The sequence below is a fragment of the Pleurodeles waltl genome, chromosome 8, assembly GCF_031143425.1.
Source record: "Pleurodeles waltl isolate 20211129_DDA chromosome 8, aPleWal1.hap1.20221129, whole genome shotgun sequence".
NCBI classification, from domain to species: Eukaryota; Metazoa; Chordata; class Amphibia; order Caudata; family Salamandridae; genus Pleurodeles; species Pleurodeles waltl.
In genome coordinates this window covers 715,416,206-715,560,384 of record NC_090447.1, presented here as the reverse complement: position 1 = coordinate 715,560,384, position 144,179 = coordinate 715,416,206, and the positions used below count along the sequence as shown (strand labels likewise).

General features: G+C 47.4%; 1 long non-coding RNA gene across 1 annotated transcript; it reads left to right on the top strand.

The window, feature by feature from the left end:
- Positions 1-52,038: 52,038 nt before the first annotated feature.
- LOC138249147 (uncharacterized) lies at positions 52,039-130,187 on the top strand. The gene is made up of 4 exons (XR_011194749.1): positions 52,039-52,064; positions 98,979-99,001; positions 99,455-99,576; positions 130,167-130,187. It is a non-coding gene; the product is annotated as an uncharacterized lncRNA (long non-coding RNA).
- Positions 130,188-144,179: the final 13,992 nt, after the last annotated feature.

The window sequence follows — 144,179 nt, the reverse complement described above, 5'->3', positions numbered from 1 at the left end:
AGGAAACACCCCAAAGCGCAACTTGGACACATCCTAAATTTTGGAAAAAAACAGAGGTGTTTTTTGCGAAGTGCCTACCTGTAGATTTTGGCCTCTAGCTCAGCCGGCACCTAGGGAAACCTACCAAACCTGTGCATTACTGAAAACTAGAGACCTAGGGGAATCCAAGGAGGGGTGACTTGCGGGGCTCGGACCAGGTTCTGTTACCCAGAATCCTTTGCAAACCTCAAAATTTGGCTAAAAAAACACATGTTCCTCACATTTCTGTGGCAGAAAGTTCTGGAATCTGAGAGGAGCTACAAATTTCCTTCCACCCAGCGTTCCCCCAAGTCTCCCGATAAAAATGATACCTCACTTGCGTGGGTAGGCCTAGCGCCGGCGACAGGAAACACCCCAAAGCGCAACGTGGACACATCCTAAATTTTGGAAAAAAACAGAGGTGTTTTTTTTGCGAAGTGCCTACCTGTAGATTTTGGCCTCCAGCTCAGCCGGCACCTAGGGAAACCTACCAAACCTGTGCATTTCTGAAAACTAGAGACCTAGGGGAATCCAAGGAGGGGTGACTTGCGGGGCTCGGACCAGGTTCTGTTACCCAGAATCCTTTGCAAACCTCAAAATTTGGCCAAAAAAACACATGTTCCTCACATTTCTGTGGCAGAAAGTTCTGGAATCTGAGAGGAGCTACAAATTTCCTTCCACCCAGCGTTCCCCCAAGTCTCCCGATAAAAATGATACCTCACTTGCGTGGGTAGGCCTAGCGCCGGCGACAGGAAACACCCCAAAGCGCAACGTGGACACATCCTAAATTTTGGGAGAAAACAGAGGTGTTTTTTGCGAAGTGCCTACCTGTAGATTTTGGCCTCTAGCTCAGCCGGCACCTAGGGAAACCTAACAAACCTGTGCATTTCTGAAAACTAGAGACCTAGGGAAATCCAAGGAGGGGTGACTTGCGGGGCTCGGACCAGGTTCTGTTACCCAGAATCCTTTGCAAACCTCAAAATTTGGCTAAAAAAACATATGTTCCTCACATTTCTGTGGCAGAAAGTTCTGGAATCTGAGAGGAGCTACAAATTTCCTTCCACCCAGTGTTCCCCCAAGTCTCCCGATAAAAATGATACCTCACTTGCGTGGGTAGGCCTAGCGCTGGCGAAAGGAAACACCCCAAAGCGCAACGTGGACACATCCTAAATTTTGGAAAAAAACAGAGGTGTTTTTTGCGAAGTGCCTACCTGTAGATTTTGGCCTCTAGCTCAGCCGGCACCTAGGGAAACCTACCAAACCTTGCATTTCTGAAAACTAGAGACCTGGGGAATCCAAGGAGGGGTGACTTGCGGGGCTCGGACCAGGTTCTGTTACCCAGAATCCTTTGCAAACCTCAAAATTTGGCTAAAAAAACACATGTTCCTCACATTTCTGTGGCAGAAAGTTCTGGAATCTGAGAGGAGCTACAAATTTCCTTCCACCCAGCGTTCCCCCCAAGTCTCCCGATAAAAATGATACCTCACTTGCGTGGGTAGGCCTAGCGCCTGCAACAGGAAACGCCCCAAAACGCAACGTGGACACATCCCATTTTTTGAAAGAAAACAGTGCCTACCTGTGGATTTTGGCCTGTAGCTCACCCGGCACCTAGGGAAACCTACCAAACCTGTGCATTTCTGAAAACTAGAGACCTAGGGGAATCCAAGATGGGGTGACTTGCGGGGCTCGGACCAGGTTCTGTTACCCAGAATCTTTTGCAAACCTCAAAATGTGGCTAAAAAAACACATGTTCCTCACATTTCTGTGGCAGAAAGTTCTGGAATCTGAGAGGAGCCACAAATTTCCTTCCACCCAGCGTTCCCCTAAGTCTCTCAATAAAAATGGTACCTCACTTCTGTGGGTAGGCCTAGCGCCCACGAAAGGAAATGGCCCAAAACACAACTTGGACAGAACATATTTTTTCACAGACAACAGAGGTGTTTTTTGCAAAGTGCCTACCTGTGGAGTTTGGCCTCTAGCTCAGCCGGCCCCGGGAGGGGGGGGGGCAGAAATGCCCTAAAATAAATTTGCCCCCCCAGCCCCCGCCCCCCCCCGGAGTGACCCTTGCCTAAGGGGTCGCTCCCCCTGCGTGACATTGGCGCCAAAAAACAAATCCCAGGTGCCTAGTGGTTTCTGCCCCCTTGGGGGCAGATTGACCTAAAATCTGCCAATCTGCCACCAAGGGGGGCAGAAATGGCCTAAATACAATTTGCCCCCCAGGGGAGCGACCCTTGCCTGATGGGTCGCTCCCCATCTCGAGAAAAACAAACAAACAAAAAAAAAACACAACAAAAAAATTTGCCCTGGTGCCCTGAGGGTTCTGCCCCCCCCTGTGGGCAGTTCGGCCTAATAATAGAAATGGCCTAAAATAAATTTGCCCCCCCAGCCCCCCCCCCCCGGGAGCGACCCTTGCCTACGGGGTCGCTCCCCCTGCGTGACATTGGCGCCAAAAATCAAATCCCAGGTGCCTAGTGGTTTCTGCCCCCTTGGGGGCAGATTGACCTAAAATCTGCCAATCTGCCCCCAAGGGGGTCAGAAATGGCCTAAATACAATTTGCCCCCCCAGGGGAGCGACCCTTGCCTGATGGGACGCTCCCCATCTCGAGAAAAACAAACAAACAAAAAAAAAAACACAACAAAAAAATTTGCCCTGGTGCCTAGAGGGTTCTGCCCCCCCTGGGGGCAGTTCGGCCTAATAATAGGCCGATCTGCCCCCAGGGGGGGCAGAAATGGCCTAAAATAAATTTCCCCCCCCCCCAGCCCCCACCCCCCCCCGGGAGCGACCCTTGCCTACGGGGTCGCTCCCCCTGCGTGACATTGGCGCCAAAAAACAAATCCCCGTTGCCTAGTGGTTTCTGCCCCCTTGGGGGCAGATTGACCTAATATCGGCTAATCTGCCCCCAAGGGGGGCAGAAATGGCCTAAATACAATTTGCCCCCCAGGGGAGCGACCCTTGCCTGATGGGTCGCTCCCCATCTCGAAAAAAACAAACAAACAAAAAAAAAAACACAACAAAAAAATTTGCCCTGGTGCCCTGAGGGTTCTGCCCCCCCCTGGGGGCAGTTCGGCTTAATAATAGGCCGATCTGCCCCCAGGGGGGGCAGAAATGGCCTAAAATAAATTTGTCCCCCCCCAGCCCCCCCTCCCCCCCCCGGGAGCGACCCTTGCCTACGGGGTCGCTCCCCCTGCGTGACATTGACGCCAAAAAACAAATCCCCGGTGCCTAGTGGTTTCTGCCCCCTTGGGGGCAGATTGACCTAAAATCGGCCAATCTGCCCCCAGGGGGGCAGAAATGGCCTAAATACAATTTGCCCCCCAAGGGGAGCGACCCTTGCCTGATGGGTCGCTCCCCATCTCTAAAAAAACAAACAAAAACAAAATTGCCCTGGCGCCTAGAGGTTTCTGCCCCCTCCCCCGGGGGCAGATCAGCCTTATATTAGGCCGATCTGCCCCCGGGGGGCCAGAAATGGCCTAAAATAAATTTGCCCCCCCCAACCCCCACCCCACCGGGAGCGACCCTTGCCTACGGGGTCGCTCCCCCTGCGTGACATTGGCGCCACAAAACAAATCCCCGGTGCCTAGTGGTTTCTGCCCCCTTGGGGGCAGATTGACCTAAAATCGGCCAATCTGCCCCCAGGGGGGCATAAATGGTCTAAATACAATTTGCCCCCCAGGGGAGCGACCCTTGCCTGATGGGTCGCTCCCCATCTCTAAAAAAAGAAACAACAAAAAAAAAAAACACAAAAAAACAATTTGCCCTGGCGCCTAGAGGTTTCTGCCCCCCCTGGGGGCAGATCGGCCTAATAATAGGCCGATCTGCCCCCAGGGGGGGCAGAAATGGCCTAAAATAAATTGCCCTCCCCCCCAGGGAGCGACCCTTGCCTAAGGGGTCGCTCCCTTTGCGTGAAATTCACGCAAAGAAAAAATTCCCTGGTGTCTAGTGGTTTCTACCCCCCTTGGGGGCAGATTGGCCTCATCAAAATAGGCCAATCTGCCCCCAAGGGGGGCAGAAATGGCCAAAATATAATTTTCCCCCAAGGGGAGCGACCCTTGCCTAAGGGGTCGCTCCCCACCAAAAAAAAAAGAAATGAAACATAAAAAAAAAAAAATGGTCCCTGGTGCCTAGAGGTTTCTGCCCCCCCTGGGGGCAGAAAAGGCCTTCTCAAAAAAATGCCCCCCCTGGGAGCGACCCTTGCCCAAGGGGTCGCTCCCTTTTGTCAGTTTCAATAAAATAAAAAAAATCCCTGATGTCTAGTGGGGTTTCAAAAGCCGGATTGCAAGCAATCCGGCTTTTGAAACCCTCGGAGGGACTTCAAAGGGAAGGAAATACTTTTCCTTCCCTTTGAAGCCCCTCCGGGCCTCCCAAGTGATTGAAAAAGAAATGCTTTAGCATTTCTTTTTCAATCGCGCTGGAAGCAGAGCTTCCAGCGCGACTAGGGAGGCCCCTGTGACAAATCAGCGCGCGCTCACGCGCTGACGTCACAGGGGGGGGTGGGGGGGGTCGGGGATGGAAGGGGAAGGTCTTCCCCTTCCATCCCGACTTTGGGGGGGAAGGGGGGTGCACGGGGGGCACGCTAGCGCGCCCCCAAGTTCCCCTGTGCCATGGACGAGATGATCTCGTCCAAGGCACAGGGGAACTGTAGCCTTGGACGAGATCATCTCGTCCAAGGCACAGAACCGGTTAAACGTCTAAAGGCTTTAGCCTATACTTTTTAAAATACATAAGTGAGGTCTACTGCCTTTGCCTTAGCTTTTCATAATAAATAAAGAAGACCTATAACATCTGACTTAACTTTTTCAATGACACAATCAGGCCTATAGCTTTGATCATTGGCTTGCCACCATAACCAACTCAGGCCTACTATAATGAGCATATGCTTGCCTACAAAGCAACCATCAAGAATACCAGTAGAATATTATAAATATTTATAAAATTACAGGTGATAAAACAATAGACCACCTCAACTAGGAGGAGTTAACAAGGAGTGTCAAAGGGCATATATGGGTTTGACAGAGGGGGTGTCCAACATGGAATTCCTTGTCCACTACAGCAGTGTTTCAGGTTCCATCTAACACAGTACCTATCTGCAGGCTTTCAAACAGTGTAGTAACAATGCACCCATGAATGTCCACTAACCATAACATATGGTTTTCACAATAAAAATGTTAGACCTGTGTCCTTTGTCATAACTTTTCATAAAACAGATCAGATCTATTGGACCAAAGCCAACTCAAGCCTAGTGTGTTGTGCTTCAGCTTTACCAAAAAGTAACCACTGGCCACACAATCATAAAATTGCAAATATGTAGTTAGAGTTCACAAAACAGTGTACATTCTCATTTAAGAAGTGTTAAAATGATTGTCAAAGTGCAAATCCGTAACCCCCAGGGTTTGCCAGAGCAGGTGTCCAACACAAAAACCATTGCCTACTGCAGTAATCTGTGAGATTCCATCTAATACAATACCTGTAGACAGGCTTTGACACAGAGTAATAATAATCAACTCATTCATTCCTAATGTCTTTAAATCTATGTGTTTCATAATAAACATGTCAAGACTACTATCTTTGTCATACCTTTTCATAATAAACAGACCAGGCCTTCAGCCTTATCACTGGCTTATCACGATAACCAACTCAATCCTGCTGTGTTAAGGGTAGTCTTTGAACAAGGCAAAACCAGCAATACAAGACCCTTTCACAGTAGAAGCACACATCTGCCAATCAGATACTAATTTCAAGAAAACCGACATGTGGGTGAAGCCAACACCCTTTTCATATGAGTATGTCTTAAAGCTCTTGTTCTGTTGATCACATAAGGTCAAACACAGCTGTACTGTCAACCAGACTGAAAAATTATAACTTTATTTGTAGATTTTTTTATAACCAGTTGACGTCTTGCAGTCCTTGTAGTCTGCAAGATTTCTTTCTTAGTGTTCTTTAAAGTTGATTGAACTATAGAAAATTTAACCCAGGTAATAAAGCAAATCACAGGGACTTTCTCATTAGAGGCTAGCAGCAGAGTGCTAAGTTTTATTTACATATGGAAAACTTTGTTTTCATATAGGGCTTAATATAGATACATAATTTCAGAGGCTCACCTGCACTCAAAAGAAATAAAGGATTTCAATTGCCAATTAAAGTTCTGTATATTTGTTTGCCTGCAACTGGAACATACGACTCCTATATTCTGGTGATGTACTGCCTTACATTTTCCATTGAAGATTTATGGGGCCACATGCATCAAAGATCCATTTTGCATTTATTAAATAGCAAATTTTAAGAAATCACTATTTAAGAAATGCAAAATGGGATGTATGAAATTTGTGATACGGTAATAGCGATTTCTTAAAATTCGCAATCACTATTACCGAATCACAATTAGCGAATGCAACTCCATTCATCCCTATGGGCCTGCAGGCCCACAGGTGTGAAAGGTTTGCATTTCCCAATTTGCGAATTCCAGTTAGGAGTTCGCAAATTAGGTAATGCAAACCCCAGGGTGCTGGGGGCCTAAGGCCCCCTCTAATGCACCCCAAATAAATATTTGAGGACATGTGAAGCACACACATGCCCTAGGGGCACATGTGCGCTACATGTCATTTTTAAACATGCATTTATAATGCATTTTTTAAAATTGCACATGCTTACCACCAAATTGGATTTGGTGGTAATTGCATTTCCTAAATGCCCTATCGCATTTAGGAAATGCTTGATACATGTGCATAGGAAATCGCAAATAGGAATTCCCTATTTGCGATTTCCCATTTAGAGAATCGCAATTTGCGATTCGCTAAATGGGGTCACAATTTTAAGGAATTGCTATTTTTGCGATTCCTTAAAATTATACAGTGAATGCCTTTCATACATCTTGAAAGGCATTTTTGCATCCGCAAACAGACGAATTTTGCGATTCGCGCTGTTTGTGAATGCACAATAGCTTGATACATCTGGCGCCATGGTTCGACGGTCAGTCAGCAAGGAGGCTCATAAAAGTCTTTGCATCTGCTTTTATTTCTTGCATTTTTAATTTTAAAAAATCAGCCCATGCATGTCGCTTTTTACTGTATGTCAATTTGAAGCTGCACACACAGTTTCTGCACCTCTCTCGGAGCGCATATCATGTGAAAACATTACCAGTATTTGCATATGGGCACCACACAGTACGGTTCATTAAGGATTTTACACTTTTCCTCTATAGGTTTATGTGTTCTTGGCTTGCATGAAATAGAAGCGCAGTTTTCAAATGTATTACTTTGATAATTTGTGCTTTTCGTTGATTTTGTGTCCTTGTTTGTTTACGGTTTCATACTCAAACATTTCTTGATAACAGTAATTTTGAGCTTGTGTGTTGCAAAGTTAAATTGAAAACATACATGGGGTCATTCTGACCATGGCGGTAATTACCGCCATGGCGGAGGTCGGCGGTAGCACCGCCAACAGGCTGGCGGTGCACCGCTGGGCATTCTGACCGCGGCGGTTCAGCCGCGGCCAGAAACGGAAAGTCGGCGGTGTACCGCCGACTTTCCGCTGCCCGTCAGAATCCTCCATGGCGGAGGAGCGCGCTCCGCCGCCATGGGGATTCTGACACCCCCTACCGCCATCCTGTTCATGGCGGCTCTCCCGCCATGAACAGGATGGCGGTAGGGGGTGCCGCGGGGCCCCTGGGGGCCCCTGCCGTGCCCATGCCAATGGCATGGGCACGGCAGGGGCCCCCATAAGAGGGCCCCAAAAAGTATTTCAGTGTCTGCCCAGCAGACACTGAAATACGCGGCGGGTGCAACTGCACCCGTCGCACCTTCCCACCTCCCCAATTCTGAGCCGGCATCCTGGTGGGAAGGTTGATTTGCCCTGTGCTGGCGGGCGGTCTTTTGGCGGCCGCCCGCCAGCACAGGGCAAATGTCAGAATCACCGCCGCGGTGTTCTGACGGCGGTACCTTGGCGGACGGCCTCCGCCGTCCGCCAAGGTCAGAATGACCCCCACAGTGTTAAAAATCATACTTAAAAATATGTCTAAATTGCGAAAGAGGTAACTAAAATGCACAGCACATATCTTATTTGTCGGAGTGTTAAACAAATCGTTTGGTGAATTAACCTAAGCAGCTCCCTAATCTGGACTAAGGTGGTCATTAGAACCATGGCGGAAGGTGTTAAAGCGGCGGTAAGACCGCCACAGGCCGGCGGTAAAAAAATTGGAATTATGACAGTGGCGAAAACCGCCAACAAAGATAGCCACTTTAACACTCCGACCGCCACGGCGGTACACACAAACAGAGCAGCGGTCACCGCCAACAGACAGGCGGAGGACAATGTACCGCCCACAGTATCACAACCTACCAATCCGCCACCTTTTCCGGGGCGGATTCACCGTGGACAAAAACACGGCGTAAACAGCCATTTCAAAGGGAAAACGCTCACCTCTACACACTCCACGAGGAACGACGACACCATGGAGCCGGAACTCCATATTCTGCAAGCGATAGTCTTCCTGCTCCTATACGAGGATCATCAACGCCGGCGGCGAAGACAATGGTGAGCACTGCACCTACGACATAGGGGAGGGGGAGGAAAAAACACAGGGACACACACAACCAACATCCCAACCCCCACCCCGACCCTCACCAACTACAACACACACACCAATGCATATCCAAACATTACAGTAACAACCCCCAACCCTCCCCGGAAGAATGCAAAGACCAAAGGAAATGAGTTGAACCATTGTAATATATCAAAATACAGGAAGCAAATATATACATATATACATATACACATTAAACAAAATATACACCACGATAAGTAGTGCAGGTAATGCACCATTCAATGTCCGTGGACCACTGGGCCCAAAATGCATGGGCGAGGGCCACACTAGATACCTGATCAAAATGGAGAGAACACTGCAGGGGCATCAAATAGAAATACAACAGGCACCTCAGGGGGAAGGGAAGGGGGGGCACCTCAGCCGGATGAGTGCACCACGCCAGATCCACGAGGGGGCTCCATGTCCATTGATGTATCCTGGGGAGTGCAAAGCCACAGTCTCTCAAGTCTCACAAGTGGGTGGGTTGCCCACTGTACCATCCTGGGGAGTGCAAAGCCACAGTCTCTCAAGTCTCTACAGTGGGTGGTTTGCCCACTGTACCATCCTGGGGAGTGCAAAGCCACAGTCTCTCAAGTCTCTACAGTGGGTGGGTTGCCCACTGTACCATCCTGGGGAGTGCAAAGCCACAGTCTCTCAAGTCTCTACAGTGGGTGGTTGGCCCACTGTACCATCCTGGGGAGTGCAAAGCCACAGTCTCCCAAGTCTCTACAGTGGGTGGTTTGCCCACTGTACCATCCTGGGGAGTGCAAATCCACAGTCTCTCAAGTCTCTACAGTGGATGGGTTGCCCACTGTACCATCCTGGGGAGCGCAAAGCCACAGTCTCTCAAGTCTCTACAGTGGGTGGGTTGCCCACTGTACCATCCTGGGGAGTGCAAAGCCACAGTCTCTCAAGTTGATGCATGTCTCCACTGGTTCTGGAGGGGGACTGGTGCCCAGAGTGCTTCATCCTGTGCAGGACAGATGGAGTGGATGCATGTCTCCACTGGTTCTGGAGGGGGACTGGTGCCCAGAGTGCTTCATCCTGTGCAGGACAGACGGAGTGGATGCATGCCTCCACTGGTTCTGGAGGGGGACTGGTTCCCAGAGTGCATCACTCACCCCGTGACGGTTCCAGTTGCGTCACTGCCCCTGCCGCTCATGGGCTAGCGGTGCTTGAGTTGGCGGTCTTTGCCCTGTTCAGTGGTGCTTGCCATGGCGGTCTTTACCCTGTTCAGCGGTGCTTGCCCTGTTCAGCGGTGCTTGCCATGGCGGTCTTTGCCCTGTTCAGCGGTGCTTGAGTTGGCAGTTTCTGACCTGTTCAGCGTTGCTTGCCCTATTCAGCGGTGCTTGCCATGGCGGTCTTTGCCCTGTTCAGCGGTACTTGCCCTGTTCAGCGGTGCTTGCCCTGTTCAGCGGTGCTTGCCATGGCGGTCTTTGCCCTGTTCAGCGGTGCTTGAGTTGGCAGTTTCTGACCTGTTCAGCGTTGCTTGCCCTGTTCAGCGGTGCTTGCCATGGCTATCTCTGCCCTGTTCAGCGGTGCTTGAGTTGGCAGTTTCTGACCTGTTCAGCGTTGCTTGCCCTGTTCAGCGGTGCTTGGCATTGCGATCTTTGCCCTGTTCAGCTGTGCTTGCCCTGTTCAGCGGTGCTTGTCATGGCGGTCCTTCATTGCCCAGCAGGCCTGTGGCTGGCGGTCCCTCATGGGTCAGCTGGGCTGTGGCTTGCGGGGCCCTCCTGGCCAGTGACGATTGTGCTGGCCTCCTGGGCAGTGACTCTGGTGGTGGCCTCCTGGCCAGTGACGATTGGGCTGGCCCCCTGGGCAGTGACTCTGGCGGTGGCCTCCTGGCCAGTGACGATTGGGCTGGACTCCTGGGCAGTGACTCTGGCGGTGGCCTCCTGGCCAGTGACGATTGAGCTGGCCTCCTGGGCAGTGACTCAGGTGGTGGCCTCCTGTCCAGTGACGATTGGGCTGGCCTCCTGGGCAGTGACTCTGGCGGTGGCCTCCTAGCCAGTGACGATTGGGCTGGCGGTGGCCTCCTGGGCAGCGGGGATGAAGGCGGTCCTCTCCGCCGTGCTGCTCCTCCCAGACTTTGGAGATTTCTTCTGCCCCTTCCCCACCTTGGGAGGAGTCACAGCTGAGTCCACACTCCCCCCTGGACCCTTGTGAGCGGCTTTGCTGCCTGGAGTCTTCCCCTTCTCCCACCGGGCACTGTCCAACCTCTGGTGCTTCACAGGGGGGGGGACTGGCTGTGCTGTGGCTCCGTGCCACACTGGCTGGCCTGGTGGCCGGTGCACTCCACATACCTGTAACAGGCACCACTGGTCCCGGAGATTTTCTGGCTGAGGTGCTAGTACGGGACCTATGAGTTGGAGGGGGGGAGAGGGGAAGAGGTCAAGCTTGGCCAGGAAAAGTTTCTTAGGAACACTGGGACAGGTAGCTGGAGGGGGTTTGGGAGTGGAGGAAGAGGTAGTGGTTGTAGGAGGAGGTGTACGTTTGGTGACTTTGGGTGAAGGTGCATGCACTGGAGGCTGTGGTGAGGGGGATAGCTGTTGGGTTGGTGTGTGACTGCGTTTGTGTATCTTCGGAAGGGGCATCACAGACACACTGGGAGAGGACACAGGGGACGTGTAAATGGGAGTGGTGGTGGTGACTGCACGTGAGCGGGGTGTGGTGGTGGGTGTGCTGGTGCGGGACGCAGTGGCTGTGGTGGTAGTGCATGCAGGTGAGAGTGTAGACGAGACTGGGAGGGAGAAGGGAGATGACGAGGAGGGGGACACAGTGGAGGCAGTGGATGTTGGTGTGTCTGTATGTGTGTGATGCTTGCGTGAGTGCCTTTGGGATGTGTGGCGCTTATGTTTGCCTGAGCTTCCCTTGTGTGGTAAGGTGTGTGCAGGCTGGTCTGATGGTGTGCTTGGGATAGGCTGGCTTACAGGGGATTGGGTCTGGATGGAGGAAGTTGGAGGGGGGAGGCTAGACACAGGGACAATGGCTGCCATCAGTGCTGAGGCCAGAGTTTGCAGGGTTCGATGAAGGGCATCCTGACCAGAATGAATGCCCTCCAGGAATGCATCTGTGTGTTGCAATTCCCTTTCTACACCCTGGATGGCATTCAAAATGGTAGACTGCCCAACAGTGAGGGACCTGAGGAGGTCAATGGCCTCCTCACTGAGGGCAGCAGAGGTGATAGGGGCAGGGCCTGAGGTGCCTGGGGCGAAGGTGATGCCCACCCTCCTGGGTGAGCGGGCACGGGGCGAAGGCTGAGGGGCTGCTGGGAGGGCGGTACTGGTAGGGGGGGTGGCGGCTGTACCTGTAGAAGTGGGGGGCACAGACGTTGCCGCCACCACAAGGGAGCTCTCATCGGAGGACGAGTCCGTGTCGCTGGTTGCAGATTCTGTGACCGCCGTGAAGCTCCCCTCGCCCTCCGTCCCACTGGTGTATTCCGAGTCCGTGGTGTGGGCCTCCATGGCCATGTGGGATGCAGCTCCCTCGTGCTCCGGTGCCACTGTACCTCCGCCTGATGATGCTGATGCACACAAGAACAGGGAGACCACAAAAAGGGGGGGGACCACAGAAGAAAGACAGGTTGAGTGCATGGCTTACCGCTACCGTTGGCGGACAATACAAACACAGCAGCCCCCTGCACTACGTCGCGCTGTTGGACTCTACAGATGCAATTCCTGGGATATGTCCTACATGGCTATGGTCGACATCTGCACACATAGATGACACAGGGGCATGTATACCTGTACTTGGCACTCTACAGAGGTGGGGTGGGGTGCCACATGGCCTGCATTACGGAGGGGCCTAGCCTACGGAACTCGCCCTGGCCTAGGGAAACCCACAGCCCTTCTCCCCCACCCAGACACCTTCACTGCACGCAAAGTCTGCTGAATGATGTTGTACTCACCCCCTTGTGTCTGCTGTGATGCCCTCAAGCGCCCATCCAACTCAGGGTAGGCCACCGTCAGGATCCGGAACATCAGGGGGGTCATGGTTCCAGGGGCACCCCTCCCACGTTGGGACGCCATCCCCAGCTGAGCCTCCGCCGTCTTCTTGCTCCAGCGGCGAATGTCCTCCCATCTTTTACGGCAGTGGGTGCTCCGTCTGTGGTGGACCCCCAGGGTCTGGACGTCCTTGGCAATGGCACGCCAAATATCCTTCTTCTGGTGGGCGCTGACCTACATGACATGTACAGGGGAAGAAGAGAAGTCATTAACTACTGCACCGTCGAAGTGAGTGGTCCACATCCCTACCCTTGCCATGTGGCAGATGCATTCACAGTCCTTCATGCACGCAAAACTGTGCCCCCTTCCTTCTTACAACCAGCCCTCTCCACACAGGCATAGCCCATACAACGTGCTCCCTGTGTACTTACCTGTTGGTCTGGAGGACCGTAGAGTAGCGTGTACTGGGGAGGACCCCGTCCACGAGCTTCTCCAACACCTCTGCAGTGAAGGCGGGGGCCCTTTCCCCAGACGCAAGTGCCATTGTCTCTTCCAGAACGAGGTCACAGCAGCACTTGCAGTGTAGGTCCTCTCCTGTCGAAGATCAGGTATCGAGTGATTGAACAGATAGAAAATGTCGGTCATGTCCACGGCGGTCACATCCGCGGAAGTGCGTACCATCACCGCCGGCGTACATCGTCATTGCCTCCTGGGACCCATAGGGTCCAATGTTAACCAATGCAGCATTGCCTACCGCTAAGGTGTACAACGCCAGCGCAGTTAACTCACATCCCATTGTCCCACTTTAGAGGTCAGGCAGCTGCCATTTCAGGGGCCCACATGGCCTAATTCACAACTGCTCACACAGACCTAGGCCTTGTCGCACAACACAAATATAGGCCAGATTCTGTGTATGAATGGTGTTCTGTGTAGACTGTGGGTACATACCTCTGAGTTGTTTGACTCTGTGGTCGCTGTTGTCCTTCATAGGCACCGTCCGCTGGGACATGTGAGGAGATGGTGGAATCCTCCGGTGAACCGACCGCTGGTGGACCTGTCGACAATGGTGGAGCGACATTTGATCATCACCTATAGGTTTGACCGTACCACAATCCAGGAACTGTTTGCCCAGTTGGAGCCATACCTGATGTCAGCAATCCGCCATCCCACAGGGATCCCCCCTCAAGTGCAGGTGCTATCAGTGCTCCATTTCCTGGCAAGTGGGTCATTTCAAACAACAGTGGCCATAGCATCAGGGATGTCCCAGCCTATGTTTTCCAACGTGTTGTCCAGAGTGTTGTCTGCCCTGCTGAAACACATGCGGAGCTACGTCGTTTTCCCTCAGGTGGAGGATTTGCCTACAGTTAAAGGTGACTTCTATGCCCTTGGACATATCCCCAACATCATAGGTGCCATTGATGGGACCCATGTATCTCTGGTCCTCCCCCCACAGGAGTGAACGGGTGTACAGGAACCGGAAGAGTTATCATTCGATGAATGTACAGATGGTATGTTTGGCAGACGAGTACATCTCCCAGGTAAATGCTATGTTCCCTGGCTCTGTGCATGACGCCTACATCCTGCGGAATAGCAGCATCCCTTATGTGATGGGTCAACTCCAGAGGCACGTGTGTGGCTATTAGGGGACTCTGGTTACCCCAACCTGTCATGGCTACTGACCCCAGGTAGGAATCCCAGGACCAGGGCTGAGGAACGCTACAATGAGGCCCATGGGCGGACTAGGAGGGTGATCGAACGCACCTTCGGCCTCCTGAAGGCCAGGTTCAGGTGCCTGCATATGACAGGTGGATCCCTATTCTACTCACCAAAGAAGGTGTGCCAGATCATCGTGGCCTGCTGTATGCTTCACAACTTAGCTTTGCGACGACAGGTGCCTTTTCTGCAGGAGGATGGTCCAGATGACGGTGTTGTGGCAGCTGTGGAGCCTGTGGACAGTGATGAGGAGGAAGCAGAGGAAGAAGACATTGACAACAGGGACTCAGTTATCCAGCAATATTTCCAGTGACACACAGGTGAGGACACATTCCTGCCTACTACAAGTACTTTCACACTTCTACGTCTATCCTGTCTGTCGATTTCAACCGGTATATGGTAACTGAGTTGTACATTTCCATTACGGTTTCACAGGTGTGGTTTCCAACATCTGTCATCTGCTTAGATTCCTCATGGACTTGAGATGTGTGACATAGGTATGTTGACATTACATTTGAGAACGCATTTTGGGGGGTCATTACAACATTGGCGGTAAAAGCCGCTTTCCGCTGTGCAGAAGACCGCCAATACACCGCGGCGGGAGACCGCCACAGCTATTATGACACACATTACGGAATCCGCCGAAATTCAGACACCCAAACAATACCGCCACACCAAAGGTCAGCGATAAATATGCAGAAACAAATCCTCCACCTCCACGCCAACAGAAACACGCCCATGCTATTACGACCCACGAATCCACGCGGCGGTCTTTCAACCGCGGTATTCCATTGGCGGTACACATCGTCGCGCTCAAAATACACACACAGCTCCAAAACACCGCCACATTGGACAAATCCAAATACACACACCTGATACACATACAAACACCACTCCCACACACCCAACACAATATAAAACACACACCCACATCACCCACAAACCCCTACGACCACAAACTAGAGACGAAGGCCAGAGAGAGACAGCACAGAATAGAGAACACCATCACACAGAGGCACACTACACCATCACCCACACAACATCCACGCACAAAACACCACATACCACTACACTCACCACACTCATCAACACATACACCACCCCACACATCACACACACCACCCCAAGTCACGCCAAAGACACCCCCGCTTCTCAGAGGAGGAGCTCAGGGTCATGGTAGAGGAAATCATCAGGGTAGAGCCACAGCTATTTGGCTCACAGGTACAGTACACATCCATAGCCAGGAAGATGGAGCTATGGCAAAGAATAGTCGACAGGGTCAACGCTGTGGGACAGCACCCAAGAAATAGGGAGGACATCAGGAAGAGGTGGAATGACCTACGGGGGAAGGTGAGTTCCACAGTCTCCAGGCACCACATCGCGGTACAGCAGACTGGCGGCGGACCCCCACCTCCTCCCCCACAACTAACAACATGGGAGGAGCAAGTCTTGTCCATCTTGCATCCAGAGGGCCTCGGAGGAGTCGTTGGAGGAACAGACACTGGTAAGTCAAATCTTCACTATCATATCCCCCACCCTACCTGCATGATATCACACACCCCCACCCTCACACCCTCCCCTATCACCCTAACTCCTCACTAATCTACCCATAACACCAACCACCCATCCCAACCCCAAGACCTGCATGACACAACTAAGCATGGATACCCATCACTAAAGCATGCCCACTGCACAGACCCAGAACACCCCCCAACCATCACCACACAAGCTCCCACACAGGAATGCTAGCACTGGGGTACACGCACACCCAAAAATTGCACACCATGAAACACACACATGCAATAATCATGTACTTATACCCCCGCAGGAACCCGAAGGAACGTCACCACACCAGAGGGTCCAGACAACACCACTCCACCCCAAGAAGAGGCCCACAGTGACGACAGCAGCTCTGCCCTACTGGATCTTGATGACCAGCCCGGACCATCGTGGGCCTCAGGACAGTCGGTTCCCCTAGCCCAGCCACAGCCCAACACTGAACTTCCACCCTCTGGTAACACCAGCACAGCACTCACCCAGCGGGCCCATACCTCCCTACCCAGGACAGGTCAATCAGCGGTGTGTCCACCACTACAGGGCACCCAGGCTAACCCAACACCCCAACAACAACAGGGACCTGGGGGCAGTGGTAGTGGGCACACGGTCCAGGGGACGGAGGCACAGGAACATAGGGGGAACTGGGAGGGCTGCTGTGCGACAGAGGGAGGACAGGCCAAGGGAGCCTACTCTCAACGAGGCCCTCTCCTCCATCATGGGAGCATACCACCACTCCCAGGAGACGATGGCAACGGTCCTGGACAAGTTGCAGGAGACCCTGCGTCTGCAGGAGGAGCAGTATTTGGGGTTCAGGGAGGAGCTCAGGACCATAGGCTCCGCCCTAGGCACCATCGTAGGGGTGCTGACGGACATTCAAAAGACCTTGAGGACACCGTGGCACTCCAAGGGGCCCCTGACACTAGCCAGGACGACGAACTGCCCACCACCTCCGCCGGCGCTAGTGGACAGGACGCCCCGCCACAGGACCAACACACCAGCACCCCACCCCCTGCAGATGGAGAACCACCACGAAAGCGGTCCCTGAGATCCAGGAACAGGAAAGAGCAAGATGGCAAGACCCCCGCCAGGAAATAAAACTACCCTGATTGTCCCCCCACTGTCCCACTTTGTTACCCTGTCCACATTGGAACAGCCCCAGCTCCACTTTCAATGGCCAGATGTGCAATGTACCTGTGAGACTAATAGACTGGACTCTGCCATGGACATTCTTCCACCATGACCTATCCCCATTTCACAACCCCCCTACATTTTTATGCACTTAAATAAACACCCTTGAAACCTTAATAATATTGGAGTCAGTCAATGATTGTGAACTTTGTATTGTCAATTACAGTGTTAAAAAAGGTTACCCATTGGAAGGCCAACAAACCAATGTCACACATCACAAGCCTTTCAAGGGTGCAAGCTGTTGACACGTAGGTTACCACATTACTGAAACTGAAATGGAAGGGGACAACTCAGTTAACAAATAGGGAGTGAAATGTAGGTACAGGATAGAGGTAGACGTGTGAAATGTAATATTATGTGAAACATAAAAATGTACTCACCTGTGTCTCACTGAAAATATTGCTGTATGACTGACTCCCTGTTGTCGTTTTCATCTTCATCAGCTTCATCCTCATCACTGTCCACAGGCTCACCCGCTGCAACAACACCGTCATCTGGATCATCCTCCTGCAGAAAAGGCACCTGGCGTCGCAATGCCAAGTTATGGAGCAGGCGATGATGATGTCGCACACCTTCTTCGGTGACTAGAATAGGGACCCACCTGTCATATGGAGGCACCTGAACCTGACCTTCAGGAGGCCGAAGGTCAGCTCGATCACCTTCCTAGTCCGCCCATGGGCCTCATTGTACCGTTCCTCTGCCCTGGTCCTGGGATTCCTCACTGGGGTCAGTAGCCATGACAGGTTGGGATAACCAGAGTCCCCCAATAGCCATACACGGTGCCTCTGGAGTTCACCCATCATATCAGGGATGCTGCTATTCCGCAGGATGTAGGCATCATGCACTGAGCCAGGGAACATTGCATTTACCAGCGAGATGTACTGGTCTGCCAAACAGACCATCTGGACATTCATCGAATGATAACTCTTCCTGTTCCTGTACACCTGTTCATTCCTGCGGGGGGGACCAGAGCTACATGGGTCCCATCAATGGCACCTATGACGTTGGGGATATGTCCAAGGGCATAGAAGTCACCTTTCACTGTAGGCAAATCCCCCACCTCAGGGAAAATGATGTATCTCCTTACGTGTTTCAGCAGGGCAGACAACACTCTGGACAAGACGTTGGAAAACATAGGCTGGGACATCCCTGATGCCATGGCCGCTGTTGTCTGAAAAGTGCCACTTGCAAGGAAATGGAGCACTGACAGCACCTGCACGTCAGGGGGGATTCCAGTTAGATGGCGGATTAGTGACATCAGGTCTGGCTCCAACTGGGTACATAGTTCCTGGATTGTGGCACGGTCAAACCGGTAGGTCACGATCAAATGTCGCTCTTCCATTGTCAACAGGTCCACCAGCGGTCGGTACACCGGCGGATTCCGCCATCTTCCAATATGTCCCAACTGACGGTGCCTAAAAAGGACAACAGCGAAGAAACTGTCAGCATTCCTCCAGGTATGTACCCACAGTCACACACAAGACTACAACAGACAATTAACCCATCCAGGAAAGGTTTTGAGTGTAGGCCTCGGTATGTGTGACGCAGTAGTAAGTGAAGCCATGTGGGCCCCTGAAATGGCGGCTGCCTGACCTCTAAACTGGGACAATGGAATTGTGGGGTAACTGCGCTGGCGTTGGACACCGTCGCGGTAGGCGGTCGTAGAGCGCGGCGCAATGCTGCATTGGTTAACATTGGACCCTATGGGTCCCAGGAGCCAATGAACAGGTGCGCTGGCGGTGATGATGCGCACCGCCGCAGACGTCACCACCATTTTCTATCTCTTCAATCACTAGATACCTGAGCTTCGACAGGAGAGGAACTACGCTGCTAGTGCTGCTGTGACCTCGGTCTGGAAGCGACAATGGCTGCTGCGTCTGGGGAAAGGGCCCCTGCCTTCACTGCACAGGAGTTGGAGAAACTTGTGGACGGGGTCCTCCCCCAGTATACGCTACTCTATGGTCCTCCAGACCAACAGGTTAGTACACAGGGAGCACGTTGTATGGGCTAGGCCTGGGTGGAGAGGGCTGGGTGGGAGAGGGAAGGGGGCAGAGTTCTTACAACAGAAATGCATGGGGATGAATGGGCCACATGGACAGAGTTGGGAGGGGGGCACTCACATTGACGGTGCAGTAGGTAATGACTGTTCCTCTTTCCTTGTGCATGTCATGTAGGTCAGCACCCACCAGAAGAGGGACATTTAGCATGCCATCGCCAAGGAAGTCCAAACCCTGGGGGCCCACCAGAGACGGGGCACCCACTGCCGGAAGAGATGGGAGGACATTCGCCGCTGCTGCAAGAAGACGGCGGAGGCTCAGCTGGGGATGACCTCCCAACGTGGGAGGGGTGCCCGTCGCACCATGACCCCCCTGATGTTCCGGATCCTGGCGGTGGCCCACCCGGAGTTGAATGGGCGCTTAAGGACATCACAGCAGACACAAGGGGGTGAGTACAACCTCATCCTATGGACTTTGCGTGCAGTGGAGCTGTCTGGGTGGGGGTGGTGGGCTGTGGGTGTCCCTAGGCCAGGGCGAGTTAGGTAGGCAAGGCCCCTCCGTTATGTAGGCCATGTGGCACTCTACCCCAGCTAAAAAAAAAGCCAAATTGATGTATAGTTGCCCCTTTGCCATCCATGTGGGCAGATTTCTACCATTGCCATGTAGGCCATATCCCAGAAATAGCATGTGCAGAGGGCAGGAGCACGGCGTAATGCATGGGGCTGTTGCGTCTGTCTTGTCCGCCAACGGTAGCGGTATGCCATGCACTAAAACTCTCTTTCTTCTGTCTCCCCCCTTTTTCTGCTCTCCCTGTCCTTCTGTACATCAGCATCAACAGGCGGAGGTACAGTGGCACCGGAGCACGAGGGAGCTGCATCCCACATGGCCATGGAGGGCCACACCACAGACTCTGAATTCACCAGTGGGACGGAGGGCGAGGGGAGCTTCACCTCGGCCACAGGATCACCAACCAGCGACATGGACTCGTCCGCCGATGGGAGCTCCCCTGTGGTGGCGGCACCATCTGTGCGCCCCACTTCTACAGGTACAGCGCCACCTCCCCTACCAGCACCGCCCTCCCAGCAGCCCCTCAGCGTTCGCCCCGTGCCCGCTCACCCAGGAGGGTGGGCATCACCTTCGCCCCAGGCACCTCAGGCCCTGCCCCAGTCACCCCTGCTGCCCTCAGTGAGGAGGCCATTGACCTCCTCAGGTCACTCACTGTTGGGCAGTCTACCATTGTGAATGCCATCCAGGGTGTAGAACGAGAGTTGAAACATGGTAATGCATTCCTGGAAGGCATTCATTCTGGTCAGGCTGTCCTTCAGCGAACCCTGCAATCTCTGGCCTCAGCACTGATGGCAGCCATTGTCCCTGTGTCCAGCCTCCCCCCTCCAACTTCCTCCACCCAGACCCAGTCCCCTGTACCCCAGCCCATCCCAAGCACACCTACAGACCAGCATGCACACAAGTCACCACACACAAGTAGCTCAAGCAAACATAGGCACCACACACACCACAGGCACTCACACAAGCATCAGACCCATACAGATACAGCAACATCCACTGTCTCCACTGTGTCCCCCTCCTCCTCTTCTCCCTCCTCCCTCCCAGTGTCGTCTACACACAACACACCTGCATGCACCACATCTACAGGCACTAGGACTCGCACCAGGACACCCAGCACCACAAGCCGCTCACCTGCACTCACCACCTCCACTGCCATTTACACGTCCCCTGTGTCCTCTCCCAGTGTGTCTGTGACGCCCCCTCCCAAAGTACACAAACGCCGGCAATCACTCACCCAACATCCATCCACCTCACGACAGCCTCCAGTACCTGCACCTGCACCCAAAACACCTAAAGTGACACCTCCTACAACCACCTCCTCTTCCTCCACTCCCAGAGCCCCTCCAGCTACCCATCCCAGTGTACTTCAGAAACTGTCTCTATGTCAAATTGACCTTTTTGCCCCCACCCCCCCTCCAATTCATCAGTCCCGTCGTAGCGCCTCAGCCAAAAAGCCTCCAGTACCAGTGGTGCGTGTTACAGGTTTTTGGAGTGCCCCGTCCACCAGGGCAGGCAGTAGGACCCGGAGCCAAGGCACTGTCAGCCCACCCCCTGTAAAGGCTCTGAAATTGGAGAGTGGACGACGGGACCGTGTCAAGACTCCTGGTTGGACAAAAAGTGAAATGTGATCCAAGGCGATTGGTGAGTCATCTGTAACTCCAAAGAAGGTGGGGAAGGTCCCGAGGAAGTCTCCCCAACCTGTTGTGAGTGTCACGGCGTAGAAGTGCGCCATCATTTCCGGCGGTCCTGACACAACTGCCAGCACCGTCGTTACTGGTCCAGAGACCACCGGCAGAGTCACAGCCCAGGAGGGCCCAAGTCTCGTCACTGGTCAGGAGACCACCGCCAGAGTCATAGCCCAGGAGGGCCCAAGTATCATCACTGGTCAGGAGACCACCGCCAGAATCATAGCCCAGGAGGGCCCAAGTCTTGTCACTGTTCCAGAGACCACCGCCAGAGTCATAGCCCAGGAGGGCCCAAGTCTCGTCACTGGTCCAGAGACCACCGCCAAAGTCATAGCCCAGGAGGGCCCAAATCTCGTCACTGGTCCAGAGACCACCGCCAGAGTCATAGCCCAGGAGGGCCCAAGTATCGTCACTGGTCCAGAGACCACCGCCGGAGTCACAGCCCATGAGGGCTCAAGTATCGTTACTGGTCCAGAGACCACCGCCACCGCCAGAGTCACAGCCCAGGAGGGCTCAAGTATTGTTACTGGTCCAGAGACCACTGCCGGATTCACAGCCCAGGAGGGTCCAGGATCCCACAGCCCCGCTGGGCAATGATGGAACGTCAAGCCACACACCAACGTCCAGTGTGGAGTTCGTCATGCCACACACCAATGTCCAGTGTGGAGATCGTCATGCCACCCACCAATGTCCAGTGTGGAGTTCGTCATGCCACACACCAATGTCCGTACCAGAACCGCCATGGCAAAGCACCGCTGAACAGGCCAAAGACTGCCATGGTGAAGACCGCTGAACAGGGCAAAGACCGCCATGGTGAAGACCGCTGAACAGGGCAAAGACCACCATGGCAAAGCACCGCTGAACAGGCCAAAGACTGCCATGGTGAAGACAGCTGAACAGGGCAAAGACCGCCATGGTGAAGACCGCTGAACAGGGCAAAGACCGCCATGGTGAAGACCGCTGAACAGGCCAAAGACTGCCATGGTGAAGACCGCTGAACAGGGCAAAGACCGCCATGGCAAAGCACCGCTGAACAGGCCAAAGACTGCCATGGCAAAGCACCGCTGAACAGGCCAAAGACCGCCATGGTGAAGACCGCTGAACAGGGGAAAGACCGTGTGGGTATGAATTGTCCGGCACATCATGCATCGTTCTCCCATGGGCAGCTGGGACAGTGACAGGACATGTACTTTCATGGGGAGACTCATCCAGTCTGGGCACCAGTCCCACCCAGTACCAGTAGAGAACTGCATCTACTTGCGAAGATGTGTCTTTGCACTCCTCAGGATGGCACAGTGGGCAACCCACCCACTGTAGAGACTTGAGAGACTGTGGCTTTGCACTCCCCAGGATGGCACAGTGGGCAACCCACCCACTGTAGAGACTTGAGAGACTGTGGCTTTGTACTCCCCAGGATTGAACAGTGGGCAACCCACCCACTTGTGAGACTTGAGAGACTGTGGCTTTGCACTCCCCAGGATGGCACAGTGGGCAAACCAACCACTGTAGAGACTTGAGAGACTGTGGCTTTGCACTCCCCAGGATGGCACAGTGGGCAACCCACCCACTGTAGAGACTTGAGAGCCTGTGGCTTTGCACTCCCCAGGATGGCATACATGGGCATGTAGCCACATTGTGGATCTGGCTTCGCATTCATCTGGCTGAGGTGCCCCCCCTTCCCTCCCCCCTGAGGTGCCTGTACTGTTTCTATCTGATGCCCCGGCAGTGTTCTCTCGGATTTTGGTCAGGTATCTATTGTGGGCCTCGCCCATGCATTTTTGGACTGTTTGTGCACGGACATTGTTGTGTACATATCTGCACTACTTCTTGTATTGTATATTTATTTTTGACAGATTTCGTGATATATATCAGTATATGTTTGTATGAGTAGTATATTGGCACAATACAAAGTTTGACCGCAATTCACTTTGTCTTTGCATTCTTCCGGGGGGATTGTGGGTTGTTACGGTGATTTTTGTGACTGCATTGGTGTGTATGTTGTGATATGCGAGGGTGGGGGTGGGGGTGTTTGGTGGGTGTCCCCCTAACTTTTGCCTCCCCCGTGTCATAGGTGCAGTACTCACCGGTATCTTCTGCGCCTACTTCGCTGTTGGTCGTAGATGAGCAGGAATGCAAGGGCAGGGAGTATTTGTAGTTCCGGCTCCATGGTGTCCTCGTTCCTCGTGGGATGTGTTGAGGTGAGCGTTTTCCCATAGCAAAAGCTGTTTCCGCCGTGTTTTTATCCACGGTGAATCCGCCCCGGAAAAGGTGGCGGATTGGTGTGTTGTGATAGTGTGGGCGGTACATTGTCTCCCGCCTTTCTGTTGGCGGTGTCCGCCGCGCTGTTTGTCTGTACCGCCGTGGCGGGCGGTGTGTTAAAGTGGCTGTCTTAGTTGGCGGTTTCCGCCAGGGTCGTAATTCCCTTTTATGTCCGCCGGCCTGTTTCCGGTATTACCGCAGCTTTAACACCGTCCGCCAGGGTTGTAATGACCACCTTTGTCACTGTCATTGCTAATACACATTTTCGAAATCACAGACTGACTTCAGACTGTTTTGTGCTTCAAGGGTGTTTATTTAAGTGCTCAATATTGGAGGGGGGTTGTAAAATGGTCAGGGGTGATGGTGGAGGAATGTCCATGGCAGAGTCCAGTCTATTAGTCTCACAGGTGCATTGCCCATATGGGCATAGGAAGTGGAGCTGGGGCAGTTCCAATATGGACAGGGTTACAAAGTGGGACAGTGGGATGACAATCAGGGTGGTCTCATTTCTTGGCTGGGGTCTTGGCATCGGGCTCTGTCTTGTTCCTGGATCTCAAGGCTGTTTGTGGGGTGGTTCTCCGTCTGCAGGGGGTGGGGTGCTGGTGTGGTGGTCCTGTGGCGGTGCCTCCTGTCCACCAGCACCGGCGGAGGTGGTGGGCAGTTCTTCATCCATGCTAGTGTCAGGGGCCCCCTGGAGTGCCACAGTGTCCCTCCGGGTGTTACGTATCTCCTTCAGCACCTCTACGATGGTGCCCAGGGAGGTGCTGATGGTTCTGAGTTCCTCCCTGAACCCCAAATACTGTTCCCCCTGCATGCGCTGGGTCTCCTGAAACTTGGCCAGGACCGTTGCCATTGTCTCCTGGGAGTGGTGTTATGCTCCCATGATGGAGGAGAGGGCCTTGTGGAGAGTGGGTTCCCTAGGCCTTTCCACCCCCTGTCGCACAGCAGCCCTCCCAGTTCCCCTGTGTTCCTGGGCCTCCGTCCCCTGGACCGTGTGCCCACTACCACTGCCCCCAGGTCCCTGTTGTTGTTGGGGTGGTGGGTTATCCTGGGTTCCCTGTAGTGGTGGACACACAGCTGATTGACGTGTCCTGGGGACAGAGTTATGGGCCCGCTGGGTGGGTGCTGTGCTGGTGTTACCAGAGGGTGGAAGCTCTGTGGTGGCCTGTGACTGGGTGTGGGGAACCGACTGTCCCGAGGCCCACAATGGTCCGGGCTGGTCATCTGGATCCAGTAGGACAGAGCTGCTGTCATCACTGTGGGCCTCTTCTGTGGGTGGGGTGGAGATGTCTGGACCCTCCTGTCTGGTGACGTAGGGTAGTGGTCCTGCAGGGGTGTAAAAGCATGATTATTGCATCTGTGTGTGTCATGGTGCAATGGGTGGGTGACCGTGTACCCCAGTGCTAGCACTCCTGTGTGGGGGCTTGTGTGGTGATGGTTGAGGGGGGTGTTATGGGTATGTGCAGTGGGCATGCTTTAGTGATGGGTGTCCATGCTTTGTTGTGTCATGCAGGGCTTGGGGTTGGGATGTGTGGTTTGTGTTATTAGTACATTAGTGAGGAGTTGGAGTGATAGGGGAGGGGGCGAGGGTGGGGGTCTGTGATAGCATGCAGGTAGGGTGGGGGATATGATAGTTAAGATTTGACTTACTAGAGTCCATTCCTCCACCGACTCCTGCGAGGCCCTCAGGATGCAGAATAGTCAAGACCTGCTCCTCCCATGTTGTTAGTTGTGGGGGAGGAGGTGGGGGTCCGCCGCCAGTCCGCTGTTCCGCAATGTTGTGTCTGGAGACCACGGAATGCACCTTCCCCTGTAGGTCGTTCCACCTCTTCCTGATGTCGTCCCTATTTCTTGGGTGCTGTCCCACTGCATTGACCCTGTCGACTATTCTTTGCCATAGCTTCATCTTCCTAGCTATGGAGGTGTGCTGCACCTGTGATCCAAATAGCTGTGGCTCTACCCGGACGATTTCCTCCACCATGACCCTGAGCTCCTCCTCCGAGAACCTGGGGTGTCTTTGCCGTGCCATGGGGTGGTGTAGGTGATGTGTGGGGTGGTGTATGTGGTGATAAGTGTGGTGATATGTAGTGGTGTGTGGTGTTTTGTGCGTGGAAGTAGTGTGGGTGATGGTGTTGTGTGCCTGTGGCTGCTAGTTTGTGGATGGTGGTGTCTCTCTCTGGCCTTCTTTCGATTTCTTTGGTCGTAGGGGTTTGTGCGTGATGTGGGTGTGTGTTTTATATTGTATTGGGTGTGTGGGAGTGGTGTGTGTATGTGTATCAGGTGTGTGTATTTCGAATTGTCCAATGTGGTGGTGTTTTGGAGATGTGTGTGTATTTTGAGCGCGGCGGTGTGTACCGCCAATGGAATACCGCAGTTGAAAGACCGCCGCGTGGATTCGTGTGTCGTGATAGCATGGGCGTATTTCTGTTGGCGTGACAGTGGAGGATTTGTTTTCGCCAGTTTATCACTGACCTTTGGTGTGGCGGACTTGTGTGGGTGTCTGAATTTTGTCGGATTTCGGGATGTGGGTCATAATAGCTGTGGCGGAATTCCGCGGCCGCAGCGGTGTGTTGGTGGTCTTCTGCACGGCGGTATGCGGCTTTTACCGCCAATGTTGTAATGACCTCCTAAGACTAAATGAGGGCTTTATTTATCATACGAAGATTCAGTTTGATCTCAAAGGTCATCATTTTAAAGGAAAGACAGTGTTTTAAGAGATGACGATCCAAGGATGTTGGAGGCCACACAAGTAACATCCTTACAGTAACACATGCCATAAGTTTCAAGAAAACAGAATTCTCCTAGCTTAATTTGTTCCTATTTTTTCACATTTAATTATAATTCATTGCATTTTTGTGGATTTATGTACATATTTCACAGACGAAAAGCTTAGTTAACGTTGTGTTAATGTTGTTGGGTAATAGTGTGCACAACAGAAATACAAAAAAGACTAAAGTCAATCTCTAGACTGCCTTGTTAGCTCGTACATATTTCATGTAAAAAAAAACTAAGTTTAATGTTTCGTTACGGACTGGTAAAAATGTCACTTAAGAAGTTTACATTTTAAACTTTAAAAACCACTGAAATTCACCAGATATAGTTTACTAAACTAACCATAACTTGCACCCCTGCCATGCACAGTGATGTCATAAATTTTGGCATTTCAAATGTCAACAGTGATGTTATTATGATGTCATAGAACATGTCATGTCATGAGTGATGTAATATGTGAGGTCATAAGCAGTGCTTGGAGAGGGAGGGAACCCTGAGGGATTCTACCAGGATTATGAAGACCCGAAAAAATTATTTTCTGAAATTCTGTCCCCAGAGATGGTCCTGCTACACAACTGTGAGGGGGGGGGGGGGGTCGAGGTATCCAAAAAGGGGACCTAGTCTGTGAGTCCTTTAATGGCAAGACAACATTTCTGTTCATGTTTCAGCCAGTCAACCGAAGTGCTTGCTCCAAACTAAATTTCCCTAAGCCAAGCAGAAGGCTTTCAGTTTTTTAATCTACACCTAACTGCCAATATATCTATACAATTTGAACCTTAGTTTCTTCAAAATTACAGAAGTGATTTACACCAGATCAGAAAAAACACACTTTCTGTGTAAAGATCTAGCTTTCTGCCAAATTTGGTGTAATTCCTTTCAACTGTTTTAGCTGTATCTTTGTTTAAAATGCTCCATGGAAACTGCATTAGGAAATTGCATTTTGGGACCCCAACTTTTTCTCAGCTCGCACTTGATGGAACAGGCAGAAACTTTCCAGGGCGGAGCTCGGGCCGATGAAAATGTTTTTTAGAAATGTTTGTGAAGATTTGTCAAACTGAGCCAAAGTTATTAGCAAAACAAAAAAACGCTCTTTCTATGGAGAGTCTGACTTAACTATAATTCAGAGTGGTGACTGCCATTGTGTAATCATAAAAAGGTTTAACCTAGTACATTTAACATTTAAAGAACATTTCCGGTTGGGCATGAAGGGCTTAACCCTCAGAAAACGTGAGACGTAGCGGGACTCTTGCAGTACCTACATTTAAAAAAAGTTGCTACTGATTGGCCATGGAAGCTTTATCTCCAATCAGTTATTTTGGTACTGTAGATCCATAGGAAGACCCACGGTACTGAAACAATTTGATTGGCTGGCTGCAACATTGAAGAAAATGATGTGGCCACCATTAAAGAACTCATTGACGTGGTCCCAGGGTAGTAGAAAAAAGTGAGTGCGGGCACATAAGGGAGGAGGGAGCACACCTTCTGCACCCAGGTGGCTGTGGGGGTAGGCAGGAAGGTCCCAAAGAGTCTTTGCCTTAAGGTAAAGTGTAAAAAATATTTTTTTTATCACATTGACTGCCTGCTTGGGGTTGGGCACAATTCCCATAGGGAATTGTCCGCAGGTTGTTCTAGCGAATTGGGGATATGTTCAACTTAGAATATGATAAAACAAACAGAAAGATAATGAAAAAAACAAAGGTTAAAGTGAACTAACTATAACTTGTGCTACTGTTTTACACTGCTTATGATCTCTCATATTACATTACTCATGACATGTTAAATGTAATCACTGATTACATCATCCAATGATTGTGACAGTGTTTTCTATTAACAATCAACTGATAATGGATATAACAGTTTCCCAGATGCTGGACACAAAGCATATCTGTCAAGGCACCCACAGTTGCTGTATGTGAAAAAAGTGACAAGGAACATATTAGGAGGCAGTCTCAGGCCCATGTGGGTGGGGGTGGTCCCAAAGAGACCCTCTCTGAGTTGACATTTGAAAAAAGTATTTTTTGCCAGAGGTACCGTGGATTGAGCAGATGGATCCACAGGACCCAGCAAGGTTCTCCTGCGAGTTATCAAAGGTCCACCCCGGATCTACGGTTCCACAAAATAGAAAAGAATTTATGGGTGTAGTCATAGACCAGACTTTGAGGACAATAGCTATTATGAAGGCCAAAGACCATACACCTGAGATGGTTGACTACCCATGGGAGGTCAGGCCTTGCAATTAACCACCTGTTGTGCACAGTTAAAGACAATGCACAGGGGTGGTTTGGCCACCCCTCAGAGGTTGGTGAAGGGCCTGGCCAGAGGCCAGGACTTGCAGTCAGTACCCCATGCCCACAGTCGAAGGCTGTGCACAGTGGAGGAGTTGGCCATTTATGGGAGGTTGTGTGCAGGTTGCCCATGGAAGGTTGGGCATATGCACAATTTACAATATGATTAAAAAACACAGGAATTCACTGAAAAATCGGTTGATACATGATTGCAGACCAGGAGTTTCCAACCTTTTTTATAATAAGAACTCTATTTCTCTCCCTCTCACTTTCTTTCTCTCTGTTTTTCTTTCAATCAATTCTCCAACTCACACACCCACTCAGACACTTACGCTCCCACTCACAGTCCCACTCAGACACTCATGTACCCACTCACAGACCCACTCTGACCCTCATGCACTCATTCACAGCCCCAGTCAGGCCCTCATGCACCCACTCATACCCACTCAGACATTTGTGCACCTACTCACACACCCACTCAGACGGTCACACACCCACTCACAGACACACTGACACCCTGATGCACCCACTCACAGACCTGCGCACATACTGACACACCCACTAATACAATAATGTATGCACTCTCAAACCCAGACAGACACTCTGACAGCCACTCTTACCCCTAGGTACAGCCTCTCACACCTATTCTCACACCCAGAGAGGCCAGGGGGAACTTATGCAGTGCATGCGCAAAGGGCTGTGCACATCATCGGGTTGGGCAGTTAGGAGGCAACCTCTATTGTTCAAGGGAGAAGGCCATGGATGGTGCAAAGTTGGGTGCTTATAGGGGGTTGGGCTCTGGATCTGGCCGCAGGCCAGGCTCTGTGGCCAACCGCCGCTATGCACGGCCATTAGTTGTGCTCGGCGGTGGTAGGATAAACGTATAGTAATAAGAATTACTATACGTTAAAAAAAACATAAATATTCCCTGAAAAAACATAGGTTACAGGGACGTTATTGTTAGAAAATAGAATTTGAAAAAACATGGAAATTCACTTAAAAAACCAAAGGTTACAGGGAGGTTATAGTTAGGCTCATATTTTAACTGTACAAAACCATAGAAATTCACCTGTTATAGTTAGAGGTATCTCAAATAACTATAACTAATGACCTAAGGTAACTATAACTCACACCCTCGCCATGCACACTTTTTTCATCAAAAATGTCACTGCAAATATTACACTGATATTATCAATTATGTTATCAAAGATGTCATGAGTGCTGTATTTTGTGGGTTAATTAGCAGTGCATGGCGAGGGACGTTATAGCTAGGTTCTGAATTTACTCGTACAAAAGCATAGAAGTTCAGTAGTTATAGTTGGAGTTCTTTCAAGTAACTATAGCTCACACCCTTGCCATACACTGCTAATTATCCCAAATTACTCCAAATTATTGTTATTGCAGAAACAAACTGTGCATGGCAGGGGCGCGAGTTACAGTTACCTTAGGGAATCAGTTATATTTTTTCAGTGAATTTCTATGTTTTTTTAACGCACACATTAATATTTGTGTCAGGTTGTGGCAAGCCAATAAGGGCCTTGCTTTTCTCAAGGATCCAAGGAGAATCTGAGGAGGATCTGGAATCCAAGGATCGTCCGAAATAAAAGGCCAATTTTTTGCCAATGAGGGGTCCCTAGGGGACTCTTCCATGTGTCCTATGGGATCAGGATACCTGTATTCTGACCTCTTATATGTTTTTACACAGCCACCCCTCCCAGGCAATGCGAGAAACAAAATGTCGGGCGCAACTTTTCTGACAGCCAATCAGGACTTTGCTTTTCCTCCGAATCCGCTGAAGATCCGAGGAGGATCCGATAAGGATCTGAGGAGGATCTGCGTCCCTATATATACAAATTTGTTCTCCAGTTAATTACAATAAAACTACTGAACAGAATTACACCAAAACAAAAAGCACTCTTTCTGGACCAGGACCTACCTTCCTGACAAATTTGGTGTAATTCCATCCAGTAGTTTTTGCACTATCGCTGTTCAAATTCGCTATGGAAAGATGAGTAGGAAAAACATGTTTTGGGACCTCCCATTTTTCTCTACCCCCTCCCCCCCTTAGATGGATCACCCCAAAATATTTCAGGCAGCAGCTGACGGGACTGGCAATTCTTTTTAGAAAGTTTCGTGAAGATTCATAAAGCGGCACTAAAGATATAGGGAAGTAAAAAAGTGCTTTCTATATAAAAATTACGTCCTAACTATAACTACCTAGTGGCAACCACCACTAGGTTTTATATATATGTATATATATATATATATATATATATATATATATATATATATAAATAAAATGTTAGGAGCAGTGCACTATCAAGGCAGAATGTATCTACCACAGGAGTTTGAAAATAACCAGGCAGTGAGTGGGTTACAGTTGAGAGATAACCGTGGCTTCTAAAAATACATCTTTATAACCTTGCACATTATTCCCCTCACATAATATCACATTACATCATGTATAATATCACTAATGTTTGTACATGACTGAACTTAGTGTGCTATTTATCATGCACACAGCTTGTCATCTGATTGTGTGTATTTCTCATATACACTGCCTTGTAACACACTTGTGAGATTTTGTGGTGCATTTTCATGCTTTGATTTTTTTTTTTCAAGGAAACAATCAGGAATCAGAAAATTGTGTTAGACTTCAACGGGCTGATAGCAATGGTGCAAAAGGAGAAAACAACGCTCCTCAAAAGGATGGATGAGGAAGTGGAGAACATCACACAGGAGATACAGGGGAAGAATGAGCAACATCTCCAACGCACTGCCCTGATCCAGGACATAGAGAGGAAGTGTCAACAGTCACCTGTGGCATTACTACAGGTAACTATTTAAATATGAAGGTGTCTATAGTGTTATCAAACATGAGTTGCTAAATCAGATAAGTTACTTTTTTCCACCTTTCTTTCATCCTAGCTATCAATATATCTATAAATTGTAAACCTTAATTTATCCAAAACTGCTGAATGGATTTGGATCAGATGACAAAAGGCAAGCTTACTGTGTAAAGATCTAGGGGGTCATTCTAACCCTGGTGGTAAAAACCGCCAGGGCGAATGACCGCGGTAGCACCGCCAAGAGGCTGGCGGTGCACCGCTGGGCATTCTGACTGCGGCGGTTCAGCCGCGGCCAGAAACTGAAAGTCGGCGGTGTACCGCCGACTTTCCGCTGCCCTTGAGAATCCTCCATGGCGGCGGAGCGCGCTCTGCCGCCATGGGGATTCTGACACCCCCTACCGCCATCGGAACAGGATGGCGGTAGGGGGTGCCGCGGGGCCCCTGGGGGCCCCTGCAGTGCCCATGCCAATGGCATGGGCCAATGGCATGGGCACTGCAGGGGCCCCCGTAAGAGGGCCCCAAAAAGAATTTCAGTGTCTGCCTAGCAGACACTGAAATTCGCGACGGGTGCTACTGCACCCGTCGCACTCCAGCAACTCCGCCGGCTCCATTCGGAGCCGGCTTCATCGTTGCTGGGTCTTTCCCGCTGTGCTGGCGGGCGGCCTTTTGGCGGTCGCCCGCCAGCACAGCGGGAAAGCCAGAATGGCCGCCGCGGTCTTGTGACCGCGGTGCGGTCATTTGGCGGTAACCGCATGGCGGGCGGCGACCACCGCCCGCCGCGGTTAGAATCACCGCCCTAGTGTTGTTTGTAAAGATCTAGCTTTCTGGGTAAAGATCTAGCTATTTGCCAAATGCGGTGCAATTCTGTACAGCTGTTCTGGCTGTAGCTCTGTCTAAAATTACTCATGGAAATTGTATGGGGAAATTGAAGCTAGGTTCCCTTCTTTTTGTTTGGCCCCCATTTGGCAGAACACCCCCAACGTTTTCCAGGAAGGAGCTGAGGAGGATACATTTTTTGTTCGGAAAGTTTTGTGAAGATTCGTCAAATGCTGCCAAACTTATTAGAAAAAAAAACATACAGATATGTAGTTCTGTGCTCTCCACATGCATATTTCCTGTGATGAACGCAACAAGGGTTGATCTATTTGTAGGGGTTCTTTTATTCAGTGCAACTAAGTGTTTACAGTAGCAATACCATATCTGAAGGAAATCAGTATGAACAGGATGAATGCTCCTATTGACCTCCTTCTGTAGCAGTCCAGTACATGGACTAATAAGAACGGGACAGCAAATGGATATTCTAACAATGGGCGAAGGATGAGTTTGATCTTCATGGTCTGGGCCTGGCTGCTAATTTGACCATTGTGCCTTAGCTACTGGCCTGGTAGTTGACTGGGCAGCTTTGGTGCTTGCTTTGGATAGGACTTTTATGGAGTGTGAGTCATCTGAAAAGAGAGTCCAGGAGTGCTGGAGTGTGTAGTTGCATCTTAGAGAGACAGGGCTCATCACCCTGCAGGAGCACCCTAGGCCGGCTTGGAAGGTGACCCCACAGGCTTGGACATGGTAAGAAGATAATTCCAGGAGTAGGATGGATTCGAATACAATCTATACTGGGCTTCTATATGATGATACCTTAATGTGGCCTGATACCCACTAACCATCCTTGAGGATGAAGTGGGCTGGTGACACAGAGCAGAGTACTCAGAGGAGAACATTAAGATAAATACATCTGCTATTCACCACGTATGGCCCCATCCTTGCGGTTCAGTGAGTACAGGGGCTTTTCCATACTTTCTTTCTGAAATCCCTGTCCTGATGTTCTGCCATGTGCAAACACAAGCATCCCATATTGGGAGCCCTTGGTAGCTCACTTCTTAATCAGTTCACTTAAAGAAGGGAATGTAATGAGTTCAACATCAATAGGACACATAGGCTTACACTACCCCTCTGGTAGGTCTACTCGCATAACTATAACTTGTGGGTCAATGTGGCATCCTGTATCTCCATCTGTTTCCTGTGTGTGTGTGTGCGCGCGCATGTGTGTGTGTGTGCATGTGTGTGTGGGAGAGCAAGAAATGGCACTGAGTGGAATATACCTCTTTTGCCTCAGCCCTTCACTTTTCCCTTGTACAGTACCAAGAAATCATTTTAAAAATGCAGAAAAGGCATTCGACCCTGTTAATTGGAAAGCGCTGTTTTACATTTTGATTAAATTTAGATTCCCAAACCTAGTTCTAAGTATGCTTAAGAAGGTCTATAACAGGGCAGAAGCCAAGGTTATCATCAATACAAAGGAGGCTGGGGTAGTAAAGATAAATCATGGTACTCGCCAAGGAGGACCTCTATCCATGCTTTATTTTAACCTTTTTCATTGAGCCCCTAGTGGTTAGGATTCACAACAATCCATATATTTTGCCACCTGAAGGTGGGAAGATGAAAATCAAATTGTTCGCTGATGATATGATTTTATATTTGAGGGCAGATAGTGCAAACATTCAGGCCCATATTTATACTTTTTTAGTGCCTCATTTGCGCCGCTTTTTGACGCAAAAACGGTGCAAACTTACAAAATACAATTGTATTTTGCAAGTTTGTCCCACTTTTACGTCAAAAAATGATGCAAATGCAGCGCTAAAAAGTATAAATATGGGCCTCAGAATGCTATTGATGAAATAACTGGTTTTGAGCAAATAGGGAATTAAAAGGTAAACCAGGTGAAACCAGAGCTCCTATTGTTTAATTCATTATGTTCTGAGTTGCCTGCCTACTTACAGATGATTCCTCAATACCTTATTAGATAGTTAGGAATCTATTTTTAGGAGTAATTTTTCTCAACTATTTCAGTTAAATTATGGTTCAATGGTCATTAAGGCAAGAAAGCTGCTAGTGAGTTTACCTTTGTCCCTGATCGGTAGGGTCGCATTAGTTGAAGTGCCTATCTTCTCCTTGTTTCTTTTTTTGATCCTCCCCCTAAAAATTCCCAGTGGTTACTTTAAAGAATTAGATACTACCATTAGAAGTTTTATATGGTCCAACAAGCAGCACAGAGTAAAAATGACTATCCTAAAACTTGATACAACCCGGCGGGGGTTATCGCTGCCGCATTTTCAGACATACTATGAGGACGTATTAGTTGATTCTATGGTTCATTTAGATAGCAGCATCCTCGGTTTACAACAAGTTTTTGCTAAATCTTATTATTAGGAAAAGTGAAATAGACTGCCGGTTATTTTGCGAACTGCAAAGCTTCCCAAGAAAACAAAGTACTAAGGCCCATATTTATACTTTTTTGCGCCACATTTGCGTCACTTTTTGAAGCAAAAGCAGCGCAAACTTACAAAATACATTTATATTTTGTATGTTTGTGCCACTTTTGCGTCAATGATGCAAATGCGTGCAAAAAAAAGTATAAATATGTGCCATAACACCACTTATCCAGGTTTTTTCAAACCATGAGGTGTCTCTGTATGCCATGCCTATACCCCATTACAAGTTTGTGAGATCTGGAGGTTGGCTTTATCCTGAGGAACCCTACTGGCATGGATACCGTTGGAATTCGAGAAATTGAGGGATATTTTTAATGGCTGATATTTGATTCCATGGGGTTTAAGAACCTAGCAATTTGGCAGTCAGAACTCATCATTATTTCTCAATTTGAATCAAATCATTAGCCTTCTTAAAATTACTTATTTGGTAATGAAGGAAGACACTCGCCTGCTAGTTCAACATGTAAATGTAACCAAGCTCTTGGTAGTGGGGAATTGATACCCTCTGTTGCGGGCAATAAGGCACTACTACCGGAGCTGTTGCAAAAAGTTTCACACAAAACCAATTGCAGGTTTAATAGTGAAGAGTGTCAGCACCTAGGCAAGTGAGGACATAGATCATTAAGAGCGGCAAATTTCAAAAGAATGGCATTTGTATCAAGATGGCTAGCATATTGCACACTATACATGGTGCACAGGATGTTTTCATCTCACCCGACCAAAGTTTTAGGTGTAATGCAACCGATGAGGGGATTTCTATGAAATTTGTCACAAGTACTCGAACCATGATTTCTTCCGTGCCAATGCTGGTACTGTTTGGCTCATCGCATGAGGTGTACCACTTACGTGAACATCAACAGTATTTTATTTCGAAACTACTGTAGTAGCTCGTTTGCTGGTTCTGAGGTGCTGTTAGACAGCCACCGCCCTGTCGTACCATCAATGGTTTATTAAGATGATCAGGACTCAAGCTTTCGAAGAAGCATATGTCAAGTGGGTTCTTCCGAGGTTTGAGGCAACCTGGGGAACCTTTCCGCTATCTTAATCAGCGCTATTTTGTACCACCTGCATAGGTTTCTTATTGATGTTTGAGATACAGGGGTTTTAATTATTACTATGAGTTAAGTATGCATATTCCCTCATACGTTTTTTTTTTCATAGCACGATTGGCACTTTAGATTCTACATCCTTTTTTTCTGGATCTATTATTTAAAGGAGTGGTATGGCACTTTCTAGCATTAACTCACTATTTGAAGGTTTAATAATGCTTTCTCTGTTGCTCATTGCATTATCATCACTCAATGATGCACCACTGGTCAATGAGAATTGTTTTCCAATGTCATGTCTAGTATCATCGCTTTGGTCATTGTATTTTTTTACCAGTCTTTAATGTATCTAGCTGGTTTATGGACCGTTTTTTGTATTAATATTTTTTCCACAATGCTCTTAGTGCTCGTTTTTGATACCTGAACCTGCACTTTATTTAGCAATTATTTGCACACTTCAAGATGGAAATCACACTTTGTGAAGCAATTTTTGCTCTTGTTCACTTTAATGTTATCTATTGCTGCTACGATTTATCATTTGTTGGAAGGCATTATTACTGCGATCCTTATAATGCTTTTTTGCATTCTTCCTTATATATCCTGTTGAATTAAAAAAATGAAAACCAAAAAAACTTCAGAAATACACAAGGCAAAGTCTCTTCAGGAAACTCTTTTACACTACCCTGGACCACCCCAGGAAAGACTCCTTTATAAAACTCCTGTTTTCTGTCTAACTGAGTGACTTAACCTCACACTTCTATGCTATAAAATAGGAATGACTATCCGTAAGTCCTCTTCCTCCGTTAAGTGAACACATAATACTTCTTCTGGATCACTTTGATATGTTTTGCCTTGAAGGTGTCCAACTAAACTGAGCTCTAATCATACAGATCCATCCACCTCAGTGTACGTGTGTGTTGCTTAGATCCCGTAGCACCGTGGCAGGTTTTTTCGGTGCAAGGGGTTATGGAATTTGTGGAATGGTTCCACCAGTGAGTGTTTGCCCGACAGTTACGTCCTTGAGGCTAAGCAAGGAAGACTCTGACTCGTGGTGGAGCATATAAAATAAACTAAGAAAATATATTTTTCTATAACAAAACCTATTGGCTGGATTTGTCTCTGACTGTGTGTTCCTCATTTATTGCCTGTGTGTATGTACAACAAATGCTTAACACTACTCCTTTGATAAGCCTACTGCTCGACCACACTACCACAAAATAGAGCATTAGTATTATCTCTTTTTGCCACTATCTTACCTCTAAGGGGAACCCTTGGACTCTGTGCATGCTATTCCTTACTTTGAAATAGCACATACAGAGCCAACTTCCTACACACCCTAACTCAAAGACTCCACGAAGCCGGCATACAAGGGATTGCTCGCGCTTGGATTACTTCCTATCTCCAAAAAAGAGCGAATATCATCCACTCGCCCCCCTTCTTGTCCGAACCCTACCTCACAAAAACAGGGGTCCCCCGAGGGTCAATCATCTCACCTTTGCTTTTTAACATCTACATGATATCTTTACCAGAACTGATCAATGATTTCCATCTCACATGCTAAAACTATGCAGATGACACACAACACAAATACTACTTCAATTAGAAGACCCCAAAAACATTGAAAACTCACAAATCTTCAGTTGCCTCAGAGCCGTTGATCAGTGGATGACCTGGAGGCATCTCAAACTAAATACCTCCAAAACAGAAAAACTCATATGTGGTGACTGGAAAAATTATGACCCTCTGTGCGTCTGGCCTGAAGATCTCGGACCACCTCCTCAATTATCCAAGGAAGTGAAAAACCTAGGAATCACCATGGATTCCAAGCTAACTATGAATGCCCAAGTAGACAAATTAGCATGCACAAGTTTCATCACCTTAAAGACTTTATGACGCATCTTCCCCCACCTCGGATTGCCACACAAGGTGCAAGCTACTATCTCACTTGTATTGTCCAAACTGGATTATGCCAATAGCCTCTACCATGGATCATCTCTATCTGTTATGAAAAAACTACAATGTATCCTGAATTCCGCAGCCAGGCTACTACTACATATAAAGCCGCAAGCCCACATCTCCCCTGCCTTGAGAGCACTACACTGGTTACCCGTTGCCAGAAGATGCACTTTCAAACTGCTTTGTATCACCCACAAAGCTATACATGGAACAGGACCGCTTTTTATCAGAAAGAAAATTACCAAATACATCCAACAAAGAACCCTCCGCTCAAGACTGGCACCCCGCCTTAGAACACCACCATACAAGAAAAAGACTGTAGGTGGTACATCCTTCTCCGCCCAAGCAGCCAAACTATGGAATTCATTACCCCCAACTATAAGAGCCACAGATAACTTTCTTGTTTTCAGAAAACTACTCAAGAGTTGGCTCTTTCCTTCATAACCACCTTTTTCAAACAACTATGAACTGCATATGCCTATGTGGATAAATATTTTTTCAGATTATATGTATATTTCTATTTATTTATAGTTTCTTTGAGAAATATGTATTGCTACTGTCATAACAATAAAATACACACACACTCTTTTAAACCTGTCTGACTAAGTATTTTTTACCCATGATTCTAATTATGTATTGTATGTGCATATGTGTGTGTATTCATGTGTGTGTGTATAAATATATATATATATATATATATATATATATATATATATGTGTATGTATGTGTATATGTTGTTTCTGTGCTTGGCATGTTTGTGGATCATTGCATGGCTCCTGGTTTTTGGGTTGTTATACTAGATATCTATGAATTTCTGCTCTCATTTTTCATCACTCTTATGTCATGTCTCTATCAAACTATCCTCCATTCTCACTCTGACTCATCCCAAATCCCTTCGACCACTTTCATCTCCTAAATATCTCTGCCTAAGCTCTTCCCTCCACCTCCACATCTAACTCACCAAACCTCACTCTACCTCTGTGACCTCCCACACAACCCTACTAAATTCTCCTGCATTCATCTCACCCTGCTACTATGCTCTCCCTAACCCTTCCAAATACTCTTCCCCCCTCCGCCCCCCTTTATTCATCCCAAGCCTTTGGATTGAGTAAATGAAGGATATACTCCCAATTAACACTTCTGGATTTCTTTCCTCCTCCACCCCTCCATTACTCCAGTCAATCTAACTAACAAACTCTCATATCCGCGGCTCAAATTAACTCATAATAATACTAAAACTGTACTCATTATTAAATGATACTCTACCATCACTAATTCTTGTTGGGTTCCGGAGTAGCGTGCTACTCATCGAAAAGCGCTTTGACGCCTCGTCAGGGGTAGTAAGCGCTATATAAATACGATTACAATACAATACAATACAATATACTGTCTTTTCATGAAGCATGAATCTTTGAAGTGAATTCTCTCAAGGAATCTGATGTTTGTGTGTCTTTCGTCCACCAAATGATAACATGCATGAGCGTTATTACAGTATGCCCGCATTGTAGGGATGTGTCACGAATTCTATGTCAGGACCGGAGTCTCAGATTATGCTGCTCTTTCCATGCTTTATTTTAACAGCAGCCAATGAAAACCATGGAAAACAAAAAACTACATATCCCAATATATGATATGTCACGTACTAACCATAGGGAAGGTAGCCTATAAAGTGTTGCATCACACCCAGCCAGTCCTCTTTCTTTGCTGCTTCGCAGCCAGCTAAGTGATTTTTCTTTATTCTCACATGCGGTGTGTTAATTTATGTGTGTCTGGGAGTGGTGTTTTCCCTCCCTAAAAACAAACGCTTTGTTCGTTTTCACTCGTGGAGTTGGGAGCAGGGGAGCAAGGACTCGCCCATCTCCGCGCAGTCCTCTCTTTATTGGCGGTAAATAGTATTTTATTATATATATATTTAACGCGCTCTGCGTGAGCCGCGTCTTTTTCAGAGTCTGCGCAGCTCCTTTATTGCGCTTCTCTGTCCAGGCTCCGGAGCGAGGATTGTTTTGCCCCCTGGGCATCGCTTTTCTCCGCTTATTAGCAGAGCCGCAGGAGCGTTTACTCTGCCCCAAGGGGCTGGACTATTAGCGCTTGTGTCCCGAGCGTGTTTGTGCTGGGCCGAGTTTGGTGTTGCTTTGCCTGGGGGGCACATTTCACAAGCACTCGTGTCGGAGTAACTTGGAAGGATTCCAAATCTCAAGCATTTGACCTAATTACACGCTCGTTTCTTCTGGAGCGTTTTTCTCCCAGGATTTCAAGACATTTCCTTGACTACACGCTCATGGATAGAGCGTTGTTACTTTAAATAGGAGATTTAACTGGCTCAGCTCCCCTTCCACACCTCGGTGCCTGTACACTGGGGTTGCAATAAATCATTATTCAGGCTGGGCCTGCTCTAAGGGTGTGTTTTTTCTCATTACAGGGCAGCTCCCTCCACGTCCTAAACAACAATATTTTGTTTTTTCTGCCCTGTTTTTACAACTATTGATACTGCTCCTTTGGAGCCCATCTGCTGTATTACAGTGCGGCTGGCTCTGAAGACTAAGATTTGTACTATCTGGATGAACCGGCCGGTTCCTTTGATCAAGACTTAGTATATGCTCTTGACGCAGGAGTGCGTCATACTGTCAATCAAGCTTTAGCTCAAGCCATGGAACAGCAGGGCCGGGTAGCTCCGTCGGGCGCCCAACCCATTGGGGAACCTCCCCTTCCAGCGAACACCCAGGCTTCTAAGCAGAGTACCAACCCGCATGCTGCGGACTTTGAATCCCTTATCAGAAATATGGCAAGAGATCATGATTATACTTCGGGATCACAGAAGAAAGCTGTAAGTGAGCCATCTTCTTCTTCTTCTGAGCAATCCTCTGAGCAGGGTGATGGTCCCCTCCGCAAGCGCAAGAAGAAGGTTCGTCATCAGGAAGTGCCTATCCCTAAGGTTCTGACATTCGAGCCGGAAGACTTTGTGCACCCCAGGTCTTCGCTTTGGTTACCACCCCCTGAAGTGGCGGATTATGTGGAATCCCACATTAGACACAGTTTCGATAAGGAGGTCCGCTCTAGGCTGAGGTCTGAATGCCCCAGACCGGATTTTCCCTCTAAAGTTACTGAGACTCCCAAATTAGACCCTGCTCTGGTTACTTTTCTCAAGAAATCTCCAAAAGACCCAAAGAAGGTTATAGATCGTGCCTGGCGTGGATGTCAGGATAAGCTGTTGGACGTATCCGGTCCATTAACAAAGATTTTAGAGTTGGCTTTTCAGGCCAAGGAGTCAGGTGAGCCTATCAACCCTGACATTCTAGTGGGTTGGGCTCAGAGAACACTTTGCTTTCTAGGCAATGCCAACTGCGCCATATCTTCTGAACGTCGCAGATCAGTGTTGATGAAGTTGGACCCCAAATTGGCAGACCTTGCTACCTCTGAATCAGGCCCCGTGGGCCAGGGTTTGCTTTTTGGATCTCCCTTTATGAAAGAGCTTTCTAAATTTGTTTCTACTTGCGCCAGTCTGGACAAGGCACAAGGTTCCATCAGAAGAGTGCTGCGTCCACTTTTTAGAGGGGCCAGCCGCTACAGAGGGCGTGCCTTCGGCTGCTTCAGCCAACAAGGCTCTCACAGTGGTTACTACCAGCAAGGAAGAGGAGGCTTTCAGGAGTACAACTCCTCCTCTTCTACCTTCTACCCATCAAGACCAAGATCTGGTCAGGGCAGATTCCGCAGGGGGAGATCCATCAATCTTTCTCCCAGGAGTCGGGAGGCACAGGTGAGCTTGGTTGTAAGTTCAGATGTAATATTGGGGGGCAGAACTCAGAGATTTCTGGAATCTTGGCGCCTGATATCTTCGGATGCTTGGGTCTTAGAGACCGTGCAGGGGTTCAAGCTAGAATTTTACGAGTCCCCGGTTCAGTGGTGCCCACCCAGGCCAGCATATTTTTCCCATCAAGAACACAGTCTCATTTCCGCAGAAATATCGTCTCTGGTAAAGAAGGGTGCCATCGTCAAGGTACCACTTCACCTTTCTGGTTTTGTCAGTCCAGTGTTTCTAGTGGACAAAAAAGGAGGCGGGGCTCACCTGGTTCTAAACTTAAAAGACTTCAACGGTTTTTTACTATATCGTCATTTCAAAATGGAGGGCATCCATTTGTTGAGAGACGTTCTCCAAGAGAGAGACTGGATGGTCCGTTTAGATTTAAAGGATGCTTACCTAACCATTCCTACTTTTCCTCCTCATCGGAGATTTCTCCAATTCCAATGGGAGACCGATTATTACGAATTCAAGGTTCTCCCCTTTGGTCTGTCTTCTGCCCCCTGGTGTTTCACGAAGGTAATGCGTCCAGTAGTGGAATTCCTTCGTTCCCAAGGGGTTCGGCTAATAATTTATCTAGACAATATTCTGATCCTGGCCCAGAATCAAGACCTGCTGCTTTCTCATCTGGAATGCACAGTGTCTCTGCTTCAGAGTCTGGGTTTTATAATGAATGCCCAGAAGTCCGTTCTGATTCCCTCTCAACAGATAGATTTTCTGGGGTTCCGGATAGACTCAATACAATCTCAATTGGTTCTTCCCCCCGGGAAGATTAATTCGATAAAGAGAGAGTTGAGATCTCTATTATCCGAACAGACTGTATCATTGAGGGCGATTGCCCGAATGGTGGGCCTGCTTTCTTCTTCGATTAAAGCGATTTTTCCGGGCCCGTTACATTACCAAGCCCTTCAACGTTTAAAGATCTCCCATCTTCAGAGAGGCCTCAGTTATGTGGATCAGGTTCTCCTCTCAGAGGAATCTCGTGCAGAGATGAATTGGTGGTTGGAACATATGGAAGCCTAGAAAGGCAGAGCTATTTTCAGTTCTTACCCGGATGTAGTGATAGAGTCCGACGCCAGTTGTTGGGGCTGGGGATCCCCTTGCGGGTCAGTGTCCACGGGAGGCAGATGGTCCAACACAGAGCTGAACCTCCACATCAATTGTTTGGAGCTCCTAGCCGGCTCATTTGCGATCAAGAGTCTCTCTCCTCTCAGGGCGAACTGTTGTGTTCTCCTTCGCATGGACAATATCTCGGCGGTGAGATATGTCAACAAGTTGGGGGGAACTCGTTCCCGCATTTTGGCGGAGATAGCCAAGGAGTTTTTGCATTTTTGCCTTCAGCACAGGATTTCAGTCATCGCGAAGTACCTTCCAGGGGCCAGCAACATGGTGGTGGACTGGAATTCGCATCACCTGAGAGACTTCAGCGATTGGAGGTTACACCTCATAGTTTTTCGGGCACTGTCTGCTCGGTGGGGTCCCTTTTCGATAGACCTATTTGCGTCTCGCCTCAATCGGCAGATCAAATGTTTTTTCAGTTGGAGACCAGATCCGGAAGCATTGAAGACAGATGCCTTTCTTCAGGACTGGTCTCAAGAACCGAGTTACGCCTTTCCCCCTTCTTAATGATACCAAGGGTACTGGCTCAGATCAGATGTCAGCAAGCGGAGTTGGTTCTGGTGACTCCTCATTGGTTTCCGTTGGCAATGGAGTTGAGTTGCAATCATCCGATCCTACTTCCCTTCCGGGAGAATCTTCTCCAGGACCCTCTGGGTCTTTTCCATCCATTGATCGTGTCGGGTCAGCTATCCCCGGTGGCTTGGCGTCTTTCAGGGAAAGATGGAGTATCCCAGGACTTTCCCAAGAGTCTTCCGAGTTCATTGCAGGTTCCTGGTCCTCCAGTACTCACAAGAGATACGCTTCGGCTTGGAAGCAATGAAGTTCTTGGTGTAGTTCTAGGGGTGCGGATCCTTCTTCAGCAGATTGCTGTCTGGTCCTAAATTTTCTATCTTCTTTAGCGGCATCAGGTCTAGCTTACCGCACTATTAATAATTATCGGTCTGCTATTTCAGCAGGGCATTTACCAGTGGAGGGTAAACCCATTGGGGAGTCTCCCATTGTTTGTAAATTAATGAGAGGTATCAGATTGGCTAATCCTCCTCGCCTCGCTATTCTTCCCTTTGGGATGTGAACATTGTTCTTCGTTTTTTAGAATCATGGCCTTCCAATAGATTTTTGTCTAGGAAACAACTTTCAGCTAAACTCACGATGTTGTTATGTTTAATTTCATGTAAGAGAGTTTCAGATGTTAGGGCTCTGGATTTGGCTGGGAGATTTCTTTCCCCTGAAGGGGTTACTTTTTCTATTTCGCGTAGAACTAAATGCAATCTGAAGTCATTTCTTATCCCTGTTTTGTGGACAACCCCAAACTATGTGTTGTGCAGTGCCTTAGAGTTTACGAGGTGAGTACAGAAGAGTTTCGTTCTGAGATGGGGTGTCAATTACTCATTTCATTGGTTAAGCCTTATCATCCTGTTTCTTCAGCCACCCTTGCTAGATGGATGCAATGGTTACTGAATGAAGCAGGCATTGATGTTTCTAGATTTGGTGCTCATTCTTCCAGAGGAGATATGGCTTCAAAGCCTTTTGCTTTTGGTTCTCGTTTAGAGGACATTCTAAGGGCAGCGGACTGGTCTTCTCCTTCGACTTTTCAAACTTTCCATTGTAAACCTATTGTAGATATTGCATCGGTGGTTGTGAATCAGCTTTGAACAAGCATAATCTGAGCCTCCGGTCCTGACATAGAATTAAAAAAATTCTAGCATTCACGTTAAGAATTTTTCAATTCTATTAAGGACACAGAGGTGAGGATTATCCCACCGCACTGTTGTATATGTTATCTTGTGGTACATATTATTACTATGAAGTTCATGTACAAGTTTACTGTTTTTCAGTGCTAACCCACCCTATTTGGTATTAGATATAAGTATCATTTTATGATGTTCAGCTTTTATGGCCTGAAATTTTCTTTTTTCCTAGGGAATGATGAGAAGTAATTTCGGTCCGTTCTGGCACCGTTCAAGTTTCCGGTCAAGCTGGATTCCAGATCTTCCTTTTTTCAGGATTGCGTTTACAAGTTTCATGTTAAGACTTTGACTTTTTCTCTTGCGAATTTGGACAAAGAACGAGGAGTGGCTGGGTGTGATGCAACACTTTATAGGCTTCCTTCTCTATGGTTAGCAAGTGACATATATATTGGGATATGTAGTTTTTTGTTTTCATTGGCTGCTGTTAAAATAAAGCATGGAACGAGAAGCATAATCCTCTCCTCCGTGTCCTTAATAGAATTGAAAAATTCTTAACGCGAATGCTAGAAATTTCTTTTGTCAACCTGTGAGCCTGAAAAAGAAGAACCAAAGGAAACAAGTACTAACCCTGCTTTCAACCTCCACATCTCATGTTTTCTGGCAATGAGGGGGGCAATTGATTGCACCAACAGCATTCATTCATTCATTCAATAAAGAGTTTGCCCGAGCATTTTGTGTCTGGGGTGTTTGAAGCCACAGTTTACTGACTAGTTCCTGGAATGGAAAAACACCAGGAGGAGGGACATTGTTGGCTTCTGGGATATTTGGGACTGTATGCTGGGGACATCTTGATCTGCACGCCCCCATGCACCGGGCTCTCCTCCCACTGCAGTTTTATGTTACAGGCTGCAGAACCCCGGGTCATTTCTTACTGGAACATGGATCTGTGCTGTGTCCTGTGGTCCTTATTACATGAGAAGCGGGGAGGAACCAAGGTCGCTACAATATTTTAACACACTATTGAGATTGTGATCTGAAAACTGAAATGAGCATTCAGCGCATGTTTGAACCCATGTGCAGTAGCATTTGTAGCTGCCCTCGGAGGCATGGGGGAATCTAGATGCAGTATTTTCAAGTGGTAACCTGTCCTTACAATATTGTACATATTGCAAATTGTATGCTCACTGTTCTGTACTTTTTTTCTGCTTTGGTGGGCCAAGGGCATACGGTCGGCATCAAGGTGCTATGCTGCAAGTTCCTGGCACTGAAGTAGACAGAGACTGCTATGAAAAGCACGCCGAGGTACTTCACGGCGCTCAAAAGTGGCAGTTCATGGAGTGTGCGATGCGCTCTTGTCATCTCTGGGAGCAATGCTGAGTCTTTGTAGCTCATGGATAGACCCACCCTGCCTCTCTGCGCTGTACCTATGCATTAACAGCTCAAGGGCTTACAACCCATGTAGTGTGTACAGTCTGCAAGGGAGCAACCTTGACCTGCAGCACCACTGTCACAGAGAACTGGACTGAACACTGCACACTGTTTGGGCCTCAGACACAAAGCAGACAATGTTTGAGGCAGAGTCGTTTTGGAGGTGCCTGAAACCACGATTGGGGGTGGGGTGGGGGGGGTGTTGATTGTTAAATGGGTAATTTATGAGTAAACATGACGGATGTCCAACACGCTACTGGAACTGAGATCAACCCTCTGTGATGAGAGGTACATGAAATCCACCCATTCTGGCATTCTAAAAACTTTTTTTTTTCACATTTTGTTGTATTATATGTTATTTCCTAACTCTATACACCATATGTCACTAACAACAATAAGAAGGGGATGAAGTTAATTTGCAACTTGGTGCAGCGTGCCCTCCGTAGTTCGAGGCGGTGGAGAACGGTTCAGAAATAAAACATATTAATCTAGTAATTATAGGTTCCCATGAGAGGTAAGAATCTATGCAATAAGTCAATGAAATAAAATATTTTTCACCAAGCAAGTGGTTATGCTTAAGTAAAGTTTGTTAAATATTTTATCAAAGTTCTTGGGACAGCCTCTGTTGATATATACGTTCTCTCTGCTGCAATACACCCATGCACATTGGATCATGGTTACTGCAACTGTACCCTGCTCGGAATACTCCAGACTGAAAAAGGAAATATCATTAATGCCTATTAAATAGGGTATTTAGGATGAACGGATTTTGAACAGAAACCGGGACATTTCACAAACACAGAAGAAGGACTACAATGTTGCCTTGACAGTGGGGCATTGAACAGCTTAATTGACAGTGCTAACCAACATAGAAAATCCAGACGATGAAGAAATGAGGGAAAATAAATGCAACTTTTGCACACCGCATCCTCTGATAAAACGTGTTTACTAATCCTGCACTGGAACACATGGAAATATGCCTTCTTCTGTGTTTAGTCGATTTTCACTGAAAATCAGGGCATGTGAAAGGAAAGAAAAACATTTTTTCCAACGGCCTGGCCTTCACGCACACGACTAAGCCTGTAACCCTAATTGACCAGAGAGTCCCATCAACTAAAGTATTTTACGTTATTGTTTTAAGTGTGGAATGAAAACACAATAAAGAATGGTAGATTAGCACCCTTAAGCCAAAACGCAAGCAACTAAATTGTACAATCTTTGAACGCTTTATTGAATCAAATGTCTATTAACATGGATGTTCATTTAATATTTCATGCCATCACAGCCAACACGTTTCACAGTTATAAAGTTCCTTTTTATCAGGCCTTCAAAATCATACGAGGGTGTAAACGTTTCTTTAATTGCAGCACTAATCATGTATCATCAATCATTCAAGTTCAAAGTCCCAAGAGAGAAGGTCCAATTAAACAGCTTTTTAGAAGGGCAATTATTAAGGGGAGATACGTCGAACGCCACGTTATAGAAACTTTATTGAATAAAGTATACGATTCTGTTACAGAACACCCAATTCATAATGCTTCGGATATGGCAAACAAATGTAAATGTAAATATTTCTGCATACTTGACATAGCTCATGTGGCTGTACGTAGGCCTCTGTCACGAATCACAACAAGATGTGACCCTTGCCAAGAAGGTGCTTAAACGTGTGCAGTTTTGTGCAGTCTAGGTGCACGTCCAACAAACTGGCGTATCAGCACCTCAAATGCGAAGCATTCATCAGTTTGAAGCATGCTGACAAAACCTACACTGTACACAGCCTTTTCACCTTGCGACCCCTTTGAATACAGAGCATCCACCACAAGAGTATGGTCCGCCACTATGATCTGTTCCTGACACATGAGGACTGGGCCAGAAGAGGCAGAGGAGAGTGGAGAGCCTGTTGACGCAGAGATGGATCATCTCGGGGCTTGATTACCCCATCAGCCACAACGGAGGTGATCAGGCACTGCATAAGGGGCAGACCACCAGCTGTTCAACAGCTCTCCTCTGAGGTGGCAGTAGGAGGTGACCTCCTGTGTGACCCAGGCATGGGGCTCATTACAAAGATGAGAAGCACACGACAATGGCTGGCATTCCTCTGCCAGACTGTAATTAGAAAGTCTATGCCACCTTCCTACTGCCACAGTCTGGGCAATTCAGGATAAATGTTCCAGAAACATGGTACTGCCACAGTCAGTGGCAGGTGAACAGCGAGCCACCTTTTAAACCATAACATTTGCCTGCATCTAGCTAGCCACCTAAGAGTAAGAAGCCCTTGGAACCTGGCAGTACTGTAACCACCTGTTAAACCTGACAGCCTTAGGGTGGTCACCCCAAACGTTTTGCCTGCCTCTCTCCACTTTGTGGACACTGTTTTTGCTGGTTTTGGACTCTGAGCACTTTACCACTGCTACCCAGTGCTAATGTGCATATGCTATCTCCCTTCAAACATGATAACATTGGTTCACACCCAATTGTCTTATTTAATCTACTCATAAGTCCCCAGTAAAGTGCACTACATGTGCCAGGGCCTGTAGATTAAATGCTACTAGTGGCCTGCAGCACTGATTGTGCCACCCACATAAGTAGCCCCTTAACCATGCCTCAGGCCTGCCATTGCAAGGCCTGTGTGCAGTTTCACTGCCACTTCCACTTGCCATTTGAAAGTACTTGCCGAGCCTTAAACTCCCCTTTTTCTACATGAGCCACCCCTGAGGTATGCCCTAGGTAACCCATAGGGCAGGGTGCTGTGTAGGCAAAAGGCAGGACCTGTACCTGTGTAGTTTACATGTCCTGGTAGTGTAGAACTCCTAAATTTGCTTTTACACTGCTGTGAGGCCTGCTTCCTTCATAGGCTAACATTGGGGCTGCCCTCATATATTGTTTGAGTGGTAGCTGCTGATCTGAAAGGAGTTGTATGGTCATATTTAGTATGGCTAGAATGGTGATACAAAATCCTGCTGACTGGTGAAGTTGGATTTAATGTTACTATTTTAGAAATGCCACTTTTAGAAAGTGAGCATTTCTCTGCACTTAAATCCTTCTGTGCCTTACAATCCACATCTGGCTGGGTTTAGTTGACAGCTCCCTTGTACATTCACTCAGACACACCCCAAACACAGGATACTCAGCCTCACTTGCATACATCTGCAGTTTGAATGGGTCTTCCTGGGCTGGGAGGGTGGATGGACTGACACTTGCATGTCAAATGACAGTAGCCTGCACCAACACAAAGGACTGTCACACCCCCTACTGGGACCCTGGCAGACAGGGTTGAACTGAAAGGGGACCTTGTGCACTTCTGAGCCACTCTTTGAAGTCTCCCCCACTTCAAAGGCACATTTGGGTATTTAAACAGGGCCTCTGCCCCTACCCACCAGACACTTCCTGGAGAAGAGAATCTGAACCAGAATCTGCATCCTGCCAAGAAGACCTGCCTGTCTGCTCAAAGGACTCACCTGTCTGCTTTTTGTGAAGGACTGCTGCCTTGCTGTTGCCCTACTGCCTTGCTGCTCTCTGGCTGTGGTGAAGAAGTGCTCTCCAAGGGCATGGATAGAGCTTGCCTCCTGTTCCCTGAAGTCTCAGGACCAAAAAGACTTCATCTCTACAAGAAGGACTCCTTGTGTGGCAAAATATGACGCACAGCCTGCCAGAAACAATGCACAGCCGGCACCGCAGTGAAAATTTCACCGCACGTCGAACCGGAACGACGCAGCCCGACTTCGCAACGAGAAGATCGACGAAGCGCCAGCGTAGCAACTGGAAATTCGACGTACGACCTCACCGGATTGACGCACAGCTGAGCCAGAACAATGCAGCCCGACTTCCAGAGAGGAATCGAAGCAGCGCCTGATGTGCGGTAGAAAATTTGACGCAATGCCTACCAGATCGATGCAGCTTATGTGACTTCGTCCCGCCAGTGCTGAAAATCCATGCATCGTCCCCAGGGCATCTGAAAACCCCGCAACCCGACGAGGAGCCACCACTGTGTGCCTGAAAATCGACGCACAGCCGTCCCTGCGTGTATACTAAATGACGCATTGGCGTGTGCAGCCCAAGAAATCGCTGCACACCCCTTTGTTTTTCACGCATCTCCTCCTCTGCAGTTCTTTGCGGAGATGTTTCAAGCAAACCAGGTACTTTGTGCTTGAAAGAGACTTTGTTTTGCTTTTTAAAGACTTAAGACACTTGATATCACTTCTCAGTGATATTTCATCATTTACTTATTGCACCTTTAATCGTTTTGACCTGTATTTATCCAGATAAATGTTATATATTTTTCTAAACACTGAGTGGTGTATTTTTGTGGTGCTATATGGTGTCATTGTATGATGTATTTCAGAAATACTTTACACATTGCCTTCTAAGTTAAGCCTGACTGCTCAGTTCCAAGCTACCAGAGGGTGGGCACAGGATAATTTGGATTGTGTGTGACTTACCCTGACTAGAGTGAGGGTCCTTGCTTGGACAGGGGGGTAACCTGACTGCCAACAAAAAACCCAATCTCTAACATCACCTAACCTAGAAGACTACCTGCAATGTCCCCTGTAACACTTGAATGTTTGTTCAAGGAACCTCCTGGGAGGCCACAGGTGTGACAGCTTGATTGCAGAAGAAATTTGAGGGAGGAGCCCCACACCTTAACTGGAGGAGAACTATCCTCCCATGCCCTTTCTGAGAAGTGTGACTGTTTCTAGTAAGTCACCCAAGCATTGCCTCTTGGGATTGCATCAGTCACAGTGAGTGATAAGGAAGATGAGATTGTGAGGGTTCCCTCTCTCCCTGGGTATTTGATGAAGTCCCTCTGTGTCCAATGGGTGCAACAACATGCAGAGAATACACTGTTAATGGAAGGGAATGTGATTCTTTTAACAAGAAACAAAAAACTGTAGAAGGCCCTTGTAGTACAATAGGTATATTTCACCACTGACTTTGTGTTGCACCACTTTGCATTTTAATTGATCAGTATTCACCAGTTGCAGATTACATTTTGTATTCATTTTAGCTGCCTATTGACTTTATCGTGGAGTTAGACATTGCAGTTGAGACATTGCAGTTGAGCTGTGTTTTCCACATGGTAAACTGAGCTTGTTGTTCGTATTTCTTTCTCACCAAACACGAACAGTTAGTCAGCGTGATAAGAAAGTACATTTTTCTTTTCAGTGCAGGGAACAGTGCGGCCTTGGGAGGAGAGCCTTGAGAATTTGGCCAGTTTTCAACATTTTTCTTCCAACTCTGACCTACAGTAGCCAGCATGTTTGAATATTTAATTTTCATGCAAGGGTTTTTTTTTCCAGAAAGCCCTTTCCGTTCTTTAAAGATATAAAAAGGTGACCCTGCTCAGTAGCGAGGGAATTTCCAAGACCTTGGTCAGGATTAGACGTTGAATGCTTGACACACACACATGTCCCGTGAGGGTGGATATCTCTTTCTCGCAGTTGAACGGGGTCATCTTCTTGCTGGCATGAGAAAGATGAAGAGCTTGGCAGGCCCTACAGTGATGAATTTTTACTTTATTCTTTGCTTTACATTATGCTATAATGTAATCACATATATTTGCTGTGTACATTGCAGTTGAGAATCATTTTGATATATTTTCCTTTCATTGCTGTGACTATTTTTAAACATGTGCTTGAGGAATCGCATTTTGGTTCTTCACCAATTTGGGCCTTATGGGCCCTGTGATACACAATGACAATTGGGCCTATCTCTGTGGGACAATGTACAACTAACACAAGCTATGCTCACTGATATGTTTCTGATATTGCCAGAAACGCACTATATTGCAAGGCTTGCCATTAGAACAGCCACCATGAAATATCATTTTCATTGCATGCTAGCTGAAGCAGTCTTCCTTCTTGAAGATACCATTTGTGTACATGCTGTTCTCAGTTCTGTCATAAGATGTATCAAGCGATATTAGACAGGTAGGACATATTAGGTAACTTCCTTGTCTGTGCTTCAATTTACTATATATGGTGCGTTATGAAGAATTGACTGTAGCACCTTTGGCAATAGTGAAAAAATGATCATACGTCAATGTCAAGGACCAATGAAATGCTCGATTCTGTTTGTGGTTTGATATTAGAAAAGACCATGTATTACTTCCTTATTCAGACTGTCGAGCTACATTTATGCTGCTCAGTTTCCATGTACATGTATTCGTTGTTTCTAAATAAACCTTTTTGTCTACCAGGAAGAGCTGGTTAACGGTTGTTTGTATCCCGAGATGGGTATCTATAATTCAGCTTCTACATTTGGTGGAAATGCGGCGCTCGTCCTTCAGATAGCTTTCTTCAACCCGGCACCTGCCACTGTGCAGCAGGGGGGTGGCAGCTTCCTGGGGCTGTCGTGAGTATCTGTTGCTTCTGTGATCCTTCTCCGACTGCACTCTCTCTAGCGGTATCTGTTGATTTTTTTACGAAACAGGGGGGTGTGGAGTGTTTCGTTGATATTTCTGCTTCATAGGTTTACTTATGGACTTGTGGTTAATTTTTATATATACCGTTCCCCTTAGCCTGCTCTTCTTCATGATAATGCTTTTTATTTGTCTGCGCTGGCATGCCAATGTTACTTCTCCCCACATTACGGGCACCTCTACTCTACCTCGTGCGGATTTGCAGATGGTGGCCTATAGCTCTTTACCGCCTGCTGACATTTTGCATTCATATCACAGTTTCTGTCTTGCTGCACCATTTACTTCCTTCCTTCGTTGTGACTGCATAAATAGATTAGGTTTCCCGTATTTATTGTAGATTGTTATTACTTCAAGAAGAGGTTATGTAAGTGAGGCAGCTAGTGGTGTTGTCTCGGAACACAGCGGGAGGCGCTGTGTGATCACTGCTTCGCGAAACAGTAGTATCTCCAGCCGGCGGGGCTGGAGAAGGATACTCTGGCCGGAGGGGGGTGGTAGGTGCCCACCCCAGTGCTAAGGGGCAGGTGGTGCCCAGGATACTCTGGTCAGAGGGGGGTGGTAGGTGACCACCCCAGTGCTAAGGGGCATGTGGTGCCCAGGTGTTGGGGAGTGGTGGTTTTCCATTCCAGTGGAGCAGGCAGGAGGTTCCGGGCTCTTTCATGTTTTCTGATCTGTTCCTCGCCATATTGCAGTCTGTGTTCTATGTTTATTGCATTTTGGAGTCGAAATATTTGGGTATGATACACAAAAACAAAAACATATGGTGAAATAATTGCGGTGTGTATGGATGAAAGTGCCTTTGATTTATGAATGCATGGGTTGAAATGAGTGGTGTGATGTGGTGTGATGTTTTATTTGAATGCATGCATTTGCACTTTAAAAGACAGGAGAGAGGACTGTGACAGTAGGAGGCATTTGGAGGGTGGGTTCCTGGTTGACATAGATTACAAGGGGTATATAGACATTTATGAAAATTGACTGCTAGGATACCAGGACCCAGGAGAACTAAGTGACTACCCCACAACAGTGCACTATCACCACCCTGCACTCACCATACACCGGTACAAGGGGTGGGACCATTGCTATCTGTCAGGGCAAAGTTTTGTTGTGTCCCTCTGTCTTTTGTTTTCTTGTTATATGTGAGTGCATGGGTTGTTCACCGCTATTGCTTTACCTGTGTGTCACCGGCCACGGATCTGGTCCGGGTTCCAATGCCATACAGCTGCTCCCTGCCTTAGGGCAGGATAGCAAGTGTGTGGTATTCTTACCTTTCTCTCCTGACTTTCTGTCAACTTTTCTAAGCCGTAAGGATGCCGGTGGTCGCTGTCACTAGCACCTTTGGCACTTTACCCTTTCCAACGTGTGCACACTTTAGGTGAACACGATTGTGTGCATTGTGGCATAAATGGTTGAAGGTTTTCGGCTTCACTAATACTAAAAGCGGTTGGCAGTAATTATCTGAGTGGATAAAGAGTCCCCTGTTTATCCCCTGATGTGTCATTGGGTATGAGCGGTGGGTGAAACCTGCCGACACCCCTGTGTTCCCTGATGTGAGAGTAATTGTCTTGTATTGAGCCAGTTAAGGGAGAGTTAGCCATGGGGAACCCTCTTAATAAAAACAATTTAGACGCGCATCAACCCACTCCTCCAAAAGACAGTCCTGCATACCAAGTAGCTATTAAACAAGGCCTACACGCATTACTGTTTCTAGACAAATGGCATATATTGACAGCCAAAAGACCTGATTTACAGTTTCCGAAGAATGGCACCTATGACATGAATAAAATTTCATATTTAAGTCAGATGCTGACCCTGAAAGGACGCAAGATAAGGGTATTAGAATGGGACGCTTTCTATTCTTGGAATTATTGTTTGCGAGAACTCAGAATGACAGATTATGTAAAGGATAAAGTATACAAGGAATTATTAGAATTGAAGGATGGATGTTATATTGCGAGAAAGAGGAGTGACAAGCAAGAGGAGTGGAGAGATAAAACGCTTGAGGTGGTGAGGACATTCCCATGTGTTCCTGTGGTAGGTGCACCACCACAGGAAGACAAGGTGCAGGGAATGCTGGAGGAGGAAGAAGAGGATCCACTCATAGAGGACCTCATAATGGGAAGACTAGGGGGAAATAAAACAAGGTCTGAGGGGATGGTGCAAAGTGTGAAATCAGCAGCAGGGGCACAGCCTCCGGAGCTATCCTCAGCTCAGAAGGCTGCAGCCCTTAGGGCTGCAGGGCTTAGTAAAAGAGGAACAAAAAAAAGTGGATCTGAAAGAGTTAACAGACCAGAAGATGCTGCGGGAGGTGAAAGAGGAAGTGGCACATATCGCACTAAAATTAGATAAAGAGAGTGAAAAGTTACTCGTAGAATTAGCACAGAAAAAGAAAAAGCCAAATTTATTGAAAACACATTGGAAGCAGCAATTTGGGGATACCTCAGGAGACAGTTTCAGAGGGATACCAGAGCTACATAAGATCATATGGGAGATATGTGTTTTCACTCGCAATACGTAGTACAACATTGATCTTATGAACTCGCCTCATGAGGAAAGTTTACTAGGAAAAAGAAGGGGCAGCATATCCGGAAGCCAGTTGCAGGGAGGGTCACCGTATATCACACCGAATAACTCCCCCAGCACAAAGAAAGAATACTTTTCTGAAATCTGATAGCACAAAGTGTCACGCCTTACTCACAGACCTCATTGATGGTACGAAAAAGGTGGCAAATTTAAAAAGGGACACTACGAGGGCATATGGGGAAGAATTACTGGCCTTAGCACACGCAGAACTAATGGTTCAGGGACCAGGAGTGCATAACAAATATACACAACATACAAACAATATGGACCCCCTGCCCGTAGAATACAGGTGGGACACCTCCCAGCTGAGCTTTACAGGGGAGGAATTGAAATGCTGGAGTGATGACAAAGTGTATGAAAGATTGGAATATGCCATACTAAAATGACAAAATTGGAAGAAATTGTTAGAAGGGTTACAGACAGTGCAGGTGCTAAAGGACCTAGAGAAAAGAGCAGATAAAGTAACCCAAATGCCTCAGAGAGAGGTGCCCTCACCCCCTATAGGAGAGGAGGGCCATATCCCAACATATGTTTATGTACCATGGAATCGGGCTGACTTGTTTGCCTTCACCAAAGATTATCCAAAATTGCGCGAAGACCCACACAAATGATACACAGAGTTGAACAGAATAGTGGCGATGGGAGAGATGTTTTGGAAGGATTTGAACATGTTATTCAGTATAATAATACCACAAGATCTATGGGAGGATTGCAAAAAGGTGGTAGAATGGCCAACAGAAGAACCAAAGAGAGGTAAAGGGGGGGGCACCAGGAGAAGGGGTGGAGGTAGCAAGAGAAAAGATGATCAAATACATACGAGAAAGGGTACCAGAAGAGACAACCAAAAGACAACTACAGATTGTGGGCACCCAGTAAAGACTGGTGTGTGTCCCATGCCCATATTTTATCTTAAAGGAACATCTGCATTTCACGACATCACACTTGTACGAGAAAGGGGAAGTGACTTCTGATGGCGGTGATGCCTGCAAGGTCCCAACCCCTCCAGCATTCTGTGTGTTGAAGGAGAATAATAGGATACAATGCTGCGGTCCAAAAAAAGAAAAATACTGGCTGTGTACAGGTGTAATATGTGTTTTCTCCTGACCTTTGGATTACCATTTGTTTGGTGAAATAGTTTGTGTGAATATTCCGCTGTTACTGGGTGTCATTGTTATTTATTTTTTGAGTGCTGATTTCCGTTTTAGAGTGTACTAGTATATGTGATTAGAAGGGCTGTCCAATAGCATCTATTTGTTCATACTTATTAGAACATTGGAAGTTGGCAGCTCCATTGAAAACAATGGAGTGCTGCGGGCTTTTACTGGCCGGTAAAAGCCCGCAGCGCCAACATTCCAATGGGCTTTGTTCACAGCAGCAGCTGTCAACAAAGCCTCACGGAGCCCGAGGGGATTCTAATCCCCTCGGGCTCCGTGAGCAATTTGTTTTTTTTAAGAGAACATTCTGCCCTGAGTGGCAGAATGTTCTAATAGCCTTAGAACCCTCAGTAGCGGGCTCTACCGGCTATTAAAGGCCCTTTCCCTGGTTAAATGCCCTCGCCTTCGGCTCGGGCATTTAACTCGGGAGCGGGCCTTTAATAGCCGGTAGAGCCCGCTACGGAGGGTTCTAAGGCTATATTAAATGCCTCAGTGATGGGACTTCAGATACAGGGACAGTAACAAAATATTAATATAATGCTATCAGTAGATCTACAATGTCAATTCTGAATGTATGTCCTGTGTTACACTTACACTATAAGAGAAGGACATGATGCATTGATTATACACTTGACTATACAATGATGGTTGGCTATTACTAATAACATGTGTTTTCCAAATGTATTGCTGCATATTATTTTTTAAATGTATAATTAGAGAAGTTTATGTTGCGAGTGTGAGGAAGTGATGAGAGGGAGAGAAATTGTATTTCTGTGTTCAGGTTTATGTCATGTTTCGATATACCTTTCTTCTTTCAGAAGCATGTGGTTACACACAGAGTAGAGAGCCTTTCCCCCCCCACGTACCTCGATTGGGTTTTCCTTTCCTGAATAAAAAAAATTAAAACAAGATAAAATTAAAAAGAAAAAGAAGATAGTAAGGAAACAAAAACATTTTTAGATGCATATTACCCCTAGCTCCACTTTAGCCTCACTGTTCTGCCTTCCTACTTATCTCGTATCAGAGCTTACAGAACATCTCTGGAATGCACTTCTGAGTTCAAAGAACTCCTTTATTGTTGTTAATTCTTCCCCACCCACAAGTTCTTGAGAGACGAACTAATAGATTTCAAGCACACGTTCAAAAGAGTAAAAGTAGTCGCAGCAATGAAAACAAAATATATCACAGTACTTCTCAGTTGCAATGTACACAGCAGGATATATTTAATGCAAAGCGTATGAAATCAAATACTTCACCGTTTGAGCAAGGCGGCATTGCCTACATACTCAGCTTCATCTTTCTGGGGTCTGCAAGTTGATGACTCCGGTCAACTGCGAGAAAGAGATTATCTACCCAAACGGGAGACTGGCAACTGGCGCCTAGTTCCAGCCTGAAGTCAAGCAGATTTGAATTGAAATCTCTGAAGCCCCGAGTCACCCTTACAAAAGCGTGCCCCCTCCTCTCAGACTTGGGAAAACTACGCAAGCCTTTGGAGACTGGCCAGATCTCCTGGACTTCTCCTCTTCCCAAGCCTGAGCAGAAAGGAAAACACCAAATGTACTCTCTCTTATCAGGTCTAGTCTGGTATGATGAAAACAGCTTGGTCCATGTTGTGGAAAAACATACCTTGGAAAAATACAGCTTGAATTCTCAACTGCAATGTCTAACTCCACGTTAAAGGCAATAGGCAGCTAACCTAAATATCAAATGTAATGTCTAATATCATGTCAAAGCCAATAGGCAGCTGAGCTGAATACAAAATGTAATGTCAAATATCATGTCAAAGCCAATAGGCAGCTAAGCTGAATACAGAGTGTAATGTCTAATATCATGTCAAAGCCAATAGGCAGCTACACTGAATACAGAATGTAGTGTCTAATATCATGTCAAAGCCAATAGGCAGCTAAACTGAATACAGCATGTCAAAGCCAATAGGCAGAATACAGAATGTAATGGCTAATGCAATGTCAAAGCCAATAGGCGGCTAAACTGAATACAGAAAGTAATGGCTAATGCCATGTCAAAGCCAATAGGCGGCTAAACTGAACAAAACATATAATGTGCTACTGGTGAACATTAAGCAACTAATATGCGCAGTTGTGAAACACAAAGTCATTGTTCAAACACAATTAATAGCATCACATTCCACCCTATGACCAATGAATTTTTGTTTCACATATCTCTTGTTTAAAAAAAAAAAAAAAAAAACATCAGCACAAAAAAAAACATTATCAGCAAATCAGATTTGAATGATCAAAGCAATCACTTTAAAGCAATAGAAGTGGATTAACATATAGATCTCATAACCTTTCACCTCAGATACATCTACACAGAAAAGACTGAAACGTCTACCAGGAAGAGCTGGCTAACGGTTGTTTGTGTCCTGAGATGGGTATCTAAAATTCAGCTTTTACTTGCTTTCGACCAACTAATCTCATTTTTTAGAAACCTCGTGGTGAAGTAATAATAAATGTCTTCTTTGAACTGAGAAATGCATTCCAGAGATTTTTGTCAGGTCGGTCATTAGTGAAAGCGAAACAGCCCTCCAAACAAAGGTCAAGTTATGACACTATGGTGGCACATCCACCATCCATGTGTCTGTTCCACAATGAGGTATTGTGTAATCACACATGACATGATTGGCATGGAATTTGTGACAGATAAAGCTGGATTTGAAGGATGCTTGCATAACTGTAAATAGTGTAGATGACCAGTGTGTGCGTTGATGAATTTTTTGTGAATAGAGTTTGCGAGAAGGTTCCAGACTTTTGACCATCTGGAGGGTATTAAGTTTTAGGGTGGCCTCCATGCTGAGGCTGACAGTTGGAGGTTCCTGGAACAGGGAAGACAATACAGGCAGAAAATGACACCTGGTGTGCATTTTACATACATTTCAGGTATGCCGTGGTCACAGTCATTCCAAAGTTTGTATGATGTTGAATTGGTTGGACAAATGACCATTTTTACAACTTCAAGCCGCAGAGTTATCTCTTCGGTTAGACGCAGCTTACAAATTCAGACAACAGAGCTACAGCTCAGTTTATTTACTGAAATCTCAGACACATCCCTTAGACCACACTTAATCATACAAGCTCATGCTTCATGGAGCAGTTTTGTCCACATTGATCACATAATTTCCTCAAGAGTCATACAATAATCACTACAGCTGCAAGTAATCTCAGGCACTAAGGAAATGATGCAATAAAATAGCAGAGCAATAAGGGCCAGATGTAGCAAAGAGTTTTTCCCATTCTGTGTCAATGGGAAAATGTGTTCGTATATATGGCCCTAAATTTCTCTAACACACCATGACTTATCTATCAACTACTCATAATTTGTCCCAAGCCTTTGGTTTGGAGTCTTTTGGCAATGAACCCCATTCTAGAAAAAAACAAAAAAACGGAAGCTGGCAAAAAGGTAGTCTACAGAGGAATTATTTCAGTATTGATTTGAGAAGTTGCAGCTTTTGCATTGGTCGGGGGCTGAAAAGTAGTCCCTCTCTACTATCGCTCTCTGGAACTTCCTTGACACCCTTGCTACCCGAAGTGCTCCTTGTTCTGCTGACATGATCCTAACAGGACCTAAAATAGCTATTACCACTGTCACTGTGCAGTGACTGCATGCTGCAGCGACAACAGCAGTAACCAAATGAGCTGCCACCATGGCAGGGACAATAATAATAACAACAGCTCCCACAAAAGCAACAACCGCATCTGCTATTATACAAGGCCAACAGCAAGAATAACGATGGACACAATAGAAGTAACCACAGATACAGCAACTAAATAAAGTGCACAGACTGCAAAGACCACACTTTCCACCATGACATGGACAGCAATAACAGTGGCCACCAAACTGGTGACAAGAGCATTGATCATGATTATTACTATAGCCTGGATGACAACAAATGCCACAGCCACAGGAACCAAAGTCCCAACCTCAATTCAGCCACTCCATCGCCGACATGATCTGCACCCAGGCCCTGGCCTCCACAGACTACATTCTCCTCAGTGACTTGAATTTTCACCTTGAGAACGCCAACGACAGCAACTACACTGCTCTGATCGACAACCTCACCAACCTCGGTCTCAAACAACTGGTCACGATGCCCACCCACTCTGCCAGCCACACACTCAACCCCGTCTTCTCCACCAGCAGCCACATCACCTTCAGCCATACCACCGAACTCCACTGGACCGACCACCGCTGCGTCCACTTCACCTTCCAGAATCCCGCCACTCACCACCGCCCTCAACAGATCCCCTGCCGGAACTGGAACAAGATCTCGGAAGACCAACTGATTGTCAGAGTCACCAGATCCTCGGGGTTTGTGCACGTTCCCAATACTTCCACCACAAGACAGCTCCAATACTCTGATTAGAATGATCACAGAGTCTAAGAGAGTCCAAGTGGGGAAAAGGGGATTAGGAAGGGAACAGCTGGGAAGGAGACCTGTAGGAAGCAAACAGGTTAAAACACACAATATCAAAATTACATCATATGAATCAGTACTAGGCTATGACTCTAACCATTGTCATTCTGAAAACATGAACAACCTAAGCATAAACTTAAAATGACTAAGCTTCAAGATGACTGGATACCTGTGAGGGAATCAAGAAACATTAAATGCAATTTTCAGATTCAAGTATTATCCTTTGCAATGAGGATTACGAAACAATCTGAATGATTTCTAAAGCATCATAAAATTCGTGTTTGAGAAGCATATTAAGAACACATAACATTACATCTAGAACTCTGGCTTTTTGTTCTCTCAAGTTGCCAGAACATGATTTGCGCACTTTGCAGATTTTTACATTAATAGTAAATACCATAGAATGATTGTGCACGATAATTAATACGAATTAGACTCAAGGAATAAATCACGCGACTTGCCAACTCGAAAGCCACCAATTAAATGCCTTAAAATGGTAGCGTATAATGAGTAACATGAATTACACTCAGGAAATGAATCGCGCGTCTTGCCGATTTGAATACCACCATGTAACTGCCAAGGAATGGTACCACACAATGAATATCAAGGGTTAAAGCACAAGAAAATGAATCGCACATCTTGCCGATTCAAGGGCCACCATGTAACTGTCAAGGAATAGTAGCGCTTAATAAATAACATGAATTAAGCACGAGGAAAGAATTGCGCACCTTGCCGATTCGAATGCCACCATGTAACTGTCAAGAAATGGTAGCGCACAATGAATAACATGAATTAAGCTTGAGGAAAGAATCGCGCGTCTTGCCGATTCGAATGCCACCATGAAACTGCCAAGAAATGGTAGCGCACAATGAATACCATGAATTAAGCTTGAGGAAAGAATTGCGCGTCTTGCCGATTCGAATGCCACCATGAAACTGCCAAGAAATGGTAGCGCACAATGAGTAACATGAATTAACACACAAGAAAAGAATTGCGCGTCTTGCTGATTCGAACGCTACCTTGTAAATGCCATAAAATGGTAGCGCACAATGAATTTCAAGTGTTAACACACAAGAAAAGAATTGCGTGTCTTGCCGATTCGAAGGCCACCCTGCAATTGCCATAAAATGGTAGCGCACAATGAATATCAAGAGTTGACGCACCAACAAAGAATCGCGTGTCCTGCCGATTCGAATGTCGGCATGCAAATGCCACAAAACGACCAAGCGCTCGTTTACAAGCACAAGAATAAAGTTGTTTTGTCATGCAAGATTAGGCCCAAGAACTTGAGCGCACTCGATAACGGGGCCAGGGGCCCAGCCCAACCACCATCTTACTGCCCTGCTTAAGGATCACCAAAGTAGCATGAAGGGCAGAGGCCTAGAGGATCAAAGTAGGCCACCGGAACAGGAGCTCAGGAAGTTACTGCTGCTCTGTACCAGGACCTCTGAATAGTGAGCACATGGAGCTGGGCTCGCTCCCTTTTATAGAGTCTTGGCCCAGCCCACAACCACACCAAGGCATGCTACAGGGAAAGCTTCTAGAAGGCCCTGGAAAGGGACCATACCCTGCCTTTCTCTGAAAACCTGTAGCAATACATTACAAATGAACAGTATTTATAAGCACCTTAAGAATGAGTCCTCAGGATTGAATTCTGCAATGCAAAAGGTTAAACAATAACATATCAGCACAATGCATAAATTACATTATCTTGAGAGTGTTGGGTCTTTGCCTTCTAGTCGCCCGTAGAGTGCACACTGTCCTGGTGTTGACAGTACTCCCCTCTCCCAGACGCGCTCTAGGGCCTGGTTTGTCTGGCTTGAGACGATGAAAGCGTCTCACAAGTACTGGAGCATGAACATCAGATGCGGAAACCCATGAGTTACTTTCAGGGCCATAACCTTTCCATGAGATTAAGTACCATAGGTTACGCCCTCTCAGTTTAGAATCCAACACTTTTTTAACTTCGTATTCTTCTTCTCCCTGTACTAGAACAGGAGCTGGATGAGGGCGGACCTTCTGGACTGCCCTTTTCAAGAGGGAAGTGTGGAACACTGGATGAATCCGTAAGGATTGTGGCAATTGCAGTTTATAGGTCACAGGATTGATTTGTTGAAGAATAGTGTAAGGACCTACACTGTATGAATTTGGGGTTGAACATGTGCTTCTTCTTGAAGTGTATGTTTTTTGTGGAAAGCCACACTTTATCACCTGGTTGATACTGTGGTCCTTCACAATGTTGCTTGTCATAATGCTTTTTGTAATTTTGTTTGGCTTTTTCTAAATGCTGTTGAATCAGTTTCTGGGTTTGATGCAAATGTTGAATGGTCTCTGACACAGCTGGATTAAGAGAACTTTCTTGAGGGATTGTGATGGGCAAGGTGTCAGGATGATAGCCAAACAAACCAAAGAAGGGTGGGACGCCAGTAGAAGTGTGGAAGGAGTTGTTTTAGGCTAACTCAGCTAACCAGAGCATTGAAGTCCAAGAATGGAGTGCTTTTTCAGCGTAAGCACTTAGGTATTGCTTCAAAGTCTGATTTAGTCTCTCCGTATGGCCATCTGTTTGAGGATGGTGGCTAGTAGATAGTGTAGATGTCACTTGAAGTGTTTTACACCATGTCTTCCAGAAGTTGGAGGCAAATTGCGACCCCCGATCGGAGAGGATCACTTTTGGTAGTCCATGATAATGAACCACTCTATTCAGTAAGATAGTTGCCAGTTCACTAGAGGTGGGCAACTTCTTACAGGCAATGAAATGTCCATATTTCGTGAGACTATCTGCTACCACCAGAATTACTGAATGCTGTTGAACCACTGGCAGACCAGTAATAAAGTCTAAAGAAATGTGCTCCCACGGACGACTTGGGGTTGGGAGCGGGTGTAACAACACTTTCGGTTTTGAATGACTTGTTTTAGTGCGAGCACAGACTTCGCAGTTATTTACCAATGTTTTTACATCTTTTGTTAGGGTAGGCCACCAAAAATAGTGTTGGATTAATTCAAGAGTTGTAGGAGTACCTGGGTGACCTGCCGTAGGTATAACATGCAACCAATGAAACACTATCTTGCAAAGTTTGGTAGTGGGCACAAACAAACAAGCGGCATGAAATGGTAGTCCTTGCTTGATTGACCTTTTGGAATCTGCTTGGGCCCACGTCTGCCATTTTTCTACAGTGAATGAATTGCGGATGTCTTCAAAGAAATCTTCGTTTTTTATGATACACAGGACCTTGTCAGGAGCGATGATAGCTCTGGAGGTTTGAACTGCAGGCAACGTGGTAGACTCTTGGCGGGACAAGGCGTCAGCTTTGCGATTATCTTTACCAGGCCGGAAGGTCACCACAAAATCAAACTCTGCAAAAAACAGCATCCAGCGTAATTGCCGAGGAGTCAAAAGTCTGGCAGAACTCATGAACTGAAGATTGCGATGATCAGTATATACACTGACGGTGTATTTGGCACCCAACAAATTATGGGGGTGATTCCAACCCTGGCGGTCGGTGTTAAAGCGGCGGCCAACCCGCCAACAGTCTGGCGGTCCAAAAAATGGAATTCTGACCCTGGCGGGAACCGCCAACACAGCCCGCCACTTTAACACTCCGACCGCCACGGAGGGACAGGCAAACAGCGAGGCGGTCACCGCCAACAGGCAGGCAGCAGACAATGTACCGCCCACACTATCACAACTCACCAATCCGCCACCTTTTCCGGGGCGGGAGCACCGCCGATAAAAACACGGCGGAAACAGACTACGAACGGGAAAACGCTCACCTCTACGCACTCCACGAGGACGGAGGACAGCATGGAGCCCGAATTAAACATCCTACCAGCTATTGTCTACCTGCTCATCTACCACGAGTACGAACTCCGGCGCAGAAGACAACGGTGAGTACTGCACCTACGACACAGGGGAGGGGGGAGGACGAAAGGTTACGGGCACACACATACGCCCCCCCCAACCATCAACACACCAATGCAGAGCAACAACTGAGTGACACCCCCTAAACCCCCCTGAAAAACGCAAAGACATAATAAAAATGTTAAGTTAAATTTATGTAAAAATTAGGTTCATTGAAGTCATGGAAAATTTACGAAATGAAATATCAAAGCATAAATAATGAACAGTGCGAAAGCTATGTACAAAGTCAATAAGTCCAGCTCAGTTTTTCGAATATCCACAGTCCGTGGGCCAATGTCCACCAAACACATGGGCAAAGCCCACACAGGAGACCTGAGTCCGTTGGAGAGAACACTGCTGGGGCATCAGATGACAAAACGACAGGCACCTCAGGGGGAAGGGAAGGGGGGGCACCTCAGCCACATGAGTCCACGACGCCAGAACCACGAAGGGGCCACCATGCCCACTGTGCCATCCTGGGGAGTGCAAAGCCACAGTCTCTCAAGTCTCTACAGTGGGTGGGTTGCCCACTGTACCATCCTGGGGAGTGCAAAGCCACAGTCTCTCAAGTTTCTACAGTGGGTGGGTTGCCCACTGGAACATCCTGGGGAGTGCAAAGCCACAGTCTCTCAAGTCTCTACAGTGGGTGGGTTGCCCACTGTACCATCCTGGGGAGTGCAAAGCCACAGTCTCTCAAGTCTCTACAGTGGGTGGGTTGCCCACTGGAACATCCTGGGGAGTGCAAAGCCACAGTCTCTCAAGTCTCTACAGTGGGTGGGTTGCCCACTGTGCCATCCTGGGGAGTGCAAAGCCACAGTCCATCAGGTGGATTACAGACTCCACTGGTTATGGAGGAGGCAGGGTGCCCAGAGTGCAGCGTGAACACTAGCTCGACACAGAACCGGCACTGTCAATGGGCCAGCGGTGCTTGAGACGGCGGGGCCCAGCGGAGCGGTGCTTGACAGGAAGGGCCCAGCAGAGCGGTGCTTGAGACGGCGGGGCCCAGCGGAGCGGTGCTTGACAGGAAGGGCCCAGCGGAGCGGTGCTTGAGACGGCGGGGCCCAGCAGAGCGGTGCTTGACAGGAAGGGCCCAGCGGAGCGGGGCTTGACAGGAAGGGCCCAGCGGAGGGGTGCTTGAGACGGCGGGGCCCAGCGGAGCGGTGCTTGAGATGAAGGGCCCAGCGGAGCGGTGCTTGACAGGAAGGGCCCAGCGGAGCGGTGCTTGACAGGAAGGGCCCAGCGGAGCGGTGCTTGAGATGAAGGGCCCAGCGGAGCGGTGCTTGACAGGAAGTGCCCAGCGGAGTGGTGCTTGACAGGAAGGGCCCAGCGGAGCGGGGCTTGACAGGAAGGGCCCAGCGGAGCGGTGCCTTTCTTCACGGCGGGGCCCTGTTCAGCGGTGCCTTTCTACACGGCGGGGCCCTGTTCAGCTGTGCCTTTCTTCACGGCAGGGCCCTGTTCAGCGGTGCCTTTCTACACGGCGGGGCCCTGTTCAGCGGTGCCTTTCTTCACGGCGGGCCCTGTTCAGCGGTGCCTTTCTACGCGGCGGGCCCTGTTCAGCGGTGCCTTTCTACACGGCGGGGCCCTGTTCAGCAGTGCCTGTCTTGTCTATCAAGGGAGCCAGACCTGGCCAGGACTCCCTGCTTAGTCGCCCTCTGACCGTGCAGTTGCTGGACCCTCCTGTGACGGAGTCCTGGGCCCGTGGGTGTCCTCGGTCACACCCGGGATGGGGCTGGTGGGGCCCTCCTGGTCCGCGCCCCTGCTGACTGACTTCTCCGCCCTGCTGCCCTTGCCCTCCTTCGATGAGGCTCTCTGGCCCTTGCCTCCCCTTGATGTTGTGGCAGGTGACGGCCCACGACTTTGCTCCTTGGGGGCAGCCGTGTCAGCCTTCTCACGGCGGCCCTTGGTTTTCTGGGTTCTCTTTCCAGGGGGGGGGCTGGCTGTCCCCTTGCTGCTGGCCGATGTATCTGTGCTGGGAAAGGGTGGACTCCAAAACCCGTGCACAATGGTCAGACTTGATGCAGGGCTGGTGGTGGCTGAGGTGCTCTTCGGACTCTTACCAGATGGAGGGGGTGGGTCAGGTGGTGCAAAGAGGTTAACTTTGGAGAGGAAAAGTTTTTTAGGAGCAATGGGAAGGGTAGGTGCAGTGGGTATGGGAGTGGAGGAAGAGGATGTGGTTGTAGGAGAGTCAGGTGTGCTGTCTTTGGGTGCAGGTGCTTGTGACGGAGGCTGTCGTGAGGTGGTTGGCTGTTGGGTGGGTGGCTGCCTGCGTTTGTGTGTTTTGGAAGAGGGGGTGACAGACACAGTGGGAGAGGACACAGGGGACGTGTAAATGACAGTGGGGGTGGTGACTGCACGTGTGCGGACTGTACTGGAGGGTGTGCTGGTGATGGAAGTACTGGCTGATGGTGGTGTGCATGCAGGTGTGAGTGGAGACGTCACAGGGAGGGAGGAGGGAGACGAGGAGGAGGGGGACACAGAGGTGGTAGTGACTGTTGCCATGTCTGCATCTGGATGTTGCTTGGGTGAATGCTTGTGGGATCTGTGGTGCTTATGTCTGGATGAGCTGCCCTTGGGTGTTGAGGTGTGTGCAGGCTGGTCTGATGGTGTGGATGGGATAGGCAGAGGAACAGGAGACTGGGACTGGGTGGAGGCAATTAGAAGAGGGAGGCTGGAAACAGGGACAATGGCTGCCGTCAGTGCTGAGGCCAGAGAATTGAACGATCGTTGATGGGCAGCCTGACCCAAATGAATGCCCTCCAGGTATGCATTGCTCCGATGCACCTCCCTCTCTACCCCCTGGACGGCATTCAAAAGGGTAGACTGCCCAACAATGATGCTCTGTAGGAGGTCAATGACCTCCTCACTGAGGGCAGCAGGGGTAACTGGGGCAGGGCCTGAGGTGCCTGGGGCGAAGGAGATGCCCGCCTTCTTGGGCGAGCGGGCACGGAGCGAAGGCTGAGGGGCTGCTGGGAGGGCGGAGCTGGTGCGCTGGGTGGCGGCTGTACCTGTGTAGGCGGGGGGCACGGATGTTGCCGCCACCGATAGGGAGCTCCCTTCCGAGGACGTGTCGGTGTCGCTGGTGTCACCACGGGTCCCCGTTGTGGTGCTCCCCTCGCCCTCCGTATCACTGGTGACCTCGGTGTCTGTAGCATGGCCCATCGGGGCCATGTGAGTCGCAGCTCCCTCGTGCTCCGATGGCAATTCTCCTCCGCCTGATGATGCTAATGCACACATGCACAAGAAGATAAAGAAAAAGGGTGGGGGGAGAAATAAAGATAGGTTGAGTGCAAGCATTGTCAACACCGTTGTCGGAGAGGACAGACACAGGAGGCTCCTGCACTACGCCGCGCAATCGGGGTTCACTACTCAGTACTTGTGACTAGGCCTACAGGTCTATGGACAACAAATGCACACATGGGTGAAGCTGGACCATGGATTGTTGTACTTGGCACTCTACAGAGGTGGGGGGCGGGGGCACAGGGCCATGCCTAACGGAGGGGACTACACTACAGAAAGCGCCCTGGCCTAATGTCACCCACAGCCCTCCTCCCCCACCCAGACACCTCCACTGCGCGCAAAGATAGCAGAATGTGCTGATACTCACCCCCTTGTGTCTGCTGTGATGTCCTCACGCGCCCATCCAAATCGGGGTAGGCCACCGCCAGGATCCGGGACATCAGGGGGGTCAATTGGCGGCTGGCACCCCTCCTACGTTGGGAGGCCATCCCCAGCAGTGACTCAGCGGTCTTCCTGGTCCCGCGGCGGATGTCCTCCCACCTCTTTCGGCAGTGGGTGCCCCGTCTGTTGTGGACCCCCAGGACCCGGACTTCCTTGGCGATGGCACACCAAATGTCGACTTTCTGATGGGCGCTGACCTATTTGACATGTACAGGGTGGGAAAGGAAATATCATCATTTTTCTGCATGTTAGATGTGATTGGCCCCCCCTCCCCAGCCTTGCCATGTGGCACATGCTCTCATCTGTCGTGCCTTGCACTCCTCATTCGCTCCCCTCCCCACCATCTTACATCCACCATACACAACCCAGCCATAGCCCATTCAACGTGCACCCAGTGTACTTACCTGTTGGTCTGGAGGACCGTAGAGTAGGCATTCTGGGGCAGGACCCCATCCACAAGTTTCTCCAACTCTTCTGAAGTGAAGGCAGGGGCCCTTTCCCCAGTCGCAGCAGCCATTGTCTCTTCCAGACCGAGGTCACAGCAGCACTTGCAGTATAGGTCCTCTCCTGTGGATGATCAGGTCTCGAGTGATTAGGCAGCTAGAAAATGGCGGTCACGACCGCGGCGGTGTGTGCCGCGGCGGTGCGTACCGCGACCGCCGGCGCACATCATCATTGGCTACTGAAACCCATAGGGTTCAATGTTAACCAATGCGCCTTCGTACTGCGGTCTTCGACCGCCTACCGCCAAGGTGTGCCACTCCAGCGTGTTGACCTCACATCCCATTGTCACACTTCTCAGGTCAGGCAGCCGCCATTTCAAGGGCCCACATGGCTTAATTTCTACTGCATCACACAGGCCTAGGCCTTGCATTGCCACTCATACAAGCCTTTCTATGCATAGCGATTCGTGTACTTTGCAAGCTGTGTGAACATACCTGTGGGTTGCTTGACTCTGTACTCCATGTTGTCCTTCCTAGGCACCGTCCGCTGGGACTTGCGAGGAGAAGGATGAATCCTCCCGTGTACCGACCGCTGGTGGACCTGTCGACAATGGAAGAACGACACATTATACTTCGATACCGACTTGACCAAGCCACTATACATGAACTGTGTGCCCAGCTGGAGCCAGACCTGATGTCCCCCATCCGCCAACCCACAGGAATTCCCCCTCTGGTGCAGGTTCTGTCAGTACTCCATTTTTTGGCAAGTGGGTCTTTTCAGACAACAGTGTCCATGTCATCTGGGATGTCTCAGCCTATGTTTTCTAAGGTTTTGTCCAGAGTGTTGTATGCCCTGATGAAATACATGAGGAGCTACATTGTTTTCCCTGAGGAGGGTGATTTGGCCACTGTGAAGGGTGATTTCTATGCCCTTGGACATATCCCCAACATCATTGGTGTCATTGATGGGACCCATGTGGCTTTAGTCCCCCCAAAAGACAATGAGCAGGTGTACAGAAATCGAAAAAATTACCATTCGATGAATGTCCAGGTGGTCTGTTTGGCTGACCAGTACATCTCCCATGTGAATGCCAAGTTCCCTGGGTCAGTGCATGACGCGTACATCATGCGAAATAGCAGCATCCCGTATGTGATGGAACAGCTACAGAGACACCGTGTGTGGCTAATAGGTGACTCTGGTTACCCCAACCTGCCTTGGCTATTGACCCCAGTGAGGAATCCCCAGACCAGGGCAGAGGAACGGTACAATGAGGCCCACGGGCGAACTAGGAGGATTATAGAAAGGACCTTTGGGGTCCTGAAGGCCAGGTTTATGTGCCTGCATATGACAGGTGGATCCCTAATGTACTCACCAAAGAAGGTGTGCCATATCATCGTGGCCTGCTGCATGCTTCACAATCTGGCATTGCGACGCCAGGTGCCTTTCCTGCAGGAGGATGCTCCAGATGGTGGTGTTGTAGCAGCTGTGGATCCTGTGGAGAGTGAAGAGGAGGAAGTCGACGGGGACGACACGGACAACAGGGACACAGTTATACAACAGTATTTTCAGTAGCACACAGGTAAGAATCACCCACGACCTTTTACATTTACTTCTGGCCTCCTGCATCTCTACTGTCTGTGTTTCCCCCCAGTTCCTATTAACTGATGTTTGACTTTCCCTTCCCTTTTCAGAGCTGTATGACCCACTGCGTGACTTCTGCTTTGTTTGCCCATGGACTAAAGCTTATTGACATTGGTATGTTGTCATCACAATGTAACTGAACATTATTGCACCGTTATGTGTAATACATTTGTTAAGAATACAAGCAGACTCCTGTTTTTTAAAGTGCAATGAGTGATTTATTTTAAGTGCTACATATAGGTCCATGATAGTAAAACGGTGATGGGTGGGGGTGGAGTAATGTCCATGGCAGAGTCCAGTTCTCAGTCTCACAGGTGCATTGTCCAGATGCCTGTGGAAGGATGGAGCAGGGGCTGTTTAAGGTTGGACAGGGTGAAAATGTGGGACAGTGGGATGACATCAGGGCGTATCTTATGCTGGTGGGGGTCTTGGCATCCTACTCTGTCTTCTTGTGTGATCTCAGGTTGCTTGCGGGGTGGTTATTCTTCAGCAGGAGGTGGGGTTCTGGTGGCCTGTCGTTGTGTGGGGGCCTCCTGTCCACTAGCGCCGGCGGAAGTGGTAGGCTGTTCGTGGTCCTGGCTAGTGACAGGGGCCCTTTGTGGTGCCACATGGTCCCGCAATGTGGTGACTATCTGGTTGAGGGCCAGGACGATGGTCCCCATTGCGGACCCGATGTTCCTGAGTTCGTCTCTGAACCCCATGTACTGTTCCTCCTGCTGTGCCTGGATCTCCTGGAACCTGGCCAGTACCGTCACCATCGTCTCCTGGGAGTGGTGGTATGCTCCCATGATGGTGGTTAGGGCCTCTTGGAGAGTGGGTTCCCTGGGCCTGTCCCCCCCCTGTCGCACAGCAGCCCTCCCAGTTCCCCTGTTTCCCCGGGCCTCTGTCCCCTGGACGGTGTGCCCACTACCACTGCCCCCAGGTCCCTGTTGTTGTTGGGGTTGTGGGTTACCCTGGGTGCCCTGTACTGGTAGACACACCGCTGCTTGACCTGTCCTGGAGACAGAGGCATGGGCCCGCTGGGTGGGTGCTGTGCTGGTGTTCCCAGAGGGGGGTAGGTCTGCTGTGGCCTGTGTCTGTGTGTGGGGAACCGACTGTCCAGAGGTCCCCGATGGTCCGGGCTGGTCATCAGGTTCTAGGTCGACAGAGCTGCTGTCATCACTGGGGGCCTGTTCTGGGGGTGGGATGGACAAATCTGGACCCTCCTGGCCGGTGTGTTGGCTTTCGGGCCCTGCAGGGGTAAAAGTGTATAGTTATTGCTTCTGTGTGTGCCATGGCGTGCGATTTCTGGGTGCCCTTGTCCCCCAGTGCTGGCAGTCCCTTGTGGTAGGAGTTGTGAGGGTGGTTTGTGGGGGGGGGATGGGTATGTGCAGTGCTCATGCTTAGGTGATGGGTGTCCATGGTTTGTGTTGGCATTCAGGGATTGGTGTTGGGTTGGGTGGGTTGTGCTGGTGAGACATTGGCAGGGAGGATGTGTGCTGGGGGGTTGGGGGTGAGGGTGGGGGTGTGGGTTTTCATGCTGGTGGTTGGGGGGGGTGGGGGGGTGAAGTAGTTGAGATTCGACTTACCAGAGTCCATTCCTCCGGCTACTCCAGCGAGGCCGTCAGGATGCAGGATGTTAAAGACCTCTTGCTCCCATGCTGTGAATTCGGGTGGACTGGGTGGGGGTCCGCTGCCAGTCTTCTGCACAGCGATGTTGTGTCTTGACACCATTGAGCGCACCTTCCCCCGTAGGTTGTTCCAGCGCTTTCGGATGTCTTCCCGATTTCTGGGATGCTGTCCCACAGCGTTGACCCTGTTGGCGATCCTTTGCCATAGCTCCGCCTTCCTGGCTATTGTGGTGTGCTGCACCTGTGTGCCGAAGAGCTGGGGCTCTACCCTGATTATCTCCTCCACCATGACCCTGAGTTCTTGGTCCGAGAACCTGGGGTGTCTTTGGGGTGCCATGGGGTGGTGTGGATGAGGTGTGGGGTGGTGTTTGTGGTGATGTGAGTGGTGGTGTGTGGTGATGTGTGCGTAGATGTGGTGTGGGTGATGATGTTGGATTCCTGTGTGTGTTGTGGTTTGCGTTCCCTGTGCTCTCTCTCTGTGTATTGTGCCTTCTCTCAGAATTTCGATTTGTAGGGGTTTGTGGGTGTGTGTTGTATATTGTACTGGGTGTGTGGGAGTGTTGTTTGTATGTGTATCAGGTGTGTGTATTTCGAATTGTCCAATGTGGCTGTGTTTTGTATGGGTGTGTGTATTTTGACCGCGGCGGTGTGTACCGCCAATGGAATACCGCAGTTGAAAGACCGCCACGTGGATTCGTGGGTCGTAATGGCATGGGCGTGTTTGTGTTGGCGTGACGGTGGAGGTTTGGTCATCTCCAGTTTATCGCTGACCGCTGATGAGGCGGCCTTCCGTGGATGTCGGGTTTTTGGCGGATTGCCAGTTGTGGGTCAGAATGACCGTGGCGGTTTACCGCTGCCGCGGCGGTATAATGACGGTCTTCTGACCGGCGGTAAGCGCCTTTTACCGCCGAGGTCAGAATGACCCCCAAAGTCTCCATTCTTTAAAGGCGTCACGAATCGCCAGAAGTTCTTTTTCAGTAATGGCATAGTTCTGTTCTGCTTCATTCAACTTCCGAGACATGTAAGCTACAGGATGAAGTTGACCAGTGTCCTTGTTTCGTTGCGACAAGACTGCTCCCATTGCCACATCTGAAGCATCAGCTTCCACTATAAAGGGTTGATCCGCGTCAGGATGAGTGAAGACTGGTGCAGTGGAGAAAGCTTCTTCCAAAGCTGAAAAGGCTTGCTCAGCCTCTGGAGACCATACAAATTTATCTTTCTTTCTTAATAACTTAGTGATTGGAGCCACTGTCTGGGAGAAATGATTTATGAACCTCCGGTAAAAGTTTGAAAACCCCAGGAAACATTGTACATCACAAACAGTTTTTGGGGTGGGCCAATCAGATACAGCTTTTACTTTCTTTTCTGCCATCACCATACCTTGAGGGGTAAAGATAACCCCTAAAAACTCAACTGTGGTAACATGAAACTCACAATTGGATAGTTTGCAATATAAATGTTGCTTTCGAAGGGCAGCAAGAATTTTCTTGACATGTTGGACATGTTCATTTTCATTATCTGAGTAGATCAAAATGTAATCGATTAAACTATGGCAAATATGTCGAGGTACTCTCTAAGAACGTCATTCAAGGAAAATTGAAATGCTGCCAGGGCATTACACAGACCAAAAAGCACGACGGTGTATTCAAACAGGCCATATCTCGTCTTGAACGCTGTTTTCCATTCGTGACCCTCTCTCATTCTGACCAAATGATAAGCACCTCGAAGGTCAAGCTTCGTGTAGATTTTTGCTTTCTTTACTTGTTCCAGCAAGACCGGAATTAGAGGCAAAGGGTATTTATTCTTGATGGTGACTTTGTTCAAACCCCTATAGTCGATACAAGTTCGAAGTTCTCCATTCGCCTTCGGAACTAAAATCAAAGGAGAAGCTGCGGGAGACTTAGAGGGGCAAATGAAACCATTATCCAAGAATTGATCTAGGTATTTTCGTAAGTGTTGATTTTCATGTTCTGACAGGGCATACACACGACAGTTGGGAAGTATCGCACCTGGGATTAGATCAATTTGACAGTCATAAAATCTATGAGGAGGTAAGTTCTCTGCTTCTTTCTCATCAAATACATCTTCGTGAGATGAATTCTGTTTGGGCAACTGAACTTTTTTCTCCGCTGCAGTAGCTATGGAAGAGTTGCAAATGTTTGATACTTGAACCTTTTGAAGACATTGCTCTTTACATAGCGGAGATGAGAACACAACCTTTCGTTCTGCCCAATTAATCTCTGGATTGTGATGAGTTAACCATGGCAGGCCAAGGATAATCCCATACTGGGGAGCATGAATCACGTCAAGGATAAGTTTCTCTTTATGTTTCTTTCTTTGACTTTTATCTTCACAAATCACTGACAAGGGGACAGTCTGAAGAGTTACCGGACCTCCAGTCAAGAGTTTTCCATCGACTGCCTGGATGATTTCTGGGGTCTTCTTTTCAATACATGGGATTCCCCATGCACGAACCAACTGGGCGTCAACAAAGTTCCCGGTAGCCCCAGAATTGACTAGAGTCTTCTTGAAATAGGTATTTTTCTTAACCAGAACTCTTATTCCTAGTTTGAGATGTCTGGATTGTGAAGGGTCCACGGTGACACCAAGAGCAACCCTTCTCTGCAACTTGGGTGCTTTAGATTTTCTGACTCAACTGATGCATTGGCTACAACCTTCTGAACTTGGCCTCGCTTGCTCTTTCTTTTGATTGGACAATCTTTGGCGAAATGACCTTTCCGCCCACAATAGAGACACTGACCATTTTCTCTGCGTAGGTCCTTTTTTTCTTTGGTCAAAGGTCTCCTGATGGTTCCAATTTCCATCGGTTTCGGCTTTTTTTCTCTTGGAGTTCTTGAGTCTCTGTTATCATGAACAAGCCAAGAATGTTTTTCAATCTTTTTACGTGTTCCTTTTCGTTCAGTTAAACGATGAGCAAGCCTCAGGACAAGGTTTATTCATTCTTGACAGTCTGCAGGTCGATTTGCCCTAATATATCTTTTAACTCCTCTTTGAGTCCCCTGTAAAACAAAGCCGCTTGTTTTTCTTCAGGCCAGGATTTCTCAGCGACCAGGCAATTAAAGTTGGCTAAATATGATACTAAGGGGGTCATTCTGACCCCGGCGGTCTAAGACCGCCGGGGCCAGGGTCGGCGGGAGCACCGCCGACAGGCCGGCGGTGCCCCGCAGGGCATTCTGACCGCGGCGGTTCAGCCGCGGCCAGAAAGGGTAAACCGGCGGTCTCCCGCCGGTTTACCGCTGCCCTTAGAATCCCCCATGGCGGCGCAGCTTGCTGCGCCGCCATGGGGGATTCTGACACCCCCTACCGCCATCCTGTTCCTGGCGGTTCGCCCGCCAGGAACAGGATGGCGGTAGGGGGTGCCGCGGGGCCCCGTAAGAGGGCCCCACAAAGTATTTCAGTGTCTGCCTAGCAGACACTGAAATACGCGACGGGTGCAACTGCACCCGTCGCACCTTCCCACTCCGCCGGCTCAATTCTGAGCCGGCATCCTAGTGGGAAGGTTGATTTGCCCTGGGCTGGCGGGCGGCCTTTTGGCGGCCGCCTGCCAGCCCAGGGCAAATGTCAGAATCACCGCAGCGGTCTTTCGACCGCGGTGCGGTGTTCTGACGGCGGTACCTTGGCGGACGGCCTCCGCCGTCCGCCAAGGTTAGAATTAGGGCCTAAGTCCTGATTCCCTTGGCATAAGTCTAATAATTCACGATCTGCTGACTGTGTTACAGTTCTACGATTGAAAACGTTCTCAAATTCACAAACAAAATTTCTCCAGTTGCACAACAGGGGACTATTTTTACGCACAAGAGGAATAGCCCAGGTAGCTGCATCTCCAGACAGATATGAAAACAAGAAAGCTTCTTTGGACTGGGTATCAGGGAAAGTATGTGGTCTGCAGGTGAAATGAAGTTCCACTTGAACCAGGAAAGATTGCGCTTTCAAGGGGTCACTTGAGAAATGTTCTGGGTGAGCTAAAGGAATGGATGAAGGAACATTGAGAGATATGTTTGTCGGATTCCCTCCAGAATTCAGAGAAGAAGTACCTGACCAAGACACACCTGTCGGACTTTGTTCCTTCTTCTCTATTTTATCCTGTAACTGAATCACTCTCTCAGCTAGGCTAGCTGCCAAATCTTTTGATGATACCACCTCTGCCTGGAGCTGGGTAATAGCCTTGACTAGCTCATCCAGTGTGGCCATGCTGAGAACATACACAAACCAGGAGGATAATAATTTGTGGGCTCACTATTCTGTCATAGTCACCAGATCCTCGGGGTTCGTGCACGTTCCCAACACTTCCACCAAAAGACAGCTCCAATACTCTGATTAGAATGATCACAGAGTCTAAGAGAGTCCAAGTGGGGAAAAGGGGATTAGGAAGGGAACAGCTGGGAAGGAGACCTGTAGGAAGCAAATAGGTTAAAACACACAATATCAAAATTACATCATATGGATCAGTACTAGGCTATGACTCTAACCATTGTCATTCTGAAAACATGAACAACGTAAGCATAAACTTAAAATGACTAAGCTTCAAGATGACTGGATATCTGTGAGGGAATCAAGAAAGGTTAAATGCAATTTTCAGATTCAAGTATTATCCTTTGCAATGAGGATTAGGAAACAATCTGAATGATTTCTAAAGCATCATATGAATCGTGTTTGAGAAGCATATTAAGAACACATAACATTACATCTAGAACTCTGGCTTTTTGTTCTCTCAAGTTGCCAGAACATGAATCGCGCACTTTGCAGATTTTTACATTAATAGTAAATACCATAGAATGATTGTGCACCATGAATAATAAAAATTAGACTCAAGGAATAAATCACGCGACTTGCCAACTTGAAAGCTACCAAGCAAATGCCTTAAAATGGTAGCGTATAATGAGTAACATGAATTACACTCAGGAAATTAATCGCCCGTATTGCCGATTCGAATACCACCATGTAACTGCCAAGGAATAGTAGCGCACAATGAATATCACGGGATAAAGCACAAGAAAACGAATTGCACGTCTTGCCGATTCGAATGCCACCATGTAACTGTCAAGGAATGGTAGCGCACAATGAATAACATGAATTAAGCTCGAGGAAAGAATTGCGTGTCTTGCCGATTCGAATGCCACCATGAAACTGCTGAGAAATGGTAGCGCACAATGAATAACATTAATTAAGCTCGATGAAAGAATCGCGCATCTTGCCGATTCAAATGCCACCATGAAACTGCCAAGAAATGGTAGTGCACAATGAGTAACATGAATTAACACACAAGAAAAGAATCGCGCCTCTTGCCGATTTGAACGCTACCTTGTAAATGCCATAAAATGGTAGCACACAATGAATTTCAAGAGGTAACACACAAGAAAAGAATTGCGCGTCTTGCCGATTCGAACGCCACCCTGCAAATGCCATAAAATGGTAGCGCACAATGAATATCAAGAGTTAACGCACCAACAAAGAATCGCGAGTCCTGACGATTCGAATGTCGCCATGCAAATGCCACAAAACGACCAAGCGCACATTTACAAGCACAAGAATAAAGTTGTTTTGTCATGCAAGATTAGGCCCAAGAACTTGACCGCACTCGATAACAGGTTTGGGGGCCTAGCCCAACCACCGTCTTACCGCCCTGTTTAAGGATCACCAAAGTAGCATGAAGGGCAGAGGCCTGGAGGATCAAAGTAGGCCACCGGAACAGGTTTTCAGGAAGTTGCTGCTACTCTGTACTGGGACCTCTGAATAGTGAGCACGTGGAGCTGGGCTGGCTCCCTTTTATAGAGTCTTGGCCCAGCCCACAACCACACCCAGGCATGCTGCAGAGAAAGCTTCTAGAAGGCCCTGTAAAGGGACCATACCCTGCCTCACTCTGTAAGCCTGCAGCAATACATTGCAAATGAACAGTATTTATAAGCACCTTAAGAGTGTGTCCTCAGGATTGAATTCTGCAATGCAAAAGGTTAAACAATAACATATCAGCACAATGCATAAATTACATTATCTTGAGAGTGTTGGGTCTTTGCATTCTAGTCGCCCGTAGAGCGCGCACTGTCCTGGTGTTGACACTGATCTTCATCCTCGCCCAGGCCCCGCCACCCAGCACCACTGACCCCAACACAGCTGCCCTCAACCTCAGTCACTGGTTAGACGACTGCGCTAACACCCTTGCCCCGCTCAGGAAATCCTCCAACAAACTCACTAGCACCAAAGCCATCTGGTTCACTGCCGACCTTCAGACCTCAAAGCAGGAGTGCCGGAAAATCAAGAAGAGGTGGCGCCGCGAACCAACAGAGAGCAACCACGCAGCCCTCAAGACAGCCATCCGCAAGCACCACCAGCTCTTCCGGACCACCAAAAGATCCTTCTACAAAGATTGCATTGACAACAACACCCACGACAGCAAAGAGCTCTTCAACATTGTCAAGGAACTCGCCAACCCCAGGGCATGCTCCATCAACCCCCCTCCATCGCAAGACCTCTGCGACTCCCTCGCCGCTTTCTTCCATCGCAAGATCACAGAAATCCACAACAGTTTCAACTCCTCACCCACCACAACGACACCAACCTCAACCTCAACCCACCCAACCGCACCAACCTCTTGCTCTCCTGGACCCACATCAACGACAAGGACACCGCAAAAACCATGAGCACCATCCACTCTGGAACTCCCTTCGACCCCTGCCCCCACCATGTCTTCAACAAAGCGAGCCCCATCATCGCCCCCAGCTCCGCATGACCATCAACAGCTCGTTCGAGACCGCCACCTTCCTGGAGAGCTAGAAGCACGCCGAAGTCAACGCCCTGCTAAAGAAACCCAAAGCAGACCCCAAAGACCTCAAGAATTACTGACCCATCTCCCTTCTTCCCTTTTCGACGAAGGTCATCGAGAAGATCGTCAACGGTCAACTGACCCACTTCCTGGAGGACAACAACATTCTGGACATCTCCCAATCCGGATTCCGTAGGAATCACAGCACCAAGGTCGCCCTCATTGCCGCAACCGACGACATCAGGACCATGCTCGACAAAGGCAAAACCGCGACCCTCATCCTCCTAGACCTGACAGCTGCTTTTGACACCGTCTGCCACCACACCCTATGCACTTGCCTCTAAGACGCAGGGATCCACCACAGGGCCCTGGACTGCATCAAATACTTCCTCTCCAGCAGAACTCAGAGAGTCTGCCTCCCTCCCTTCCTGTCGGAAGCCACCAAGACCATCTGTGGCGTCCCCCAAGGGTCTTCTCTCAGCCCAACTCTTTTCAACATTTACATGGCACCACTCGCCAACACCGTTCGATCCCACAAACTCAACATAGTCTCCTACGCCAGCGACACCCAACTGATCCTCTCACTCACCAAGGACCCTGCCACCACCAAAACCAACCTCGACGACAGACTACATGCCATCGCCAACTGGATGGATAAGAGCCGCCTCAAACTCACCTCGGACAAGACAGAGATCCTCATCCTCGGCTCCAACCGCTCCGCATGTGACGACTCCTGGTGGCCAGCCGCCATAGGAACAGCACCTATACCCACTGCCCACGCACACAATCTAGGCTTCATCCTAGACTCATCGCTCACCATGACTCATCAAGTCAACACCGTTTCATCTTCCTGCTTCAACACCCTCCGCATGCTTTGCAAGATCTTCAGATGGATCCCCATTGAAAGAAGAAGGACGATCACCCACGCCCTCGTCAGCAGCAGACTGGACTACGGCAACGCGCTCTATGCAGGAACCACTGCCAAACTCCAGAAGAAACTACAACGTATACAGAATGCCTCCGCACGCCTCATCCTCAATATCCCACGCCACAACCACACCTCATCCTGCCCACCTCAGAGACCTACACTGGCTTCCCGTCACCAAGAGGATCACCTTCAAACTCCTCATCCACGCCCACAAAGGTCTTCACAACACGGCCCTGCCTCCCTCAATGAGCGACTCTTCTTCCACGCTCCCACTTGCCAACTCCGCTCCACCAACCTTGCCCTCGCCGCCGTCCCTCGCATCCATCGAACTACAGCTGGTGGCAGATCCTTTTCCCACCTCGCCGCCAAGACCTGGAACACCCTCCCCACCCACATATGACAGACCCAGGACTTCCTTACCTTCAGGAAACGCCTCAAGACTTGGTTATTCGAGCAGCAGCAGTTCCCTCCCACCCCCCTCAGCGCCTTGAGGCCCTAGCGGGTGAGTAGTGTGCTTTACAAATGCTTGATTGATTGATTGATTGAACGCAGTGACAATAAATGTCCTGAAAACAAGGACCACAGCAGCCTCAAAGATGACACCACAGATGTCACATCTGGCACTACCACAGCAGGAACAGCTGCTACAAACACAGCAGGGATCACAACAATTATCGCTGTAATGACAACAGTAGCCACCATAAGAATGACTAGGGAAGTGCCCAAAGCTGGATTCAAAGCATCAATCACTGGCACTGCAACAGCAGCCACAACAGTTACAAACACAGTAGGGAACACATCAGCAATACAAAAGAGTCACAACTCTAGTTAGACCACCTTCGACCACAGCCTCTACTACACTAGCATCAACAATTACTCAATGGTTGCAGTCAGAGCAGGGACTGCATCTGTCACATTTAGCTTCCACCCCAGCTTCAACCACAAGAATCATAATTGTCTCTACAGCTGCCATTACAGCAGTATGACACCAGAATATCATGGATTTAATATTATCCTTAAAAAATACAGTCGCCAAAATATCATAAAGATAAGTATTTACAGGTAAGAAAGTGATAACTATACTTAACTCCACATTTACGTACCTTGACAAAATGTATATTGTCAAGGTATGTAAATGTGAAGCTAAGAATAGTAAATCTATTCTTATCTACAGATATTTACCATCTCAATATCTTGGTCAATACTTTAGCTGTGATATTCTTGTAGGACATTATTAACAGCCACAATATTCCCACATACAAGAATCATACTAGTAAGAACTACGATTGTAACTACAGCAAAGACCACACTCTCCACCTCAAGATGGACAACACCAGCCACTACAGCTGTCAAGGGGAGCAGCAGCTGCCAGCACAGGAGGGACTAGAGCAGCAAACAGTGTTGCAAGCACTGGAGGGAATATTGCAGTGACTAAACTACCACCAAGTCAGGGGCAACATGATCAAAAATAGCTGCTCATAAGTCAGGAGCAACTCAATTTACCACAATCTTAACCATGGCAGGGACATCAGCAATAGCTACATTTGCCTCTGCAGCGGCAATCACAGCAGAAAGAACAACTAACATTACAGCTTTGACAACAACTGCACCACGTATCAACAAAGGAGGGACAACAGCAGCTAACACTGCTGTAACCACTGACAAAAAAGAGTGGCATACTTGAATTATTTTTAGCCAGTGGTAATAACCCCATACTATTCAATTTCTTCCTTATCATAATGCCACTTCACACACGACCAACTATAGGCAAACTAAACTTCATCCTACTCCTATAGAAACAGTCTTAACCAGCCTGCTAAGCCATGTCCCCTTTCAAGGGTAGAATTTGAATTCTATGTCACATGTAGCATAGTACCTCTGTTTTGGTATCCCCTTTGCACGTAGAGCACCTCACTTCAAAAAACATTGGCAAAGCACATAGGTCTGGCTTCATTGTGCTATTGTATGTAAACAAAGACATACACAAATGTGCCATATCTATTTGTGCCTCATTTTATTGCATCCTGTCTTTTTCTGTACTTCTTAGGCTGCTTCCTGTTTAAATTTCCCAAGTTTGTGGTGCCATGCAGCAAGTTATACAGTTACACATTACATACAGGGTCATATTTATAAGCCCTTAACGCCACCTTACGCCACATTAGCGTCAATGTTTTTAATGCGAATGTGGCCCAACGAGGCCAAAATCCTTGCTCCATATGAACAAAGAGGTGCAATGCATGCATTGCACCACTTTGTAACCCTTTGCGCTACTTTATGCCTATGCCAGGTATAATGTATGCACAGGGGGTGTTCCCCCGTTATGGGAGCCAAATAAATGGTGCAAGGAAATCTATGAGATTTCCTTGCGTCAGTTTTTACAGCACTTTTAACGCCTGCTCTTAGCAGGTGTTAAAAGGGGGTTTCCGTCATTTATAAGGGGCCCCTATGTACTCTGCAGGAGTAGCGCCAATATTTTGAGTACATCAATAGCATCAATAGAAATGACGTTACTGCCCCCTACCCTGCATCATGGTGCACCGTATCTTAGACACAGCGCACACATGGTGGCAGTAGGGGGGTGCTAAGAGGCGCAAAGAAAGTGCCACTGCACTAGGTGCAGCGTCACTTTCCTTAAATATTCCCTACAGTCTTTGCAGATTTGTGCCTGCCTACATCTGTATGCACTAGCACAGAAAAGCCAGATCAGTAGGATTGGCCATCGTATGTCTTTTCCCCTGTGACTTCGGATATGTTCAGCTGTTGCTGCTTCGTCACCTTAACCTAAGGAGGGATAGGGGTTGCAAGTGGAGCTATATCTGAGATCCTCTAAAAATAAGAGCCCTTTTAGAGCATGGGCCAAGGCACACTAGTGCATCAGGTACAACTAAAGAAAGGGGCAGTAGTGGAGGCTGTCAGTGACAGTTATCATATGCTGTTTCTGATTTTTAACCACAATGGAAAAATAAAATTAGCCATGAGAAGTGTACGAATTATAGTTGGAGTTGAAGGGAGAAAAGGCAGAAAATCAGAAACTTCAGTTTATTGGCTTCTCACATTACTGCAGAGTAGCTCTGTGGCATGTGTGATACCATCAGTCAGTCCTTTTTTTTCTGCCGAGAGCATGTTGAACTCTGGGCTCTACAATTTTCATCTGAACACTACCATTATGGTCTCAAAAATTCAAGCATGCTAAATGAAGTTAGCTTAAAACAGGGTTGGGTGAAGGGATCACACATGACACAGAGCACCTTAGAAGCTAGGTAAATATTACAATTTTACAAAGTGACCTTGTCGAAACTGAAAACTGACAGCTTGTTTCACATGGAAAACCAAAAGCAGACTATTCATGCATGTGTGAGTTCACTGTGTCTTGTGATATACTGAATTCAGCAAGAAACATTGGTAAAGTCAATCGTTTGACTTGTGTACAGTAAAATGATTTATATTGAGCTTCACTAACCCACAACTTTATGCAGCGTGGACAGCAGCAGTGCAAGCTTTTACTAGAACAAGACTATGTGCAAGATATATGGTAGAAGCAAGAGGAGAAATGTATGTTTTCAACACAGACTCAGAACAGGAACAGAACAGTTAAAAATAAGTTAAAGCATTCCTACCTGAGCAGCAGAATTTAAAAGTGGTGGGATGTAAGACCAATCAACACATGTTTGCACATGAGTGAGCAAAGCAAGCCATCCTAAGGGACAAAGTTATTAATTGCTCGACATTCATTGCAGCACTGTCCCTTCACACCCAATGCAGCTTAACTTGCATTGGATGTACCCCTCCCCTTGTAGAGTTTGTTTTTAAGGGTCAAGTGCAAAGTACTCCGTCCCTGTTGTTGTTATCTCTCTACGGGCTTGTAACCATGCCTATGTCCTGTTCATCAGTTTGGCTGGTTCGTTGGCTTGCCTTTTACAATTTGCTTGGTTTCATTAGTGAAAGGCATGCATACGTCATGCCTTTTCCGGTATTTAGTCCGCCTCAATCGCACCGGCCAACTACTGAAAACATACGAGGCTCCATGTTTTCAGTGTGGTTTCTGGATTACTTTTTCTCTTTAGTTCATAGGCAGCACGATCTTGCTGGGCAGTAGTCGAGCGCTGTGCATGACGTCGACTTGGTTATATCGATAATTGTACTTTTGCCAGTTACATGGATAATTGCACTTTTGCCGATAAGTTTCACTGCAAGCGAACTTGTTTCCTGTTGTGTGTTTGCTTTGCGCTAATGGCGGCCGTTGGCTCATTTTATTCTTGAGTTATTTTAGTCTGACTTTAGTCGATGAAATGGTAACATGGAATAAATAGGGATACCAGCATGACGCTGATCGTACACACCGATCGTGCACGCGGAAGTTAGAGTATTCTTGTTTTCACACTCCAAGAATTTGAGGTGAGGCAATATGATTAATACCGCTATAAGTGTTTGCTAGTTAACCTTTTAGTCTCCGGACAAGGGAACCGTACAGTATATGACATATTGTCTTGTACGTACGTGGATTTGTGATGTTACTAATATCAAGGCATATATTTTTTCTTTATGTTTTGTTAAGTATTTTATTTTCTATGAGTTATAGCGTGTTAACACAGCCCTGAGTACAGCATAGATTTTCTGTGCTTTGTGAGGTGGATCATAAAAATTTGGTGGGAATATTCTACCTCTCATGAATTGTTGTTATTGTGGTGCGACCTGTAGTGCAGAGTCGCAGGAAAACAAAGACACACACAACATGCTGCTCTGTAATGCGGTGAATGCCAGGGTCGACAGTGCCACCTCTATTTAACACTTTGCATCCGGGCCCTGCCCCCATTCCCACAATTTGCACCAAAGTAGTGGAGAGCTCAGGTGGCTCTGTACAGTTACCTGTGACTTTTCCTTTAGATTTATATCTTACATATGTCTCTGAGTGTGGTCAGAGTATGATGCGGACAATGACACATCATTGTATATAGTGTGTTACACTTTGTATGTGTGATTTTGAACAGTGGTATCTGAGGAGTGTAATATTATTGCTTATCTCAGAATACGGTGCAGGAGTGTTGTACACTCTATTTTGTATTCCTATTAGTTACTCTTTAATGTTATTGAGATCAGGACAAGTGACTGCACTCTTTGTTTTGTTTGGGCACTGATGTGTTTTATGTGCTTACTCGGGGCACTGCACAATATGATTGGAAAATGCTAGCGCTGCCAAATATAAATGTAGCATTATTTCATACCTGTCAGTGTATCACTTGCTTGGCAGTTTGTGGTCTGCTATGTTTTACACATACAGATACTATACAGGATGAAAGAACACAATGCGTTTATTGATTTCAGGATTCCAACTTTGTTGCTGCACACAGGCGGCTGAACTTTTTTCCTTTTAGTACACGGATTACAGTTTTTCTGGTAGGTATAAATTGGAATATGATTGTGGCCTGTTAGACCTGACAGCCTTAGGGTGGTCACCCCTAACGTTTTGACTGCCTCCCTCCACTTTTTGGACACTGTTTTTGCTGTTTTTTAGACTCTGTGCACTTTACCACTGCTAACCAGTGTTAATGTGCACATGCTCTCTCCCCTTAAACATGGTAACATTGGATCATACCCAATTGGACTATTTAATTTACTTATAAATCCCTAATACTGTGCACTATATGTGCCCAGGGCCTGTAGATTAAATGCTACTAGTGGGCCTGCAGCACTGGTTGTGCCACCCACTTAAGTAGCCCCTTAACCTTGTCTCAGGCCTGCCATTGCAAGGCCGCTGTGTGCAGTTTCACTGCCAATTCGACTTGGCATTTAAAAGTACTTGCCAAGCCTAAAACTCCCCTTTCTCTACATATAAGACACCCCTAAGGTATGCTCTAGGTAACCCGTAGGGCAGGGTGCTGTGTAGGCAAAAGGCAGGACATGTACCTATGTAGTTTACATGTCCTGGTAGTGTAAAACTCCCAAATTCGTTTTTACACTGCTGTGAGGCCTGCTCCCTTCGTAGGCTAACATTGAGGCTGCCCTCATATATTGTTTGAGTGGTAGCTGCTGATCTGAAAGGAGTAGGAAGGTCATATTTAGTATGGCCAGAATGGTGATATAAAATCCTGCTGACTGGTGAAGTTGGATTTAATATTACTATTTTAGAAATGTCACTTTTAGAAAGTGAGCATTTCTCTGCTCTTAAATCTTTCTGTGCCTTACAATCCACGTCTGGCTGGGTTTAGTTGACAGCTCCTTGTGCAGTCACTCAGACACACCTCAGACACAGGATACTCAGCCTCACTTGCATACATCTGCATTTTCAATGGGTCTTCCTGGGCTGGGAGGGTGGAGGGCCTGCTCTCACACAAAGGACTGCTACACCCCCTATTGGGATCCTGGCAGACAGGATTGAACTGAAAGGGGACCTGGTGCACTTCTAAGCCACTCTTTGAAGTCTCCCCCACTTCAAAGGCACATTTGGGTATATAAACAGGGCCTCTGCCCCTTCCAACTCAGACACTTCCTGGAGAAGAAACTTGTAACCAGAACCTGCATCCTGCCAGGAAGAACTGCCTGGCTGCCCAAAGGACTCACCTGACTACTTTCTGTGAAGGACTGCTGCCTTGCTGTTTCCCTGCTGCCTAGCTGCTCCCTGGCTGTGGTGAAGAAGTGCTCTCTAAGGGCTTGGATAGAGCTTGCCTCCCGTTCCCTGAAGTCTCAGGACCATAAAGACTTCTCTCTGCAACTGGACTCCTTGTGTGGCGCAAATTCGATGCACAGCTTGCCAAAAACGACGCACAGCCTGCCCTGTGGTGAAAAATTAACCGCACGGCAAACCGGAACGACGCAGAGCTTGTGGCTTCGCTCTACAAGCCCAGGATTCCATGCACAGACCCTGGGGCGTCGGAAAACTCTGCAACCTGAAGAGGATCCACGACCGAGCACCGGAAATCGACGCACAGCCGTCCCTGCGTAGAAACTAAACAACGCATCACAGTGTGCAGCCCGAGAAATTGACGCACACCTCATTTGTTTCCACGCTTCTCCTCCTCTGAGGCCCATTGCAGAGATTTTTTCACGCGAACCAGGTACTTTGTGCTAAAAGAGACTTGGGGGCTCATTCTTACTTTGGCGGGCGGCGGAGGCCGCCCGCCAAAGTAACCCCGTCAGAACACCGCACCGCGGTCGAAAGACCGCTGCAGTGATTCTGAGATTTGCCCTGGGCTGGCGGGCGGCCGCCAAAAGGCCCAGGGCAAATCAACCTTCCCACGAGGACGCCGGCTCAGAATTGAGCCGGCGTAGTGGGAAGGTGCGACGGGTGCAGTGGCACCCGTCACGTATTTCAGTGTCTGCATAGCAGACACTGAAATACTTTGCGGGGCCCTCTTACGGGGGCCCCTGCAGTGCCCATGCCATTGGCATGGGCACTGCAGGGGCCCCCAGGGGCCCCGCGGCACCCCCTACCGCCATCCTGTTCATGGCGGGTTTCCCGACATGAACAGGATGGCGGTAGGGGGTGTCTGAATCCCCATGGCGGCGGAGCGCGCTCCGCCGTCATGGAGGATTCCCCCGAGCTGCGGAAAGTCGGCGGGAGACCGCCGACTTTCCGCTTCTGACCGCGGCTGAACCGCCGCGGTCAGAATGCTCGAGGGAGCACCGCCAGCCTGTTGGCGGTGCTCCCGTGGTCGGTGACCCTGGCGGTCACCGGCCGCCAGGGTCAGAATGACCCCCTTTGTTTGCTTTAAAAAGACTTAAGACACTTTATATCACTTTTCAGTGATATCTCTACATTTACTTATTACATCTTTGATCGTTTTGACCTGCAAATATCCAGATAAATATTATATGTTTTTCTAAACACTCTGTTGTGTATTTTTGTGGTGCTATATTGTGTTATTGTATGATTTATTGCACAAATATTTTACACATTGCCTTCTAAGTTAAGCCTGACTGCTCAGTGCCAAGCTACCAGAGGGTGGGCACAGGATAATTTGGATTGTGTGTGACTTACCCTGACTAGAGTGAGGGTCCTTGCTTGGACAGGGGGTAACCTGAATGCCAACCAAAGACCCCATTTCTAACATGGCCTATTACATTGCTTGCTGGGAGTTTTTTAGTGAGTTTTATTATGTTCAGCAGTCAGATTCATCTTGTTGCGCTGAATATTTGGTTGTGCTAACACATTGTGATGTGGTAAGCCACAAGATTTGTGGTTTTGTGTTGCTAGCCTTGTTAGTAATAGAGCCATGCTTGATTTTTAGGGTGGAGCGCAAAGCGCTCTGTCCCTGGTGTAATCTCTCTTTGGGCTTTTAACCGTGCCTATGGTTGGTTAGTGGGCTTGCCTTTTAAAATTAGCTTGATTTAATTAGTGAAAGGCATGCATACGCCTTGCCTTTTTCCTGTGTTTAGCCCGCCTCAAGCGCACCGGCCAACTACAGAAAACATACGAGGCTCCATGTTTTCCGTATAGTTTCTGCACTATTTTTTCTCTTTATTTCACAGGCAGGGCAATCTCGCTGGACATTGGTAGAGCGCTTTGCATGACATCAACCCTGTTACATGGATATTTGCACTTTTGCCGGTCACATGGATAATTGCACTTTTGCCCATAAGTTTCACTGCGAGCGAACTGCTGTTTCCTTTTGTGTGTTTGCTATGTCATGGCGGCCGTCCGCTCGCTAATGTGAAACTATTTTACTTTTCATTTCCAGTTTATATGGCAAAAAAAGTCTGGTTAGGAGTTTACAACGCTAATAGCTTTAACTCGAGTAAATGCGAGACGCATTGCAAATGCTTGTTATCTCTTCTCATGATTCTCCCCACTCCCCACTCTTACCAAGCCCCTCCTTTCCAGAGACAGGACACGGTGTGTAAAAGGCAGGATCCCCTGTCAGCAGCCTGGGGATTTCTGAGTGTCCCTCAGTCGAGACAAAAAGAAGAGTACACCGGGGACACGAAAAAGATAATTCTGAGGAAAGGAGAAAATACATTTTTTGAATACAAGAACACCGAATTGAGATGAAGTAGAAGGAAGAGACAGAGACACCTGGAGATGGGGAAAACATAAATAGCAGAAAGAGGAGGGTGCCAGGGAGAAGGGAGAGTAGAAGGCGAGTCTACTTGGAGAGATTTGAAGACAGAACAGCTACATGAAGGAGAAAGAGTGGGACACACGTTGGAGTGAGGTAGGCAAAAAAAATACTAGCTAACAGACAATGTATTAGTTCAATATCTGTACAGTGTGTCTTTTCGAAAGATGCTGGAGCAAGGAGGAAGGGAGAGAAGGAGAGAGCCACAAGAGGCACTGTAGTGAGGTGGAGCAAAACGAAACAATAATATGATGGAGACACGAGAAGCACCGAGCACAAGAGATTACAATCTTCCAAGAAAACGGACAGCTGTCACTGAAGCCAGCAAAGGGAAAAGGAGAACACAGAAGACATAATATGGGACAGTGCCGGGGCATGGGGGGAGGAAAGACAATGCAGAAGAGAAGCAAAACACCTGGCTTGTGGCAGTCGATTAAAATCAAATCAGTTACTTTTACAAACATGCCACATTTAAGAAGAGATAATGGGGAGACTTTAAACAAAATAATCGGGAGGATTTATTTTCCCATTGGCTTCTATTGAAGAAGATGCAATTTCAGGCGGGATGCAGGCAAAATAAAGCCATTTTGTGCTTCAAAAATCGGGAGACTCCCATATGAATCAGGTCTATTGGCATGCATTTTAAGTAGAAATGAAGTCATTTTCCTCGACTTTTTTGCTGTATTGCATTTCTACTTCTCGATATCTGAGTCTCTGCTTCATGAAGATTAGTTGAAATTCATAGTGCTTCGCTAAAATTTGAGCTGGCGGTGTTTTCTTTGAGATTTAGTGCAATGACATCAATTTATGATTAGTTAGGTCGTCAGTTCTTTGAGCCACTGCTTTCTAAACTAGTCCATATTTTTTAGGTCACAGGATAATATCTTTGCAGAGCCTACTCTGCTTTTCACCCACCTGAGCACAAGAAAATTATTGTTATTGTACTTTAGCTTTTTGTAAAACGTTTTCATGCTATTAGTAATGAGTTACTCCCTTTTGACGTGAAATGGATGACTTAGTGCTGATTTCTCATTTAACATTATTATGCATTCTGAGAACTGTAGTTTTCCTTTTTTTAATAGGCTCATTAACTTTATCAGATTCAAAATGTTTCAATGAAAAGTTAATGTTTACAAGCCACACATTTTGCAAAAATATAATAAATAGAACAATTTGCAATATTTGACATTTCGGGGCATATTTATACTCTGTTTGCATTGAATTAGCGTCATTTTTGTTTACTCTAATTCGGTGCAAAACTAACTCCATATTTATACAGCTCTAGCGCCAAATTTATGGAGTTAAAATAATTTTTTGGACGTGGAAACCTACCTTGCCTTAATGAGATGCAAGGTAGGCGTTCCAGTGCAAAAAATGACTCTATGGCCTTAACGCCATATTTATACTCCCATGCAAAAATGGTGCACGGGAGGGAGGGGGGTCAAAAAATGGTGCAAAACCTGGGTCAGGGCAGGCGTTAGGGGACCTGTGGGCCTATTTCCATGGTGGAACACCTTGTAATAAGCCTGCAGGTGCCCTCCCCAGGCCCCAGCACCCCCCCACCCACACCAGAGGGACAGCAGAGGATGGGGGACCCCATCCCAGGTAAGTACAGGTAAGTATTTTATTTTATTTTTAAAGGGCCATAGGGGCCCTGAAATGGGCCCCAATACATGGCACAGGGTGCAATGGCCATGCCCAGGGGACCCTGGTCCCCTGTGCTGGCCAGTGGGGTGATGGGCATGACTCATGTCTTTTCAAAGACAGGAGTCATGTGGTATGGATGGTTTTGCATCAGAAAATGTCTCTAGGCAGGTTAGAGTAATTTTTTTTACTCTAACCTGCCTAACGTCATTTTTTGTTGCAAAACCTCCTTCTTCCCTACCGCCAGCCCCACCAGACTAACATCATTATTTTTTGCACTAGCCTACCCTTTGCACCGGCTCGCACCATTCCGTAAATATGGTGCCCGGCTGGTGCACAGCAATGGTGCAAGCCGGTGCTAAACTTTTTGGTGCAAAACTGCGTTAGTGCAGTTTTGCCCCAAAAAGTATAAATCAGGGCCTTTGTGTCTCTGTGCCTTTCTCTCTGGAGTGAGGAGAATCACAAGAAAGTGAAAAGACCAAGACATAGCTATAAAGTGGTGGGTCTTGCATGTCTGACACATTCGACCGGTTCTGACACTTTAGCCAAGATCAGACAATTGGCATAACAATGTCATTCCTAGGTGCACCAAAAACATGGAAATGCCACACGTGGACATACCCCAGATGATGGGAGGTATTAAAAATGTGCTGTTCGCTTTGGGTGTATGAACAATGTTGCCAACGTCCTTCCTAGTCATGCACCCAAAGCAAACTGCACCCACATTAAGGCTGATGACAATATGAATGTGTTCTTTCTGGTGTTTGCTTTATTGCAATGCACAGAATATGTTACTATTGTTATCAGCCTCAATGCAGTCTTTCTTCTTACTTGGGGCTCCTGTGTCTCTGGTGCCTGGGGTCCGTGGTGTAGAGTCGACGGTGGGTATAATTGAGGACCCAGAAGCAGTGATGGGGTGATACGGCTCACACCTCTTTATTACTTCCCACTTCAGACTTGTTATCCAAAAACCTCCCCGCTCCTGGGTTTTCACTACATAATATACCCTCCTTCTATGTCACTGCACCTCCACCATTAAACACTCATTGGGAGGAGGCGTGATACTGAACTCCCCTTCTCCAGGGCCTACCAGGTGTGCTCTCCTGGTCATCTGAGAACACTACACTCCTCCCCAAAACAGGAATAACCTAAAATAAACAAAAACTCACAAGAGAGACACAACAGAATTAGAACATAATCAAGATAAGGTACAAACTACACCATGAGTGGGATCTGCTTTAGTCTGTCATAAAGTCAGCATACATCCTGGAGGGGTCTGGGTTGGACCTCAGATGGTATCTCCCACCTCTCCACCTCCCGGATGGCGTCGGGTGGGCTTCACTCTCGGTCAATCTGTCCCAGGCGGCCCAAGCGCCCTCCAAAAGTGGCAGCGGATGCGTGGTCTGACGGCATCAGCAGTCCCGATGTTGCGCCTGCCCCGAGCATGCACCTGTCCAGGGTTCCTGTGAGAGGGCAGCTCCTTTAGGGTTGCTCTGAAAACCATCGCTCGGAGGGTTATCTCCTACCTCGCTGGAAAGGAAAGGGAAAGAGAGTCTCTTGAACTGGGACACATTCCTCGTGACATGTTCTTCCCTCTCCTCGCTGTTGTCATGGTCCCTTTTATGGCGGTTACTGTCCATGGCTCAGCTTCGAAGGGCAGCCGGAACTTCCCTCTGGGGTGGCAATCTCTGACAAGTACCCTGTCCCCAACACGGATTGAGGTATGCTGGGCCCTGCGTCTCGGTGATGCCTAGTCATTGTTGCGTGACCTCCGTACCATTGACCGGTTCGGAGAAACCAACTGGGTGTTCCATAGAGGGTGCTGAGGGATGACGTCAGTTACCACTCTCCCAAAGCACAGCTGGCTTGGGGCGACTCTCGTGGAGGCGTGGGGTATGACTCAGTACTCACAAAGAAAAGTGTAGAAAGCACTCTCAATGTACTGTGACTCGGCTATGGTGATGTGAATAGTCTTTGACAGTGTTTTGATGAATCTCTCCACTTCTCCATTTGCCTGGGGTCACACGGGCGTGATCCGACAGTGTTTGGTGTCCCTGGACATCAAGGCATTGGACCACACCCAGCTGTTAAAGGGGGGCCCGTTGTCCATGCGGATCTTGTCAAATAGGCCGTGGGTGGCCATCATTTTCTCGCTCTTTGGGATGACCACGGATGCTGACCTAGTTGGCACAAGCTCCACCTCGGGGTACCAGGAGTAGTCGTCCACCACTATTAGCATGTAGGACCCATCAGGTAGGCTCCCAAAATCGGCGCTGACCCTCTGCCAAGGGAATTTGGGGAGCATCTTCGGTGATGACTGGTGTTGGGGGGTCTGGCGCAACACTTGCTTGACAGGCGATACACCCCTTTTACCTCCACTTTTTGGTCTAGCCCAGGGAACCAGACCTTGCCCTGCCCGGTGGGCGCCATGCGCTAATAGGACCACCTGTTATCTTAGGCAGGTAGGCATCACAAGGGGGGAACTTCATAGTAGACATCCATCCTTGGACCTGAAATAGGGCCTGTAGGGTGGCTTTGGCCTCTGTGGTACAGAACGTTGCAAGGTGTTGTAAAGGGCACCATTCACCAGATCGAATGGCCTCCACAGCCATCTGTAAACAGTCATCTTGACTAGTGGCCTTCATCACTTCTGCAAGAGGTATTGGTAGCGGTCTGGTTCGTTCCACCACCAACTTGACGTACTCTTCTGTTTCGCGAGCCCCTTCACCCTCTTGGGGGTTTGCAGGGCGTGCATGGCGTGATAGGAAATCCGCAGGATTCCGGGTGCCTGGCTGGTACCACATTGAAATCAAATTCTTGTAGTATCCATTTTTCGATTTGTAGGGGCGGCTTGTACAACAACCCTTTGAAGAGGGGAAGGAGTGGTTTTTGGTCGTCACCACGGTGAATTCCTTGCTGTACAAATAGATGTGAAAGTGTTGACACCCCCAGTGGATGGCGATGTCCTTATGTTCTATTTGGGAGTTACGCTGCTCCGTAGGTGTCAGTGTTCAACTGGCCAACGCAATGGGAGCCCATACTCCACAGTCCTGTTTCTGGGCCAGAACCGCACCCAGGCCAGTGGAGCTGGCATCAACGGCTAGTTGGGACTCATCTTGGGGGGGTCAAAGTACGCTAGGGTGGTGTCAGCCGAGAGAGTGTTTTTCGTATTCTCTAAGGCAGCTCCCTGCTCGCTGCCCCACACCCAGGGATGGTCGGTTTTGGTCAGATTCCGTAGTGGGACGGTCACGTCCGACAAGTTCCTCATGAAATGCCCACAGTATGTGACCATGCCCAGGAAGCTTGTGACCCCAAAGACTGAGGTCGGGGTGGGGGCCTCTTGAATATCTTTCACTTTTGCAGGGTCTGGGTCGATGCCTTGGTCTGAGAACTTGTACCCAAAAAAGCAAATGTCCCACTTCAGGAAATTCGCATTTCTCAAGGTGTAGGGTCAGCCTATGTTTGCGCAACCTTACAAACACGTCTTGTAGGTGTGCCATCTGGTCCTCCAAAGTGGGGGCATACAACAGAATGTCGTCGCTCATATTTACGACCCCTGGGAGCACCTGCAGGACAGTTTGATGGTGTGCTGGAATACCTTGGATACCTGGATTACCTTGGCTGCGCTGGAGATGCTGAAGTTCAGGCGGGTGTATCTCCAGAGGCCTGTGTGTGTGAAGAAGGTGGTTATGGGACAGGAGCCAAGGTGCAGCACAAGCTGGTGATAACCAGATCGGAGGTCCATCTTGGAGAACCACTTCGAGCCGGAGAGTTCCCCAACGATGTCAGATATCGTCGGGGTTAGATGTCTCTCCCGCTTGATGACTTGGTTAGGCAGACGCATTTCCACGCAGATGCGAACGGTGTCTGGCTGCTTGGGCTTCTTTGCAATGACTATCAGGGACACCCAGGGGATGGGGCCCGATACTCTCTCAATGATGCCTGCTTGCTCTAGGAGTTGTAGCTCCCGCACCACCTTCGGCCGCAGTTGGAAAGCCACTCGTCGGTGCCTGCGGGTGTTCGGTCTCATGGACTCGTCGATGTCTAGTTTGAGGGGTGGGCTCTTTAGGCACCCAATGCCACTGAAGAGTGTTCCGAATTCTTTGGTGATGACTTTCCAGGCAGCTTGCATGGATGCTGAACTCAAAGTGCACTAGTCCCAGGTCCTGTGCTGCGTGGCAATTGAGCAGGAACCATGACCCTTCTTGCGACACATATATCTTGGCTGTGAGTGTTGTGCCTCTCTGCGCAATACCTGTTGTGAAGACTACTGCAATCCGTAGTGGCTGGGTGTTTCTGAAGGTGTACAATTGTACTTTTGTGGGTTTGAGTGGTGGTGGGTTTTGTAGGCTATAGTACACCTCAGTGGCCATGAGATTGATCGAGGTTCCTGTATCTATCAGTGCTGGAATTTGGTGTCCGGCGACCATTACTTGGGATGTGGGCAGTCGACTGCTGTGGACTTCTCCCTTGTCGACTGCCCTCACTACGTGGACTGCTCTGAGTCGTCGTCCATGTCGCTGTCCGATGAGGTGGTGGGCAAAGCTGTTACTGCTTTGACTGTCTTCTTTGTTGTGGTTGAGGCACCCCTTTGCGAGGAGCGGCAGACTTTTGAGAAATGGTTCAGGTTGCCACATGCACTGCATGCCTTCCCTCTGGCTGGGCAACCACTGGGGTGTGGCAGGGTGCCTCCACACCTCTTGCAGAGTTTGTCTCTTGGTTTTGGCCGGGTGCGGTCAGTCTTGTGCTTGGTGGCTTCCATGAGTACTGCATTGACGGGCTCTGACTTTATCTGGGTGGTTGGCGCCTGCTCCATATGTGCAGCCCTTGCTTTGGAAAGCTCCTTTGAGCGCCGTTAGGTGAGGATGTCCCTCATGCACATATTAGGTTCCTGTAGAATGTACTCACGGAGTTTTGACGATGCTCACCCTTGGATAAACTGAGCCCTGATTTTGTCCTCTTCATCTGGCAGAGTGCAGGTGCTGGCCACCTTCCTTAATCTTGAGTAGAAGACATCCACGTCTTCTCGGCCCTTTGGCAGGCCTGTCACAACAGGAACTGCTCGTAGTCTGGGTTAGCATAGGATTTGAAGTGTGCGGTAATTGAGCACTTCAGCGTGTCATATATGTGCTGGTTGCTTCTGCCACTGACTTGGCGATTTTGTGGATGTCTGCTCCTCCTAGATACAGCAGTAAGGGTTGTTTCTCATCTCTCACATCCAAGGCCTCAAAGTAGGTCTTTAGGAGCTCCACCCACATTTCCCAATGAGCGGCCTGTGTGGGGGGGTTGCCAGTTACTGTGAATGGTTCCAGTGCTGGGATGCTAGCCATGGTGGGGCAAAGGCCAGCAGACTGAAGTCCCTCAAGTCCAGCTAGGGTAGGAGTCCTGTTATACCCCTACTTGGGATACAGATCTGTTTACCTACTTGAGTTGACAGTCTATAATGCTTATGAGCTACCATCCCTGATGTGATAGTGAATTTGTGACTTGGGAGGATGTATGGTAGCCCAACCTCCCCCTCTCTCTTAAGGGTTAAAGGTTCACTTCCTGTCTTCCATCATTCCATGTGCTGGGAGAGGAGAAACCAACAGAAGAAGAAGAGGATTGAAGCTTAGGCTTTTTACACAAGGCCTTTGGAGGGTTGATATTGAACAAGTCAGGGGCTGTTTCGAAATATGACACTAATTCACGTCATCAGTGGGTGGTCTCTGAGGACCTCCAAGTATTGCAAGCAAGGACTGGCGTATTCTCAGCCCATAGGCTGCTTAAAAATCACGGTGCAACCAAAACCATTGTACTGGCACACTAGCGCATGTGCTGAGGAAGACTGACTGCCTGCCTGACGTCCATGGGAGTGAACTACAAGCATCACATCAGACTAGAAGGCACTGTGTCCTAAAGGAAATGTGGATGGTAATTGTTTTTTTTCATTTTCCATCCACATGGCTTTTATATTCGAAAGGGCGGAGCTCCGCTGTCCAAAATCATGAGCCACCTGTCACTGACAGAAAAGTTACAATACAAACATGCTGATCTCTATTGCACAACAGGTACATACCAGGCAGCAGCAATGCAGGCTCACCTTCCATACTTAACAGCTACATCACGGCAGTAGTAGTGCAAACTTCCCTCATCACAGAACTGGTACAGAAACTGGGGAGAACCCTTGAAAGCAATCCTCTCACACACAACAGGTACAAATCGGGCAGCATCAATGCTCTATTTACCTCTCTCACAGAACTGATCCATCTCAGGCAGCAGCAGTATAAGCTTTCCTCTTTCACAGAAGAAATGCCTCAGGCAGCCGTAGTGCTAGCATCTCACCCTTAGAGAACACGTACAAAGCTTGGAAGCACCAATGAAAGTTAACCTTCCTCGCAGAACAGACATACATTGATTAGCAGCAAAGCGGCCTTTCCTCCCTTACAGAAGAGGCATAACTCAGGCAGCTGTAGTACAAGCTTCCATCCTTCACACAATAGACACAGCATGATGGTAGCAAAAGGTGTTTCCTACACTTACAGAAGGCAGCCATTGTACCAGGTTCCCTCCCATGCAGAAAAGATACTGTATTGCAACAGTAGTACAACCTTTCAACTCTCACAAAAAACATATAGCTCAGGCATCAATGGCTTGGGGTTACACATTGTTTTCTATAGTAAATTCTTAATCAACTGAGGTGACTGTAATTAAGAGCAAAAAGAATGTATGAGTGCTACTGTAACTTGCCCTCAGGTATCACTCCTTGTCAGTACACCCATTGCCACTCTCTTTCACTCATGGTTTGCATTGCTTTGATTACATTTATACAGAGCTTCATACCCCTGACAAGGTGCCAAAGTGCTTTTGGAGGACTTATGTTATGGTATGCTCCTTTATATATTTTGAGACATGAATATGAGCTCTGTGGGATAGAGGTAAGCTTTGTTTCTCTGAAAAAGAAAGATAATAATTTCCACTGCAGGCACCTCCTTAACTTGCGTTGCTGATAGTGATGCCTTGGTAATATTCTGAAAGTTCTGCTACGGTCCCCCTGGGTTCCACATCATTGTGGTAACACCAGTTATTGTCTTAGCCTGCAATCTTGCTGCTGTGAGTGAGGCCTACTGCCAGCATGCAGATTACTTACCTTAATTTATTCAGTTAATTTCTTATGGCTGGGATAATGGTTCCATATAAACTGTTAAATATCTTGTTGTCTGGAGTTTCCGTTTATTCAGTGTTGAGTAAGTCTTTATTTATTAATTTTTCAAGACCAGAATTCTTAGGACATGCACTTAGTTAGATGGGCCATGCCCCTTATAAAAGGTTCTTAGTTATGCTTTTTAGGCCATGCCCTCTTAAAGAACCCCTCCCCTCGTCCATTCCACCTAAAGCACGCTGGTTGCCCTTTGTGTGACACCAAAGTAAACAATCATTATTTATCGTGATCCAAAGTAGCATTCCACAATGCCAGTCAAAGTGGTGTGTTCAACTTCAAGAAGAGGCAGCACATTACAAGTCATTTTAGAAATCAGGCCAGTTAAACAATCTACTATTAAAAATAGAGATGATGCAGAGGAGCTGGAGCACTTTTCAGAGAAGGGGTGCTGCCATCAATGTTGCACTACTGAAGTCATATGGATTGTGAAAAATGTAATTGTCACACAAGGAACAGGTGCAGCAAATGTGCCACACCCATGGAGCAGGAGAGTCGTAGGATGTGGTATGTACACGGCGGGGAATTCTGGAGCACACAGCTGCAGGTATATTACTAAAGCATAGTATAGGAGTACACTGTCTTTTAGAGTCTGCACAGTTTCTATTGACCTTGTCACTAAATCTGCACAGACCTGTGGGTTTACTGATAAAACTTTACAGGCCACAAACAATAACGTGGACATTTTCTTTCTGCAAATAATTAAAATTTGTGCATCACTAAGTAAAGTTTCTTGATTTTTTTTGCTCCTACTAAAATCTGTGTTTTCATCATACTTCAAAATGACCAGAAATGTACTTTATTTGCGATGTCCTTAAGACTGATATATTTTGACATATTCGTACACGTTCTCTGCAGGTATTTAAATGTTGATTTGTGTTAAAATGGACATCCTACAGACTTTTCTTTCACCCTCCTAGTATTCCCTACAAGACTGTCCTATAGATCACTTTAAAAAATCTTGTAAATTTACAGTTAAAGGAAGAAAACCAAACAACAATCCTTATGTTAACAGAATAAGCAGCTATTTGCTAGAAGGCATAGGCTGTCATTCGACCTCTATCTTTGGGTGCATGGCAAATGTGACAAGATAAAAACACAATTGAAAGACATTTTTATTGCTCATTCACATTCTGAACTCCAGTATGGTTATTTAGGGGGTGCTGAAGCACCCCCTGGATCCCTACTTCCAGCGCCCTTGAGATGCTGCACATAAACGGTTAGCAAATTCTGAAATGGAGCAAATCAAAATGTGATTTAGGTGTTGATAAAAACAAGAGAGAGACACCCAACTAGTCAATCTCAAAACCAGTTTTTGGTCAGGATCTTGACATTTTCACTAGAAAACGTTCACTGCATATTATCGACCAGTCACCCTTTTATTCAACTACAATCTAGGTACTGTAATACATATTTACACATACAAACACCTAAATAAATGAACAAACACACACACAGGCATATGCCAGAATCAATCCAATACCGAGGCTAGTAGGAAACAGTTACTTACTCTGTCCCCACATACTTGGAGGGGGAAAGAGAGGAGAGTCAGCTAGAATTTAGCGGGGATAACTGGGACAACCAAGGAGGGCAGGCAAGGCAATTAGGGAAAAAGAGAGTCAACACTTTGTAACTACATTGTTTGTAGACAATCAAACATCCGGTTATCTGCTGACATTTATGGACTATGTTCTCCATACAACCTAATTGGTCACACCAACATAAACACTTAAGTTCATGCTAGTTTTGTGTTCCCATCTATGGTGAGAACATTGATCTGAGTTGTCTGTCTCTTTCTCTTTCTAGGATGTGAAGGACATTTTAAGCAGGTAAGGATGTCTGATCACATTTTAATGGGATACAACTGCGTGGACATTCTTGTTAAAACACAAATCTGTAACAAGACACTCATCTCTTTGTAACGGACAAACTTTTTTTTCATTCCATAAGGTTCTAAAATGCCTCCGAATTATTTCACAGTGAATAAACATCACTACAGAAGATCTTTGATTCGTTCACCGGATCTACCAGTGTTGTCTCCTGTCACATCCTCAACCACCTAGAAAAATCTTGGTTCTCTCTGTTGTTTCAGATGATAGGCTTCCAATCTCAGTCAGTCTTCCTTTTCCAGAACTCTGTCTTTTGTCTCATTTTCCCTACACCTATGTCCAATTCCCATCCCTCACTCCCTGTGATGTCTACTGCTTCTTCTGTCACGTTTACTGGTTTCGACTTCTTCTTTGGTTTAATGTTGGTTTAAGTAACAGATATCTCATTCCCAGGTGCGACAATATGGTAGCAACAGAGGAGGTTCCACAGCTGTTGTCTTCTGAAGTAGTTAAGAAAGTGGAGGACCTTTCTCGCAGACATTCCATCTTGCACCAGAATATATCAACGTGGGCAGGTAAACTAATCTAAAACATGTTTTTGTGCAGCTAGGCTCATCTATTGAATATCTCAATTAGTTTCGTCCATAATCTTGACATAAGGCGCACATGCTTGGGATTACCAGAGTTAGTATGCCTACTAACCTGCCCAGAATACAAAAGGTCGTCATTAACTTGGAATAGTTATCGCAGCTGCAAGTGAAGAGCTTGTTCTGACCCATAACCACTGAACATACATTCGCTCTAAAAACTGCAAGAAATATTTTGTCACATACAGGGGAAATCTACTTGTATAGTTGTTATTGATGGTACTACTGGTGTTACTGCTATCAATGGTAATCTGATTTCGAGCAATGGATGATGTTTCGAGTTAATTTGAATCGCCCAAGTATTTTAGTAGGAGTTATGTCAACAACACAGTAAGTCATTACTAGAGTACCTACAATTTGGGTGTTTAACGTCTTTCATCTACTCTTCTTAGTCCCATTGCCTGCTCGCCTACCATTGGTTTATGCTCCATGACCTCCAATACCCTTTTACTGACAATTTTTTTACTTTTCCTCCCACACAAGCACCTCCTTTTGCACCTTTTGTTTTACTCGTCCTATGTTGTCCTCGTTTCTTTTGCCTCCTGTTAGTGATTCCTCATAGACCTCTCCTCAGTGTTTTGTATTTGTGTCTTCCATATTCTATTTCTCCTCTGTTGCTTTTGAAGACTTTGCCTTACGACTCATACATACGACGCAATCCTTACCGTGACCAACACTTGTTGTTTTTCCTGGGCCTCCTGCCAACACTTGGTCACAGCCCTCTTGCTTTCCTTTCCCTTGTGCTAATTGTTCTCCTACAACTGTTATCAAAAGATGGATCACAATACTGTGGAGGAGTCCCAAGGCCCAGGTCAAAATCTGAGACTGGTCACAGAGAGACCAGTGTGGGTGCAATCTATTGCGGTAATGTTTGCATTCGCACAGGAGCCACTGGCCTGCATCTTAAGTGAGTGCAGATTTTTAGGTGAGCAGCCGCAGGCACACCGTATTCAGCTATCCAGGTCAACATGACCCCCTTCCTTCACTTCAAACTTATCTTCATTTCAATTTCCCTTTCTAACTCCTTCCCAGAAAATAATATGCCATAAGGGACAACTCAGAATCTGTTTAGAAGCTGGGTAATGAAAAGTTTAAAATCTCCATCATTAGACTGCAGAGCTATCCCTCCAGTAGAAGGGTTCATCACCTTAGAACTCATTGCATTTCGTCACGTTAGTTGTTAAAAAATAACGCCATCGCAGCAGGCAAGATCCTTCTGTGACCTCAGAAATGATGTCCATAACATATGCAAGAATTGTAACCAAATTGTCAGTCAAATATTATATTAAAATACTTTGTAAATACTTTATTTTGTCCCAAAATGTCAATTTTTACTTTTCAATAAATAATCTTATTTTCTCCCGGACCTAACAACATTTTGCGATTTGCTAAAAAAATACAATGTTTAATTTTCCTTAAATTACCAGATTTCATCCTTAGGCCTGGTTTAGAGACAGCTTTAGTTGTTTCGCTAGCCTCATGTAATCCAAAAAATGAATGAATAAAAAATGCATGCATACATAGAGGGGTTTTTGGTCTGCCTTCTTTAGACATTGGTCTGTTCAACTCTCATTCACATTTTGTGTTTGCCCAGTGAAGCATACATTATCGGGCGATGGGTTGGTCCACTGCAACCACTGGTTCTGACATGGCAAATCTGCCCTCAGGTGATTGACTGTGAATTTTGGATTGTGCTGCCCTGCTTTATAGCAGAACTATACATTCTTTAGAAATGATCATGTAATTATCTTCATTGTCTCCTAGAATGTGGACAGTAACTTTATGCTGTAAATCGAGCCACCCTGCAGGTCCAGTTGTTGTTGTGATGTCCATGATTTTGGGTTGCGCGTCAGCCGTTTGTGCTGCTTTCCCAGTGGCCAGCATCCCTTCGTCATTTGCGATTTTAGGAGCAGGGGGAGGGATAATAACTCCCACCCAGTGGTGGACTGAGACTTAAAGACTCCTTAGCTGGAATATTTCTCATAAGCGCAGTCCTTTAAACTTGATTTTAAGGAATCCATAGGCAATCCATCGAGTCTCAGAACTACTTTTCGCAGAGTGGAAAGTTTGTCCCTCATGGACTATGAAGTACTATGGAGTATGGAGAGTCCAGCATTCAGCGTCTTCATCTGAGAAATTCAGTATAACTTTATTCAAGCACAAATTAAACATCGGTCACTGCCATAGACGTCAATTATGGGTACCAGCTAATATAGATGTTCAGGTGTTTACTTCTTTGGTTTCCATGCCTGCCCATCCCTTGACCACTCAGCAGGAATCAGGTGGTTAATGAAGGATAATGGGGGATGAAGCCATCATGGTGCAGTCAAAGTGTTCATGATCAGCAATCGTGATCATCAGGGTGGGGTAATGTTCCGCTACTCCTGCACTATGGTGAATCCACATCAGTGACTCTGATATCAGTGTGACTGTTGTAATGTCAGAGGTCATTGTGCAGTGTACTGAAGTGCTAAAACTGTAGTATGATTTAAAGCGATGACCAACTCTTCATTGGTGGGGGAGTAAGTAGGAGCTGCACACGATTCAAAGGCAATATTTTAGCCTTAGGACAGGTTCTGTTCCTCGTCGGGGGTGCAGGTTTGAGAACTGCCTGAAGCAGCACTGCTGTGATACTGCTATGAAAGAACATCCTTCTTAGGTGCCCATAGGAATTGAAGAATCAGGGGTTCCTGCAGCACTAGCATCCCTGGAACACCTCCCTCGCTCACAGCAATAGAGGATGCGTGGCAGTGTATTTTCTTACGCCATCACCCCCTAAGCACTGTCTCTCCTTACAGAAGCTGGGGATGGACCCCATAGCAGTGTGGGTGCCAGAAGTGCAGTCCACTCACCACCACCCTCTATCCCTGACCAGCCAAAAAAGGGACCCCTCTGCACCTGTTGAAAAGCCCTCATACACTGTCAAATGCTGCCCATTCCAATGGAGTAAAGTCCCTTCTCTCGGCGTGTCACCTCACCAGACTGACCTACCACCTCACTGGGTTTTTAAGAGACCTGGAGCCCCCTGGAAATGTGCACTCAAGTAGATGAACTTCTGGTCAGAACTCCAGCAGCAGGGGAGTTGGAGACCCAGTTTTAGTGCCTGCCCCAACAGGTCCTCTCTCGTAGCTCCTGGTCTGACCCAAGGAAAGAAGTGCAACTTAGCAAGTCCTCACATTTTGGCCAACAGTCCTTTTTTCGCTAATATTTGTACATCTACAAACTCAATGGCCTAAACTGAACTAAAAGTTCTAGAATTCAGTGATATTAGGTACACGTCCAGAACTAGTTAAGGGTATTGCACATAACACGGGGCTATTTGGTAGCTATTCTGACACACTATGTCAGCAAAGGCCGCTTGAAAGTGTACGGGTTCTCAGAAGAGCCACCCAGTCTCTCTTAGAAAACACCTCATGCAAGTGGATCCCGGTTTAGAAGACAGCGGTAACAAGCGATCCGCCAAGAAATAAAGGATTATTCAGTCTTGCCTGTGGATTTTGAGCTACCCGTTTTAGAGACTGTCCTATCAGCTAAAACATCTGTGTCTCCGCCATCAGGATTGTAAAGATGAGGTCCTCACTGTGAATGATAGTGGCAGTTCAGCCTCCTCAGCTACAGTGTGAACACACCACGACGTTTGGCAGTGTTGGCGCATTGGACCACTTCCAGGGAAAGGGTGGCAGACTTTTACAAAAAGTTCAGAATTGTGTCCCTAACATTTGGAAAAGCACCATCCAGGATTTGAGGAGACCGAGTTGTACCAGTGCTGCAAACTTCCCCCACTACGAGAGTGCATTAGGTGCACTTTGGGTGGTTGACGTTTATGGTGATTTACTGAATTTCCACCAAGGATTGTCTCTCCCCCGAAATTAGGTCGTCCTGTGATCGAGACTGCCACATTGAGGAAGAGACAACCTGTGCTTTGGCAACGAAAAATACAGCACACTTTCCACTGTCACTGTGGCAGAAGATGTAGATCCGTCATAACATATTGCAAGATTTTGAGTAGTCATAATGTTAATTTGCAGAGAATTACTGCTGGTGTTGTTGTATAATTTCGATGGTGCACGAGAGTACTTTTCTCTTCTTGTGACCCGGGTAGCAGCATGTCAAGATGTATATTTTCAGCATTTTAATGATAAAAGTCAGTAGAAAATTAGCTGAAAAATAATATTATTCTTCCCCTTCGCGCGCGAGAAGGACCAAAGTAAACTAATCAAAAGGACGTAATCAGTGCCAAGTACTTCAAAACAAGCAAGACGACACATAACCTTGAAAACACTGCATAATTTAACAAACTAGGGCCCCTACGTTAAAGCTCCTCGTAGTCCTCGAAATGTCCAACATCTGTGGTTGTCTGCACCAGTAGAATATAAAGTACACTCGATTTGATAGCTGTCCCCATCGCCAGAAAGTCAGCAAGAAATAGTGGTGGGTGAATTTTAAATCCACTTTTGTTGGTCTTTAATTTGACACAGAGCTTAATTTGTAAATAAAAACGCGCCGGTGCCTAAAGCTCTCATTTGAAACACTGATTTAGCAACAGCTGCGCAGAATGACATAATTCTACGACGCTGGAATATTTGCTAAAGGTTCATGAGCAGATTAAGTGAGAGCATTTGTTGGATCAATCCTCTTTCACGTATTATCTTTTCCTTCGAGCCTTATTAACAGTTACAGTTAATTGAGTTTGTAAGGGCAGTATAACCTACCACCGATGCCGGACATTGTAGAAGTGAAGGGAAACGGAATGTTTAAATGAGGCCAACCCCTATGGCATTTATAGCCAATTACTTGGAACATTGTGCCTTAATGAAATACTGTTTGGCCCAGTTACTTTGAAATTATTTGTGTGATAGGGAAAGACACAAATCCAAACTCTTCTCAGTCAGATAAGGACCTCTCTTCATGCCCTTGAAGCATTGAAATATGTTCTGAATGACCCTCAGAAACAGCTGTAAAACACATTTTTTCTATTGCCCAATTTCTCACTTTTATGATGTAATAGCAGTCGGGAAATTTGTGTCTCATCTGCTTTAAAGTTCACCCGCTTCCATTCATTATGGTAGTGACAGGTATAGGCCACCTACTGGCGTACAAGACCTTATCAGCCTTGATAATAGTGAACTAATGCAAAGACTGAGGTCCGTTCTTGTAAAGAAAAGCCTCTGCTTGATCACCCCCAAAGTTGTGAACCTATGCTGTTGGTTTTTCAACTCTGGGAGTACACTGAGGCTTGCTAACAAGAGCTCAGCGCCATGGCTTTGACCCTTAAAAGTGCAATGATATAACAGAGCCCACATATAAGTGTGCGGAGGAGATCCCAGCCTGCTCTCAGCTTTTCTATGGATGGCAGGGGACCCCCACCAATGGACTCAAATTGATGCTTGGAGGTGTGGCAGTGGAGCAAGCAGTGGGGCAAGCAGAGTCTGGGGGGGGCTAATTGATTGCCCGGTGGTGCTACAATGGATTAAGCCAATTGGCTGTTGCAATCTGGTCGCATTGGGGTCCCTCCTCGGAGTCCATTTCCCCCCGCTACCATGGCCTCACAGAGGCACTCCAAGAAGGCAGGCCCTCTTAAGGACCTCTCCGCAAAGACCTCTTCTAAAAAGCCATATCCCACTACAAATCGAGTTGTGGAAGGGGGCGCAATAACAGGGCTGGGCCCTTCAGAGAGTAACAATGCTCCAATAACAAAGGTGTTCCAGGAGCAACTCTTCAGTGTTAAGCAGGAAATAGCGACAGAAGTTAAGGAACTTAGGCAAGAGGTCGGAGACCTGGGACACCGAATGGACTCGCCGGAACGGACGCATGACGCCCGTGAAGAACTGGGTAGCCACAGGAGGGAACTTGTCGCCCTACAAGATAAAAATCTGGAATTGCAGTACCAACTGGAAGACTTGGAAAATAGGTAGAGGCAATCAAATATCCTCATTAAAGGGGCCCCGCTGAGGGCAGTGTCTGGGAGCCCTGAGTAATTTGTTATCCGCCTTTTTCGCCATGTTGCACCGTCCCTGAAAGACTAGGACATTGTACTTGATTGAACGCACCGAGCCAGTCGGCCAGCATGCTCACTCCCTAGGATAGGCTCAAGGCATACTCACCTGCTTGCATTACTATCGACAGAGAGAGGCTATACTGTTGGCACCTCGTGACCAAACTACAGTCGAGTTTGAAGGGCATAACTTGGCCTCTTTCAGGACCTTGCAGCACCACAGAGCCCTTCGACCCGTGACGGACGCCCTCAGAGAGAAAGGAATTAGGTATAAATGGGGCCATCCTTTTTGTCTACAATTTGTCTGGCAGAATGAAACACGAAGCATCTGCACACTGGAAGATGCCAAGGCGATACCTGATTTGTGGCTGCAGATGGGAGACCTGATGTTGCAGGAACAGGACCAACAGCCCTGTGCTGATGAGGGTCTATGCGAAGCCCGATCACGCAGATAGAAAGCAAACAAACCTATGAACCTTGAGAGAAAAAAAGAGAGGGCTGCCCTACTTAGAAGTCTGCAGAACTTAGACAGTGCATCAGAAGCTGACAGAGCACTAGGGCTGTTCTGTCCAACATTTGTGAAGTGTTGATTGTGTGTTGGGCAGTGTAGCAGAGGGGTCCCGGCGAGGGCTGTCTTCAGGGGTGGCTGTGCATTGAAGGCAGGCTGTGGTCGGCGGCAATGTACTGGCGGAGTTCCACTACCCCAGGATAGTGGATGTTGATCGGGTCATGGTGACGAAGTGTACCCGGCAGAAGTGTTTGTTTCTATTCCTAGGCGGGGAACTCTGTTAATCGTTGGTTATATGTTTATACCTGTTACTCTTATTTCCCTGATGGTGACCACAATGGGAGTATTGTCCGTACCGAAGATACACATGGGTATTGTTGTTGGGGCCATATGGCCTACGGCCAGACAATTGGGACAAGACCTAGTACTTTCTATACACCTCCTCGATGGTACACATACTTAGCCTTAACATAAGGGGGGGTTAATGCTCCTGTGAAGAGGTTGGCTCTTCTCTCACTACTCAGGGAAATGAAATGTGACATTTGCTTATAGCAGGAATCTCATTTCTTGAGAGTGGACTGGAAACAATTACAGTCAAGATGGTTTGACCGTCAGTACCATTCACCGGGACAGGGAAGGCTGGCAGGGGTGGCGATTTTGCTGGCCACTCATTTCCCAGGGAAGATGGTAGGCGTACAAGCGGCGATACCTGGGAGACTTCTCTCCATGTACATCACTATCGCACGATACCAGTAGCAAACATATATTGCCCCAATGACCATCAAGAAAGCTTTCTTAAAGCTGCCATAGTGAGAGTCCTTGTTACAACAAACATAGACATCATTATAGTGGGTTGACTTTAACATAGTTCTAGACTTTCAAACAGATAGATCTGCCCAGCGACATGGTCAGTCAGGAGCCTTTTCAAGGGGCTTCCGATAATGGCTATGTGAGGCAGGTTTGACTGACATCTGGCAACTACGTTACCCCATAGACGGAACCTACACATTTCTTTTTGGCCGTCCACCAAACGTACGCTCGTATAGACCTTTTTCTCACTACGCCAGGTATTACCACTGCAGTCACCTGCGCTGAGATCGGGGCGGCCTCCATTTCTGACTTCTCTCCTTTCACCATGCATCTTGCCCTCCCTGCTTCCCAATTGAATACGCAACCGTGGCGTTTCACCACTAAATCTTTCACATATGACGATACCTTAGCCAAAAGTTGAGACACAATAGACAGTTACTTACTCATAAACGACACCTCAGTGACCAATATTGCCACATTGTGGGGGGCACTTAAGGTGGTTCTTAGAGGTCAATTTATAGCTATAGCTGTGAGATTTACAACAATCTGATGCAATAAATGACACCAGCTAGAGGATACAATCTGATGCCTGGAGGTTTCACACAGGCTAATGGGGTCGATGGCAACCAGGAGGCTCTTGAATACGACCCAGAAACAGCTACAAGCACTAGACATGGATAAGGCGGAATACACCTTACTCCGGACAAAACAGAAGTACTATGTGGGGGAAATAAGGCTGGTCACCTGCTAGCCCATCGCCTTCAATCTCAGGCGGTGAAGAGAAGGGTAGTGGAGCTGAGGATGCCTGATGGCACCCTGATACTGCGGGACAACCTAATCCTCAGGCAATTCAAAGAGTTCTACGCTTCCATTTACGCCACCGGTGAACTTCACCTCGATGGTGTGGGGGCTTACCTGGACTGTGTTCCTCTACCCCAGATTCTACTGGTGACTAGTGCATATTTAGAAAGGGACATTAGCCCTACTGAATTACTCTTGGCCATCCAACGCCTCCAAGTGGGGGAGGCACCGGGGCAGACGGCTATGGGGCGGAGTTCTACAGGGCTTTTGGAACCCAGTTGGCTCCCATACTGGCTAGGCTGTATAACACCCTGGGCGCTGCTAGTTCTCTCCCTCCCACAATGCAATTGGGCACTATAACGGTCATACCCAAGTCTGAGAAAGATCCACGGTTGTACCACTCATATCCACCATCACTTTGCTCAATGTAGACGCTAACATTTTCACAGGTATGCTGGGCCCTCACATGCAGCACTTAGTGGACCTAGACCAGACCAGGTTAATTCCTGAAAAAATGTGTGCTAATAACACTAAGGGCCTGATTTATACTTTTTAGCGCTGTATTTGCGGTATTTTTGGCGTGAAACTTACAAAATTCCATTATATTTTGTAAGCTTGCGCCGCTTTTGCGTAAACAAATGACGCAAATGAGTCGCTAAAAAGTATAAATTAGGCCCAAAGTGTCTCTGCTGTTTGTTGGACAAGATTCATCGTTCACAATTGCCGGCCCTATTTCTTTCTATTGATGCGTAGAAAGCCTTCGACCGAGTACACTGGCCTTACCTTTGTGCAGTCTTGGGGCATTGTGACTTGGGTCCTAGGTTATGTAACTGGATCCCTTGTAACTATGATGCGCCCAGAGCTGTGGTGAGTGTGAACCAAACCCTCTCCCAGCAATTCCCTATCTCTTGGGGCACCCGACAGGTCTCCCCCTGTCGCCCTTACTGTTTGCTTTATATATGGAACCCTTTGCTGAATGCATACAACAACATCCCTGCACAACAGGCATTCCGATGGGTGGTAGAACACATAAACTGGCCCTATATGTGGATGACATGCTTCTTCATCTGTCCCACCCACAGACTTCCCTTCCGGAGGTAATGGAAGAGTTGGCAGCCTTTAGCGAAGTCTCTGGCTTCAAAACTAATCAACACAAATCATCCATTCTGAATTTTACCATAGCGGAGGCGGCTAGGGCTCCCTTGAAGGCCTCCCTACCTTTCTCCTGGGCTACACATGGGATTAAATATTTGGGGCTGCAGATCCTCCCCACACTGGAGGATACGATAGAGTACAACTATGATGTGATTTTGCAGACCACCTGGGTAGACTTAGCTGGGTGGAAGGCATACAGCCTATCCTTGTTGGGACGACTGGCCGCAGTTAAGATGACGCTCCTGCCAAAAGTGCTCTATATCATGCTGACTCTGTCCCTGCAACCGCTCCCTAATGTACTAGACAAACTACAAGCACATATTTGGGACTATATATGGGTTGGCAAGAAAGCCAGAATGGGGAAGGCCCAAGCATATCTGACTCAGGCTGAAGGGGCGACTGGGAATCCCACACCTGCTGAGTTACTACCATGCGGCTCAACTACGCTACCTGGTAGAATGGACACGGGGATACACCGAGAAACATTGGTGTTTTATTGACCAAGCCATGGCCGGAGTACATATTTGGAAGATTCCCTGGTTGCCAAAGAAACACCATCCGCCGGGTGTCTACATCTCCCTCATTTTGAGAGCCAAATTAAGGTCCTGGGATAGAGTTCAAGTGAAGAAGGGACTAACTAGCCTTATCTCCTCGCAGACCCTACCTATTCGAAACCCAGATTTCCCCCCGGCACAGAGCAAAACATAGTTTGTAGTCTATTGTGAAGCCAATTGTAAAAGAATTGGTGACCTCTTTGATGCGAATGGGATCATGAACTTTGCCCAACTGCAGGAGGGTTACGGTCTTCCAGACACAGCATACTGGCAATACTTAGCGGCCCGCCATTGGGTGACATTCCCATGCATACGACCGCAAGCGAGCAGACACCTTAAGCCATTTGAAAGATGGCTGCTTACGTGTACATCCGATAAGCGACTTTTGTCCGACACATACACCTTTCTAATTACCCCCCCATGCTGCCTCAAACGTCAGCCAGGCGTAGATGGGAGTTGGAGTGTGGTCGCTCATTTATGGATAGGGAGTGGCGTGATATCCTACATCGGGCATGGTTCCCCGCCGGGAATATGACTACTAAAGAGATGTTCCTAAAGATAGCCCACTATGGGTACACACCAGGGAGGGTTGCTCAGTGGAAAACACATAGTGACAGTAAGTCTTGGTGTAACTGTGGTCAGGATGGCACACTCACTCACATACTGTGGCACTGCCTCAAAATTAATTCTTTTTGGGAAACTGTCCTACAGGCTGCAGGTGAAATATACTACACCGCCATACCAAGATTCCCTAGTTATGTGTTACTGGGACTCCCAAACCCGCAAACATGCCATCTTTGTTCCCTTAAAGGCAGTGATATCACATTAGCCTTAAGGGAGGCTGAGCAATTGTTACTCTCACACTGGGGCTCCGATGTAATCCCCAAACACACTGACTGGTTACACAAGCTATAAAATATAATTGGGATGGAAAAGCTGACAGAGGTGGCGGCAGGCCCGCTGCCCCTTTTTGATAAAATGTGGGGTCCGTGTATCCAATACCTGTCGGAGGAGTTTAGGGAACTAACACGCCTGCTGTACCTACGTATTCTACGACTGCCTACTTCTGATATTGATGAACCATAGAGGTGCTCGACAGATGAGGCAACAGAGAGTTATCCCCAAACTGTTTTGTTCAACTGTCAACCTGCCCAATGGACTCTACATAGGAATGATGATCATTATTAGTGTTCTTCCCTCCCTTCCCCATCTCTCCCCTTTACCCATTTGAGGTGATTGCAGTTCCCCGCCAGCCACTGAAAGTAGGTTGTAATGTTGTGTTTTTGCTGTCTTGTACTATAAAATAAAAGAGATCTGAAACATAAACCTGACTTGATGCCCAAGTCAAACTTAATGTAACTTTTTAAGAAATTCAAGTTTTGGAAAGTTGCTACTCTGTTTCCCTAGTTTTCAAGTGGCCATTCACAGATGCTGGCCACAAGGCAGCCTTCTACCCTTCTGGGGAGAAGTTTGAATGACTTCCAGGAGTGGAAACAATAGAGACCTGCATCTGGAAGAGGTGTGACCTCTACCTGGCAGGAAGCAACAAAGGATGTGAGTCCAAAAAGTGAGCTTCAAAGAGCAAGGTTCCTTTGCAGGGCAAATGATGGACATAAATGGGAGTGCCTGCTCTTTATTCAGACAGACAAGTTGGTGTTGTGGACAGAGAGTTGCCAAATTGCTGTTTCGACAGACATTTAGCTCACAGGTAGCCACACCTCTAGGGTGGGCTAACAAGCTCTACACACCAACGGAGGGGTCTTACTGTCTTGGAAGTGGGAAGAATAGTGCGTTCTGGGAAGCTAGATGTGACACATTGCAGGAAGTCATCATCAGGGGTGGAGGTTTCTAGTAGCTCTTTGGCTTGTAATGGCTTCTTCACCTGAGTACACTTTCTGGGAATAAATATGGCACTCCTGGCAACCCAGCTCTCATATCACACCTGGACTGGAGAGAGGACCAGAGAAGGACTAACTTGCTGGTCCTTGGACCTTGCAAGAGATTCTGCACCAACTCTGGACTGCACTTGCTGATACTTGGGCTAGCAAAGAGAGGACTGTGCCTGTGGTGCCTGGCTCATGAAAAAGTAACTCCTGAGCCCCAGACAGAAGATGTGAACTCCAAGAGTCAGTTGGCTGACTTCCTGTTACAGCACCAGGCCACAAAAGCTGAAGATGATTATTCTGGTCAGTCATTTGCCACAATCTTCTAAGCACCACTGACTGCCAATGTGCAGCCCAGATGACCAAGTCACAAAGCTCAAAAGTTGCACCTGAGTCAGCTGGTCCCAGGAAAGCCCTCAGAGTGAAGTTGGTCACCCAAGACAGACACATTCAGGGGAACTTCTTGTTTCGCTGTAACCAGATACCAGTAGTCTGGTGGCAACTGGACTTTTGCTGGACCAAAGAGGACTTTGAGAGACATCGACCCCTTTGGCCAAATTCGCCCCACTTCGACCGAGGAGTAGCCTTAGGAAGACCTCCGTTGACCACACATCATCCTCTGCATCTTCAGCATCCTGTATCCCTTGCTTTAGAACCACTCCACTGAAGTCTACAGTGATTCACCCATGTAACCTGGAGCTGGAGTTGAAACTGCGTTGACCCCTTGCTTTGATCCCCTTAACTCCCCATATGTTGGATTTGGTCACCCAGCATGGGGCAAATTAGTCAAACACAACTCTTTAAAAGTTTTACAAAGTTCTCAAACTTCACAGTTACCAATGATTGTTTGCGTTTTGGAGTAAAATCTGAAATTTACGTTTTACTTAAAAATCTATAGCTCCATGACCCTTCAGTGGATTTTGTTCATTTTGGTGCCTAAAAATTAAAAATAAAATATAATCTGTTTTTATAAATTGGTGTCAGATTTATTTTTGTGGTGCATGACTATCTTATTCTGTTATTTTGGTACTTATAAATGCTTTACACTAGTTCCTTTGTTAAGCCTGACCTCTCAAATCTACAGCTACCAAGGGTTGAGCTAAGGTTTAACAAACGAGCGTGACTGGACCCAAGTTGGTAATGAGAGTGTATTACGCAGTAAGGTCACACAACCACATCATATAATAAACCACGTTTTCTCACATTGGTGCCTAACAGTGGTATGCAGAACTTGTGTTTAACTATACCAGACAGTTGATGAGTAGTAACCACCAAAGAATCCACCATGTCAACTCTTAAGAAGAAGTTTTAAAAGTTTTGCCAAGATCCGATTATCCAATGCACTGTTTTCCTGGAGTTTGCCAACTTTTAGAAAAGTTCCCACAAGTTTGAGAAAGGTTTGATAAACGTTTGTAAAGTTATTAAATATATTTGGAGAATATGGAAATTGACTTGGCCACCCTGTCCACATTGAGGATAAATGACCTGAGTTTGCTGTGCAAGAACAGGAAAATAAGTTTGGGCATCACTGTCAAAAAGGAGGCCCTCAAAGTTTGGGTTGAAGGTAGGAGAGCACAGGCCCAAATGGAAAATTAGATCACTCCTGACTATGGAGATGAGGATGATGGCAGAGGAATCATAGAGGATGAGGATGACTGGAACAATGACAGCCTGACACATACTATTCATCCAAGAAGGGCCCTCCACATCTGAAAGTGAGAAGAGCTCCACTTCAGAGAGGGGGCTCAAAAACATGGAGGCCCAGATAAGTCTCCTTGACCTGCAGGAGAAGAAACTGGCAGAAAGAAGGACCAAGCTGGGCATCAAGCCTGAAGAAGATGATGGCAGCAATGAACCAGAGGTAATTGGAAGGGCTGCCTATGATCCCTGGTTGCCTAAATGCTTTGTTCCTAAATATGTAGACGGGGTGTCATTGACAAATTGCTAAAATCCTTTGAGTGTCAGGAATCCCCAAGGTGCCTCCTGCGTTATCTGTCAGCATCCCCAGGGATTAGGGTTAAATCATATCTCTGTTCTTGGTTAAACCTTCATTTTTCTAAGTAAACATAATGTGCTATGTTACACAATTGGTTTTATCAACGCTTGTTTTACCAATGCTTGTTTGCTAATGTGTGCAGGTGTAGACATGTGCTTCTAATTGGGTGTGGTGTAGACATGTGCTTCTAATTGGGTGTGGTGACTCATCCACGTGTGGAAACTCAACTGCTTTCCTGATTGGCTATAAATAGCAGAGTGAAGCATGCCTCCCTGCTTGGCTTTGTTTTGTTTCCTGATCTCAGCATCTGATTTGGCAGTCCAGCCCCTGCTGTTATCCTCGTATTCAGGACTTTTGAGGCAATTATTATCTCTGTTCCTGTATCAGCTGACACCAGGCATTCCTCCAGCACTCCGGAAAAGACTGCAGCTAAGTGACTAGTATTCTCCAGGGAATTTGTTCTTTGAGCGCCGTGCTTTCCTAGAACAACTGGTGCATTTCAGACCTCGAATTTTGGCAGAGTGCTTATCTGGAAGAGACAAATGCATTTCTGAACATTCTACATTATTATTGTAGTTACTTGCCTAAATGTGTTTCAGGAAATCTGCTTGAGCTCAAGTACTACAAAAAGTGAAAGTGCAATTTTAAAAGAGCATTTACGTGACGTTTCTTTCTCTAATAGCATAACTCTTGGATTTAAATTGTGTCATTCATGATTGTGTTTCAGGTTTGAGGAATTTGCTTTTGAAGGGTTTTTCACACACTCAGCGAAACCAAATCAAACTGTGCCACCCTAACTGTTTAAACCCAGAGTGGACATTTGTATTTCTTGGATTGTTATTGTTCCTTTTAGTTTAACCCTATGCATGCAGGAAAGTTATATGTGATATAATGAATGCCCTTGTTTGTCTTTCTTGTGCATGATAAGTGCAACCACTGTTCTAATTGTAGTGTGCAACAGTGAATCTCTGTGAAGCCAGCCCTAGTGTCGCAGTACTTATTGTTATGGTACTCAGTTTGTTTTTTGGTAATGCAGTGTTAGTAATTGTGCCAACAATTATTATTATTCAAGAAAAGTGCAGGAGCATCCCGGTGTTCTTCTACCGCTCCCGTGCCCATATCAGAAAGAGAGATTCAGTTTCAAGGAAGTTGAGTGCACTAACTCTATTATCACTCTGTCAACAATGACCTGCCCCCTGAAGATACAGGGTGCCTAGCTGGACCGGCAAGATGTGGCAGTGTTTTGTCTCTTTCTCTTCCACTCCCCCTTTCCTTTTGGGACACCTGCTGGGGTTTCTGTGTCCACCAGGAAGTGCCGACAGGTGTTCCAGGAAATAGGGAGGCATACCATCGCCCCTGCAGACACCCTGCTTTTCAGGTGAGTGGCCCCGTCTCGACATTGAGAGGGCTCTAAGGATCTGAGGTGTAGGTGCATGACACTGGGGGTCCATTTTGTGAAACTGGTCCCAACAGTGGAAAAGGATAGGCTCCTGACACTGGAAGATGAAGTAGCTGGATCTTAGCCCATGAAGGAGGCACTCATTGAACTGTTTGGTCTTATTCCTGAAGAATAGAAACACATATTTAGGAACAGACACAAGGGGATAACACAGACATGGGTGGACTTTGCAGATGCTTCTGTGAAGTCACCCAGGGGCTTGATAAAAACAGAGTGGTTAATTAATTTGCTCTCTAAGAAGTTACACCACAATTTAGTGGATTCCAAACTATTTAGTCTTAGAGAGCTAGGCAAAATGGCCTGATAAGTGGATACTCACCAATGTACAAGTAGTCAAATGGTATTTGCTCTAAAAAAGAGGGACAGGCCCCCTTCTGGGGAAAGAGAGGGCATGGTTAAAAATAAAGAATCTCCCAAATAGTCTCCAGAAAAATCAATAGGTATGAAGCACAGTCCTCTGAGGGATACGGGTGTCAGTATAATCCTGATGATGACCAAGCTAGTTTCCCCAGACTAAATACTCTCTGGTGAAGTGAGCCAGAGGAAAAGGACTTGTCCCACCATTGAAGGCCTGAGGCAGCTAGTCATCAGGCAAGAACAAGGAGATGTCAGTGGTGCCTATAAGGTATTCTGGGAGGAGGGAATCCTTTATAGTGAGACAAGGTACCCCAAACCAGGGGCAGCCAGGAGATTGGTGGTCCCTTACCTATACAGAGTTTTTCGCCATAATCTGGCCATTGACATGCCCTTAGCTGGAAATCCTGGGCATACCAAACATTGAAAGGTTCGGTTAAGCATTTCTATTGGCCTCAAATGCCTGAAAAGGTGAAGGAGTTCTGTCATTCCCATTTCACGTGTCAAGCCAGTGGCAAGACAGGGGGCAAGCCAAATACACTCCTCACACCTCTGCTTGTGATGGGGACTTCCTTTGAGAGGGTAGGGATTGGCATTGGTGGTCCCCTAGAGCCACATCCTGCATCTATCTGGAAACAAATTTATCTTGGCGGTAGTTGACCATGTCACCATATACCCACAAGCTATTCCAATTAGGGCAGTTACTGCTCCTGCAGTGGCAAAAGCCACCCCTGGAATCTTTACTATGGTTGGGCTACCTAAAGAGGTCATACCAGAAAGGAGTACTAACTTCATGTCAACCTATCTAAAAGCAATGTGTGATGACTGTCGTGTGATCTATAAGTTCACTACTCCATACCATCCCCTAGGGAAGTGTCTTGTGGAAAGGTTCAAGAAGACCACGAAGGGCATGATCATGAGTTGTCCGGAAAAACTCAGAAGAAGATTAGATGTTCCCCTGCCTTGTGTGTTGTTTGCCTACAGGGAGGTCCAACAGAAAGGAGTAGTCTTCAATTCCTTTGAGCTACTCATTGGACATTCTGTGAAGGGTCTCTTAAGTTCAGTAACAGAGGGTTAGAAGAGATCCCCAAAGAGCCCAAACAAGATAGTGTGTACTTTATATTCACTCTAGAATGGCTGAACACATGATAAAGGAAACAAAAATTTCGAGGCCAGCCAGGAGCTTGTGTTTTTAAAAAACATTTGTTATCAGTTTTTGACATTTATTCGTTAGTGGTGCCAATCCAAGACCATATAATCAGTGAAATGGCTTATACACTGTTAGGAAACAGGTAGGAATTCAATTATGGAAGATGCAGCACCTCTATTCCCCTCTGGTGCTGTTTATTGGGATACTGCTTATGACTCAACACTGTTAGCATGCTCAATTATCTACTATTTCTGCCTTAATCCTTATTGACATACCTTCTGTCATGTTGACAGCTCTCACCAAGTAAAGAGAAACAAACATACATTATAACTAGTATCCCAAACAGTTGCTCAGTTGATATCCCCCTTGAGTTGATTGCCTAGCCAACTGGAAGATCATTGAACTCTACCTTAGTTCTATGCTTTGCAGGGATGGGCTGGTACCCAAGATGGGGGGGGGGGGGTTCGGTGAGGGACCTGGGGAGGACCCCTGTAGGGGCCTCCCCACACGCCAAAAAGGGGTCATGCCTATGACAGGCCACTGTCCCGGCCTACCTCGCAGTCAAGGAAACTGGCTACCACTTCTGCCCACAAGTTATCAAGATGTCACCTGTGGACCCCCCAATATTCCTCTGCGTGCAGTGCTACTCCCTCTGCTGAGACCCAGGTCTCCACCTCTTTTCACCATCGACTGTGTGGGGCCCCCTTAGGAGACTTCCTATGGCATGCAATATCTCTGCAGGCAATTCCCAGGGCCAAGTCAAAGAACCTATTGGCTGCTTTTTCTCCAGTCTTCTTTTATATAAGGAACAAAGAGAGGGACCGGGAGGTTAATGGTCCAGTGTACAGTCTCCCAATACAAATTCCAAAGAAAATAAAGGTACACTGTTCCAATCGATAAGAAAAAGATAGAAGAGAGACCTAATTCAACAGGAGCGAGAACCCTCAAGCATCACACTGGATGACTAGCTTCATCATTGGGAGAGCTCCTTGTTAGGCCGGTGCTGCAATGTCTAACGGGCTCCCCGAGGGGGGCTCTTAACCGTATTGCTCTAATAGTAGCAGGTGGTTACCTTTGATATAATCCCAGCAGGCATAAAATGGCTACCTAGAGTTGTTAATGACCTACGGTCTGCTCCAAGGCCCTGTGCCCTGCCTCCAGAACCGCTTAATGATCGGGCAGGTCTACACCATATGGAAACAGTCTGCATCAACCAGGGAGCATCAGAGACAGCCCAAGATTGCAGTGTGTAACATAATATGCAATCTATGTGCGTTAGATTTGTACAATAGAGATAATTGAATTGTGTGAATTTGAACTGCGTGTTGCAGGTTTATGTGTAAGAGAATTCTAAGGTTTAGACCCCTTCCTTTCTAGCGAATGTCCTGCCAAGCAAGGTTTCCCACCTATGATGCAGAGAGGGCAGATCATCAGTGTTTATGAACAGAGCAGTTTTGTAAAGCCAGGAAATCAGATGACTCCCACACCCAACCATTAGTAATGTCTGCAGCCAGCCATGAACAGTGGTTTCTGGCTTCAGTGTTCCATATAGCTGGCCTAGTGTCAGCATTAGTGCCCTGCATGTAAAAACTGAGCACATGGTACGCCACTCTCAGGCCCTCATTACGACCCTGGAGGTCGGTGATAAAGTGGCGGTAATACTGCCAACAGGCTGGCGGTCACTACCGCCAAATTATGACCATGGCAGAAAGATCTCCGAAAGACAGCCAATGTACCACACCGCCCGCCCGAGGAAACAACAGCCACCACAGCGGTAGCCGCCTATAGCCAGGCGGAATTCAGTGTTCCACCCACCATATTATGACCCAGCAAACCACCACCTTTTCTGGGGTAGTACCAACAACATCAAAAGCCTGGCAGAAACAGAGCTCAGAAGGGAAAGGACTCAACACTGGAGACACAGGGTACAACCACACCACCATGGAACCAGAACTGCATGTCTTCCCGTTGATCTTCTACGTTCTGCTCCACCACGAACACCAACGCCAGCAAAGACGACGACGGTGAGTACAGCCGCCCAGCACACAAGGGAGGGGGGAGGAAAACGACAGTGACACACACACACGCACAACACACACCCTACACACACACACCATACACACAACCAGCTGCATTATAAAAACAATTTTACCCTGCAACTCTGCTGAATAATGCAAGGACAAAACAATTTTGCAAAAGTGAATGTAATAAGATTAACACAGTATAAAAAAATAAGTTAGGCAAGATAATAGATATATAAATATGTACAGAAAAAGGGACACAGCCCAGTCCACAATGTTCATAGGCCACATGGCCACAGGCCAAAGTCCACGGCCACACATGTCACCTGCTTCAACATGAAGAGAACACTGCAGGGGCATCAGTTGGTAAATAGGCAGGCACCTCAGGGGGACGGGGGGTACCTCAGCCGGGAGATGTTATAAGACCACTGGTTCTGGAGGGGGCTACATGCTCTGTGCTTGATCCTGGGGAGAGCAAGGCCACAGTCTCTCAAGTGGGTGTCTTCCCCAGTGCTTGTGGGGGGGCAACATGCCCTGTGCTTGGTCCTCGGGAGTGATGGGCCACAGTCTCTCAGGTGGATGTCTTACCCACTGGTTCTGGAGGGGGCAACATGCTCTGTGCTTGATCCTGGGCAGTGATGGGCATGTGGGTGTCTTAACCACTGGTTCTGGAGGGGGCCACATGCCCTGTGCTTGATCCTGGGGAGTGCAACGTCACAGTCTCACAGTGGGTGTCCTACCCACTGGCTTTGGGGGGAATAGGCCGCACAGCAGCCCATGGAGGCAGGATTACATATAATCCGTTAGCAGTGACGGCTCCACAGTGGTGGTGGTGCTGCTGGTGGGGGGAGGCTCCTGCCCATCCCCTGCACAACCATGGTTGGTGGTGGGGGCTCCGTCACAGTTCCTGCTCCAGGCTCCTTGGTATTCTTTCCTGCTGGTGCAGGCTCCTTGGTCTTCCTGGCAGATGGGGCAGGCTCCTTTCCCTTCTTGTCTGCTTTTGCAGGCTCCTTGGTCTTCCTGGCAGCTGGGGCAGGATCCTTTCCCTTGAGGCTGCCTGGTCCAGGCTCCTTCACCTTGAGGACATGTGGCCTGGATCCTTTTCCACCATGAGTGGGTGTGGTGACGACTGGGCCCGTGCACTGTGTGGCTGAGGTGCTTGGCTGGGTTCGTCCTACCCTGCCCATACGTGCAGGACGGGGGTGAGGGGTAGGGAAGAGGTCAGTGGTGGATAGGAACAGTTTTTTAGGGACATTGGGTAGGGAAGAGGGAGAAGGAATGGGAGTGGAGAATGAGGGAGTGGCTGTTGGAGGTGTCTGTCTGCTGCTTTTGGATGCAGGGGCATGGGATGTATTCTGTTGTGAGGTGGATGGCTGTTGGGTGTCTGAGTGATTGCGTTTGTGTACTTTAGGAGGGGGGACATACACAGTGAGAGAGGACACAGGGGACGTGTGCATGGTTATTGTCGAGGTGTCTGCCAGTGAGATGTGTGTTCTGCTTGGTGTGGTGATGCTGGTAGTGGATGATGATGTAATGCATGCAGGTGTGAGTGTGGATGGAACTGGGTGGGAGGTGGTGGAGGGGGAGGAGACAGTGGATATTGTGGATGATGGTGTGTCTTCAACTGGATGGTATTTGTATGAGTGCCTGTGGGATGAAGTGTGGTGGTGGTGTTTGCCTGTGACACTCTTGGGTGTTGTCTTGTGTGTATGCTCATGTGCCTGTGTGCTTGGGTTGGGTTGGGTTGGGGTTGAGGAGAATGGGACTGGGCAGTGGAAGTTGGAGGGGGGAGGGTAGAAACAGTGACAATGGCTGCCATTAGAGAGGAGGCCGTAGCCTGAATCAATCTCTGTAGGGCAGTCAACCATGGTGCCCTCAGGGCAGCAGGGCTAACCGGCGCAGGGCCTGAGGTGCCTGGGGTGAAGAAGATGCCCACCCTCCTGGGTGAGCCGGCACGATGAGGGGCTTCTGGGAGGGCGGTGCTGATACGGGGGTGGCGGCTGTACGGGGCGGCTGGTGTTCAAGGGCTAAGGGGCTGCGCCCCTAGCCTTTTCAGGCCTCTCTAGTGAAGCATATATTTAATTACATGATGAAAGTAAAACATTTTCTGCACAACATTTTCCGAGTGAAAGTTGTGCACTTTGAAAAGCCCCACTGCGCCTGCGTCAGTATGTGGCTGAAAGCTGCACAGTAGGGCTGACAGGGCTTGCCCACGCAAAGCCCTTACATTTTCTCAGAATGCAGTGACGTCCCTGGCTTATCTCCTCCTTCACCAGAAGCCCTGATAGTAAACAGCCTGGAGCGTTTTTTGTTCAGCCTGGGTTTCTGAAAACTTCATGTCACTCCAATATTATTATCCACCCTTTCCTATTTACTCAAATGGTGGGGTGTGATCAGAAGGGTCTACGTACCAGAGGTCACATTTTATTAAAAGAATGTGGCATTTTGCAAAGAAAATCCCCTTTTCCTGCATTACAAGCAGTCTGTGGCAGAGAAATGGAATAAATACAATAAATAACTCCATCAAGGGCTCTCTGGGAGACAGGAGTGTGTCCTGAAGACCGCAAGTCATAAATATGCCAAAGACAACCCTGCACACAAGTAAGTTGGAACTCTATCTTTTTTACAGACAATAAGAAGAAAATCTGTTCTCTCAGCTCTCTTCCCCCTTCACTGCCTCTGTAGGTGATTTCGTCTCTCAAAGGCCGTAATGGTTCCAGTAATTTATCATGGCTAGTTATGCTCGTTTTATTTCTTCTGCAGACTAATGACGTGCTATGTCATATTAAACATGTATTCTGCAGCTCAAATAAACGTGTACCTTTTATCAGTGAAACTGCTGGATACTGGATGGGTGAGGCAATGTGTGTTTGTTTGAATAAGTGTTTGCAGGGCTGGACTGAGTGGCTGAGAAAATGTGGGTATCTGTGTATAAGAGTTGTGTGAATGGCAGTGGATGACAATGTGGATGAGTAAATGGGTAGGTGACCAAAGGCAGTGGGTGAGTAGGTGAATGGAAATACGTGGGTAGTGAGGCTCACTCACAAGGTGCAATTCCGTCTTGTATTTGTGCCCCACCACTGCTTTCAGTCACCAGCCACCACTGCGGCTGTACCTGTAGCTGGGGTGGTCACAGAAGTGTCCGCCACCACCAGGGAGCTTCCATCGGAGGAGGTATCTGTGTCAGAACTGTCCCCCCCAGTCTCCGCCGTGGTGCTCCCCTCACCCTCCATCCCACTGGTGCCCTCACCGTTGGTGGACTCTGCCTCCTGGGTCCTGTGGGATGCAGCTCCCTCCGTCGCTGGTGCCTCCGCTCCTCCGCCAGATGATGCAAATGCACATAAGGACAGCATGACAAAACAAAAAGGGGGGGAAGAGACAAAGGATACACTTGGTCAGTGGCTGTACCAACACCACCATTGGCGTACACAGCACCCTCACACACAGGGAACAGGCCTACGCAATATGCCATAGCACTATCAGAGAAATAGTTAGCAGCCAAGGCATGGAGAGGGGCACACACCGCCAAATGCAGAACACCTGGGACCCACGCAGCCGTGACCAGTAGTCGATGCCTACGAGCTAGGTAGCAAGGTTTTCCCTTGTGAACTCTAGCCACCAAGGGACCTACGCTGTAATGTCAGGCTTGGCCTAGGAGCACCCACTGACACACATCCCCCACCCGGATACCACCCTACCATGCGTAAGTTGTAATGATGGGCTCTGTACTCACCCCCTAGTGGCTGCTGTGATGCCCTCAAGCACCTAACCAGCTCTGGATAGGCCACCACCACTATGCGGGCCATGAGGAGGGTCAGGGTTCGACGGGCACCCCTTCCTCGTTGGGAGGCCATCCCCAGCTGGGCCTACGCCGTCTTCCCTGCCCACATCTCAGGTCCTCCCACTGTTTCTGACAGTGGGTGCTCCGCCTGCCATAGACCCCCAGCGTCCACACCTCCTTGGCAAAGGCATGCCATATATCCTTCTTTTGATGGGCGCTGACCTGCAGAGGTAATACACACAGGAAAATAGATTTAGACAAACAGTCCAGCCAGTTACACCTATGGCCCACCATACCAGTTTCCATCAGCATTGGCACACACATAGCCCAGCACACAACCTATACGAGGCCCAGAGGACATCCACCCACCCCCTTACATGAAGCCTTCACACACACCATTCCATGCATTCATGCCCCATGCATCGTGCCCACAGTATACTCACCTGTTGGTTTGGAGGCCCATACCGCAGTCCATACTGGGGTAGGACCCCATCCACCAGTCTCTCCACCTCTTACGAAGTGAAAGCTGGGGCCCTTTCCCCGGTCACACGGGCCATGGTAGGTTCCAGACACAGGTCACAGCAGCACATGCAGTGTAGGTCCTCTCCTGTGGAAGGTCAGGTAGCAAGTGAGGAATCAGATAGAAAATGGTGGTCAAGTCCGCCGCAGTGCATACCGTCACCCCCGGCGTAGATCACCATTGGCCACTGTACCCCATTGGGCCCAATTATAACCAATGAGGAGTTGCACAGCGGTTCCCGACCGCCACCCGCAACAGCGCACAACGTCAGCAGAATAACCTCACTTCCACCTGTCCCTCCACACAGGACAGGCGGACGCCATTTCAGGGGGGGGCAGGCCCTGGAAAATTTCTGCTTCACTGGTGATAGTAGGACATACTGGACAAATCACACTGACCCATTACAAGTTAACAGGATTCAAAGTTATATTGTAGCTCCATTGTTCAGTTTGTGACTGGCTCCTCACTCTTTTGTCCCTTAGATTCCTACTGCTGCGGATGAATAGGAGATGGAGACATAACCCCATGTACAGACCCCTGGTGGACTTGGCAACACAGGAGGACAGGCACATTATCCTCACCTATAGACTTGACAGGGCCACAATCACAGAGCTGTGTGCCCAATTGGAGCCTGACCTGATATCTGCTATCCGTCACCCCACTGGGATCCCCCCTCTTGTGCAAGTCCCATCAGTGCTCCATTTCCTGGCAACTGGTTCTTTCCAACTGACAGTGGGCTTGGCAGCAGGAATGTCACATTCAGTGTTGTTAATAGTGCTGACAAGAGTATTGTCTGCCCTGATCAAACACATGTGCCGCTACATTGTTTTCCCCCAGGTTGAAAATTTGGCCACAGTGAAGGCCGAGTTCTATGCAATGGGACATACCCCCAACATAATTGGGGCGATTGATGGAACACATATTGCATTTGTCCCCCCCACCAGAATGAACAGGTGTTTCAGAAATCGGAAGAGTTTCCACTCTATGAATGTACAGATGGTGTGCTTGGCGGACCAGTACATCTCCCACGTCAATGCTAAGTATCCTGTGTCAGTGCATGATGCCTTTGTCCTAAGGAATAGCAGCATCCCAAATGTGATGGGCCAACTACAGAGGCACAGGGTGTGGCTAATAGGTGAGCCCTGGTTCCCACCGAGAAGATGTTGGTGTATGGGTATGGTGTGGGTCATATGGGATAGTGTGTGGCTAAATGTTGTCCCTCAATATTTCAGGTGACTCAGCTTACCCCAGCCTCTCATGGCTGCTGATCCCTGTGAGAAATGCCAGAACAAGGGCAGAAGCATGTTATAATGAGGCCCATGGGCGAACCAGAAGGATAATTGAAAGGACCTTTGCCCTCCTGAAGGCCAGATTGTGGTGCCTCCATCTGACAGGTGGATCCCTGTGCCACTCACCAAAGAAGGTCTGCCAGATAGTGGTGGCATGCTGCATGTTGCATAACCTGGCCCTTAGACACCATGTACCATTCCTGCAGTAGGAGGAGGCTGGAGATGCCCGTGTGCCAGCAGAGGACCCTGTGGACAGTAAGGATGAGGAGGCAGAGGATGAGGATGAGGACAACAGAACATCTGTGATCAGACAATACTTCCAATGACATACAGGTAGGACAGTGTTACTTCACATTTCAATGACATTTGTTTGAATTTCTGTGGCACTGGCATGCTGATATTTCCCACCTCTATGCCCACTTACTGTTCCCTCTGGCAATTCCTTTTGCAGATGTTGGTGACCTCACATATACTCCTGGTGTAATCACTGCAGCCAGCTAGAGGCCATGAATCTATGCTCATTTTCTGTACAGTTAATATGCAATGTTCGTACCTGTTTCAGTGAATACATAATTGATATCCATGACATACTTCTTTTTTTTCAAAGGATGTTTATTGAAGTGTTAAAATATACAGGGGTCAAGTGCAATGGGATGGTGTGATGATGGAGGAAAGTCCAGGGTATTGTTCCTGTCTGTTTGTAGCACAAGTGCATTGCCCAAGGGGATGGACATAGGAAGGGGAGCAATGGCAGTTCAAGGTGGACAGGATGACTGAGTGGGACACAAGGGTGACAATCAGGAGAGTCTAATTTCCTGGCGGGGGTCTTGGCAAGTGTCTCTGGCTTCTGTCTGGATCAAAGGGAATGTTTGCAGGATGGTTCTCCTTCTGCAGGGTGAGGGGTTCTAGTGGCCTGTGAGTCCTGTGGCGGGGCATCCTGGCCACTAGCGGTAGCAGAGGTGGAAGGCCGTTCAGATGTCTGGCTAGTGGCAGGGGCCAGCTGTTGTGTGACTGCCTCACTCATTATATTGGCCATGTCTGCCAGCACCCCTGCTATGGAGATCAGGGTGTTGTTGATGGCCTGCAAGTCCTCCATGATCCCCTGGTACTGTCCCTCCTGCAGCCGCCTGTTATCCTGCACATTGTCCAGGATCTGGCCCATCGTGTCCTGGGAATGTTAATAGGCTCCCAGGATCTCTGCAAGTGCCTCCTGGAGAGTTGGTTGCCTGGGCCTGTCCTCCCCCTGGCGCACAGCACTCCTCCCAGTTTCCCTGTTGGCCTGTGCCTCTGTCCCCTGAACCGTGTGCCCACTGCCACTGACCCAAGGTTCCTGATTGTCTTGGGTATGAAGTGTGGCCTGGTGACCATGTAGAGGTGGACACACTGCTGATTGACGTGTCCTGGGAACAGAGGTGTGGGTACACTGGGTGGGTGCTGTGGTGGTGTTTCCTGATGGGGGAGGCTCTGTGGTGGTTTGTGACTGGGCCTGTGTAACCGGCTGTCCAGAGGTCCCTGATGGACCAGGTAGGTCATCCAGATCCTGAAGCCCAGAGTTGCTGTTATCACTGTGGGCCTCTTCTGTTGGGGGACTGGATATTGCTGGCACCTCCTCTCCGCTGACATTGGCTGGGGTACTTGTGTGGATGTAAATGATGTGTTATGGTTTCTGTGTCTGACATATTGTGCATCCGTGGCTTGCCCTCTTTGGTGGTATTTGCCCTGGCAGCTTTCACTTGTGTACGTTGCTGTATGGTGGGATGATTAGTTCTCTATAGTGTGCATGCTTTTGTGATGAGTGCCCATGCAGGGCTGTGAGTGGGGTCCATGCATTGGTAGAGCATGCAGGGCCTGGCATTGGTATGAGTGAGATGTTATGGTAGGGTGTGTGGGAAGTGGTGGAGTGATGGGAGTGAGGGTGGGGGTATGTGATGGCATGCAGGTAGGGGGGTGATAGTAGTAGAGAGTTGACTTACCGGAGTCCAGTCCTCCTACTCCGGCCAGGCCCTCAGGATGCAGGATTGGCAAGACTTGCTCCTTCCATGCTGTTAGTTGTGGGGGAGCAGGTAAGGGTCCACCGCCTGTCCTCTGTACAGCGAGCTGGTGTCTTGCTGCAATGGAACGTACCTTCCCCGTAGGTCGTTCCACCTCTTCCTGATGTGATCCCTAGTTCTTGGGTGCTGTCCCACTGCATTGACCCTGTCCACGATTCTCCACCATAGCTCCATCTTCCTAGCTATCGATATCTGCTGCACCTGTGCTCCAAAGAACTGTGGCTCTACCCTGATAATTTCCTCCACCATACCCCTAGCTCCTCCTCTGTGAAACGGGGGTGTCTTTGTGGTGCCATGGGTGTTGTGTGAGATGTGTAGGTGAGGGTGTGTTGGGGTGTGTGATGTGGGGTGCGTGAGTGGTGTATAGGTGTGAATAGTGTGTGGCTCTAGTTGTGTCTGTGGTCTTGATGTCTCTCTGCTTGCAATGGTTTGGAATGGTAAAGGGTTGTCGGTAATGTGGGTATGTGTTTTATAGTGGCGTGGGTGTGTGGGTGTACTGTGTGTATGGGTGTCAGGTGTGTGTTGTTTGGATTGTCCAATGTGGTGGTGTTTTGTATGTGGGTGTTCATTCTGAGCTCTGCGGTATGTGCTGCCAATGGTTTACCGTCATTGAATGTCCACTGTGGTGATTCGTGGGTCATAATGTGATGGGCGTTGTTCTGTTGGTGTAACGGTATGGACTTTGATACTGCCAGTTTAGTTTATCACTGACCTTTGGTGTGGCAGATTTGTGTCTGTGGCTGTATACTGATGGATTGGTGTGTGTGTGTCATAATAATGGTGAATGGATATCCGCCATGTCAGCGGTAAGTTGGTGGCAGTCAGCGTGGAGGTAAGTGGGATTCACTGCCAATGTCATAATGAGGGCCTTATTCTCTAGTACCTCAGTTGTGGGAAAAGAGCCTTCAGCATAACAGTCTCCCAACATCTCCATGCCTGCTTCCATTCAGGCAGAGTCTTTGGGCGGTAAAGTATTCACCCCTATACGTTGGGATCCCTATTAGTGGGATCAACGGGCGTAAGGTAGAGTAGGTCCCACTCTGCGGCCAGCCCCACCCCAACACTAGAGAGCTATACATAGAAGCCGCATCTGGCAGGAGGGAGTCAGCTTAACCTCCAACATCATGGTCAGTAATGCCCCCTCTCTGCGTCTAGTCCCATAATCCCCCAGTTCCGCCAAATTAAACCCCACTAGCAAGTAAGCAATCCATTGCAGCTGTGCTGCATGATAATAAAGCTCAAAGTCGGGGACCCCAAGGCCACCTGTCGCAGTGGGTCTCTGAAGAGTGCAAAAGGACACACGGTACCCTGACCATCCCATATCAGCTCCCATTGATGAACAGAAGCCACGCCTTTGGTATCCAGACAGTTAGGTTATAGTAGAGCACCTTAGGCAGCAGACCATTTTAGTCAGTGCTATACGAGCCATAATTGGGATCCTCAGTGTCCTCCAAAATGTGACATTACTTCAGAAAGCATGGAGCGCTTTTCCCCAGATTGCCCTCTCTGATGTCTCTGTCTGGGTGACATACACTACCTCTCCACCCAAATATTTGAGGACTCTAGGCTCAAATATTTCTATAATCTAGGCTTCCACTTAAGTCCAATAGCCAATATCACCTCTGGGGGCTCTGCCAACATCGGAGATATAGGAAAACCACAAGACTTTCACCAATTTGTCTGCAGGCCTGAAAGTTGGCCAAAGTTCTCCAAACAGGAGACACTCCATGTGATACTCAAGCTCGCATCTCTCAACTACATGAGCATGGTATTTGCATAGAGTGAAACTACATGTTCCCTTTCATTGAATGGGATCCTTCTCCCATGACCCCCTCCTGCAGCAAACTATAGCCGCACAAAGAGCAAGGGGGAGGAAGACAACTCTGTTGTGTGCCTGATGGATCCCAAATGCCTCAGAAATACACTTCCCATGCACACACATGTAAAGCAGCCCAACCCATCTATTTCATCCCTCCCTCAAGGCCATCCTGCAGATGACGGTCTACAAGTATCGCTGCTTCAATGTGTTGAATGCCTTCCATATGTCTACAGAGAATATCATTGCCTCTGGATGCTTTGCTTAGCCTCTCTTAGCACCACTTTCATGTCAACAAAAGAGGAGCATTGTTGCCGAACCAGCAGAGCATAGTCCAGGAATATTACTACGGATGTCTGGTCAATGTGGAAGCTACGCGATTCTCAGGCTTTCCAGAGTATCAAGCCACTGTCCTGGTAATAGAACAGCCAGGCCACGTCAAGTCAATGAGGCGTTCCCAGTGGTGGCAGCGGCATTGAGGGTGCCCTGTACACCCTTTCCAGGGAAAAGAACTGGGACAGCCACTCAGGGGCAACCTCCTTCCTCAGCCATGCCTTCAGGAGGCCCAACATGTCTGTTCCTTCCACCCTCCTAGGTAGACCAACAAACCACATGTAATTGCGTCAACTGCACTCCTCTCCATCTTCTGCTCGCCGATACAAAAGCTCCGCTCTTCACTGGAGGTCAGCCATCCTAGCCTGCAGTCCCTTAACAGCAGGGCCCACTTTCTTTAGACTCTGAGTTATTTTTCATCTTGTCTGTTGGTTTACAGTGCTCATCTCAGAGCATGCCCAAGTCAATAGAGAGTGTCAATTTTACCCTTTAAAACTTCCCCAGTAGAAGTCACAGTATTCAGGATCAAGTCCAGCTTATCCAGGGGGCCAGGTTGCTGCTGCAGCGCTGCACCTGGCTCTCCCCCAGGGGTCCATGGGTGCGTGTTTGCTGTACTTTCTGTAGTTGCTTTATTGTGCCCCATGATGTTGTTCCCCTCCAAACTCCTTTGCAGCAAGCGGAAGGGGTGCTATCAATACAGACTGGACAGCCCACTCGGATTAAGGGGTCATCAGTGCACAAGAGGAGGGCAGCTCTTGTGTCTCAGTGCAGGAGGCCCACTCGATGTATGCTGTGTGCCCCACTCGGGGGGAGCTTGCCTCATAGACCCAGAACCCTGGTAGGCACAGATAAATCCACTGGGGGAACCACCACCGGGGGATGCTGGCCACAAGACAGCACTCTGCCCTTCTGGGCATAAGTGTGAATGACTCCCAGGAGCGGGAACAGTAGAGGCCTGAAATGGAACAAGTGTCTGCTCTTCCTAGCAGTAAGCCACACAGAGTGTGAGCCCAGAAGGCAAGCTTCAAAGGGGAAGCCGTCTTTGAAAGACAAAATGGTGAATACACACGAGAGGGGCAGATTTTTTGTTTTGGTAGATGGGTTGGCATCGGGGGCAGAGAGGGGACCATTTGCCAAACCTTTTTTTCTGAGGGGTGTAGCTCACACGTAGCCTTGAGTGGGCTACCAAGCTCTACACACCAAAAGAGAAGTCCTGCAATATTGGAAGTGGGCAGAATAGTGCACTCTGGGATAGCTAGATTCAATACATAGCAGGAAGTCATCATCAGGCATGGAGGGTCCTATTAGACTATTGGCTTGTATCCACTACCTCCCTTGAGAGCTCTTTCTGGGCATAAATATGGCACCCCAACAACCCAGCTTTCAGATCACATCTGGACTGGAGAGAGGACCAAAGAAAGACAGCTCTGCTGTTCCCTGTACCTGGCAAGAGAGGCTACACCAACTGCTTTGAGATTGCTCTGGTGCCAAGGTAACTGCGTTTTGACTCCTTATTTGCCTCTCTGACATCCCCCATGTTAGGCTTGGTCTCCCAGTGCAGGCCGCACTAGTCAAACACAATGCTTTAAATGTTTTACAAATTTTCTAAACTTTGCAGTTACCAATTCTTGTTCATGTTATGGAGTTAAAAGCTGAGATTTCAATCTTACTTAAAAATCTATATCTCCAGAACACTCCAGTGGGTTTTGTTTGTTTTGATGTCCAAAACTTCATACAAATATAATCTATTTTTAGAAATTGGTCTCCAATTTTTTGTGATTGTGCTTAACTTTCTTATGTTGTTTTTTCATACTTCTAAATGCTTTACACTAATTCCTTTGTTTATGCCTGGGCGCTTGAAGCCACACCTACTAAGGATTAAGCTAAGGTTTAACAAATGAGCCTGACTTTAGCCAAGTTGGGTGAGCGTATTACATGGTGAGGTCATAACAGCATACCATACAATTTGCCACATTTCCTCACAATTCTAAAATCAGTTAACAATGCCAAACATCTATAACATTTATCTTTTTTCTTTACAGATGCACTTCCCACAGAATTGAGTAAGTTTTATGATAAATGCATATCCAAATTCACATAATTCCAGTTTGCAATTACCTAGATGATCTACTGAACCTTTTTTTCTGTCTTTAATTTTTAGAGTGGAGAATTAATCGTCGATTTTTAAGTACGTATTATTGTTCTTTTATTGGAATCTAATTTGCTGACTAATTAATAGTCAGAAAGTACTGAAAAGTATTGCCACTTCTTAAGAATGTGCTAAACCTAGAGGAGAACATAACCTTCCAAATTCCATAAAGACTATATGGCATAGGGAAATTTGACCGGTGGATTCACCTGAGAATTTAGGACTTCTTCCGGGAATCTGAGGATTTTCCAATACCACTCAATGGTAAATGAGCCCAAAAATGTCTGAATTATTTTGTAAAATTTTACAAAACTCAGCAAAACAATGAAATAGATGTGTGATACAAGGATGTTCAGTTTAAAAGCTGGTGTTGGCAGGTTTTCCATGTTAATCAACTTTTAATTAATCCCACTTTGCTTGTAAAAAGGCCCCATACTCACTGATTTTAAGTAGTGCGCAGTGATGTTTGTATCTTGGAATGATTGAACATATGCAATATTAATGCATTTTCCCTCTCAAAGGAATAGAATTCAAAATTCTGAGATAATATTGCACCCAGCAGAATCAGTATTTACTGAGTGTGGTATCAGCTCCCTCAGTACTACGCCAGTGAAATTAGGCGCATAGTAGAGGAGATACTCCAGGGCAATCTCAAATATTTAATGTGTATTGTGGCCTCACAAGAATAGACAAATCTGTTGTTTTGTTATGAGTAAAATAATAAAAATCATGTTTAGAAAATAAGTAAACAAATAACAAAAAATACAAATATATTGTGTGCACATACACCGAAACGGTGACAGGGGGCCTTGAGCAAGTATTAAGAGAAAATGCCAGTTATGTCCATAATGCTGATTCTTTTTTGTACTGAAACCATAGGATACCATCTTTGTCAGAATGTAGGGGGAGGTGGGCACCCACGCTTTTACAGAGGGACAACAACCTTCTCTGCTCAGGCTACTAGAGACAATGGGCCAGATGTAGCAAAAAAGAAATTTGCGACTTGCAAATTGCGAGTCCCTGCGACTCGCAATTTGCAAGTCGCAAATTGCTATGCAGTACGGTGTCTCAGACACCGACTGCAACTCGCAATGGGGTCGCAATGACCCACCTCATGAATATTCATGAGGTGGGTCGCAAATTGCGGCCCCATTGCGAGTATAGGCACTCGCTAACATGGAGGCCTGCTGACGTCAGCAGACCTCCATGTTAGCGACCTGCTTTTAAATAAAGCAGTTTTTTTTTTTTTTTAAATGTAGCCCGTTTTCCCTAAGGGAAAACGAGCTGCATTTCAAAAAAATCCGAAACCTTTTGTTTCGGTTTTTTCAGGGCAGGGAGTGGTCCCTTGGACCACTCCCTGCCCTGAAAAAATGTTTTGGGGTCCAGTCTCAAACTGGAAGGGGTCCCATGGGGACCCCTTCCAATTTGCGAGTGGGTTACCATCCACTTGAAGTGGATGGTAACTGCGACTCCATTTGCGACCGCGTACGCGGTCGCAAATGGAGTTGCATACCACTGCGACTCGCAAATAGGAAGGGAACACCCCTTCCTATTTGCGATTCGGAAATGCATTTTGCGAGTCGGTAACGACTCGCAAAATGCATTTCTGCATAGGAAACACGCATTTGCGAGTCGCAAACGGCATATTTTGCCGTTTGCGACTCGCAAAGTGTTTCCTACATCTTGCCCTAAGGCCCTTAATTATACTCTGTTTGCGTCTAATTAGCATCATTTGTTTTATGCTAATTCAACTCAAACCTAACTCCATATTTATACTTTGGCGCGAGACCCATCTAGTGCCAAAGTTATGGAGTCAGCGTAATTTTTTTACTGTGAAAACCTACCTTGCATCAATGAGATGCAAGGTAGGGGTTCCCTGGCAAAACATGACTCAAATGCCCTAGCGCCTTATTTATCCTCCTGTGCAAAAATTACGCATAGGAGGAGGAGGGCCTTAAATAATGGCACTAAGCCTGCTTAGCGTCATTATTTAATGCCTGAGTCAGGGCAGGGGTTAGGGGACCTGTGGGCTCATTTCCATGGTCAGAGACCATGGAAACAGCTCACAGGTGCCTTTCTCTGTCCCCAGGGACACCCCCACCCACCGTACCCACACCGGGAGGACACCTAAGGATGGGGGACCCATCCCAGGTAAGTACAGGTAAGTTTCTTTTAATTTGTTTCTAAAGTGCCACAGGAGGGCCTAACTTGGGCCCCATTACATGGCCACTGGGCTGGGGGGGCATGACTCCTGTCCTTACTAGGACAGGAGTCATGTCCATGGGGGTTGTGCATCAAAAAAAAGACGCTAGTCAGGTTAGAGTCATTTTTTTTACTCTAACCTGATTAGCGCCATTCTTTCCCACACAACCTCCAGTTTTCCCTACTCCTGCCCTACCCAGTTAGCATCAAAAGTTATGACGCTAACTGGGCCTTAGCGCCGGCTAGCATCATAGCTTAAATATGACGCCTGACTAGCGTCCAGGAATGGCGCTAGCCGGCGCTATACCTTTTTACGCAAATCTAAGTATCTCTGGTTGGTAGGTGTAGGAAACTACTAACCTACAACGGGGTCCTGTCAGAGATGGTTCTGTAGGCTCAATGTAAAAAGCCTATTCTATCACCCTGAGCATCCACATATTTCAGTCTATCAGCCACAGTCCACAACTGAACCAATGATGGATCTTTCCTGATGGATTTCAGAAAACCTCCTGGGTGTGGAGTTCACATGGCCAGAGTGTCTGGCTCTTCTAATTTTACCTCAGAAACCCAATCACTATACTCATCACCTTCATTTCGTTCCAAATCACAAATGACCCTCTCTGAGGAGCTTTGCCTCATTTGTAGTGGCACTCAAGGAACTAAGTGATGGTGGCCCTAAAGAGGTGGATTTCTTCTAACTTCAGCTTTGGAGCACCAAGGCATCAATCTCGACAAGGAAATCTAAGCCAGTCCTTGACACCATGCAAACGTAGCTGGGTACTAAAGACTCTTGGATAAAATGGTTTAATTTACATTGTATCTATAAAGAAGGAAAATGGGAATTCATATGGACACTCAAAGCTTCCCTCAGAACCCCACACCATACAGCATACCACAATGGGGCAATATTTGCAATGCTGTAGTTCATATAACACTAATAGATGTAGTACCTGAAAGATCTCCTAAATGAGCTTGGTATTGATTACCACCAATATGGTATACAGCTCTATTCCAGAATTAACTCTTCTAAATCCTTTCTTGTTAGTTGTCAGGAGTGAAATCAAAGACTAGATGCCTCAACATTTTCTCATTTTCAACCCCAAAAAGCCAGAATATTTGCTGCTTCCACTCTCCGAAGGCAAGTCAGTGATTCATAGCTGGCTTCATCTATGTATAGCATCTACTAATCTGTGGTCTTCATTTTTGATAATGGACTACATCTGGATGATCACATCTAAACCACTGTGAAGGAGGCCCAATATCAGCTAAGGAGAATAAGAAAAACAAAACCTTTTATCATTAAGAAGCATGCACAGTTTGAGGTTCAGGCCTTGGTACTCTACATGAATGATAAGAGAAACCTACTCTTCTGCGTTCTTCTCAAAGGAAGATCATCACAACTGGAAGGTGTGACAGGCTGGGACTCAAGATGGCCGTAGTTCCTTGCTAATCCATTCTCTCTTGTGCCCACTGCTTGGCCAGATAGGACAACCTTATGGCCCTATAAGTTGACTTCTTAGTACGCAAAACAAGAGTGCAACATTAGTTCTTATTAAGATTGGATGTTGTTCCTTTGGAGAAAACTACAGCACTGTTGTGTCTACCCCTCGATATTAACAGCAGTGAGTGCAGGTAGGCAGTCATCTTCAGGTGGCAAGCGGTTGTGAACCTGATGACATCTGGGATTGGTGTTCTGCCTATGGAATTTGCAGCACTGGAGCACATGGGTGTCAGGTAATAGGTCTTCAGTGTTTTCCATGGATATGTCATAGTCTAACACAAGCTGGGCTTGCTTCCTGGTGGCTTGGTTGTTAGATCAATGGACAGAGAAACAGAGAAACAGAGGCCTTACTTCATCGGTTCCACCATCTACAAGTCATTAAAGATGGAATTTCCTCTAGCACAGATTAATGGCCCTTAAACATTGTGAATCCTGAAATTGTTCCACTTATGTGTAATATACTCACTTTTTAAAACTTACACTTCTGTTAAGAATACATTTTGGAATCTCTGACAATCTACCATCTCTTGCTCCTTTCTTCTATTAAGAAACATGGCTGACAAAAGAGACCAACAAAAAGAATGACTCTTTAAACCACATACCTGAGTGCCACGGGCATGTTCTTCTTACTGAGTGAATTGCCATTGTAATGAAAGTGGTCCACACAACAAAAGCCAAGGCAGAAGGCCTGCCAACGTGTATTGCTGAGGTACAGAAGGACATGTCAGAATGGACTTCTGAAATTCATGCATTAGGCACAGAGAGCAGAAGACACAAGACCCATTGGAGGGGATGCTCACCTTTAAAAGCATTTTTATCAACAGTATGATGAGGCTTTCTTTTAGAAGGCTGAGGTATTTCACAAATATGTAGAGGAACACATATTTTTGGAATCTTGGTATTCCATCCTCAGTTCTGACTGATTTCCTTCTTGCTGAGATAGGTAAAATGTCATGCGCACTGTTGATCTTGCTAAAGGGGTTAGAAGAGCAGATGCTTTTGAGATCCTATCATCTACTTTCTGTGAACATTTGTTACAGGACTTCTGCTGGAGGATCAGTTTTGGGAGTGCTATATTCATCTGACTGTAGTGATAAAGTACATCAGGCTTCTTCCTAAAAAAGAGAATGTGAAATGGAGGGAGGTTCAGTTATTTTGTTTCCTGGCCTTTGCTTGGAGACCCTGGCCAGGAAAAAGCCACTGGAGGTGGTTATGAAAGACTTACAGTCAAAGGGACTACAGATATCAGTGGGTTTAGAGGTCAGACTACGAGTCATGTACTGGGGAGCAGTTAATTCCTCTCTATAGAAAATTTCTCAGTCTTTCACAGTTTATATATACAGTTCTCACAGGGTGAGGCTTAGTTGCTTAGTACTTGGTGGACTCTATCCAATTGGGAAGCCACCCAGCTTCATCTCTGCACATCTTCTCTCCCGCTTCTGGGGAAACTCAAGAACTGGCAGGTCCACAGAGCCTCTTCTATAGCTGCGGGCACCTGCTAGGTAGATGTTTCTTCTTTGAAATGGCTTCTTATTGTCTCTGATGGTTGTAGGCGACAGCCTTGCAGGCAGGGACATTGGTCCAAGTAGAAGTCTGGCTCACACAGCACAGGTGGGCAGGTGCTCTGGGGTTAGTGCTTAGTGCAGCCACTTTCAGGCTGAGACCATCATGGCTGTGCGGACACACACAGTCCACTCTTAAGGACCATGCACAGGCAAATCTTAGCACATCCACCTTACTTCTCTTGTGCAAGACGCCTCAGTTCGGGCTACAATTTCTCCTGGACAAGTTGCTAAGGTCAAACCTTGATTGCTTTGGTATGGTGGCTAAGGCCAAGCCATGATTTCTTCTGGGAGAAGTGGCCAGGTACATGCCATTTTTCTCCCAGCACAATGGCAGTACCAGTCATGCCAACTCAGATCACAGCCTCAACTGAGCTTCAAATCACTCCATCACGGTTCTCACCAGGAACTGCGGGTGAAGACTCTGTTGAGTGCAACACTGGGGTACATAGATCACTCTCTGCTGCCCTCCTCTTCTGGCAGGCTCCAAAAGCAACAGGGACATACCACACTTTGCTTCTCCTGAATGGTTATTCCTATAGTAGGACTGGCAAGCTCTTTTCCCCTCTCAACAGGCAAACTGACTTCTGGGTGCTTCAGGTCAGATAAACAGTTCTTCCACCAAGGAGTAGACACAGTTGAAGTTCCCCTCACTTCTAGGAAACTGATGTCCAGCAGACACCAGCTCATGCACAGCAGTCCTCTAAGTAATTTGGATGGACTACCTTCCTTGGTCATAGAGAACTTGGATCTGTAACAAAAGTGTATCAGTGCAGGGGTCAGTCAATACAAGATATCTGTCTGTACTTTCAGAACTAGTTTGGGTGATTCCCCTTTCATGTGTCCTTGCTAGGTTGCTCTCCAGACACTGCTTTTGTGTAGAGTGAAGTTTCTTACATCAGGGTAGTCTCCAGCCTGGAGCTCCCCCAACAGAGACACAAAGTAGTGTGTAGCCTTCTGCACTTGGCTACCTTCTAGCCACTGAAATGTGTGATCAGAGAAAGACAAACGACTGGGCCTCATCAAAGTGTCACTATCACCATGTCAATGCAATCTGCAGTCCCATACTTTACACCAGCCTCTACCAAATATAGTGCTTCAGGAAGACTAAACAGTAGCTCCTTACTCAACAAAAGGCCTAATCAAATATCTGAAGGAGTCTTGTCTCCTCTTCCACTTCTTCAGTGTCTTGGTCTTCTCCTTTCAGCAATACACTTTGACTCTCTGGGAAAACAACTACACCTCCAATTTGTGCAAAAGATCAGGCAAGGGGTATCCAAAATGGCTTACTGTGACTCATTAACACAAATAGCTCCATTATTCTGACTCAATTAAACACACCATGCAAGTACCACGCAGGCTACATTCACACCTACACACAACATACATTTGGAACGCTAGCACTAGGAGTTCAGTAAGCTCATAGAAGTGGAACTTTAAACAAGTGGGCCAGGACGCCTCCACTCCCGCACTCCAGAAACACAGATATAAAAGACTGGTTACCACTATGGATTTATGTGCTAAACCCATGAGAGGATCAGCAGTCTACTGTCTATTCAATGAGAGCACATTTGAAGTGGGCATGGGCAGCCCAGATCACTGTACTGGGGGTGAATGTTTGACAATGTTCAGCATTCCGTCCATCACTTGTTGTTTTCACATTTTAAGTGGCCTGCTGTGTTACAGGACAGATCCATGACCTCACTCATGTCAAGGGACAGGCCTATGTTTCTGCGCAGATGCCGGATTAAGGTGAGGCTACAGCCTAAATCAAGAACCAGGATAACAAATATTTACAATTGGACACACAGTGAAGCTATCACTTTACACCATGCAGCTGACATTCCCTACCCAACACTCCTGGAGAGGAGAGGTGAAATTAGAAAATGAGTTTGTAGTCTGTGGATTATTTTTTATATATTCAATATTTTAATAACTCTGGTGACCCTCTTTTTCCTTCTATCGGCCATGATTAGCCACTGTTTTTAAACAATATAGGCTTCATCCAGCCTGTTTGTATCTTGTTGTGCTATGCAGCAGGAAACCAACATGTTGCTACTTGAGGGTAGACTTACCATTTTTTGTGTGCACCAGTCTGCGTTATGCTACCATGTGCTTGTTGACTTGGTATTGGTATAACTCCAGATCCAGCAAGGCCTCGTACATTTAGAGGCTAGAGACCCAAAGGCTGGATGGTGATCAGTGCCCTCTCCACCTTCTGATCCCACTGAGTACACTGCTGAGATGAGTAGAAAAAGTCTTATAACTAAATTCCAAGGGACCACCATCTTCAGGTTCCTCTAAATTGGCAGACTCAACCACATACAGTGTGGGCCATCCATGCCCATTTTTGAATTCCTGGAGGTCAACAAACCCAGACTCTCCTAGAGCCACCCCGTTTTCTATCTGTGTGGCCCATGGTAGAAACATTTAACTCAACGACTTCTACCAGATCCCCTTTGATTCTGTCTTGATGACAACTCATAGAATGGTACCCAATTCAGAGAAAAATATTTGCCCGCAAGCAGAGGTGAGCTGGAGGAAGCTCAAAGGATACAACATTTTCAGACCAAGATGAGAAGTGTATATCACAGTCCCCTCTCAGTACTTAAGTCGAAAGTAACTCCCTACAGAATTTTCTTGATGAGGTAAGAGAAGCCAGTATGACCCAGTAATGTTTAAAAATGAACCCCAGAAATTAAAAATAAACTAGAAGGTATGAGCCTCTACATGGAACAGTTTTTAGACAGCTCTTACCCTAAAGAAAGCTAGAATGCGTGGAAAATCACTGCCACTCCAGAAAGCAGAGAGGAGACAAGTCTTTAAAAAAATTGTGATGCAAAATTTAAGATCTGAAAGCTAACAGAAGAAGATCTGACTTTCTATTTGTAGTAACCCCTGAAGGGAAGGAAGAAGGGTCTTCAATGGGAGCACTGCTTGTTAATTTAATAAGAGCTACTTTTGTTTGGGCTTCCTAAGAACTGCCCCAAGATCTAACAATCACCAGGGCAATAAGAGTTCCTATTCAAATACCAAAAAAAGATGGTCCATATTTACAACTGTTGCATATTTCATGGGTGTAAGGACCAAAGAACAAGTTTTGATAAAGTCAGAAATGGTGGATCAGGGAAAATCCCAGATGTATTATTTGAAACTGTACAAAGGGGGAAACTGATGATGATCCTCATCCCTGTGTACAAAGCTGTCAGGTTTCAATACCAAATGAAACAGCAAGCCAAACATAAGGTGCTATTTTAGATTTAGGAGGAGGGATTTAAGGGCCAAGAATTTCTAAGAGAAATCACCAAACTTCAAAAAGAATTATGTGTTCTTTGTCTATTTGTATGACGTACAAGATACAGATGTTACATTTATGACAAACTCTCAAAGGATATAGATTTGATAGAACTGGTGGAGTTTGAAGGTGCAATCAAAAAGGTGGGAGATGAAAATGAATGGAAAAAGGGGACAATGTCTCGTAAAAAAAGGAACCTGGAATAATAGTATAGTTGTAATACGCAAATGTTTAAGGATAAATGTATGCGTAACCAGATATTAAAATATCATTGATAAAGGCAAATGATCTGACAGCCCTCAGGTAGTGTACCATGTGTATTTCCATGTCAGAAAAAAAAGTAGGAATAATTCTGCTATAAGAGACTCATTTAGTAAGGGGCCAATAAGGGACTTTTAGAAAATATTAAAGGATTCAGACTGGCCCCTCTCTAAAGCGACTGTGACAGTGCAATAGGTAGCTATATGATAAGGAAAAACTGGTCCTGGTAATAGAAGAGGAAACGGAGATCAGTTAGGAAGACTGACCATTTTGTTATTAGGAAGTGGGGGAGCATTTTTACATAGCTAACTCTTTTGGCTAGATTATTAATGATATGTATGCTCATGAATGTCACAATTTGCTCCCTGTACTCTTGTGCCCACCAGGGGGCATACCAGTGGAATTTTCCAGTGTTTAAATACGTTTCCAGACCTTCAACTGTATGCATAGCTGACTTCTAGGCTTTTGAACTCTATTCTGAATTTTCCATTCATTCTAGATCCATGTCAGGTTTTGAGGTAGCAATCTGTCCTCACTAAAAACTCCAATGTTATCTATTTGCCCTTTCCTCAGTCCCTGCCTTTTCCATTTACCTTAGTTCCAGTTTCAAGTTTGTTACCTTCCAGTTCCTGCTGTCTTAGCTTCCAGTTTCCTCATGTGGTTTGATACTTGCTTTCTGCCAAGTGTGCTCTTTGTTTTCCCTTCTTCCTGGATAAGCACTCCTCCTTGCTTGTCTCTTGTCTATCATGATTGTGTATTTTAATTCTCTACCCTTGTTGTTACCACCTTATGTGTTCCTGTTTGATTGCCAAGATTTGTGTGCACAGCTCACAAGCTAGTTGGTCTTTCTTGTCCAGCTGGAGAATTGTCCTAATGTTGCTTTTATGACATCACCATAGGTATCAGCTCCACAGACCCTATCCATTCTTGTAAATAATATATGTGTGTATTTTCAGTCAGTATCTGTAACACTATTTCTGGGTGAGAAACCTACTGAGCGTCAGTCTTACCATGTGGAGCTCCAGAGTGCTTTACTCCACATTCCTTTTGGTTGTTAATGTTGTTATATGAATTTCTTATCCATCTTGTGTGTTAGTTATTCAGGAATCTGAATTGCCCTTGAGTGCCTGTTCATTCTAAGCTTTAACTTTCTTGTTTTATAATATAGAGCTTCCCCCACTGGATCCATTTCCTGTTCTGACTTCCTGTGTGTGTGATCTTGAGCAGCTCTGTACCCAACATTTTGTGAACTTTGTCTAAACTGCCATCATTCCTTTCCAGTGCCCCTGATACTGAGAATTATTACTGGAATTGGAAGGGTTCCTCTTGTCTTTGATAAAAAGCCACATTTTCAAAGTCTCTCTTTAAGAAATGGGCAGAAAACCTATGGGTAAAAATGGGGCTTCATAAAAGAGGCAATTGTTCAGTTTCAACAGAATTATGGTTATATAGATATCTGGAGGCAGTATTAACTTCAAGAAAAAGGATTTACACATCTTAGTAGAAAATACACTAGTGAGGCAAGAATTTCAATTACATTTTAATATATTCCACTCAGCTGTACAGAAACTGAAATTATTCCTGCTGTTTTCCCAGACCATTCACCCATGTTTATCAATTTACATTCTGAAATAGATCTTTCTAAGAAACCTATTTGGCAAGCATATTTAACAGTATTGCAAGACAGGTTGGTGAGGGCAGAATCTCAATTCTGTATCCATGATTTTTTAACTTAAAAGAAGGATTCACAAGAAAAGTCATAGTATTGGATGCCCTTAAGCGATATTTAGCAGGTACCTGTATTTTATAAGCGGGTGTGCCAGGAAAGATGATATATTTAAATGAAAGGTCAATGGAGTTGGGGTAGATTCAGAATTCAATACCTTGAGGCCCTCCCACTGGAACAATTCTGTATCTAAATAATTTCGAGGAGGAGATTAAGGATTATTGAAGCAAAAATGAAATCATAAACTCTCAGTTTACCAAACGGCTTTTGAGACGAACTTTAAGTTTGGCAGATTCCTTGCTTGGAAGGTGAAATCCAGGACCATTGCAAATCAGATAAAAAGTATAACGGAATTGGTTTGAGAAGTAGTTAGCACATAGGAAAAATAGGGGAAATATTTTTAAAAACCACCAAGATTATATAGACTGATTAAAAGTAGCACAGGAGGATTTATTTAGGAAAGGTGGGAAGGGGAGTTTAACAAAAAATAATAAAAAAATAATAATAAAAACATGTATGCCTGAAGAAATTCATACCACAATTAAGGCTTTACCAAATGCAAACACACTAGGGTAATATGGGCTACCAAGTGAACTATATAAAATGTTCACAGACAATATAGCTCCAAATTTTAGGCTAATGTATGAGTCTGACAGTATACTGAATGAATAAGATCTATTCCATTATTCAGGAAAGGGAAGTTAGTAAAATTCCTTAAACTATGTAAAAATGCGGAACTATGCGGATCATAACACCTGATTATACCTGGTTATATTATTGAATGCTGATTATAAGGAAATGATGAAAATGCATCCCAACAGATCAGCAACTGTAGTACACTCCTTAGTAAAACCTAATTAAACAACTTTAAGTCCATGAATAGTAATACCATCTTGTATCAAATAACACAGAAAGCAATAGATTTTACAGAAAACTATAACAACCCTTTAGCTATTGGTGTTTAAGGACCTCATTTAGGTCTTGGCAGAGAGGAATACTCTGTCACAAACTTGAGGGATATCCCGTCCACCTTATTACAATCCCATGATATTCTATGGAGATCGTAATAAGGCAGACAGGGTATCTGTTACATATGTGACAGAGTATTCCCTCCATCAAGACCTAAATCAGGATCTTGGACACAGAAAAGGGTTTTGTCCAGGTCATCAAGAAATATCTTTGAAAGGTGTTGCAGGTTGTATGTGGTCTTCTCATTTTCATATAGGTCAATATCAGCCATTTTTCAGGGCTCACATACTGAATTTATTTTGAACAGTGAAACAATATGAACAATCTTTATGGGACAAGGTACTCCTTTAGGGTGTTCGCTCTCCTTTTTTACTTGCAGTTTTTATTGAACCCTCACCCAGATATATAACTGACGATGAGGTGATAACACAGAACTCGATTATCACAGGAGCTGCTAAAATATTGTTAGGTGCAGATGTTGTGTTTTTTTGCTTCAAATACTCCTAGGCTTGTCAGAGCATTCTTGAAAATAGGTTATTTTTCTAAATTACATGGTTATAAGATTGATTAAATAAAAATGAACCGTTCCTTAGTGAAGGGCAGAATAGAAGAGTTAGAATGTGCATTTCAAAAAATTGTAACAACTGGTCCTGTTAGGCATTTAGGCCCTCAGTACAACCCTGTCAGTAAATCCCGCTTTCCGCCGTGCAGAAGACCACCAACATACCGTTGCGGCAGCGGAGTGCCGCTACAGGTATTACGACTCACAGCTTGGAATCCGCCACAATACAGACACCCACACAATTCCGCCACACCAAAGGTCAGTGATAAACTGGCGATACCAAAACTACACCGTCACGCCAACAGGAACACGCCCACAGTATCACGACCCACGAATCAACACGCCGGTCTTTCAACCGCGGTATTCCATTGGCGGTACACACCGTCACGCTCAAAATACACACACATTTACAAAACACAACCACATTGGACTATTCAAAATACACACACCTGACACTCATACACACACCACACCCACACACCCAATCCAATATAAAGCACATACCCACATCACCCACAAACCCTTACAACCAAAATTCTGAAAGAAGGCCAGGGAGAGAGACTACCTAACACAACACCAGCATCCACAGACACAGAACACCATAACTCATACAACATCCACGCACCTCAAACAACACACACCAACACATCCCCTCACACTTCACAACAGACACCACCTCACACATCACCTACACCACATCATGGCACCTCAAAGACACCCCAGGTTCTCTGAGGAGGAGCTCAGGGTCATGGTGGAGGAAATCATCCGGGTAGAGCCACAGCTATTCGGATCAAAGTTGCAGCAGACCTCCATTGCAATGAAGATGGGGCTATTGCGGAGAATTGTCGACAGGGTCAACTCAGTGGGACAGCATCCAAGAACGCAGGATGACATCAGAAAGACGTGGAACGACCTTCGGGGGAAGGTACGTTCCATGGTATCCAGACACCAGATTGCTGTAAAGAGGACTGGCGGTGGACCCCCACCTCCTCCCCCACAACTAACAACATGGGAGGAGCAAGTCTTGCCGATCATGCATCCTGAGGGCCTCGCAGGAGTAGGAGGGCTGGACTCTGGTAAGTCATATCTTATTTACCATATCCCCCCACCCCACCTCCATGCCTTCACATACTCCCACCCTCACCCTCACACCCATCACCCCAACAACCCACAGATACCCCACTAACAGAACCCACACATCCCAAAATCAAGCCCTGCATGTAACACCAATGCATGGACACCCATCACCAAAGCATGTCCAGTAGAGAGACTCACTCATGCCCCAAAATCACCCATCACACAAGGGCCACAACAATAATGCAAGCACAGGAGTAGAGGGTAACTCACCCATTGCACAAGATGGCACACACAGATACAATAACTATAAATTCACACCCCAAAAGGACCCATTCCCAACGTCACCAGACAGGAGGTGCCAAACATATCCAGTCCCCCCAAAGAAGAGGCCCACAGTGACGACAGCAGCTCTGCACGCCTGGATCAAGATGACCAGCCCGGCCCATCAGGGACCTCTGGACAGTCGGTTCCCCTGACACAGTCACAAACCACCACTGAACCTCCCCCCTCAGGAAACACCAGCACAGCACTCACCCAGCGGGCCCATCCCTCTGTCCCCAGGACACGTCATTCAGCAGTGTGACCACCACTACAGGGAACCCAGGCAACCCCACTAGCACAGGAGGATCAGGGACCTGGGGGCAGTGGCAGTGGGCACACGGTTCAGGGGACAGAGGCACAAGCTGGGAGGACTGCTGTGCGACAGGGGGAGGACAGGCCCAGGGAACCCACTCTCCACAAGGCACTCTCC